This window comes from Daphnia pulicaria, chromosome 4 (genome assembly GCF_021234035.1).
Source record: "Daphnia pulicaria isolate SC F1-1A chromosome 4, SC_F0-13Bv2, whole genome shotgun sequence".
NCBI classification, from domain to species: domain Eukaryota; kingdom Metazoa; phylum Arthropoda; class Branchiopoda; order Diplostraca; family Daphniidae; genus Daphnia; species Daphnia pulicaria.
Genome location: NC_060916.1, coordinates 18,162,154 through 18,306,332, shown reverse-complemented (window position 1 = coordinate 18,306,332; position 144,179 = coordinate 18,162,154). Strand labels below are relative to the sequence as shown.

Here is a 144,179-nt window from a genome sequence, read left to right as displayed (position 1 = left end):
CAACTTGTAACTTCTATTGACTGATACAAAGCCAACACAAGACCAATTTCCAAACTAGGCGAGGTCTAGCAAGGCATTGTAATCAAAGGGAAGAAATTTCAGATAATTGTAAACACCGTATGCAGCTAGACTTGATCGCCATTGCTCAATGCTCATCCAAAAGAGTAAACAAAAAAAGTTCAAAAAAAAAAAAAAAAAAAAATTGTTTTTTTTTTTTTCTTCAAAGGGGAAATACAATAAATTTAAAAGAACACAAAGTGTACAACAGAATAGGAATAGTGGAACACAAAATTTCAACGGCAATCGAATGAGCCATCAAAAAGTTATTCAATAACTTTCGCCATAAAATCTAAGAAGCGACGGCCATATTGATCAGGTTCGACGGTAGAAATTCCGTCAACGTGGGATCCATATTTGACAGTTTTGGCTGCTTTTGCAGCTTGTTTCTTTACTCCATAATGCGTCAAAATGTCAATAAGCGCTAAGAAGTAAATTTCACGTTTCGGCGCATCTAGAAATAACGAGAATTAAATCCTATTAGTACGGATGGGAGTATCGATACACGTTAGATTTCGAAGTGACAAGAAGTTTCATTGCACCGTTTTTTACGGCTTTGGGGGGGGGGGGGGGGGTTGATGGGCGGAAAACTTGTATCAAGAAACGCAGGGATTTGCGTTCAACAATACTTCCATCTACCCGTAATTGCTACTTAATAATTTACGTTCATTGTTACGGTTTTTAAAAATGGAAATTACCTTCTTTGCATGGGATGGCGTAAATGTCAATATCTGGGATTATTTTACCAGTATACTGATACGGATACTGCTGTGAGATGGAACGAGCAGCTTGCGCTTTTTCACGACCCATCTGAGGTGAATCTGGTGGGGTGGGTCCAGTTGCTCCTCCGACTCCCACAGTAGAACCACATGAATCTTCGTCGTCTTCATTATAACTGTCTTCAGCTGCAGGCACACACTCCGTTTCTGTAAATGAACAAAATCTTTAATAACAAATTTCAACCGACATCATAATAATGAAATCATAATAATTTTGATGTGTATGATGCGTTATTTAGCAAGCAATGTGTGACCGCAGAAAAGTAAAGGCCAAGTATTCTTAAAAACTTACGTTCTGAGCGTTCTAATATTTCCTTGTTTTCCTGTTCAGCTTGTTCACAATCATGTACACCCAAAAGGAGTGAATAGTCCATCAATTGAAGTTTCATGAGAAACTAAAACATATGTTAATGGAATCCATGAAGAATGAAACTTACAAAACAGAAATATTGTCAGCAAAAAGAGTTATTAACCTCTACATCAGCAGTAAGGGTTTCCATCAAACGCTCCCTAGCATCGTCACCAATCACTACTTTAGTTCCGTCTTTGACAAAATCGTTATCTTTTAACGTAGGTAATTCTTTCTCCTTCTCTTTGTCAGATGCCTCGCGATCTACTGTGGATCCTTTAAGATCATACTTCCTAAAATAATTTGACAAATTTATGATGATTTGTTTGTTGAAAATAAATAAAATCCAAAGCAACCTGTGTAAAGGCAAATGATTGCTGAACACATTTCTTGTTACGACTAGATAATTCTCCACTCCATCCACTGTCAACCGGTACATTCCAAGATACTGTGGAAGCAATGTTTTACCATGTCGCTCAACAATGTACTAAAAAATGTAAAGTTTAAACAGAGTAACATAAATATTAATTTGGTGAATCAATATACTGGATGGTACTCCTTGAGCAGTAAATGCATTTGCTCTACTTCTTCTCTTGTCAATGTTTTTATGACAAAGAGGCCGTCACTGGAATTATAAAACTTTGCTCCACTTCGACCTGGTGAATCTGATACTACAGGTTGTGATCTGTTAAAACACTCATGTTTAACACAAGGTAAAATTTGTCAACATATTGTTGGTGTAAACTTACCTGGTCAATGACTGACGATAATCACTATCATCAATGGAAAATCTCTCACGAAGATTTCGAAATACCAATGGACAGTATTCTTTGATCTTAAAATGACTGGGCATGTTCTCTCTGTATACAAAATAAAATGATTAGAAATGTAAATTAGAATGTCTAGAGAGATCTTTATTACTTACTTATTGAACAAATGATTGTCAACTTTAACTTTTGAGTATGCTTTAAAATCATTTGGCATCAGCATGACAGGAATATTGATGTAAACCAATTCTTTAATCTAATAATTTTTAAATTATGTAATATTCTGAAATACTAGATGTTGATAGATTCTAACTTACAGTATGATTAATACCCCACATTAATACTGAAAGGATTGGTTCACTAGCTCTAAAGAGCTTGGCTTTTTGATGTTTCACACGAATATGCTTTTTCTTCAGTTTTATACTAGGCATGGAAACTGGCATGCTGGTAGAATTTTGACTGCTCATTTTTAATAGCTAATCTACAATATTGATTGTTTATAACCAGAAATAATGTTGTTGCAATAGTTGATTTAATTTGCTGGAGTATTTAAAATCTTTTTGCTTGCAGTTAACATGGATAACTGAAAAAACACGTCACTCTGAAGCTATACCGATAGCATACTATGCCACGCAAATTTTCACTACGACTTGGAATATTACTAGTTGCAAAAATGCAAGCTTTAGTAACCATTTATTTGTACTAAACACCATAAAAAATTGGTTGAAGTAGGATGAGTAGGAAACCACGACAATTTTTCCGTCAGAGTGAACAAAATTGAGACTGCGACGTTGCGTTTTTCAGTTTTTAGGATTTTAGCACAGACTAAACCTTAGAAGAGGCTCTGCTTCTGCTCAGCTTAAAGGCTAAACACTAATAAAAGAGGAGTACAAATTTAATAAATAATTTGTAAACATAAAATTGCTATAACAAAAATTTTACACGAACTGCTGTGATAGCTGAATTCTACTCGAAAGTACGACACGTACGATACGTAAAAATTTTATTTAAATTCGATCTTTGTAGAAAATAATCATCAACACTTAATTTGAACGATTTCAATGAAAAAATATACATTTTAACCATAAAGAATATCCCTTTACCTAAATTACAGGAAATTATATGTATTAGGGCTAACCGTTTTTTTTTTTTTTTTTTTTTTTTTAACCTTTTTGTAAACACATTATTCCCACTTGAAAGAGCATTTTTAGGTTATCCGACCCTCATCAACTTCATCGCCAAATACTTTTTCTGACGTAGATCTTCCAACAAGTGTTTCGACTTTCGAGGTAAAGGTACGTGAAAACATCATGCTATTAACCGAAAGAGGTTGGGGTTAGGATTGTTGAACATGGAATATTTTAAAAGCATGTGAAAACAAGAAAAAAAACAGTTTGAAGTACGTAGAAGGAGCTATATAAAAAAAGCGTTCCTCCCCACTGCTGGCTGCAACCGAAAAAGAGCTACTATATGGTCATCATCTTCACAAGTTTTTCAGTATATTAAATATTTGTTGAATGGGGCAGAATTGCTAGAGTTCTAAAAAGCAACAAAAATGTTACTATGTTAATTACAATTTAGAATGTTATTAATGACAGGGTAACAGCTCCGGTGCGCTCCAACTTCGTCGACGGTTTATTGGGATCTATACATATGTAAATTTTTTTTAGCTTCGTCTCAATCCACTCAACATTTCCTCCAATAATCCTCGCAGAATTTTCCAGCAGCGACTCCTGTAGTCAGTGTACTACGATAAATATTTCATTCACATAACCACAACATTGGAAAAAAAGGTTACTTCCATCCAAACTTTGAGAATGACTGACCAATAATGTTTTCTCATTACAACGTCACCTGAGGGTGCAATCTCAAATACATAAGTTTTATAAATCATGGGGAAAACGAAATACGACAGCAATCTACTCGTTGTGAAAGCAGTGTTCCCACTTGTTCCTCAGGTACATCTGATTCATGAAGTATTTGAAATTGACATGAAAATCATTCGAAGGATTGCGTATAATGGCGTAATTGGCGTCTGCAAAGCCTCTTTTGAATTGGCCATATAGTCGCATCGGATTCTTAACCAAGTGGAGTTTCGAATTCCGTTCCCTCGAATTCCACCTGAGTTGGAGCGCCACTAGCGGCGATAGTCTCAAATTAATACAAAACATGGCAAAAGCAAAGCCATTGTACCAAAATCTAACAAAATAAATATCAAGTGGTCTAGTAGTAGTAGGGTTAGAGCTGTGAGACACGGAATTAAAGTTCCCAGGTTTTCAAGTAGACTGCCTTAATTTATGTAGTTTGCAGGTAGTTAGTATGTAGTTTAGTATTTTAAGCGGAAACCAGTTAATATCAAGATTAAGATAGCAAACGAAACCTACAATAAGGATTAAGTAGTAAAGTAATAGTGCCGCAAAACCATGAAGGAGGAGGAATGGAGTATACTCGCTACCGCTACTCGGTAGCGCAAGGAACCAATTCATGGCCTTCGGCAATAACAGCATCTCGACACTTTTGTCTGGGAAAAGTCCCATCCAAGATGGCAACCTCGAACCACTAGGGCTGTGGCCCGGGCGATGAAAACCCGGGCCACCGCCTGGGCTGAACGGAAAAAAACCCAACCCGACTCGACCCACCGAGGCATTTTTTTTAACGGGGCAGGCGACGGGTTGAACCCCCGGGTCCGTGGGCCAACCCGAGCGGTGGCGCCATCTAGTAGTCACATAGAGAAGCTCGTTATTCTCTATGCCTGCGGCCTCAAAATATTGCCGCCAAATGCTCTACGATAATTTCGTAGCATGAAAAGTAGGATAAGTGGTAGAAAAGGGCGTTCAGGGGTGTTCAGAAGACAGAATTGACGTGTCACTGTTGGAAGAAGAAGATAATTAAGAAATTTAGGGAATTTTTTTAAGTTTGTAAAAAAAAAAGCGTGTTTGACCCGATTTTTTACCCGGGCCGTTACCCGGCCGGTAAAAATTTTTTGACCCATGGGTTGGCCCGGGCCGAACCCGTTCACTCAGTTGGCCCAACCCGCTCCGACCCGCGGAAGAAGGAAAACCCATCTAAAAAACCCATTAAAAAAAACCCCGCTAAAAACGTCCCGGGCCACAGCCCTACGAACCACTCTATAAGAGTCACTCCTCCTTCTTCATGCCAAAACGTATCAATGATGTTAGAAATTTCAAATGGGCAGTAAGGGTGGCGCGTGACACATATAGTGTTGTTACACACCCACCAAGTGGCAGGATTTGTTGGAGCGAATCAAGACGACGATAAAAGGCTATGGAAGACTTTGAGGAGGTGGTACCGTCACCATGTAGGAATTGGCCGTAAGGCCTCGTCACTGCTTTTTGAGGGTGTGTTTCAAAGTGAGATCCCCGGGGTGGGTCGAAGAGGGGAGAGGGGGAGGAGGGAAAGTGCGGACGTCCAGAGTACAGCATACAAATCGCCGCTACTGCCACCACGCGTAGCGTTTTGGCCACCGCAGCCACCGCGCGAAGTCCTGGCTTTTTCGTTGGGAGGTACTGTATGTTATTTTAACGTTATTGCACTTTTAATTTGAAGAAATTAACGACTTCTTCTGTAAATTTGTTATATAATCAAATAAATAAATACTGGACGTGTTAAATTATTAATTAGAGTCCACTTTGTTTTTATATATCCCTACGTATAGACTATATCAATTATATATAAGATATAAATTTTATATCCGATGTATTAGGTATAAGATATATAGAGTTCTAAATTCTATTTTCCAATATTAATAGCTTTGCTCGACTAAAAACAGTGGGACTTGGTAAATCTTACTCGGAAGTTATATAAATTATATAAAATGTAGTAGTGGTAATTAATTTATGTATATTTTATATTATAAAACAATAATAAAATCCCCCATAAATCGTAAATTATGGTGGACTAATCTCCATAAGAGACTGCGCTAAAAATTGTGATTGCCACAGCCAAATAAGTGCCTACAGGGCTGTTCGACATCTTTTTTTACATTTGTTGCCATAGCGGCAACGCACTATTTGAGTCTAGATGATGTCTGCTACAATTGTCCGCCCCGCCTTGTCGGGCTTTGTCTGACCAACTGACGAAGGTCAGATGACGTCAGACAAAATTTGACGTCATGTGACCTACAGTGCCCTCCATAAGTATGGGATCACTGCGCGCCGTTCCATAAGGCGGCGTGTATTTTCTAGATGGTTTTCCGGGTGGCAAACAGTGAAAAATGACAAAATGATAAATTCACAAATCTTGGAATTTATGTCATTTTACCTTTTTTTTTTTTTGTCTGATTTTTTTTTAGATGTTTTTGTTCATTGGTAAGGCCTCTAAAAGTGGTTCCAAAAGTATCGGATCACTCCGACACCGCCCTTGTTATCTTATGGCAAAACCTTTTTTTCACATTGCTTTTTATACATTTTATTTTCAAGAAGGAATTTTTATTTTCACACCGTATTTACATTACCCTTTCATAAATTAACTGTGTTTTTCAAGATGATCTGAATCATTTTCGAATTTTCCCAGATTTATTCATTTCCCGAGTTTCTGAAATCAGAGACTACAGAAGACTTCATATACGGTTTACAACATCTATCAGCTGGCGTGGGCCGGAAAATTAGTGTCGTTTCTATCCTGGTCTCCTGATCTTAACAGATTGTTTAGATTTTGAGACATGTAATCACAACAAACTAGAAACTACACATGAGGAGAATCAATTAAAAGGGGAAAAGCGACGCACACAGAACTAAATTTTAGAATGCCATTTTGTAACAATTAAACGGAGACGGACCATCAGGAATATTTCGACAATAAAGAAAAGAAATAAACAAACAAGTTGATACGAGTATTAATAGTAAATGAAGTTATGGTCGCTGGTTTTCGGTAGTACAGCTCTCCCGACCCGCGAGACAAAAGGAACAGGTAATTGTTTTGGTTCGAACTGTTGACTTTCCGACGACTCGAACAATTGATTTTCAGATGGCTTGAACTGTTCACTTCCGGATGGTTCGACCTGTTGACTATCAAATGACGCGAACTGTTGATTTTCGCACGACTTGAACTGCTCACTTCCGGATGGCTCGGCCTGCTGACTTTTAGTGTCATCTTCTTCGGGTAGCCAATCAACTTCTCGCCTTGGGAAGTATCGTCTCAGTTGGGAAATATGTACATTTGCGGGGAGGTCTTCCACTTTGTAACAGGTTTTCGAGACTTGTTAACACTTGGTACGGTCCTATGAATTTCATTAAGAATTTCTTTGTCCGTCCATCGGAACGTGGCTTTCGGGAAACCAGAAATAAATCACCCGGTTCCTAGATACGATTGGATTTGCGGTGACGGTCATAGCTTACCTTACTCTTTCGTTTTTTTTTCTACTATTAGACGAAGGGCAACTTTCTCAATTGGTCAACCTTTCTCTTGCGTTCTTCGTGATTTTCTCTTTCGGAAGGTTGCCACGGGAAACTGTTTTCGTGTAGAAGAACCACAGTGCTGCTGTACACTAATTTAAATAGTGTTATTTGAGTTGTCGATTGTTTCGATAAATTAATAGCAAAAGCAGCCTCCTGTATTCTTCCTTGGTCCCAGTTGTTATGCTCGAAATTCACAAATGCCGCGAGAGTGGCCACTAAAGTTCCGTTCACCTTCTCCACTAGCCCGTTAGTCTCGGGATGTTCTGCGGATGCAAAAATATGATGGATTCGCCACTCGTTCATAAATTCCGCAAACACCGATGAAGAAAACGCGGGCCCCGATCGCTGATGAATCGCCGAGGAGGTCCATATTGAAGAAAGACGTTATTTCTTTAACAAAGAAGACAAAAAAGACAATTGCTGAATCACTTCCTGTATCTTTGACTACCTTTACTTCAATCCATCGGGTTAAATAGTCTATACCAACAATCAAATGTTGGTTTCCGTTCGCTGTTTTCTTGAAAGGGCCCAAATGGTCGACTGCCACCATCTCGAAAACTTCTTTAGGACCCCCTCCTAATTGGAATAGCTTTCCAGCCGCATATCCGACACGAGATTTGAACGGCTGACAAAACTCACAAGTACTCACATAACACTTGACAATTTAATTCATGGTTTTACACCAATATCGCTGAGACAATTGGCGAGAGTTTTTTCAGTTCCATTAGGAGAGTTTTGGCAATCGTAGAGAAGATGGAGGGTACGACCAGGAGGTGTTGGCGACGCAATTTTTCTTATAAAGTACTCCTTCGTGCAGAATGAAGTTGGATGACCTCGAAACTGGAGTGATCCTTTCAGCCCAGAAACCTTGCAAGAGGAGGACGATCTGGAGAATATCTGGATCTGCATGTTGTAGGAGAGCCAGTTGTCTGGGGGAATAATCCCCTGCTTGGATACTACATAAGAGTTGATATGCTGGGTCGACGAATTCCGGAACTCCTAAAGGGGCTCTAGAAGCGCATTCGTTACCACATTGGCGGTCCCGCTCAAATGTTTGATATCGATGGAGTATTCTTGAAGAGTGATAATCCATCGTGCTAATCGTCCACTCAGTTCTTTCTTTTGAGATAGCCAGCGTAAAACCGAACTGTCTATTTTAACTGTCAGAGGACGGCGGTACACATGATGCCTCAACTTATTGAGAGACCAGACGAGGGCAAGACATTCCAGTTCATTGATGTGATATTTCTCCTCGGCTGGCGTGAGTCTTCGACTAATAAACGTAACTGGTTGAAGACCATTCACTCCTTTCAACCTTAAGACTGCACCGATTCCCTTAATGCTGACATCCGTATATAGAGCTTGACTCCTGAAATGCCGTCGTCACTTACAAGCGCAGGAGCAGTAGTCAGCTTTGCCTTTAGTTCAAGAATCACCACTTCATGATTTTGGGTCCAATCTCTCGTTACATCAGCGCCTTTTTTAATTAACGTGTGGAGAAGATGAGCGATCGATGCAAAATTTGGAATGAAACGTCGGTAAAACGAGGCCATACCCAGGAAGGCCATTAATTTTGTGAGCGAATATGGCCTAGGGAAAAGCCGGACCATTTCAACTTTCGTTTGATCGGGTGAAATTCCTCGACTGTCGATTCGATGACCTAGATAATACACAGTTGGAGCACTGAATACATACTTGCGCACGTTTAGAGTTAGACCAGCATTTTCGATTGCTTGTAGGACACGGCGAAGTCGATCATTTTGTTGTTCCAGTGAATTTCCGAAAACGAGGATGTCGTCCATATACACAAGACACTCTGTCCAATTTAGTCCGTCGAGAACTCGATCCAGTAAGCGCTGAAACGTTGGCGAGGCACCACAGAAACAAAACGGGAGACGCAAAATTTCAAACAAGCCATCTCGAGTTGCAACCGCTGTTTTTTCTCGATGCTTCTTCGCAATTGGCACCTGCCATTGGCATCCACTCTCTAAATCTAGACTGGTGAAGAACTTAGTCCCACTGAGATGATGTAATACTTCTTCAATCCTCGGAAGAGGATAGGCATCCTTCACTGTCAGAGCATTTAGACGTCGGTAATCGACGCAGAACCGTGGCTCCCAATTTTTCTTTCTTACCAGCACGACTGATGAGCTCCACGGACTACGTGATAAAGTGACAACGCCGCCTTCTTTCATTTCTTTAACTTGGTGTTTAGTCACTTTACTTTCACTAACTGAGTAAGGGTATGAATGGACTGGGCTCGCTGTTCCGGTCTCGATTCGATGTTCGACTAATTGCGTCAGCCCTTTGTTTGTTAAGAAACAGCGCCAATGCCGTCGTATCACTTCCACCAACTCTTTTCTTCTTTCTCCCGTCACGTTGGGATCAATGAGAATTTCCGCTTCGTTTAATAATGCCTGTTCACATCCGATTGATTCATTCTCGGGCTGAACTGTCCCTATTGTAGACTGTTCTTCTTCGGTCACCATGAAGGTCGGCCGTCACTGCAGAAACCTTTCACGGTCCACGAATCTTTATTGTCTTTTTGCTAAGGTTGACGACGGGAATGAACACTATTCCACTGTGACTTTCAACGAGACAACTCGGTCATAAGTCATAGCCCATCGGCTCTACCGGGATTAACGGCTTCGATGAACTTAACAACGGCCGCTTCAATCCTTTTGTTTCTTTTAATCGAATACACAGTTTTTTTTTCCTTTTTATCGCAATCACTTCTTCCTCTACTAGAGCTCCCATTACCAAAAGCTGATCAACCCTTTTCATATGGGCCATTGGTTCCTTAAGAAGCGATTTCAGGCATTTCGACACTACCAACGGGAACGTTTTGAAAGGTATTTTTCCTATGGATGGTCCTATGGTCCTATGTTATGGATAGAGGTCTTATGGGGGTCACAAAAAAACTTTATAGATTGTTTTTAAGTACCAAAAACGAATAAATTTTACTGGAAAATGATCGCATTGACTAGAGCTTTCGAAGTATGTAACTACGATAACAACTCAAAACAGCAATCAAAAATTGAAATAACCTTGTAATAAGTGATTATAATCATTCAACATTTAGAGAAGTACGCAATATTTTTCGCGGCGCGTCATCCAAAACCAAATCTTCTACGATTAGAATACGAGATGGAATTATCCACTTCCTTCTTCTCACCATGTATTAAAAAACGAGTCATGCCACAAATCCCACACGGGGGTTGTTATTCACTGTTACTAACGTTATGGTTAACGGGTAATGACGTGCTGAGATCCCCGGTTGGAATGTCCACTATTTGGGCGCGATCCTAGAAAACGTCAGATTAAGCGGACGGAAATTATCTGAGTTAGGCTCGCAAAAGTGAGCGATCGCAAATTTCGAAAGTCTCTTTGAAAGGTATACCTGAAATCACCCGCACCAAATTGCGACCGGTGCTGGTGTATGACCAGTAGAAGTAGGGGAGACTGGAGTAAAACGGGACGGTTTTCGCTTGCCCCCTATATCTCCCCAACTAATCATTTCATTTCGTTAAAATTTTTTTTTTTATGTATTCCCTATTGTAATGTACCCCCCATATTTTTTTCATAATTTTATAATAAACCATTTCCCCATGAAAGACCTTTAAAGTTTACTCAGATTTATGGGAGGAGCCTATTTTTTGGGGTAAGTGAGGACACTGGGGTGGGTGGTAAGGGACGTCCTCCGTTTTCGCCTTAAAAGTCATTAATAAAATTTAAAAAAATTTTAAAAGTGTTCCACTGCATAGACTCTTTGAGTTTATAAATGTTTCAATTAAATTATTGTGTTAATGAACCTTTTTTCTTATATATACAAAAACCCTCTGGAGCAGTAGGACATCCTGCGTTGCTAGGATGCCTCTTAAAAATGCTGTACGCTGATTGGTCCGTAACTGTCCCATTTTAGGCAAAAACAGCTGTCCCGATTTCCCCATTACGACTCTTTTTTTTAAAAGTTCATACTGTCTAAATGAATTGATCTAAAATTCTAATTTTTGTTTTAAACGATCAAGAAATGAATCAGCTTCATTTCCATATTAAATTTACATGCCATTAGCGTTTATTTCTTTCTATAAACATAAAATGGCGGAGACAAAAATTTCTAAAAAAAACCGTTTTTTTAGTTTTGTCAATAACTCATGCAGTTATTGACAAAAATCAACCAAATTTCATGCCAAAGTAGATTATACAGATTTACATAACATACTAAAAAATTTTAAAGTTTTATTAACATCTACTATTTTTCCCCCCACTGTCCCTTTTGACCCGGTGTCCCATTTTACTCCAGTCTCCCCTACGCGTCGATCCTCCAAGTCAACGATTCTCCGACAAAACACACCAGCGCCTAATAGTAACAACATCAGCTCCAATTTATATATTGATACTGTAGCTTCCTTACTGTCATTACATAGTACATTATCACCTGACTGCAAATATATAGCAGTTCCTAAGATAGCACACCCTAGCACCAGCTTCTTCAAAGGCGTCAGCAAACGTGTGTAATTTGGACCAAACGATCTCTCTCATCTGCCAAGTATGTGGAAGTACTGTGGCCACCATTCTTGGTTACTTTCGTTGACTCTCATTTCAGTCTAATCCGTGGACACTCAGCTTCCGTAGACGGATCTTTCCTTTTGTGGTCATCGGTTTGGCGGATTTCTACGGATCAGACTTCCCAGCAACCATGGAAGCTAGACCGATACGTCAGAACGTTACCTCCCCCTTACCCCCTTACCCCCTTAAAGTAGACAGGAATTACACTACCAATCAGCCTGTAGATCATATTTAGCTTCTTGAAAGGTAGCAGAAAAAATCATTCAGAATAGCAATAATCATTCTGTTCAACTGTTCGTCAAACGATTGAATTTGTCTTTCGTGGCATTTAATTTTTTTTTCATAAATGAGTCAATTTCATTACATACTGAATTGAGTAGCATTGAGAATTCTATTGCGTAGCATTTTTGGCCGGAAGGTGTAACTTTGTTTCATTATACACGATCTCTGATGTCATTCACACTTCTATGTACCGTGCTGATTCGTAAAATACTCGAAAGATATTTCTGTTCATCATCTGTTCTTTGTGGGGTTCTTTGTATTCAACTTCAGAAATTCTATCGATTTCTTCATTTTTCCATCTTTTCAACTTTTCCAATCTTCTCTCTTCTTTCTGAATGCACCTCTCACAGCTCCAATACCTACTGTGGGATTTGATACTTTTTAGATATGTACGCATTGGTGTGTCAGCCACAACGCAACGCAGTGAAGCAATAAATTCTCGACCCATTGTTTCATAGATGTTGTCGTTGGTGGGAGAAAGACGACGGAGCTCATAAAAAAACGGCTTCAAAAAAACGGTAAGGTCTGGTTTGATTTTCCCGTGAAAGAAGTCAATGGCAAACGGATAGGGAGTCTCCAGAACTATAGCCTCATCTTCTTCAGAAAGAGCTGAACGTTTGACAGAATAGACTAACCCAAGGATAGGAATAATTTCCGCTTGCTCCGAGTTGTTGAATGCCAAAATTCTTGCTTTATCAGTCTCGCCCGTAAAGATCCCCTGAGCTATGTAAAATGTTTTCCCTTTGTCGAGTAGTTGCTCAATCTGAGATAGAGATTAATGCATGAAATAAGTAACAGAACTTTAGTCAATGGCTTTGGTTTCTGTCTCTTTCTCTTATTCAATGACGGTGTTCCCCTTGCTTGGGATGCTGGTTCTGTAGTATTTGGCAACCTCGATGTAGTATTTGTGTTGCTTATTTCTGCCTCTGACTCCAGCTCCTGAGCAACGGTTACTGTTTCAGCTGGATATAATTGCGTCATCGAAAAATTCGTTTGAGTTTCTTGGGACAACATTGCTTGTCTAGTGAAAATATTACCATCATCAGTAGAATCCGTCGAGGGAATCGGAAATGTAGTTACATCCAGGACGTCAATGTACAACAGCTGTTTTTCGGTGTTAGGCAGACTGTCATAGGTCGGCTTGGGTTTATGTGGGATAATTAGTTTTAAGAGATAAGCCATACTGCTTTTCTTCTGTTTCGTGTATACGGCGAAGTGCTGCAGGAGACGCTTGAACGTTAGTGGTGTGTCTTCGTGGCAAGCTTCGTTCAAGTACAGAGCTGAACTGGGTTGTTCTTCCGTGTCTGTGGATTGTTCATTGTCACTGCACGCATCTTCTGAAATAACTGTAATTTAAAGACATTTTTAAATGGGATGCATGGTATAGCCCTATATTAGTGATTCTGCGAACAATTCAATTACTATACCTTCTTCAGTTTCGTTGGATGAAGATGGCTGCATTGGTTTGGTGTTCAGTAGGTTTGGCACGTGGGCCATCAAAGAGAATTTTGATATTGTGGAAGACTTCAGACGATTGAACACACTAACTGGGACGTGATTTTTTTCCAAAATGTTATCATTTTTGCTGCTCTCAATTTCTGTTTCCGCTGGTGCTCTTCACTGACATTTTTATTACGTTGCCTATTTTTGGTGACGTACTTGTTTCCTGCTGCCTTCAGAATTTCACAAGCTACACCATAATCAATGAAATTTCTTATATCTGTTGGATCCATGTGTATAATTAAGTATATATCTAGAGTTTATTAGAAGCACATCAACTATGACAACTGCTGCTGCTAATGTCTGATGCTGATTACAAAAACTGTTGTCTGCTACTCTTACATTTGTTATTGTTTTCATTTAGGTAAGTTTTTGGGCGCATCAAACAAATATTCACGTGTAGCTTTATCTTAATTTATCTTTATCTTTAATAACTCTAGTATTACCATACAGCTAATGCCAAGATAAGGACTTCAACCCAGGTAACATTTTTGAAATATGTTCGTCAGCTGCCTTCCACCACTCATCACTGTGAATCACTAATCGAATGGGCCAGGTTTTCACAGAAATATTCTATATGTTTTGTTAAAATAACATGTCCTACAATGGCGGTGACATATTTGCAATTTAACCATGATTTGAAACGCCAGAGAAAGTTAAAATTCGTGAGATGTACAACTACAAATAACAAAATCATAATATAAGATTAAGATTTACTAATATTGTACAAATAAATCAACACAGCTCACTATTAATTGAAGTTAATGTAATAAGTTTCTGGTTTTCCTTCCACTTGTCATTGACAGATTCTAGTGACATGAACATATCTGGTGGCTAATGAAGATGCAAAATTTGGATGTGACGTTTCTTGCATTGGTTTACACTTCAAAAATGTAAAAAGAGTAGGTATAATCGTTTGATCTTTTCTTTTTAAAGACATTGATTTTTTTATTATAAAGTCTTCTTTAACTTGCATCGGTTCCATATAGGCGGTGATTTGACTGATTTCCTTAAAAAACGATGGAACATCAGTTCCTATCAAATTCTAGAACCATCAACTCAAAGTTGACATATTTTCTGCAGATAGACTCTTACGAAATTTCAAGGGAGAGGTTATTTTTCAAGGAACATTTAATATGTCAATGGTTTTGGCTGAAATATGTTCAAGTGAGCCTGTTGTCAACGTTAAGACGTTTATCTCAACGGAAGTGCAGTTTCAAGTACTCCTTTTACCGTAAGCGATTCAAGAAATGCAGGTAACTATAGTGACAATAACGAGTTGTGTAGGGGGCCGAGGTTGCCTAGATATTCAGTATTTTTTTCGCCCGAGTTCTGGACACGTTTGAAATCGCATATAATCTTGGATTGTTTAGTTTATTTTATGTGTTACCCATAGTGCATTCTCATGCATTCATATGACATCAGTGGAATATATCGATATGCTGCAGAAACGATTAATTATTGTATTGTATTGTATTGTTTAATTTGTATAGCGCATTATCCATACTTAACGATCTAATGACGCTTACATTTGGGTCACAATTATTTGGTTGGGGTCATCAAGCATACGCAATAGCAAAAAGATGTGTCTTTAGTTTCAGTTTGAATTGTTGTTGGTCAGTCTTAGACCTTACAGAGAGAGGTAGTGCATTCCAAACAGACAGGGCAGCACAAGTAAAAGATCAGCCTCAGTATTTTCCAAGTTTAAAAGATGGGGCAACAATAGTACAAGAGTGAATGGATCTTAAATTACGTTTGGGTTCGTAGAGTTTGACATGGCTAGACAAATAAGGAGGGGCTGTGTTGTTTAGGCATTGAAAGGTCATGAGTGCGGTTTTAAATAAAACTCGCTTCCTCAACCGGTAGCCAGTGCAAGAGCTTTAGATGGTCAGATATACGCTCGTACTTGCCAACACCAACAATCAGCCTAGCGGCCGCATTCTGGACCCATTGAAGTTTCCCAAAAATAGACTTGGGTACACAAAATAGAAGTGAATTGGCATAGTCAATTCTGCTCAGAACAAGGGCGTGTACAAGCGACTTCGCAGACCTTACATCAAGATTTTTTCTAGTTCTACCAATGAGAGTAAGGTTGAAAAAAGCACATTTACACACACTGTTGACATGAGGAACCATGGAGAGTGCACTATCGAATTTAACGCCGAGGTTGCGTGCTTGAACTGAGGAAGGGAGAGTAGCATCGCCCACCACCAATGAAGGTGTCACAAGCTCAGAAGAATGACGTTGAGGGACAATTTAGAGTAAGAGGCTTTTTCCCAGGTTCAACTTCACGCGGTTGTCGTTAAACCAATCCTCGGTGTCAGCAGCACAGTCAGCAAGTGAGCCAAAAGCCATAGACTGACTGTGGGGATCCATGTTGAAATAAACGTACTCTTGGGTATCGTCAGAAAACTGCTCGTCTAATACTGACTCCATGTCTCGAAGCGATGGCTGGAACAGGGCTGGTGTAGATGGAAAAAAGAGTCGGGCCAAGAACAGATCCTTGCGGAACACCGAAAGAAAGCGGAGTGGGCGGCGATGACCCAGAGCTTTGACTGATTGTGCCCGCCTCGATAGATAGGACTGAAACCAACCCAGAGCAGAACCAGTGACACCAAAAGTAGAGGCTAGTCTCTTCAATAGTCGCTGATGATCAACAGTGTCAAACGTGGCACTAAGATCCAGAAGCAAGAGTGCGCTGCCCATGCCAGCATCAGCCGCCGACAGTAAATCATTTTGTATGGCCAGGAGAGCGGTCTTAGTTGAATAGTTGACTCGATAGGCCAACTGACTAGGAGGCAAAAGCTGGAAGTCCTCGATGTGGGAAGTTAATTGCCTCAGCACCCCCCCCCCCCCCTTTCAATTAATTTTGAAAGAAATGGAAGACCAGATACCGGACGGTAGTTTGAGAAGTCCTGCGGATCCAGTGATGATTTCTTAATGAGTGGAGTTATAACGGCATGTTTCAACGAATCAGGAACCAGACCAGACGCCAACGAGGCATTCACAATCCTAGTTATTGGAACTGCCAACACACTCAAAAACTTCTTCAACAAAGGAGTCGGGAGTGGGTCGAGACAGCATGACTTTGCCGAATAGGCCAGGATAATCTCCGTCACTGACTTCACAGACACCGTCACAAGACGATCCAAATGACATTGCTCACCATGTAGTGAGAGGAAAGATGCCTCTAGATCGGCATGATCCGACTTCCTGGATTCCGCCGCACCATAATTATCTACAAACACGTTTTTGATCTCGTCCATTTGCAAACGAATTTCATTCTGATTAGTTCCTACTGTAAGGCCGTGCTTGGTTCATTGTAATAATTACAACTTTTTGTTGAATATTGAGGTGAAGATTAAGTTACAACTTATTTTACGTAAAAGTGTGAGTTACTTGGTGAAGTTTTTGTTTGACTTTATAATTACGTCTCAGAGACCAAAGAAACACCGTAAGGAAGATGTTCCCAATGAATTGGATGTTTTTGCAGTTGGAAGAATCCGAGCACATTGGTGTCCCAGTTCCACGTATGAAAAACTGGATGAGGTCTTAACCGAAAAACTTAAACTTGGAGAGACAATTTTTTTTTGTTGTGAGAACATGTCAAACAACAGAAGATGGAGAAATTGAAGTTTTACTTTTTTTGTACCCAAACCATGGCTGTCATCTGATTTCAAATTTTATCTCTATTCTCCAAAAAATGGCTCACAAATAAAGAACCCTGCAGTATGGAATGAGAAAACGTTCTCTAAAAATATTTTTCCTAAGACATCATGGATGAAGTACGATGTTGCTCACATTTTCAACAAAGAAGAAGATACTTGGTGTAAGTTACCCTGTTGTGTATTTGTTTGATTCGCAGATTTTATAAAATTAATTTCCTTTATTATGATTCTCATTTCATAGTGAAATTGGTAAAACTTCCAAAAAAGCCACATCTTTGCAGCGAGGTGACATGGATGCTTCACAGTGGTTTGACTCAGATGCAAATCTTGGCTCAGCCAAAGAAGGAACTACGAGAAGCTTGCGGACACTTATTTAGCAACATAAACGAGCCTTGTCAGGCACCGTTTTCTTTCATCTCATCGCTTTCAATATAGAGTGGTTCGAGGTTGCCATTTTGGTTTGCTTTAGCCCCAGTTTGGTGCAACCACAAACGAAAAGCATTGACATTGTCCATAAGAAAGTGTACGAATGGAAAGACAAAGGGAGAGTGAAAAAAAGAGGGACCGACCCCTTTCTTCCCCACTCTATTCATCCCTTCCTTGACTGTCCTTCCTTTTGTACCCTTTTCTCGACGATGAATAATGCAAGGAGCTAAAATAGACAAGGTCAACACAGTTGAAGTCTCATTATTTCATTCTACAATCTAAATTGTTCTTCATTCGCGCTTCGCGCTCACTCGAACAATTTTGAATTCTTGAATCAACCAACCCTTGTTTGATATTCCGTCTAGTTTGCTCTGCTGAAATTCAACATAAGCAAATGATGTATTGAGTGAAAATAGCAGTAGTATTTCAATAACATTGGTCTTTTTCCAATAAAAAAAATTTAGGCACAACATTTCAAGGTCCAATGAAAATCAAAATGACGTAAAAAATCGCCTATTGAAATGAAGTCATTTTCGACAATTGTGAGATTCAAAAACTTCATTCTAAGCCAATTTAAAAAAGACCGCAAAATACAAAATTAACGGTCCTCAGGATCCACTTTGCTAAAGAAAAATAGGAGATAAGGCATTCTAGGTGAAAAGATAAAAGTTTCTAATTCCCAGCCGAATCAAGAAGCCAATCAATATTGAAAATAGATTTCTCCCTGAGGTTAATATTCATTCTTATTAAAATACCGAAAGATTTCTGTTGGGCCTTTGGCCACTTATGGTGTCTATAGCTTGGTTTTACCTATCTGGTGGGTAGGCATTAAAACCGTTTATTCGCGATTAGGATCTTCTGATTGGGTATTTTTCTCCAACTGGCTTGTTTATACGTTATTCGAGCTAACTCGTGAAATATTTATCAACTTAGATCTCTTTGTAAACAACATGGATTAGTTAATTTAAATCCGAGAAAATGATTGTTTAAAAATGGAGATGTGATATTGTATTCTGCATTCAATATACTTCAATGTTGGATTTGTAGTATTGTCTCGTTCATCTACAACCACAAAACCGTTTTCTGTGGCAGAGGGTAGTGGTGGTGAAGCCCTTGCTGCACCCAAGATGGTCGATCTTTTTCCTTGGTCTTCTAAACAATCACCAAGTTTTACATTTAATCATCAAGACCATAAACATTTTTTTATCTTCTTCTCTTGTCTGGTCGTCACTTCTTTATAGATAAACAAGCCCCATACAAACTGGGGCGGAAGGCCCATATATAACGCAAACGGTAATAAAATGCCCAGATATTGTTCCAAATGCCATCCAAAATAATTTTACAAATTCCTTTTGAATTCTGAAAGTCTGATGAAAAAGCTACATTTTCCATGAATTCATTTTTTATACAAGCTGAATATACCTCGAAAAGCTATATGGACGGAGGGGGAGACTTTGGGTTCGTGATATTTCACGATTATGTCATTCCCGCTGATTTTGGAAACAAAATAAGATAAAAATGTGGACTTTTTTGCCTTGTAATTGCCTAGTGACCTAGTGACACAATAGACTTATTCCTCGATTCCTTTCCGAAAACTGCATTCGGAAAAGATGGGTTTTTCGGAAGTATTCTGTCGGCAATCGCTTGTTAAATGTTGAATGGATTATAATAGAGTTTATTTAAAAGGGTTGGGCACTTGTGTTTTAAACATTTAATAGTACATTTACTTATTTTAGCGTAGATGAGTAGAGAAAAGACAGAGCATTCGATGCAATTTTTCATGGACAATTGTGCGTATAACTAGCAGTGGCCAAATTCATACAATACTTGTCTAGTTTTAACCCGTCATTTTAATGGCGGTACTAAAAATTTATATTTTAAAACCGTTTACAAATCATTTCTTACTCTCCTTTCTTACTTTTTAATGGAGTATAATTAAAAATGGTTCAGTAAAGAATGATAAAACACCATACGTACGGGTGTTCTTGCTGTGTTATAAATTCGGGAGAGCCTTAGGGGATTTCGGGTTTTTTATTATTTTCAAAATGCCGGTATTGAGGTTCGAACCAAAGAACAATAAGAACATCCTCTTTCACAAAAGTTTACTTTACAAATTACCCCATTATGATCATTATGAACATGTGCCCATAACGTTTTTTACGAAAATTTTAACGTCATTTACTTAAATATCAAATATTTGTTCTGTCTAATTTGCCACTGTTCTAGCCTTTTTTTGTTTAAGACTATTCTTTTTTTTTAAATTCAGTTTCATATCTTGCTATGCTACGATTAAAGAGGATGTCTCTTTCTTGCGTTCTTGGAATTCCAGCACCGCAAGATATTCTAATCACTGTCTTTATCCAAACTGAACTCTTTTTCATTAAAAATTACAACTAAATTAGAAAAATATAGAAACAACGTTGTTTTCCTCGAAAACTTCTGTATCTTTTTGGTCTTAAATTCTAATATCCTCTAATTCTGCCCCGTTTGAAAAATGTTTATGGGAAGCCGTTATTGTCTGTTAATGGGTTTGTGTCTTCTCAGTTCCATCAGCTAAAAGACTTCGTTCAAATATATTAAACTTAATTACATAATATATATTCAAGTAAACGGTTAAATGAATAATTGAATCAAGTTTTTCTGTGTTCAAATTGACGATTTGATTTGTTTCTTTTTTATTCGTTGATGAAGATAATTACCATAGCAACCTCTTCTTGGTTCAAGTAATTTAAAAATGTTTTCCGGTCCATTTCACCTTATCACATTGTTTGGAAATTTCCGGGAATTCATGAATTTTTGGTGGTGCTTTCAAATACCTTGTTGGTCTTATGCGAATGTTGGTCTCCTTGTAAAATTCCGAATAAGGATCCCCAAGAGTCAAATATATCACCAGAGTATGATCCTGAAAATTGATATGACGAATTTGCCTGTACATAAACAATCAACAAAGATTTAGAATGATTCACAAATAAAAGGGCATATTGTTGAAGAAGGGGATTTTTGGTTAGCTATACAATATTAACTAAATTTTAATTTAAAAAAACCCTATATTATTTATTGCGTTTTCTATTTTGGGTGCAATGAAAACAATCAAGCCACTTTTTCCATCTTCCTTTACTTCATTTATATCAAGTTCTTTGCGAAATTCATTAAAATAGTTACATGTCGATCCTATTTTCTATAGCAATAATAAATATAGCTTCGTCCAAGAAACTTCTTTTTGCATCCAATTTTTTATCGGAGTAATATTAATTCATAAATTGGTACGGAATTTGATGATTCGTTGTTAACCTGTATTGGTTTTGAATTTATTTTGTGCGTTTAGTTTACTACAGAAAAAAAAGAAAGAACAAAATAGGGAATTTTATTGTATTAAAACCAATTCTGTTATTTTCCAAATAGGTATTTTTTTTCCTCAAGCCTAACCCACTCACCTCCCGATATAAACATGGAACACTTTTCAAATCAAATGAAAGGAAAAGCTTGTCATATTTGGTTATTTTACCGTCTTGTTTATAAATAATAAAGTAAATATAATAAAAAGCCCATAATATAATCACGGGAAAAACACAGTGATATTATGGAAAATGATGATGGAAAATAAAAGGATGAAAGGAAAATCGGAGACAGATCTCTATATTTTCTTCGCGTTTAACCATTAAAATTAAAAATTTTGACCCCTTTTTTTACTACCTTTTTACTACCGAAAATAATCCCTTTTTAACCCTATTTTTAAAATATCCTGAAGATATTTTTTCATAAACAGTGTTTAGAATTGCTTTAATTACTTAATTATTTGTGCAAAAGTGACCAGGAACGTGAAAAAGGAATGGTTACAGAAATTTCAAGGTACTCTGGCATAAATCAGTCCAACTCCTATACAAATTGCCCTAAAGTTCTCGTTCACTCTCTCGCCATTCCTTTCAACAGCCAGTTCCGACAAAGTTCAGAAATATAAAAAAGGGAAAGAAGAAAATGGCTTCGTTGTAGTTAAAAACTAAAAAAAAAAAACAATTATGGGAGATGTCATGTGTCATCATGAAAATCATCTGTCATATCATGATAAAGGAGTAATCGTTTACCAATTATAAGTACTCCAGTGATTGATTCTGCTGATATCGTAGTTTTCTATCGAGAAACCATGAAAAGGTGGATTTCGCTTTCTTCCTTGCCCCCCAATTTTGGGTTAAAAGCCAAACACAGTTCCCCGCAATATTGATAGGTGGCTGTTTGGAAAAAAATCGCTGTTCGGATTTTTTTGCAGATTACTGTACATCGTGCTTGTAGGCTAAACGATGGTTTACATCGGCAAGAATCTTAAAAAAGCAAAGGAAACGGTAGCGCGAGACTTGGAAGAATATCGAGACGTTCAACTTAGTTGTTAGTTAAGTTCTTCGCTGACTTCGTTGGATTACAATGGTCGAACTTTTCCATTGCTTACCGATGGAATTTGTCGTTTTTCTCCGGCGATGACTAGTTGAAGTCATTTTCCCCTAGCTACTCGAACTTGACTAGAAAACACGTGATTAAGAAGAGGAATTTGAATTTTTGCGTTTACCTCGTATGGAGGAAAAACTAAGATTTCTTAAGAATTACTACCTTAACAATTGGTAGTAGGGGAACCCGGGGTCAATCAGCCCTGATTTATGAAAACCGTTATAACTTTTAAAAAATTCTCGATATTTGCGATTTTTTATGTCGCTGTGCAGCTTGTTTACCCTGTCTTCAACCTTACATTTTAATTTTTTGCGCAGCTACTTTCGATGCCAGTCTCAAAAACCAATCACGATTAATCTTGTCGGTTGGCTTTTTCTTGGGGTAATTTCGGACACCATCGGTTTTATTTCGGACACCCTTTAAAATCTAAAACAACTATAACTATAAATAACTATCACCCTTAAAATTCAAAATTTGATTAAAATTTATTTAATTAATAAAAATTATAATTACCACTTATAATTAAAAATTAAAAAGGGAAAAGGGGGAACATCAACGCCAGAGCTCCCCCATGGGAGTGATTCAAGAAACTTTCATTTAAATATGTTTAATTGAAACACAAACAAAGTAAAAATCTGAGTTGCACACAACTTTTAAAAAATGTTCTACAAAGAATGAAATACACACTCTTTGATAACGCGACCTGTTCTATTTTTTTCCGTTGGCTGACGAATATTAATATTTCTAGGCTTCGAGGCGTTTTCATAATCTGATTTCGGCAATGAAATATTTTCTTTATTCTTAATGGTAGTTGCATTTTTTCCTTTTCACTGGTTCGCCTTTTTGTACATTTCAAGCTTTCTCTTTGGCATTTTGAGATAATGATGCCACTTTTTTCTGGTGTTAAAGTGAAAATTTGCTTCCTCCCTTGCGTTCTTCGCTGTTAAGGATTTGTGTCTTGGGAAGACTTTTGGAAACGCTCGGATATCTTGAGGAAGAATCTTTAATTGATCCGTCGCAGTTGTAACGGTGATGAATGACGGAACTTGAGCAGTTGTTAAAGCGGACTCGGGAACCACTGGTGTTGATTGAGGGATCGACGGATCGACCGTATTATCTGTAAATTAATCAACAAAGTTAAATTAAATTCACAATGAAGTTATAAAAGTTGAAAACTAACCTAATGTATGGTAGACCGGGGCAATTTCGGTACAGGGGCATTTGTGAACAATTGTCTTATCTACTAGTTCTAGTTCGTAGATGTCATTCAATTTCAAGGCCAATGTGAATCATCAAAAGATCTTTGCCTACAAGAATTTTCATTAAAAGATAATAAAAATTGTGGGATCAAAAATTGCGATGTCCCATTTTGCCCCTGTATTGAATTTGCTCCGGTCTCCCTTACGATCCGTGACTGCAGATGGAAAAAAATCATTGTCGTCAAAAACAAGCCGATTAAATGGATGGATGCCAGATTTTACAAATCCGCTGATAATGTTGGCTGAATTAAATTTTTGTATGTAAGGTTGTCTGCTCAGCTCCGCAATTTCGTGGATGAAAATCAGGGATACGTTATGAAGCGTGTGCCAGTCATCAACAGCTGTTTTCAAGGCAGCTTTGAATGGGCCATACATGGAGACGACTAGTGGCTGCAACTTATGCGAACAATGTGGCGGTGAATGTTAGCATTATAATGCCATTCTCCTTTGCATATCTGATCACTTTAGGATCCAAGTGACTGTTGTGACTATCGAGAAAAAGCAAATGGGGGTTTGAGGTAGAACACATTGTAAATTCAACGAAATGTTGAAAAGATCTTAAGAAAGTGTCTTTGTTAACACACCCAGACGGATGGGCCAACCCAAGGAAACCAGGAGGCCCACGTTCTGTCATTCGTTTAAAAAATTTCATGCGCGGAAATATAAAAACAGGCGGGATGTGCGTTCCGCTTGCTAATATAAAATCTATCATCGTAGTGTCGACTCCTTATTTCTCTTGTGACACATTTTGCTGCACTTGTTTTAGTCCTCGAACAGCAACTACTTTTAGTGGCGCAAACACAGTAGGAATGCTTGTTTTGTGTTCCACATTCTGGATGGCGAAAAGTTTGATTTTACAATCAAGAACATCAGAAGGTCAAAAAAAGTTTGGACGACTACACGAGTGAAACCACTTGCACGACACTGACTTGTTGGTTCCGGTCTACGGATTGATCTTGTGATGCTCTTTTTTTCGAATCCAGGCTTTGGAATGTTCTTTTTGTTGTTGGAGACAGCAAACTTAAAAGAAAGTTCTAGAACCTGGGTGGTGGTGAGCCTGTGGCTTTTGCGGCAACAGGTGGTTAAATAGTCGCACAGTTCCATCTCCATAGCCTTTGTAAATACATGTTGTCTGGGATTTCGTTTGCGTCCTTGAACTTCTTCACTTACTTTCTTAAAAATGATAGTTAACCGCAAACAACTAGTCCCCTGAGCGATGTAATCGTGGGGTGATAGCGAAATCACCCAACCAAAGACAGTCCGGTCCTTCCCGTGTGGAGTATTTTCACTAAAACTGATCTACTAGACTACTATACATTTACGGTTATGTATAAATAAATAATTTAAACGTCATTTGATAAAAAAATTTAATTGATTTTAAGGATTTTTTCTCAAATTTTTGTGATCAGCAGTTGATATAGAATCCCGAAATAAAATTAAAATGTTTTTTTCAAAAAGTCCCATAATAATTTAAATTCTAATATCTCAGCAACAACAATATATTTTTATCCCAAATTTGGTGCCAATATAACATTGTGTAATTATTAGAGGATTTTATCTCACACTCATAGTCTTTTTTTTCTACAATGGACGGAATAACACCTGAACGAACTAACCCCGGGTTCCCCTACATCCTTGAGAATGGAAGTAGCTGTTCAGCTCGGTAAGCGATATTTGGTTGGATTTGTTCTGAAAAAGAAAGGAAAAACAATAAATAAAATATATTATAAATCAATAAATAACGCACTTCAAACTGTACTAGTATGAATTATCTGAACTCTTTTCCACCACGTTGGTGGTAATTTGGTAATTAAGGTATTCATTGGTAATTTGGAAGTATTAATTGATCTTAATGTGACTCTTTCCTCGTTTACTTTTTGGAAAGTGATTTATTTCCCTTATTTTCTTATTTCTTGACATTTTCTTTTGTTTCCTTGTTAACGTCTGGTTTACCGCTATTCAGTAGAACATATTATTCATTTATTCTTCCCCGAGGGCTTTTTGTTTACTTTTTGTCCCTAATGCATATCCTGATGCAATCCTTAAAAAAAACCACTTCATGCAATCTTTAGAGATTATGTTCACTGTGATAGCAGCTTGACAGCGACAGAAAAAAGCCATTACTGAAGCGATTTATTAATCAATCTCAAATGGAGTAGGTAATCTTCAGAAGTTCAGTGAAGCTTTAGCCGAGATTGAAAATACTTATAGATACCTCCAAATTTTGTCAATAGCCTACGTCGAATCTTGATCGAATATACAAAAGTAAACATAAACGATTAGAAAACGCTGCTCAAGTTTTCACAAACTCTAATCGGAGCTGTATCATCTTTGAAAAGTGAAGAATACGATCATGAACTAAAGGCACCAAGATTGCTCGATTCATAGTCATTTTGGCCAAGCTGCCAGTAGAGTAGCAAAGTAGGTGGGGTAGAAAGATTGAAAAGAGCCACTCAGTAGGGGAGACTATGGGGCTATGTGGGACACGGAGCTATAATGTACAAGGCAATTAAAACATGTAAAATTCGTTTAAAAATTGTGAAATAAATACAGAGTATGTTAAATTACGTTTTATTTATCATACAAACTTTGTTTCTTGAAATTGTGATTTATTTTTCTTGTTCTATGTGAAATTTAAAAAATGGGAATCTGAAAAAATATTTAAGACGTTTAGTTTTTTATTTTATTGATACTAAAATCAATATTTTTGTAAAACCCAAATAGCTATCTGATAGCAATTTTATTCTAGTTTAAGGTGGTATATTTTTTTTTTCTAATGGGTTCCTAAGTATTTAATAATTAAGTTTATTTAATGTTGTTTGGTTCGGGTTAAACGGGACATGGAAAACGGGGTAAAACAGGTATTGCCAGATCAACGTTATTTCTAGAAAAACGCCCCCTGGCAACAAAAACAAAGTAAAAATGATCGAAAAAACTTTTTTGATCTCCAATTCTACTTTATAAAATAAATAAAAATACAGCATTTCTGAAAGGATGAATTTCCTTTTCACCAGCGCATATTTTTATAAATATAATTAAGCCGTTGCAGAGATTGCGCATGCAGAGAAAAACGCAGTTCTATTGTACCATGGACTACTCTAATTAAGGACGGGACTCTTCGGCATTTCCTATGTCGGCCACGTAAATTTTTTTCCCGGAGAATCGAAATCAGAATAAAAAAATAAGTATTTAATTACCTAATGTTCTTATACCTAAAATTTATCTTCGTGGAGATATTTCAATATTTTTTACTGAAAATTTGAAATAGTGGGAAACACCGGTGCCATCTAGGAGCCAAACCTCATAAGCTCTTGTAAGTTTACAAGCAGATACCCATTGCGTGCAAGAGAGACCACTCTCTTATCTCTTTTACTCTGACATAGCTGCCTAACTCTCCTTTACCTTGTAGGTTATATTGGCAAGAGCTTAGGGTGCTTTGTTGCTAGAGGGCACCGGTGTTTCCCACTTTTACCCTTACTGCTGAAAGTAAAATTACAATATCTTATTGATTAGTTAATTTTACTTAGATTTATCTACATAGTTAGAATCAGCGAAAAAAACTGAATATTTTTGATATTTTTATTAATTTTTTCATGAAAATAGCCCACCCGACTAGCTTTAGATAAACCGATCTCCTTATCTCTGGGACTCTGGTAGCCTCTACTTCGACATTTCGGTGCACTTAAGGTTCTTGAAACGTCGGGCGAAAGAGGAATCAACATTGAGCCCATTTCAAATCAAAATCTCGTAGCTACTTGGCTTCCGAAGGACTCAGGGTTGAAGAAATCCAGTCTCTGACAACCCTCATGCGTCTTATGCGTACTGCAAATTTGTGCAATGGTAGGGTCTTACTAGTGGGTTCTTCAGCACCACCTTTACGGTACTCCTCTCGTGGACGATCCCCTCGCTTCCGTTGGTCTCCCTCTTGCTGCTCGCGCTTTTGTTGTTCTTTGACCTGTAGTTCGCGATCTTGCAGCTTCTGGTCACGCGCCCGTTCTAGGATATTCTGTTCTTCCTGGTTGAGATTTGTGCGAATCCGATCGCGATTGCTTCGATGAAACTGACACTGACAAGTTGCTGGAACTAGATCTTGAACTTAAGCTATCAACCAGCCATGACTGCGTTGCGACACAGCTGGAAAGTGTTGCGTCACAAGCGGTCATAAGCTGTAATACCACTGACATCGTACTAGAAATTTAATCTTCAGGGATGAATGAATAGGTACAAAACTGCAGTGTATTGTAAAAGGGAATAACTAATTAAAACCAGCTTTAGGCACATAATATGATCAGGAAATAAGCAATGATAGACAGCTATGCACCAAAAAATGAGGCTACGATTTAACAATTATACTTTTCGCCTGGTATTGTTTTAAGATTCACACATAACTTCAAAGGAATCAAAAAAGCAACTACGTTATGCGTTGCCGTTGGTGGACGGAAGAAGAAACCTGCACACGGTTAAATGTAAAAACTCCCAAGGAGCAAGGGACGGAACGAAAGTTGGTTAGGATAATTACTGAACATCAACATCCAACAGGTAAATGATCTTTTTTTTTTGCAATTAAGAGGTGTGCGAGTCAGCACACAATTTATAGATGGCAAACCGGTTCACTTTCAAAACATAGGGTGGTCTACATATAAGAACATAATACTAAAAATGAACTGACAGAAGATAATTATTACCACACAACTATTGGACCATTTTTTAATGCGGCACGCCGAATTTAGTTTAAGTGTTATTACTGTAATGTTGTAATAACAAGGCATCGCGAATTTAAAAAATATATCAGACAAAAGCATCATCAAAGAAGCGTCTCAAGAATAAAAGAAGAAATATTTACAATGGTCAAAAAAAAGCTAGTGAAACCATTAAATTAAAGTTCTGTAACCACGGTTCGTTTCATTACAATGGAAGTTGGCTTTGATTCTGGAACGTGCCATGGAGATAGTTGAGTTGGACTGCTGCTAACCACATCGGAAAGCACTCCAACCGCCTGCAAGTCATCCGCAACAGAAGAATCCAACATCTATTAAAAAAGAATTACTAATTTGCAACACATTTGCAAAGAATTTCACAACTAACAAAGGATAAACACTATTAAAAAACACAACTATTAGCGGAAACTAGCTTACCGGCTGGGAAGTAGTTAACTCAACAGGGCAAGGAGGTTCACAAGTAATCGGAGATGAAGTTGCACGACTGCTGAGGTCAGGACTTGCCAACCGCAACAAGAAAGGATTACTGTTAAGAGCGTCTACCGCAAACGGATTTTTAGAAGACATTGTTCTCAGCCTTGGTGAGCTTGCAGGAGAATTTCTGAATGGATTATTTGACTCTGGTACAGTTTTTTTCTCAAGATCCCCTTTAACGGACTGCTGAAAATGAGTCAAAGTGACGGGAATTGCTGGAGATTCAATGGGGCTAGGATCGCTGTTCGCTTGCGATAAACAAGTTGGTGATGGAGTTGCAACGTTCGAGCTAACTGCAACTGAATCATCTGACGTTTTATCACACTCGTGAAGAGTCAGAGTTAACTTGTCTCCTCCCTTCATTTCAGAACACGAAGCAGACAAACAAAAATTAATAAGAAATTGCAAATAACAACTGATAAAGCCAAATCGAAAGGTTGGTGTTTTACAAAATATTACCTAGATTAAAGCAAGCGAAGGTTTTATGACTTCATTTCAACAGAAAATCTTTACATTTAAATCAGTGATGCAAACAATTATGTTAAATAACAAATCAAAAGCATAGGTCTAATAACTAAGAGACTTTAGACTAGGAAATGTGTGAAATAATACACTTACCACGGAAACATAAGTAGTTACGTTATTACTGAAGTCATTTTTTACTCCTCCAACTGAACCGCTATTGGAAATTTTGAAATCCGAACCGATGGCCCCTCTACATCAAGAAATGAAGTACATTAACGGAAAAAAATACAATCATAATAAAAAATAATAGTTTTACCCATCTGTGTGCTTGCTATTATTGCCCACATCCAAGTTTACAGTGACCGGTGTTTTCTTCCGCTCTTCATCAGCACGCGCTATATCGTAAAATTTTTTAAATATAAATTAAATTTCATCTACACATACTAACTAGGAGTCAAAATAAAATATAAACCTTTCAAAATATTACACTTCAGCTGCTCGGGAGCAAGGGGTTTCGCAGATCCTTGATTGCTCGATTTGTGGGTTTGGTTATTTGGAATATTTATAAGTAGGCTGTTTAATTTGGAATGTGATGTCAATTCCATTTTCCCCTTTTCATTCGCTTCCTCCAATTGTACAGATGTAGATTCTTTCGCTAAAATCTTTATCAAAGTGTCTAGTCGATTTTCTTCGATATCTTCCATGGAAGCTGCTGCGCCATTGTCATCTTGTCTTTGATCTTTAAAGCGAGATTTATGATTTGATTCAGGAGATTTTAGTAAAGCACGCGCATGGAGTTGAGGGCTTTTACTCAATCCAACGATTAAGGCATTCGATGTATTGGTGCTCAAAGCGCTGTCTTCGTGACTGCTGTCAAGTATAATCAAATCTTGGTCCACATCTGCTAGAGGTTTGTAGACCGGTTCCACAGATTGTGAACCTGCTGCGGTAGAAGTATTCGAAGGTTCAATTGTGGACGAAGAGAGTCCTTTAGCAGGAACTTCTTCAATAGTACGATCGCGTTGCTGCCTTTCACGAACCACATGCGATTGACGGCGGGCGTAACGCTGACTTGGACGCCTTTCAAACTGCACACTTCTTCTGGCTCTATTGGTTTGAGTCGTTTGATATTCAGTTCGTCCGCTTTAAGAATAAAACAAATATTAAAACTTACGACAAAATAAATTATTTTTGTTATCATTTTTAAACCTGTATCGAAAACGAGAGCCCATACGGAAAAAATTTTGTCGTGTGTTATGAGCTTTAACAGGCCCTTTGAGACGGAAAAAGGCATGATGCTCAACAGCACATTTCCATAAATGTTTGGCAGCTTTTTCATTGTGAAGCCTTAATTTGATAGTAATATTCATAAATATCTAATCATCTGATTGTGCCAGTAAATCTCTAACGCACCTAAACACGAATGTGTGCTCCTGTTCTCGGCCTTCGTCATCATCTTCCACGACAATTACTGATAGCTTTTTCTTTTTGAAGTCGAGTTTAGTAATTTTCGGCCTGGAATAACAATACATTTTTATAGATTTAGAGAGACAGTAACAAATTTTTCAAGTCATACCAGAAAAAAAGCCCTATTTTCTGATGATTTTCAAACACTAGTATTCCAGTTGGTGTTAGTCCTAATGAATATTCGCAACTATCTTTTCCCTGTACATCAAACAAAAGCAAATTAGTTTGCTGTTACCAAGCTGAAAATATATAACTTAAGGCCTATTTAGGAAAATATAGAATAAAGATCTCACCAAGACTGTATGCATATCAACTCCATACATTTCCAACCATTTTCCTTTGTTCAAATAGTTCAATTCAGCCTGAGCTGGATTTTGTCCCCTAAACCATAGAATTTACAAAATGTAGTTTAAATAAATTAAAAATTTTACAAATTAAAAAAAGGAATATAAAAAATTACATTAAAAATTTATTATAAAAATGTAATTAGTTAATTAAATAAAAACTAACTTTGAAAATAAGACAAAAATTTAAATTAAAAACCTGATCTTTTTGTATTCTTCTATTATTTTAATTTCCATATCTTCTGTCTGCTCAGGAACAAAGCGAAATTCACTGACAAATGCTGGAGTATGAATGGCTGGATCATAGTCTCCAAGTTCAGCTATTTACAAAATGTGTAAAAATTTAACTACAATTTCACCATTTAAGAAAATAAATATCGAGTACATTGTAGTGAACAGGCAGCAAGCTGAACTGCTGTGTCAAATGGGCATTCCAAACGACCAGACTGGATATCATGTTTCAGCTGGAGAAAGAATTGATAGCTGCAAGAAAAAATAAATTCTTACAAGTCCATCAAATCATTAAATTATCACTTAATTAAATTACCGAGTCAATTCTTCTCTCAGACTATTTGGCTCTGAAGAATAAAATTTTACTCTCAAACGTAATGTGTAGGGAGGTCCAACTAGATCAGTTTGAAATATTAGCAAACTATAAATAACTCAAGTTTAAATATAACTTACTTCTGACTTGCTTCTTAATTGCTTTGGTTGGATCTAGCCAGTGTTGCACATGATTAACATCAGTGTACTGCAACCCAAAGTAATCTTTCTCAATCAGATCCAAAGAGTAGAAAACTTGCTCATATAGTTCTGATCCATATGCTTTTTTCTTTGGAAATCAAGATTATTAAAAAAAAACAATAAACAAAAAAACGTGTAAAAGAGAACAAATAATATGAAACTTACATGCAGTTCTATTGTCAAGTCAGATCCGTCAAGAACAATGATTTTGCAAACGATTAGATTTTTATTTGGTTTCACTTGTTGGGACGTCTGAGCTGTGTTTTTTGTCGAAGAACTCAATCCTTTTTCCGATTTGCTTTTTCGGCGACTCAAAAATCTCAGCATTTCTAGTACATTTGAGTCATTAATGGATAATCGTTACAATACAATCTGTCAAAGACAGACCCAGGGATTACACGCCTGTAATTTCCAGGTTCTCTCAAGTTGAACTCTCTCGAAACTAGGTGGCGTGACGCGCGAACCGCAAAGTTCGCGGAATACGCCCTTAATGAAATATAAAATATGGATGGGTTTAATGACTGAAAGTTATTCCGATGGTGTCGGAGTATTGCTTAAACATAACTCAAAACTTAAGGGGGGAAATCGAAGAAATTCTTTGTCTTTAATTTTAATGATTAAAGAAAAGGAACCAACCTTGCATTACCTCAAATAAACCTATCCCCTGTAATATCAGAAATATAGTTTTTAACATCAATAATTTCTATGAAATCGGAAGATGTTACAACTTGAACAAAAAGTTTGCCACTTGTAATTGTCATTTCAATATGCCGACTTTAAAACGGCCAATCGTTTGTGATGTTTGATGTTTGTTTTTTTCTTAATTATCTCCCACAGTTTTCGCGAGAAGAGAGATAAATTTCCTATACTTAAACGTGATTTTGATTCGTTTACTAATAACTAGGACTTTCGATTCCTAAACATAGTAAAGCCTTATTCGAATTTTATTCATTCATTTGTGTTTACGTGTTAAAATAACATGAGTTCATTCATAGAAACATTTTGGACCGATAGGAAATGGCTATATGGTACTGTCACCTAGTGAATAAATGTAGAAGTTTAACAGTTCGTTGAAAAGTAGAAAGGTTTGAGCCATGAGCCCATGAGCTAACTTGTTTTGAAGAGAAAATGGGATAAACAATGAAGAGAAAGATTCAACTATTCAAGGGTAGGACCGTAGGATGAGGGGTGTGGGATTTCCCAAGAAGCCCCTTCTATCACGCGTGAACGCGTGAACGTCTTGTAGAGCATGTGAGTGACGAAAATTTTATCATTGATTTTCTCCAACAAATAATTCAAAATGAAACGTCTCATATTTTCTCTTCTAGTTCTGAATCATCAACTCTGCTAGTCTGCTTAACTGCTTAACGCCATCTCTGGAACAGGACAGGCTTACCTTATTTAGTAAGCACTGGCATGGCACTGGGTTAACGAAATACCTTGGTGCCTAGTCCTGATTTGATTGTATTATGCATGGTTCATCGTTTTTAGACATCGTGACATCTAGCGGCTAATTGTTGAAACTCGCTTTTTATCCCATACGTATTTGCCCATGGTTTTTTTTTTTCACTTTTGTGTTCTTCTTTCAGTCTCTTCTAAATAACGTCACCTGCCTTTAATAACGTCACCTGCCATTGGTTAATTTTGTATCTAAAGAACAAACGAAGTCTTTAAAAAATAATTTGTTAATTGAATTTGACAACCACAACACCATATCCATTGATTTCAAATTTTTACCAATTTGTTTGGATAGATTTTGTTTCCTTTGATTACCTAAAAGCGCTAAAAGTCATTGAAGTCGACAGATTCTGTCTTCTATCACATACTTGAGGCCATGATTTCATCTGGTGATGGATACAGATTGGTTTCAGAACATCGGTCTGGGTTTCCATCTAATCCTTCTGTTTGGTCTTATGGAATGGCTATGCCTTGGCAACATCCAGGCCAACAACTTGCATTTCCTGTTCCACTGCATTTTGTGACTCCACAGCTTAATACTCAGTGGTTTCCTGTAGAAAATTTTGCTAGCCTTCCACACAAGCCTAAGATTAATAAGGAAAACACATCTACATTTGAAAACACAAAACCTTCACGCAGATTTAGTGATCCTGGACCAAGGGTACAAGTTAGTAATAGTAGTGATAAACCATCCCTTTCCCACAAGAATAAAACAGTGAACGAAGACAAATGGCACCATTCTGAAAATCAACATATTGCTGGTACACAAAAATTATAAGTTGTTCATTCCATTTTCTCATTCTTAGATCTCACTTGTTAGATGAAGCCAATAAAGACAGGATTTTTAGTAATTTACTTCAAGAACTAAGAACTGCACGTGATTTTAATCGCCAACTTTGTCTAGAACTCCATAAGGCAAATATGAAACTGCATTTAACCCAGCAGCATGCTAATGAGCATCAACCAGGCTCTATGGCAGGTGAGATAGATTGCTTTTATCACCCAGGATTGGTTACATATGTATTGTTTTTTTCAGCACTTGTACGAAAGTTATATGAAGCACATCACATACGAAGTGAAGTGCTTTCTAACTGGAGTAAGTCAGGGGAGTCATTTGGAAGAAAAAGTAGTTGCACATCAAACAAGGTAAGAAATAAGATTCAAAGTTTATTTTTTAATTTTAATTTTTGGTCATTTAAGATCAAATAAAAAATGTTCTCTACTGTAAACGCAAACAATAGCTAAAGCCCTGTTCTCCGTGACGCTATTCACAGTCTTTTTCTATAATGACATAAATTTGTTAGGCATAACTTATTTAAACTGCTATCACTTGACGAAAGCCTCGAAAATTCTTCATAAGAGAATGTGTCAAAAGCGAACATTGTCAGTGGTAATGAACTCTAACGAAATGAGTGAGGAATTCCTAAATGTTCTGCTATTTTCTAAATTTTCAATTGCAGTGATTAATGATTAATGTTGTTTTTTTTTTTTTTTTTATTTATTTTTTAATATTCTGTTTTAAGTTTACATGCAGAAACAGGCTTATTTGTCTAGAACAGAAATGTTTCTACTATAGAATTTTAATCGTTTATGATTATGATTATATTTAATATTGACATAAAGTATAGAGGAAGAAATCCTAATTAACAGCTTAAAACTTTTACATTTCAACACATACTTTAGTTCGATTCTGACGACCCTGAAGATTCCTTGTTGAAGGAACGGGAAGTGCTAATTACTAGATTGCAGTCAACTGAAAAGAAGATTCAGCGTCTTCGAAATGCCCAGGTAAATAAAAGCTCATTTTCCATTCAGTAAAGATTTAGGAGTAATTTCTGTATACTTTCAAGATCTTCAAGTCTGTAAATAATTGTTCTAAATAATTAGAACGAGGAAAAGGACATTTAAATCTAAATATTATGATAAGAGTCGATGTTTTTTATGTTTAGGTTGTATGACAATTAGATCTAATGGCAAAGAAGTATTTTTAATGGGATGCTTGATTCGACCGATGTTAGGAAGATGTGTGTGTACGCAAGTTCAAGTTTCAACCCTGTGGATGTGTTGTGAATGTGAGAGACTGTTTGTCCGTGCGTTTGTCCATTGGGAAGGGAGGTTGACCTTTCTTGTTGAGCATTGTCAATATTGGCTCTCTCTTTGCTCAATCTCCCCTCTTTTTAATATCCAGGGCGGAGTTGTGACGTATCGAATTTCCGCACTGGTCGTCATCGTCCTCGTTTATTTTCCCTCCCTTTCCATTTTTTTTTTTTTTTTTTTTTGGGGGGGGGGGGTGTCCTCTCAAGTCTCATCTAGGTTTTTTCCCCTTTTTTTACTGTCTTATTTTCTATGTAAACAAACCCATTTTCTACTTAAGATCACCTGTAATTGTGAACATTTTCTTTTCGGCAAATAATATTTGAATCTCGGTCCGAAGTCTTCGAATCAGCTTAAATGTTATTGTTTCTCAGTTGAAAATATGGGCCTATAACATTCATGGAAGACAACTTGTCCAATATTTGTCTGGCTTACTCAATTAATATTCCTTGGAACACGGAAGCGGTCCTAGAAAGTTAACGTAACACTTGTGTTTATCCTAATAGTCTGCATCACTGAGGCGATCGAGATAGGAAAGGAGAGATATGTTGAGCGTGTGAACGGTTGTGTAGGTTCGACTCTCCTCCATTTGCTGTGTTTCCTTTTCCTGGTTGTTTGATCAGCTTCTCAATGGGAAAAAATTTCTCCGTATGAAGAATAGTCTCTGTAATGTGGTGACCGGAATTAGTAGCTTATCCTCTTAGCCTACACATACTCCTCAGATTTGTTCATGGCTGCTGAGTTAAATAAATTTATTGCTTCAATTCACAGAAGAATTAAGATTAAAATATTAATAATCACATGAAAAGTTACCGCCGGTTTGTTTCATATATTGCTCGAATTGTTTGAGTAAAATTCTTATTATCCATACAAAATCAAAATCAACCCTTCCAAACAAATTAAATCACAACTTGAGCATTTTAGCAGTCGTTTTGTTTTTGTTGGTTATCATTAAATTAGCGTCATCGTAAAGATAGAATTTTTTATTTACTGTATAAAATTGTTAATTCGAAAATTCGTTTTATTTAGTGGAACGGCGCAGCAACGGAAAGTCCTTACTGTCAACACAATGTAGAACAGCGCTCGCCTATGAACACAAGGTCAGTCCTCAAAATTATTTTTTTGAAGTCCGCTTTTAATTTATTTTCTTTGTGCATTTTGCTTCTTGAGTTGGTTTTAAGGTACTTCAACTCTGTGGGTTTATTCGTTGTTAGACGGTGGAGCAATGCGTAAACTACGCAAAGAAATGCGTCAAAAATCATGCTTTACACCCCACTAATTCAATCGTAACTGACTGTAAATCTGGTGTACTTGGTAGAGATTAAGATCGGTTACTCAGACCATGTGCGTTTTCTAGGTAAAATTAAATTAATGCTTACATCGAGGCAGCAAAGTCTTTGAATGAGTAAAGGGACTAAATTAAAAAACGTAAATTCAAACTTTTCATTGCATTCTCGTATTATCGCATTGGTATATTGGGGGTGAAACGAAGACGTTAACTCGCGTTGTACGCTTCCTTATGTATGGGCTTTGTTTTGCAGTCGGTGTATGGGTGATGTACTTTCGTTCAACAAAGTGTCGCGGAACCACTCGTTTGCAATGACTTCACCTTCCACATCGGATCCTCCATCGCTTGAAGACCTTGACATTACCAGTTCCAAACATTATGGTACAACTCAAAGTTAATTGTCCTCTATGCTTCCTTGTGTGTAGTACTTGAATTACGGATTCTCGACGTCTTTGTCTGGGTTCTCATCTCGTTTTCACTATTAGTCTAAAAACGATTCTGTCATTAATATTAACGTTTTGTTTTATTACGTGGGATATGAACCAACCTACCTTGAAGGAGGTATAAGTACGACCAATTCAGGCCTCTCGCATCATCTTCTGCAGCCGAGCCGGCCTTTACTCGAAGGGCGGACATACGTGCCCAACAGCAACATCCTGATCCAAGGTGCGACTTCTATGGCCGGCCCGACACTGAAGAGGGACATCGAATTACAATTAGCGACGGTGGAGCGCGATCGTCGTCAGCTAGAACACCAACTTCAGGATTCAATCGGAACTCGGCGTCTCTCGGAAGACCGTGTCATCAAGTAAGTTTATTTATCTAATGTTCGAGGGAGTTGTATATAGTCACGATATAATCTAATCAATGAACACTGTATGCACAATTAACAGATTGTAACTCGAACGACGAACGGAAATTAAATTTGAGGAAAAGGAAGACAAATGAATGACACAACAATGTGTCCATGGCGCGACTTTTGTTATTCCAATATTTAAAAAAAAAAAAGCGTCTAGTAGTTTTATTACGTGTGAGCTCTTTGTTTTTTATCTGACATCCAAATGCTGATTTTAAAAGTCGATCGATTCTTGTTGGCTTCATCGAGTGTGGTGTTGAAGTGGACGGAAACCAACTGGAGTAGGGCGAGCGGGGGCTGGTCTGGGATATGTAGAGAGAGAAAGAGAAAGAGTGGTTTTCTACAGAGTAGTAGTGGGTGGTGTCCTTTGAGAAGGGGAAACTAGTTTGTCACGCTGTAATGAAAGTGAATTCTGACTGATATTGCGTCTTGTTCAAACAGCGCAGGAAGCTGATGGAGCTGCAGTAGAGGATAGGATGAAGAAGGAGCGATGCCGGTATATAATAGAAGACAGCAAGTAGTCTTTCTGTTTTGTCAATGCTTACGGGCGGTTTACTCGCTCTAGGGGGTTTGGGTAGAGGGCGCCCGAGTTCAATAAAGTTCTATTCCTATGGAACCAGTCTGTTTTTCCCCTTTTTTTATGTGTGTGTGTCTCGCTAGATTCTTCAATTCGTTCGATCGATCGATATGTCGTCGTGATGCTTTTTCTCCTTTTTTTTCTTTTGGTAGAAAGACTAGTTTCAAAGTTTCATTGCTTTTTCCCCAAGAGTCGAAGCACTTTGAAGTCCAGATGATTTCAATCAAGGCGACATTCGTTTAAGAAGTGCAGTGAACTTTCTATCGATATCATCGAGAATCGGGTCTTTTGAAGTAACTGGAAAACTTTTAAATCAAACCTTGCATTTTGCGTTTGACTTGATAGATGTTATATTATTTATTTTCGTGTGATTCTGGGATGAATGATGAATCAAAGGCCTAATCTCTAATCATCTAATTATGTAAATGCCGTCTTATTTGATTTGTACAGGCTGGAGCGACTGGTCTCGGTCCTGAGGAAAAAGTTGGATATGCAGACTACGATCCACAATACGAGCTCATCCAATTGCTCAGCTGCACTGCCTTCGCCGACTGAAAATAACAGGCCGACCAATACCAATTATTCGACAACCCCAAATGACTACGCCGCTTACCCGACCTCCGGTAGGGCCAGCCAGCTGTCAATGGAAGGGCCGACTTCTCTGCCTTCTTACCTTCAAGTCGTCGGACCCATTACCCAACTCTAACGACTGGCGTGTCTGTAGTCAAACAGCTCAATGCGCCATTTATTCACACCCACTCCCCCGTACGATATCAACTTCAAAAAAGGCGAATCGAATTTATTTAACCTTAAAATATGTATTTAGCCATCAAGAGCTGTCGATCGTCTCATGTTTGCACTTGGCTATACTTTCTTCGTTTTTTTTAGGGGGGGGGGGGGGGTAGGGTATAAAACCTTGGAGTAGATTAAAAAAGCGAGGTAATGAGACCGAATTGTATTTGTTTGCGCGAAATCTGTTTCGATGATTTAAAAAACGTTCGTATGTAATCAGCAAAATGTCTAGAATGTCGGAATACTTTTCGCAAATTTAATTACTAGTCCCCCGATTGCGTGCACTTCTTACGTCGAGAATGTTTTGGACTTTTTTTTTTAATTATTATTTTTCGGGTTTATACGGCATGATCCTAGTGCCATTCTTAGAATGCCGTTAGTCTGTTGTTCTTCAAGGGCCATTCTAAACCGTCCGTCATCTGCCAGTGAATTCTACGTGCCTGGCTGTCTGTGTGTTTCGTTTTGTCTTTGATTTTCTTCTCTGATTGAATTGATGTCTAAGTAGAATTACGCTTAAGAGGTGCCTTTTCTTCCTTTTTTATATCCTTCAACCGACTGTTGTAGTTTTTCCACGTTTGTTTTGACAAAATGCATAACCGTTTGACAATTTTGTAATGATGTATGAGCTGAAATACTAGAATAATCTTCACCAGGCGTCGCTGCAGTTTTAATGATCGACGTTCGGCGGTCCATAGAGTTGCGGCGAATAAGAGGCGCGGTGCTGGGCTCCCAACTCTTTTTCGACCCTAGTTTGAAAGGTCTTTGTTCCATGAATAAAAGAGCGGATAGTCCACAGCCTGGTGGAACGATACGATACACATAAGTTCCTTTTTGTTAAGCTTTGAGGGTGACATGAACATGTGTGGGTCACGTGACTCAACAGACAACCAAATGACAGACGTATGACAACTAGTAACATAAAAAAAACGTCCAAGTGCCACGCTGCCACATGCAAGGCATATAGTATGTATATTTTTAAAGGGGGAAATATATACTACTAGAATAAGAGCGTCAACTTATGATGGGGATGCTTATTTTTTTTTATTTTTTTTTTTTTCTTTTTAGAAAGAGTATGACGCTGGTGTCAAAATCTTGTAATTTTTTGCATAAACTTTCAGTTGAAGGATCGGTCAGCGTAATATACGGGGACGACCGACGGCCTATAGGTGGCGATATGAAAGTATAAATAGCTGCTCGCAACTGATAAGCAGTGCGCAGCCTTGAATCTCTTATATACTCACAACACTTTGGGAACAAAATCGAATTTTGGCTATCCACATGAAGACCGTTTTTATTCCCGAGCACTACAAACTTTTATAAGCAAGTTGATTATTTAGCAGTACTTCGAAAAAGTTTCCGACGTGGCACATCGCCTAGCGTGAATATTTATGATCTATTAACTCTTTTGAAGCAACAAACACACTGAATAACAAATGAAAATATATGATGTAGCATCAACCAGAGTTTTTGACTTCTTGCGCATTATGGAATTAACAAGTGCTCTTATAGTTCAAAATGATCGAAGTTCATTAGGTACAAAGCGATTTATTATTTGGTTTCAAATTTCAATTATGCAGGATATTCACAAATTTCTTTATCTAACCGTATCGTGAAATATTCCTTGTCCTATTATGGTTCTAACGACTTCTAATTAGTCAAGATCCCGTTTGTGCGTTGATTTTCGCCTGCCCCGCCTCTTGCTGTGACATTATTCCATTATTGACTTCCGCTGTGAAAAAACAAGATAACAAATGAACTGAAGGGAAATAGTGTTCCGAATTCTGCGTGTGAGAATTTCATTCTCTTTGTCGTTTTCATAAACAGTTGTGATCTTTAGTTTGTTTCGACTGTATAGAACTGTGACTGGATGTCGTCATTTTTTGACCACTCACACGTCCTCCTCCACCTACGCTCCTCGGGTTTGGTATACCTGTACATGGTACCTGCCTTATATTTTGCTTGAACAACAAGACCGCATGCAGGTTCGAGTGTCAACACCGAGAGTCGAAGACCACCCGCACTGCCGAAACTGCTGATCTTGCACAAAAAAGAAAATGTCTCTGTGTGTTCCTTCTATACCATTTACCAACGTGGTTTTTTCCACACTCCCTCCTCCCTTCCACCACCTATCACACCATCTGAAAAGAACACTCGAGATGGTGCAGGAAACTTTAGTTGAGGAATCAACAATCCTCACTATCTGAGCACTTAAAGTGGGACCTTTCTTTTTTTGTTTATTGACTGTGTGTATTTAGTCTGGCCAGGGGAAAAGAAAAAAAAAAGAAAGAAATGCATTTGATGCCAGTTAAATTTTGACCGCAACTATATATTTACACCTATGCAAACTGAGAAAAAAATCTCTATGTGTACCGTTAGAAAATGTGTAGTAACAACACTTACTCGGCGATGGATGATATACAACTCTATACGAAATATACTCATATGCAGCCCAACAATTTACCCGAAAAACAGCACAAACTGCTATAAGAAAAATCTATTACTTTGATTCCTTCGACGTCAATGAGATTTATTTTTTTAAATACTTGAATTTCAAATCGGTACGTGAGTAAATGGCTAAATGCTGTAGTGAATCACGTAGAAATGAATTCCTTATTCATGAAATCTCTAAAACTAAATTAGGAAAGATTGCGTAGAGTAATAGCCGCGTCATATATGGTATAGTCATACAGGAGGAGGCCGTAGTGAAATCAAATCTAATGGCATATAGTAAAACGCTGAAGATGAAACAATAAGAAATAAAGTCAGTGGAAGCAAGTGGGGAGGGGGGGGGGGGAAGAGACGGGTGGGGTAGCAGCACAAGGGGCTGGATGGTATATGAGAAACGAGGGAGTGAAGAGGTTTTTTCGGTTTTCCTTTGACACCGAGTGTCAATATTTGAGCAGCCTTTGTCTCCTGCATTAGATGCTTCTCGCCATCTTGGTTCTACCTTATTGGGTGGAAGACACGGCTGCGCCGGAACTCACTGGGTCCTTGGCCCAACTTGGGGCCCAACTGCGTGCGCACCGGCACTCCGCCTCCGCCTTGCGTCGATGCCGCCACTCACGTGCGACTTGGGGGCCCTGCCTATTCGTTTTGACGATTCGTCTTTTGCTTTGGCTGGCTCGTTTCCTTCTTTCCCCTTCTTTCCAACTTCCTTTGCCCGAAAACGCGGCGTATTGACATGGTCAACATCAGTTCCAACTCTCTGCGTCCCTTCCTTTTCGCCCTTCCTTTGCTGCAAGAGCACGTATAGACCTTAGACCCCTTGGCTGGGCTGGAGAAACGTGATTCAATGCCCAACTGCAATGAACGTCAACATTCAAAAACATCGCATCACACCGTTGGTTTTTTAGCCCAATCCTTTTTCGCCCTTTTTCGCCCTTTTCCGATCGCTTCTCCCATTTCCCATCAAATAAAGAAAGACATCAGAGTTTGACGATAGGAAATCTGAACGACAATGCGTGGTGCGGCAAATGTGATGAATTTGACATTCGTCTAATACTGTGTAGATCGGAAATAATCCACTATACTTGGTAATATAACGATAATAAAACTAGGAACTAAGAGAGATGTAAGTAAGAAAACTGATTATCCCTATACATATACTGTAGTATTTTCGAAAACCGCAATGAAGATATGTAGGTTTATTTTGTACTTCTGTTTACCAGAGTCTTAGACAAGATTGCGAAAGATAATTCAGCCTTTTTGGTATAGCTATAAACCCACCTGGAAGGAACGTATACCGTATACATCATTTGTGTAGGCACATATGATATGTTGTTGTGAAATGACGAGGGCGTTAAATATCAACAGGAGCAGCCATATAGGAGGCCATAGGAGGCCTATACTCCCGAGTTTGTTCAAGTAAACCGAGATTGAGTCAATCAGTTGACGAGAGAAAAAGCAACAACCAAAGCGAAACTTTGTGTACTGTGTGATCGTTTGATAAGTTGTGTGTATTTGTATAACATGCGTGTTTGTCTGTTTGCTTACTTTGTTGGTTGAATTAATTCGTACTTTGTCAACACAAAAGGGAAAAGTGCCTTGATTACAGGAAAAACACTGCTGACCCGCCATCAATGTAATAATCAAAAACACATTTCACTCTACCAAACGATACGAAACACGAAGATAATCTTGCTCAAAGCTGAACGAAATAACCAGTCGTCTCCTGGTATCACCTACAAGCCAAACATACAACATTTGCTTAGAAATCCTTTTGCCACAGTGGAGTTTTCGATTGTCGTGTGCCAGAACAGAATTAGATGGCAAAATAATTAAAAGTCAGGTGCCTCTAATAGTTAATAGTAATCGATAGTAATATAGTAATACAAAGGTGTGAAACGCCATATAGACACAAAACGAGGGTATATAATTAAGTATATCAGTATGTTGTTATTATATATCACGGATAAACGGACTCATAAGTAGTAGATAAAACTTGATTTATTTAAATTTCTCTGTGAAAATTTCAGAGCGTAGATTTTTAATACGGTTGCCAAACTATTTCACAGCCCGCGAAATTTAAAACCGATTACTATATTGTCTCAAAGTTTTTTTGTTCGTTGTTATGTCTTGTATACTAGTTAATAAAACCCTCTCAAAAACAATCATTTCTAAAAAGTGAACTCGTCAAATTATTCTTAGAAAATTCCTTAGAAATAGGGTATAAAGTAGCAAGTCAGGAATTGACTCGTGTTGAGCTGAATGGACGTCTTTTATTTATTTTGTTTTTTCACACGGCAGCCTATAGTTGAAAACGTGCGATGATGAAGTTTATATGCGTGATGAGTGTTAGTTGTGGTTGTTTGGCGGCGGCATATATAGGAAGGCTCCTTGAAGGTGCAACGTTGCAAGGGCGGTAGTATAGGGCAGCTTTTGTACCGGTAGTGGCAATAGGTAGTACATCAATGAACAATAAAGTGTACATAAAAGGGTGACGGTAGATCTAGCTGCAGCGCACCGGTCGTTAATAGCAAGGGAGAGGGTGACAAAGCACACAGCCGCACGCCATTCTTCCATATTCACTATGATAAACATAAACAACTGCCGGCCAGTAGAAAAGTGAACATAGGGGGTTCACTCTATAGAGCCTATGCGTGTTCCTCTATTACTATAGACAGTTGTGTGTCACACAACCCTTTTTCAGTTCTATATGACGTTGCTAATGACCAATACAAATTATAACTGACGGCGGCCCTTCCGAGCCCACACGTTCCATATTTCTCGGCTCAGGACCTCACGCCGTCCTCCTCTCCTGTACCGCACACGCAGTCCATCGACGGATTATTATTTTTCTTTTCTTTTTTTTGGCGACGAAAGTTCGGACCGTGAGGGAGCTGGGGACGGGGAAAATAGAAGCCGCGAGAAAAGAGTGCGTGGGGGTGTGGAGGACGTGACAAATTTGATGTGTTACATCAAGGCTGAAGGGTGTGACGTGTGATCGCTGACGGGTGGTTGCCTGGTTGATTCTCTTTTTTCACTTTCCCTCCATGCACCTGACAACATTCGCCCCGATGCCACACTAGCAGCACCTGTAACTGTAATGTGTGGACACAGATTTTCCCATAGCAAATAATAATGCAATCTATATAGCATGTGGTCCGACAGCAGCACCATAAAAACCCAAAGGGGAATGTAATAAGTAAAAAACAAGAGAGTGGCCGTCGTGTACATTTATGAGGGTTTACACGTAAACTTATTTGTAGACTATTATTTTATTAGATCCATCATCAGTTCGTGATTTCTAAGTTTCAATGAAAGAATATTGATTCGTTCGATTGATCACGCTACGGAAAACATTACGGTGATGTTCAGTAGTCTCATTCTCTGTTTAGTAGGCCTGCGATTGGCCTGCTGTTTTTTTTTCTAGAATTAAGTTGGTATAAAGACTTCCGTTAAAATAGGTACTAGTTAGTCAAATTTGCATGTCAATCCTTTTCCTTCTGTGATCTTTATTCTCAGACAAGGGTTCCGTTGCTGCTATGCAAACATTGTGCTGAGGGCGCGTTGCAACTCATAATCAGTCAATTGCTTTTCCTATAAGGCAGTCTTTTCGTGCATAGGCTACTGGAATCCCCTATTCCTCCCACTATGAAAAGGGTTTTACGAAATGAATGTTATATCGATTGCTAGTAATCGATAAAACCTTTGTGTGCTGAGCTGCTGACTGTATTTGTTAAGTCCGATGTCTGAGGTGTATCCATAGCAAGCTGTCGAGTTCCTCTCTTCATTTTCGATCTCACAAAAGGATATACATATAGAATTGTAGATCTCTAGAAAAATATGTCGGTATTATTACCCCCGATAATCAACTTCCAGACTTAAACTTTGGGTTTTTTTTTCATGATTTTACTTATCAGCTCATTGCCGATACTGGCAAATTTCTATTTCTTTTTTTTCCCTTTTTATACTCGCTCCTCTAAACGTTTTTATTTCCCAAGATGTGTCTGTCTTGAATTTCTTGAAATTACACTCATGGCCAAGGCAAGAGGAAAAGAATCTGACACCCATCGATCTTGAATTTTACCGCTTTTATGCTTTTAGATTTCCTAAATTACATCGGACTCATTTTTCCACTCTAGGATTTTGTTAACTGAGCTTTGATTTCCTGCTCGCTATGCTATGATTGACTCAGCCAATTGTGAAAAAAAAAAAAGGAATTCCACTTGAAAGGGCTTTTGTTTTAATTTTTTTACGACCCCCCTTTTTACCCTGTGACCCTGTGATGTAGACTACATTATCTCTACATCATCCTCCCCTCATTCCTTGCTGTTGATTTGCTTGATAAGCCGACACCCAAAAGAGGATAGGCGTTGAGCTTCGTCTAATTTTTTCTATGTTCTTTTTTATCTTTCCAACAAATACCCAAATTAATTTTCGGTATTCTTAAAGCGTGCTGTATTTTGGGTGGAAATCGCTACGAATCTACCGAGAAGTAATCTAAACATTTTTGCCGAATATCGGTCAAGAAACGTCTGAACCATATTTATAGTAGTATACGACCTTAATCTGAATTTTCATTTCGTCTCTGACCGTTCAATCAGTCTACAAGGGTCACTACTCAATGTTTAGCTATTTCGTGATTTCCCCTACAATTTTCATAGTGTCCGCTTGCATTGAAACTCTTGGTGAAAGCCACCCATCAGTTAGTAGCGTATTATTTCCCAATAAATCTGAGGACCGTAAACAATTTGTCAAAACGAGTCAAAACGGCTCGGCCCAGTTGTTTGTCCCTTTTTTGGCATCTCCATTGAAAGTGAAGAGACGGCCTTGTTCAGTTGGTCGACAGGGTTAATTGGTTCCCGCCCAACGTACCCAAAGAAGAAATTGTGTGCGTAGCGAGTGCGCCCGAACAAAACGGACAAAGGCGTTCAACAGCAAATACACATCTAGTACTACACGGTAGCAGGTAAAGTGCTGGCCATTGTATCCAGCAGCAGCAGCAGCAGCAGCAAAGGTATCTTGTCGAAGAGCACGAACTCTTCCGCGCCTTTCAACCTTTTCATTTGGAATCGAACAGAAGAGGGAGGAGTCTGCCACAAGAATGAGCTGCGCACGTGCAGTGCCATGATGTTTCTCGCTTTTTTTTCTTTCGACCTTATCAAAAGAGCCGTTCTTCTTGTCCTTCCTGGATTTCATTCTTCAATATGGGTACGTGTAGCTCCCCATTTTCCTATACGGCTCTGCCACCAGACCTTTTTTTTGAAAATCAATCGAGCTGCTACATTTCACCCAGTCAATAGTGGGCTACAAGGTTATAACAAAGGCAGCGCAGAAAAGAAAATATCCTTTGACAAATCGAACAAGGCGGTTAGTATTGGGTGTCTTGACTTTTTTGACCAAGGCTGGGCGTTGGAAACATTTGACCAAATAAGGGTAGCGACTGGCAAGCTCAAAAACTTGGATTCTACGAAAATATTGGTGAAAATACAGTCCCAAACAGCAAAAACTCGTAGAAAAATTCGTCAACAACAGAAATGATTGATTAACTTGTTTGTTTTTTTTGTGTTTTTTTTTTTATCCTAGTGGAAGGTCACAGGTCAGGAAACAATTTTTGGTTACGTAATTTTTGCGGAAGAGCCCTTTTCTAATTTTTGGGCCAAACAACAAAATGTTTGTTAGTTGATAAATAGCTTTAGAATAAAAATAAAGTTAAAAATCGAAAGTAAGAAGAATTTACCCGTTGCACGTTCGTCGTTATGGTCTGCTTTATTATTTGAGCTGAACGATTTGAAAGTTAATCAAATTGAAAGTAAATCAAAACGATTAAAGAAGATCAATTAAGGACCAAGGAAATGATGGAATGACGCCGGTTAATCGCCAGAGCCTCTTTATGCTGCTTTCGCTCAGTCGCTCATCAGACTTCGTTTAGCATGTAAATATAGATTGTTACAGACGAGCTACCAAAGTTTTCCAGTGCGGCCAAAGTTCACAAACTTGGAACTTTGCATGCTTGAACGTTGCAAAGACTAGATCAACGATGGAGTATTAAGTTCGGGATTTATTAAAAAAACCAGAAGCTTGGAGTTGAGTAGAGTACGTTTTTGGTAACTAAATAAGCGAATGCAACAACCTTTTCTATTATTATTCAGGTATCCTCGTAGTATATTCATGTATTCTAATATTTTAGCGAATATTACATCCGCATATAAATAACAGCCATTCAGCTCAGCAATACAAAGATAACAGGAAACCCTATGTCAACTATACTAAGGTGTCTTATTCATAGATGGAGACAATCAAACCGCGAAGCTCTTTGATCGCGTTAACTGCATTCCTGGAGTATTGCTGTAGCAAGTCGCTATCAGTTTCCCATTGTGATTTGTAAAGCCATTATAGTGGTCCAGTCTCCAGTGTAAAATCGTCCAGTCCAGTTGAGTAGGCTTTCATGGGTGCCCCTTTTCATGCAGGGGCTGAACATAGGAAAGGCGTGAGGTGCTCAATTCCGCTGAATGATCGATAGAAGCAAACGGTTAGGCTACGGCATGCGCCGAACGTTGAAGACATTGACATTATAGAGCCGGATTTGGCCGACGAGTCTATTCGTGTGAGAAAATCAGAATTGTGTAGATTTCCGGAATTTTGTGTCATTTGTCGAATCTTTTTTATTCCCCCCCCCCCTGCTGATAATACCTGATGGTGTTGCAGACATTATAGACAAGACCATTTGCCATCAGCATAGGACGACGATGGTATAATAATAATGTGAGGAGCGTCAGACTTGAGACGGCAAATGAATGGATGGCTTTTTAGAAACATACGCACACAACCAACAACCCAGCGACACATTTCACGGCCTATTGATATCGCTGAATAAGCAAGTCTTTTATGTTTACATAATAGAATTGGTTTAGACCACACAAACCATTTTTCCGATTTTTTTTTATTTCTTTTTTTTCTTTTTGCTGGGACTTCCTCTTCTTTTCCCTCCGTTCTTTTCACTTAGTTCGCTTACTTTTTCTATGGGTTACGCTGTGGGCTCTCGCTACGTAGGTATGTATCTGCTATATCCACACTATAGGTCTAATAAAGGTAACCTTTTTCAGTTTAGCGTTTGCCCCAGCCCCTGGCCCCAGCCCCTGGCCTCCCAGGCTTTCTGGCTTTTCTTCCTCCTGTCAGCCCGTCTATTATCCATCGTGTCACCTAAAAAGCACACTGTTTAGCACGTAACACGACCAAAAACTCAGCCCCCTCCATTTACGCTCTTTCAGATAGTCAAAATTGTGGCCTAATACCACGCCGGCCACCCTCTGTCAGGACAACAACAGCTGCCGCTTAGACCGACACCACCCCTCGCTCCTCGGTATCTATCGATAAAAACTGAAAAGGTGAACGGAATACAGTTAAAATGATTATACTCTGCTGTGTATTAGTTACCTTATTCACGTTGATGGAATGGAGCCCCACATTTTGGACGTTTTCTCGTCCTTTTTTCTACACTAGAAATAAAAGCAACCGTTTTCTTTCGTCAAGAAAGCCAAGCTGCTCAACTGCGTTTCATCCAAGAAATTTACAACGATGACATGGCAATGAGAGTTGTACAAGACTTGTCGTCCTTTGTTAGCCCAAAATATACAAAGGAACCAACCCAAACGCTTAGTACTGGTGTGATATATCTTTTTGGTTTTCTATACTCGATTGTTTTTGCTCTTCCGGTCCACAACCTTTGTTACGTCATCAACCATGTAGGGAAATATTAGCCGGGAGACTCACATCATTGTTGTTCTGATCATATACTATTATTTCTATTTCAAACATTTTTTTAAGCTAACTCATTATTTTGTTGGAGGTATACCGTCTTCTTTATTAAAAAAAAAAACACACAATTTCTTTTTGATAATGAAATAAATAGGAAATTCTATTGGAGTCACTGAAAAATAACCAAGATTTAAAAAAATGCCAACAGCAACACTTATACGCCAATTAGTATACGGTATTAACAAATCATCTAAATTTGTTGAATCATACTATATAAACGTTTTGTTGTATTTAAAACAAAAATACTAGGACGACATGCGGAGAGCTTTGTTCTTAGCTAGAAAAAAAAAATGTCCATCAATCTTCCTGCCGGGAGACGTCGCTCCAACGTTCCGCAGCTTAGCATCAATAAAAATCAATCATGGACGTCCTATATGCTCTTTTTTTTTTCCTTTTGGGTGCGTGCGCTACGATGATAGCGGTGGAAATCCATACAAAATACATCTTATCTATAAAAACCATAGCCCCCCCCCCCTCTCCCGTGTGTTTACATAGATGTAATTATGCTGCAAGGCGCACTGTTACTCTTCTTTTAGGAGGAGGAGCAGCAGCCACGCTGAAAATCCTGTTGATCCAAGATCGTTCTATAAATATAACTCACGGGGTCAATAATCGACTAGAATAACTCGCTACTAGTTATAAGCAAGAGTGAATAGAGAATGAGAAGGTGTGTGAAAACGATGATATATAGAATCAACGACACGGCTAGGCCCTAGTATAGTAGCCTGGAGAGTTTTCTTTACTGGAAAGAGGCATGTGAAAAGTGCATCTGTCCGACACGGCACACTCTTCACTGGTCACACCGCCAATAGTCCAAACATCAACAATTCGGATAAACATTCAGATCCCATATACTAATAGACTGAACAATCGTTTCTCTTCGAATAGACATTACAGTAATATTATGTCTACATTCTACATTGGCCCTATCCAATAGAAAGCTAACGTTGATTGAATATTTCCCTATTCTTTCTTTATTTTAGGCAGAGTAGAGAGTATACATACAGAACAAAGGCATCTATTTCTTTGCGGTGGTAAATATAGTTTGGGACTTGGGCTTTCAATGTTCATGTCTAGGCCTAATTGAAATCTGACTGAAATTTGTGATCAAATAAACGCAAGAAGTTTTTATGGAGATGGGAATCATTTTTTTTTTAGGTTCTACTCGAAAATGTATTCTATTAATGTCTAGTTAGATTTCCGTTTATTGCTAGTAGAAATGAAAAATTTTACGAACTTAACAATTTGATTAGGCCTAGCCAATTTTGCACATATAAGGCTAGTACCGTTATTTATGCTTACCAAAGTATTGGCTACCAATTGCATGCACATACTTATACTATATAATTTAGTGATTCATCAATTTCCGACGTTTTGAAGACGCGTCATTCTGATTTGAAATGATTTCCCAGAATACAAATGTGTTTACTTAAAAATTTGGAATAGTTTCGAATGAAATTTGCTGTACATAAAAAAAAAATAAATAAATAAATAAAAATGTAAGCGCAGACATACAATAATCATTGCACATAAAGGCGCAAAAGGGGTCTAGTACAGTTGTAGGGACGGGTTAACCCCTCATTTTGAAACCAAAGTACCCAGGGGAAAGTGGCAAGAGAGAGAAAGAATACGGCCACCAATCGTCTAATCTGGCAAAAGAATACGCAGAGCGCCATTCCTAAGAAACATATCTAATCGATCAGTAAAAGCTTTCAGAACCGAACTCTCCTCCAAGACGACACAGTACATTCACCCAGACGAATGGGGCATTCAAAAACAACCCACATCAAATGTGCCGTAGCTTTGCAATTTTAATTGAATTCTAAAATATAACCACCAGTTCTGTCTGGTCGACATTGCGCCCGTCCAACTTTGTCGATGATTCGAAATGGTTAGGGGGGAAATGAGCGTTTCAGGACCAATGAGAATGAGATTAAGGACAAATCCGTACAGTATTGCATATTGCACATATTACGACTGTTAAGCCTCCGTGGAGCAGCGCGCAACAATAACGCACAACTGACAATAAACATCAGTTCCCCTAGTTCAGAGCTCCTGCACCATCTATCATATCCCCGTCCCTCGTTCTCCTTTACATGAACCTACGCAACGCAAAGCTCGCAACGCTGATGATCGAGTAAATCTCTAGTTATTATTTTTTTTTTAGGAGGGGTTACAACTTGCAGCCTATTGATTTGTAAATTTTTAATAAAATAAAAAATTATAGATGCATGTAGAACGATCGAAGAGCCCCATGAAAAGTATAATGACCAAATATTACATTAAACTCTGCATTAAACAAATATGTCAAACGGAAATGGGAGAATTGTTGTGATATTTCAATAAATGCCAATCATCTATTATTGGCCTTTTATTGAGTATACCGGTAATATAAGCAGCCTATCCACTATTTTCAGCTTCTTTGCACTTAAAATTCTTATGATTTATAGGCACTATATTTGCATTGCCTTTACCTAGTGTTTTTGTGGTCAACACTCCACAGGCTTACCGAAAGATCAGAAAAAGACAATACTTCTTCTCCAAATTCTAACTGTGAACATAAACAGAAGATATTAGGCCTAGCCAAAAATTGATTTCTCGTCTATTATTTCTTTTCCATGCCCTATCGACGCTTTGGGAGACAACTCGATTGTAGCAATAATTGTACAGAACTAATAATTAGCCTAAACACTAGAAATAATAATAGAATCGCCCTAGCTATCCGGCCATCCCACAAGTAGTTCACATATACTACTGGAAATTTTCCCGTGACATTGAATGTATTTGCAGACTTCTGTGCTGTTATTCGGCAGAAGGTTTCTATACGGAGTCACCAAATTAGAAAATTCTGGAGCATGCAAATCGTCAAATTAGTTCACAGTTCAAGCTCACTTAACGATAAGTAATTGAACAAATTGAGGTAGACATATTTTTAAGAAGAGCGTGGTAAAATTCATTTGACGTAAAAATGCTATTTATTTTTGAACATCGTCATAAATGCCAAGGACATATATCGCACGGAAATATTATCAACAAACCGTGTTCCGCCTTTTCTTGACGATCCTACTGCTGGAATAGCTTTTTTTTTTTTTTTTAAATAAGAACTGTTTGCATTTATTTTTTCTAGAATGATGTACTGATGTACATAGCGATGAGTCAAATCAACGTGGCCTGAGCGGCCACGGGACTTGGGTTTTAAAAAAAATGGAATGATGTCTAACAAGCGATTGAAATCTGCTCGTCGAAAGAGATGCGTAGTAAAAACATGTAATCTTATCAGACTGATTGTTGTCACGCAGCTCCCGTTTTAACAGCGAGCGATTACGAAACCCGAGCAAACCAGAGTTGACGAGATAATGGAAGCGAGCGTGCCAGCAGCAGCGGCTGCAGCAGCCGCACATCGAGCGTTTCAAAAAATAATAAAGCGCGCCGTGTGATGGTGCTCTATCTACGCAGCATGCATGCCCCATGCGCACGGCCGGCTAATGGAAGTGAGAAAGAGGGCTGCATGGCTGGCGCTGGCCTGGCGCTGCTGCTGTGGTGGCCGGGGCTCTCTCCGTTTCTCGCATAGCTGGATTGAGTCTGCTTTTAGCGCAGGATCAACAAGGTAAGAGCGCACTACTGGGACCGTAAGCGAAGCCAGGACGATCCATAAAGAGTGGATTACACACGGCTGAAATGGTTGTTTGTAATGCGTGAAGAACGCGCCATTCCCACCGGTGTCCCACACACCACACCACACCAGCAGTGACGGGCGACGCTCCTCCTGGCAACTGGACGAGCCGTCAACCATCAGTCATCATAGTCGACGAGATTCAAGTTGAGCTAGAGACACGCGCCGACCTCACGACGATGGATGCAGAATTTATCCATGCGTTCATACACCCTCTCCTCTCTCTCGCTCTCTCATCGTCGAATTATTCATCCAACTCGTCTTTTATTTTGTATTTTTTTTTACTCTCAGATTTATTACATGAAACACTACTCTAGTACTCGTAGGCCTAAGTTGAGATTCAGTTTGCACTGAAATTTATTGATGAAATAGTGTGCCGGTCGCAAACTTGATTATGATGATTGCCGGGACTATATCATATAGTCTGACTGCTTCTAGTACATGACTGCCATGCACTAGTGTCAAGTTAGTGATGACGAGAGAGTGTTTAATACCTAGATAATTGTGCAAAACTAAAATTTTCATTGAATTTTGGACCAGCCAAAATGAAGTAATAAACGACGTCATTCTCGCTACCTAGGAGAGAGGAATAAGAGGACAAAAAATGTGCCTATAAAATTTGAATTTGGTATTGTGGTGGAAAAGAACATTTTAGTCCATACTGACTTGTGGCGAGAAAGAGAGAGAGAGAAAAAAAGGGAGTCGACGCCTATATAGGCTATAGTATATAGAAGAGTCTGACGATGAATGATATTATGGAGATGATGAAATTCTGACGAGTGGGACAGCTGGACTCAAGTGGCGAATGGGTGGGCCCGGTTTGTGCTGCTGTGTGAAATTCGGAGACCACCAGATGGACCACACAATAGAGCTGAGCTATACGGGGAAAAGACCAAGCCGCGATGACCATTTTTTCTCGTTTTTTTTTTTCGTTTTTTTCTTTTTTAATCATTCTGTCTGGCAGGACAGGCTTACAAGCATCACTCCCTTTTTCTTCCTTTTCTGCTTTTCTCTATTTTTCTCTCTGTGTCTCTTTCACTCGATCACTTGTGGCCTCGCGCGCTGCGCAGCACTTAGTAACTGCACGTGCGGTCTGTCCTCAGCGTCCTAGATCCATTCGAGGATGCCGTCCTTTCATCTCAACTCCTTAGTCCTCACGTAGGCAGAGACTCTAGCAGTCTCAGCTCTGCACTTCACACACAATCACACATGATGGTATAGACTAGGCCAGCACTAAAGCCCAGGACAACTGACGTGGACCCAGCGAGCACAGAAAGATACATTCAATATCTTCATTCCAAGATTTAAAACACATTTAACCGAGTTTCTCCCGTTTTATTCAACTACCAATAATATAGGCTACATAGATACAGGTATACTGCCGTCGAATAATGAGTAATGACATATCGAAGGAGAATTTGAAACATCAAAGACGCCAATATATTTAGAAACAATCAATGGAATAATCGACATTTGTTTCTTTGAACTTTGACGGCAGGTGGTATATATAGCCTAGCTGGTAGCTATATATGGCAGCCAATAGGTTATATTTTTGCTGTTTTGGCAAACCACGGTACGGGGTACGACTAATACAGTCACATTCAACAAAGATGGAGGTTCCCTTTTTTCTTTGTCGCTCAGACTAAAGGGAGCGCGCCTCAAAGGTTTTTAAAATGAAAATATCAAAGTCTCTCCCTTCCCCCCTTGTGTGTACAGCATGTTGTAGGATGGCGTGCTGCACAATAGCTGCTGGGCTGGCGTATCGTAATTCGGATGCACAAGCACACGCATTCATGGCTGCACCCTTTGCATCGCTGGGCGACGTTATAGTATAGAGACCAGCAGCTTTAATAACCCTTCGATGAGAAGAAAAAGGAGCGCTCGCCCTCCGTTTGAGCAGCTACTTGGCGGTTCATCAAGCGGACAACTCGTATCAAGTGGCGCAGGGAAAAGGATTCATGAAGTGAACCTCACACTATCAAGCGCAGGGTTGATTTTCCTGTAGATTTCCCAACGAAATAAGTGCTTGTATGGCATTTCGATCCATCGACGGCAGCAGCATGAATTGCTTCTTCAAAAGAGTGGCTGGCTGCTCGCTGCTGCTGCAGTGTATCGCATTTTGATTATTAATATTCATATCTACTCGGAGACAAAAGGTAACACAGCAGAATCGCTGATCCCCTCCATTTGCCTCCTTTGCTACATGTTTCGTCATATTCCTCTTGACTTTGGCATTAATAAACGTTAATAAGAGATACTAATGTTATACTTGAATTGTTATTATTTCATCGCGCCATACCTTTGTAGGATCCGCATAGTATGTCTGTATATAAGTAACAGCTACCATTCAATGGCATTACCGTCCTCACACCCAGCAATAGCTCCATCATTTATAGATATGCAGGTGTTATTTTTTGGACCATAAAAGTCCTCATCCACGATGTTCTGTATGTTCCTCTTGACTGCCTTTTTCTCTTTTATCTTTGGCTTGTATCTCCGGCCCGCCTTCATTTCAGTGCAGGGACGTTCGGTCTACTTGATATCAATTACAAACAGTTGACTTTTCAAATATTTACTCCAGAAAATGACTAGACTTTTAAAAATAATACAAAATTTGGATATTGTCACAAACCTGACACTATTTACTCATACCCTGTTTTTTACGAGTTGATTTACGGTTGGATATGCCAGGAACGAATTCCACTTATTAAAGCATATTCGTCATTACCTGGAAATCTTGACAGTTTGCATTGCACATTATTATATATGTAGGAACACGAAGGAAGATGACGCCGATTGAGTTGGGGATGATATAGTTAAGTCTATTATTATTAGGCCTAGCGTAAAAAGATGAGGACAGATGTACCATAAAAGCCAATGCGATAAATGAATGACGGCTGACTAAATACAAATTGTTTTGGGCGGATCAATGTTGAGGTTATTTGATGTATAGTCATTTATTAATTCTTCTGCAGCAGCATCAAGTTTGGTTTATCTTGTATTTCCTATAGAGCCATTGAATGGTGCACCGTATCTCTTCTTCGGTTGAATTTGGTTGAATTTGGGTGTAGTCGACGAGGATCTGTTATTATTATTTGAAAGGCGGTGATAAAAGGGCCGATGGGTGACGGCTGCTGGTGATCCTATTAAATGGACGCTGTGGAGATGTGCGCCAAATATTCGACACGCATTCAACTCGCATTCTTATTTCTTCTTCTGTGAGATAGAGAGGAGAGTTGAAAAGAGAGGGAAAAAAGGAAAAGAGAAAAGAGTGGGGATATATAGAGGGGAAACAAGTTGGAGCTCGCAACGTCGTAATTCGATTTCTCAGTTGGTAAACGCGCCGACGCTAACAAGGATTACGAAACAAACACACAGCGCAAGGATAAGATTGAGATGGAAATAAATTGAATCAATTCCCCCAATTTATCGTCACCCTATAACGGGATGGGGAGGTGGAGGTGGAGGGGGGTTGAGTTGATATATTCCCTATATTCCCATACGGCTGGAATGAAGCTCGCGGGTTCGCGGGAAATGTGCGTCGGCCATTTTCGATGCGATTCCGCGTGTCTGCGTGCAGCGACTCGCAATTGTCACATCGTCGTCTGCGTCGATATGACGACGGGACCTGCTGAGCTCTCATCTAGGCTTCAACTCATCTCCCGCCCGCCAGCACCGCTTCGGTGCTCAACACACGCCATTCGTCGATGCGAGTGTGTGCTGCCTGCACTCTCGGCTACTCCCTCGCCACCACCACCACCAGCAGCAGCAGCAGCAGCAAGAGTCTTACCTTTCAATGGAATAAAGGGGAAAACATAAGAAAAAGGGTCATGCCAAAAGTGAAATCCATTTCATAAGTGTTGCTAGCACGCGCTTTACATGCGAGTCGCTTTCCTTCTTCTTCTTTTTTTTCACGGGTTTTTTCAAGTCGTTTCTTATATTCTGATTCTTTTTGGCTGCATTTGCAATGGATGGAAAGGAGGAGGTCGTGATGGCGGCCCTTGAGTTACCCTCATGTAGCGACGGATATACATGGGGAGGGGCGGAGAGGCCGAGAGGATCCAAGTACAACACGAACATGGGCAGTTCTTCACTCATCGAAAAGAGAGGGGCGAAAAATAAAACTCTCTCGTGAGCTCTTGGGCACAAGTCGTCTCACGGGCTTTTATATGAAATACAGTCGACCCCCACAGACCCACTCTACACCTCTAATTCCCATTTTCTAACCCCCCCACCCCACCCCACCCAATCCCACCCACTCTCGAGTATCAGCAGCGACGACGAGCATCTCCAAATGAAAAACTTGCTCCGTTCGGTTGGGCGCTGCCAGGGCGCTGCCTATTATCGATCCTCTCTCGTCGGCCAGGGCCAGCAGCGCCCGACGATGTCGAGAGAGAGAGTGAGAGAGAGAGAGATCTAGTCTAGTGCGTTCTAACTAAAAAAAGGAGAACTAGAGTGGATGTATAGAACTATACACGAAGCGAGCAAACACTTGAGCTATAGCGGACGTTTTATCCGTTTTATCGGGGAAATGCAATAGCTGACGGGTCGTGACACGCTTTTTTTTTCGAAATCAAAACAAAAAATGGAATAAATAGAAAAATAAAATCTCAATTTGTTTCAGACGCTAACTATCTAGACATTTTCAAAATTTGTGTGAACAGTAGTTTGTTGAGTATTTTTGGGGAGACAAAGTGTGCGTGCTGGGATATGTTTACGCCTATCAAAATGAACGCATTAAATTGATTTTCATTTTATTTTTTGTGTGTATGCGTTTGAAGTGAACCCGTCAACGTGTCAGCGCTAACTCTGACCTCCAGAATATCTTGGCCGGGCGCGATACGTTATCTCAAAGAAAACAAAAACGGAGGTTCGCTTGTTTTGTTTTGTATTTGTGGTTGTGTGGTTGTGTGTGTGTCCATATTATTTGAGGAGGGGCGAGAAGGGAGGCCGGAGGGTATGAGAGATTTGTTATTGTTTTTACCTTTTTTAGATTTTCTTTTATCTTATTTTTAGACGGCGCTATCGGCTCTCTGTTCACTATTTTATCTTCTCCGAGTCGGACTAGAGTTCAATGCACAACTTTTTTTTTCACTACCGAAAATTTAATTTCGAAATGGAATCTTTTCTCGAGAATTGCATCTTTCCAAGTTAATGCCAAATATGTCACATGTAGTTTTTTTTAAATTGCTTTTCCGATTTCATACGATTAGAAAAAATAAAAAATGGCCAAAAAGTTATAACGTAAGGCCTTTATAAATTGGGTGATTCGCCATCATTTCCACAAATCTATTTGTATTCATTTCTATCTTTTTTCGCGCAAAGGTAGCGCGAAACTTGATGTGAAGTGGCTAATCGACTTAAATAAGGTAAAAAAAAAGTCAAGTCGGAGAATGGAAGAACAGAGAGAAGGGATGGATAGACGTTCAAACATATAATCGATACAACAAACAGGTGAGTATACGATACACATGTGATGGAAACCGAATTGCAGGATAAATTGAGGCGAATGGATAACTCAAAGTGAAATCAATGAAAACGAGTGTAAAACGGAAAGATGACGTACCGACGTACCTGTCGGCTAAAAGCAGCTCGAGATAAGATAGCAGCAGCACAACAGCCCTCCGCCCTTTCGTCCACTCGTGGCGATAAGCCACACAACGACGTCAAGTCGCACTGATAAGATAATACAACTGATATGATAGTGGATCTTGTTTTGAAAACGTATTTCACTTTCACTTACCGTGGGGCTGCGTGGAGTCAAGTCTCCCCCACCTTAACATCCCCCCAATGCTCAAATCTGACCTCAAAGTTCACTTTTTGTCTTTTATCACTCGGTCCGTCTGAAACATATTTGTCGGCCGTATAGCGCGCCTCGTGTCTCCATTTGCTTGGCTCTAAATGATACGGGACATTCATAATCATGGCCAAGGTAATATAGTAGCGCGTGGCGATGCTGGTGTGGACGCCACATCGATCGACCGCTGCCCGGTCTATACTTGGGTAGTCAGTGACCCGGCCGAGTTGTTATTTGCGACTGATGCTGATGTTTATCATCTCCTCTCGACCATTTTGACACATTGGGATTAGACAACCGCACCGAAAACGACCGTTTGGTAGATTACACGTATAGCAGTCGCATATACCTCCTGCGGACCGCCATAGGGCTCGGCGAACATTTTGGCTGTCCAGCAAATGGGGGAGGGAAAGAGGAGCAAGAGAGGTGGAATGAGCTAGTTAGATCCTGAGTCGTGAGAGTCAATCAGCCAGACATGATTGTGATATCTATTCTATATCATTCGAATTGAAACTGGACTTTTTTTTTTGGGTGCATGCTGTTGAATTATTATTTTCAAGTTTTCCTGTTCCCATTTGTTTTTTTGTATTTATGGTGAAAACGGCGCAGTGATATTACTAAAGATGGCCCACCATTCATACTCATACGGGAAAATAGATTGAACTAGGCCTACTTTGACTATGTCAACACACATCACACATCCCGAGATGATTCCCTTTTGCGCTAATTCTATTCCATCAAATAGGGTCGAAACAGGAATTAAGAAAGATGTTTCGTCACCAATCGAAGAAGTTCGCGTCGAGTGTAAAATTTGGTTGAGGTTGAAATTGCACGAAATAGATATTTTTAAACAACTACCGACAACTACCGTAATGAAATGGAAGAAAAACACACGGCACGGTTGATAAAACAAATCAATAACATTCTAAATTCAGCATAGCCTCAAATGTATTTTTCTGATAATTCAGCCATCTCAAAGCAGGTCTATATTGATTGTTGTGATGCTGTAAACAATATTTATTCTTCGGTAATACGACCAAGGTTAATTCTTTATCAAGGTGTCAGTATTATTATAGCACGATGACCAACATCACAATTTGATAAATCACAATCACTCAAACGTGGAACTTAATTATATACGCCCACATGGGTGATGTAATGCAACATTTTTTAATTCTTTTATCCGTTATGTGAAATAATATTTTTAAAAATCCATTGGCGATAATTGCACAACGTTTATTTAGCCAATTTAAATTATTCTAAGCTACCGATATATATTATTACAATCATTTGAAATTACTTTGATCTGTTTTTACTCAAGCTCTGAATCTCTACATAATGCTTACGCTCATCAGTAAGCCATATAGAGTAAGATGTCACTTCGGTAAACCATGTCTAAAGTTTTTTTAAGTATTTCTTTTTCTCTCTCAGCATTTTCCCATCACGGATTGTTATTTTAAGTCTCAACAGGAGGGGCATTGGCGCGTGCGGCCCGGCATTTTTTTGTTTTGTTTTGTTTATTTATTTTTTACTTTCTTATTGGTATGTATACGAACTGTATAGAACATAATAATAAGTGTAGCTACAAGCAGTTGGTGGGTGAGTAGGATTTTAGAGGCTCCACGTCTGTGTATAGGAGGGGAGAGAGGGGACCAGTTTTAAATGTTGGATTGTTTGGTTGACATTCAGAGTAGATAGTGTGTTAAACTGACATATGTGCATCCCCCGTGGAAATAATCCGCCCCCACTGGATTTCAATCGATGTAAATCCACCAACAATATACTGCTACTAAACACTAAACAGGAGAGAATAAGAAAGTAGGGGGTGACGTCGCTTCTCCTTTTGTGCGTGCCATACATCCAAAGAGGCAAACGTTCGATTAATTGTGATGCAAAGCCGTCACTGCTGGATGGCCATTCGAATATATACTACTATAGACTTTTGCCAAGGCATTCAAAAACGGACTTGGGCAATTATACAGCTTACCGCCGCTCAGCCTTTGTTGTTGTTGCTGCTGCTGCTGCTGCTGCACACCGCGGCTCTCATCACTGCTACAACCTTATATTATATATACTGTTGCGATACATCTCCTCAATATATACTCTTGGAATAAGATGGGTATTAGACATTTGGCCGGAATGGAGGGTCATCATTGACTGTATAGTGTATACTATTCCGAGTGAAAAGCAGCGCAGTCCTTTCTGTGCTTTCTCCCTTCTCTGCTGTGTCGTCGCGTGAACACCAGAAGTCTCTGTACATGAACTTTGCGCGCCCCACGCAATAATAAACCTAGAGACTTCTATCAAACTGCTCCCCCTCCCTTCCCTCTCTAATCCACCCTGTGTTGACACTATAGTCTTCGTAATTGGTCTTATTTCCCATACAACCCTGGCTGCCGCCCAGCGGCAATGCAAGATGGAAAATGTAATATCCATTTCATTAACTCATCTTATGACAGATTTGTTTGAGAATCATGTCTGCAGATCGTATACGCAATAAAGCCACTTCACTTGCAGGCCAGTCATTGGCTATTCTTTTCCTTCCTACACAATTCACATTTTAGTCATTATTTTGGCCTACTATATTCTTCCGTGATTTCTTCTGAGAATCACGTCTGAAAATGAGCGTCATAATAACGACCTTAGAATGGTGTATAATACATCACGGGTTGAAGAACTTTATAGCTATATGGCAATAATAAGGGACTATGTATAAGATCGCTTGCCAAATCATTAAACCCATTAATAGGCCTACTATCTCTTTTAATTACTCGCAGGCTAAAAAGAAATTATTTGAGTAATTCAACGTTCATTTGTACAACTGGTGACCGTATATATGTTAAGAACCCGCCGGAATCTTCATTTGAACGGCTTACTGTAGAATAAAAAGCTTTTGTTGTTGATCTACGGTCAAGTTCACGAGTTCATGTCTGTCGTCAAAAGTCGCCATGGTCCTCAATCCAATTTTCCACTGGTTTATTATACACGTAACAGATTTTCGATCCTGAAGTACAGGCCAAACGAGCACGTACACATGTACGTAATACACAGTTACAATTGTAAAGTAATAATCATTTTGTATGATATATAGTTGTACAGTCCAATATATGTAGATATTAGTAAACGATGGGGGATTATTAGTAGCGAACACGGCGAAGAGCACACGGCCGAGGAGGACCAACACGCAAATAGACATCGCAGCACGGAAAGACAATTCCAACAGAATAACAACGAAAGGAGAATAAGAAAAAAACAAAAAAACATGTCTCTTCACACAAAAATAGTTGGTGATGCATTTACCATTGATCAAAATGTCAACCCATTTGAGATTGGCTTCTATAATAATAATAATAAATCCCTTTCTGATTTTGCGACAGTCCAAAGGAAATGAACAACGAATTCCGCGTGGTGAATTGAGCTCAGGTGTAGCCCAGAGACCTTTATAGCTACATACTTATATATAAGCTTGACAAAATCTCGATCTAATGGCCGATGGACGTCGCATTTCATTTTGTGTGTGGGGAGTGCACCTTAACCAGCCAGAACCAAACAACTGAATACAGTATATATATGGGTTCAGTTTAAGATAAAAACAAACGTCAAACATGCCAACGTACAAGACTATGCTATATTTACTTGTATTCTATATGATGTATTTACAAACTGAATTGTATCGGCATATAGACTACGAGGTCTATTATCCTGCGTAGCCGCGTCTCTAAACGTTCACACCGTTTCACGTCAGCAATTCAAATAGACGACGAGCCTCAAAAGCTCCTGCCGGATATCAAATCATGACGCCCATTGCTCAAATCGTGACACTTCAAACATAAACAACAGCCTATCACATAAGTCGTTTACGACGCACAAATGAATCATATAATCAAGGTTTTTAGTATATAGGGGGAATGTCAAAAGTATAAGAAATATTTTTTTTTTGTATGTGTGTGTCTGAAGATCAGTCGAAAATAACGAACGGCAAAGGAGAAAAGGTAAGAAGAAGAGAATCAAAGTTGTGATGTGCATTTTAGTTAGCGCATTTCGTCTACTTGTCGATCAGAGAAAGGAAAAATACAAAAGTGTTTTGAATGAACAAGTCCGTCAACGAAATAGGCTATTAGACTCTATTGGCTAAATTATCTTTTGTCTGCTGCACAGCAGACGTATATAATCCAGTTGGCCTCATCTAGCGATTCGTCTTGTATATGATACACCAACAGTTCCGCGAATTTAGCCAAATGATATTCTGTCAACATGCACGACCGTGAGACAATGGAATGTGGAATGTAGTGAGATGCGTATTGCACTTGCAATATTATATGTTTTTTTTTTTTTCCCCCGTCCGTCTTATTCGCCCAGCTTGGAGACGCTGCTCGACAATCAATCGAATATGCCAATATACCCTGTACTCTGTGTATATAGATTGATATATATACATACTATAAAATGGTGGTAAAAGAATGGATTGCTTAGTCTTCTCTCCGCTTATCTTATATCTCTCTATAGGGAAATAGGCGAAAAATGAAAAACGTATTTGCGGCTCTAAATGACTCGATGGAGCGTTCGCTGCAGTTGCAGGGCATGTCTGGTGGGACGCAACGAGCGATTTTCGTAACGAACGCCTCATAATTGTCATAAAGTGGAAGGCGATGCTGTCGATCCGTGATGGTGACCCCCGTGGTGGTGATGGTGGTGATTGCCATGGTGAGCTTGGCTATTGTGGTGGTGCATATTCTGGTGGTAGAACGACGCCTGGTAGTAGTTGCTGTTGTCGTGATGTAAGGAACCCTGACCTAAAGTCGTACACAAAAACATTCACGGCTCATTATATGTAAACTAAATGGCTCTATTTGGCAATTTGCATTCTAATCCTACATTTGAATAACGTTCAGTATATAGAATTATAGATACAGACATGCACTCCACATCGACCAACGACATGCCATCAAAACGAGCCAATCGCTTACAGCTTCCACTGCTATTGAGTTAATACAGACGATGTGGGCCTAATACAGTCCAAATGATTTTCTTGGCTACTACACCAATCAATGTACTAGTCTGCATTACTTTCGTCCAAACGTTAGAAATTTGAAAGTGAAGAGCTAGGACTCACCATGTCCGGAGCCGAGCGTCGCGTAGCCTCCGTATGGGCCCATGTCGAACATTTTGACGTCGGATTTGGGGTCGGTAGCTCCGGGGAGGAGTCGTTGAATGGAGAACGGGTGGGAGGCCAACGTGTAAGCCGTTGCGTCTTTGAGTCCGTGGAGACCGATGGACGGGCCTAGAAGTTGACCCTGACCTCCGATGCCCATATCGCCGGCCAGATAGCGTTGCGACAGCGCGTTGAACTCCATGGCGCCAGGGTCGTACTTCTCGTAGGTTTTGTACTTTTCGTAACGGTCGTCGCACACCATGCCGTGCTGGGCCACCGTCGTCGGGATCACCGTCTCCGGGTCGTTGGCCATCGCCTCCAGCCCGTCTTCGTGGTGCTGCAGCATGGCCGGCAGAACGGCCGAATCCTGGTGGAGCGAGCCGTGATGATTTGTAGACAATGTGCCGCCAGCTCTTTTGTCGCCGTTGACTTTCAGTCCGTGCTGCTGGTGCAGATCTTCCGACATCAATTGGCCTCCGATTAGGTTGCCACTCTGTCAGAAAAAATGAAATGCCGCGATTATAGCCAACATCATAACATATGTAAAATCCGTCAAATTAACCGGCGAATACTCGCAGTTGTTATTAGGCCTGCAATACTTTGACAACTATTAGACTAAGTGCAATCAGCCAAATTGTATAACATGCCAATAAACCTGATCTTGAAATTTATTAACTGGAAAAGTATATGAGCCCTTAAGGCTAAATATTATCAACAGTTCATATAGAACGACCCCTGGATGCTTAAATCAAAATCATTCCCCCTTCCACGTCAAATTCCCGCCATTGATTAGAAAAATATGAAATCAAGTCAAATTCGAACCTGATGATGAATCATGGACCGGTGATTGGAAGCTCTGTCTTTCATTTGACAATCGTTGATCATGTCTTCGTCACTGCTGCTGTCGTGTCCGCTCTGGAGTTGGTGTCGCCCGTCGGCCTTCTTGTGCGATCCTTCGCTCTTGTGATTGGAGCGGCCGGAACCGATGCCCGACACGCCACCGGGACTCGTTTCCTTTTTGGCGTCGCACTTGAAGCGCTTCTGCCGGCGGAGGTAGCATCCGTTCTCGAACATGTTGCCGGACTCCGGGTGGAGGGCCCAGAAGGAGCCCTTGCCGGGCTTGTCGGGCGTGCGCGGCACTTTGACAAAGCAGTCGTTGAAGGAGAGCGAATGCCGGATCGAGTTCTGCCAGCGCTGCTGGTTCTGCCGGTAGAACGGGAACAGGTCCATGATGAACTGGTAGATCTCGCTCAGCGTCAGCATCTTGGTCGGTGAATTCTGAATGGCCATCGTGATGAGCGAAATGTACGAGTAAGGCGGCTTGGCGTGCGTGTAGCTGCGCCGATAGGCTTTGTTGTCGTTGCGTCCGCCGCTCGACGCGTTACCACTGGCGATGCCGCCGCCGCCGCCGCCGCTGTTGGCAACTGCACTGCCAACGGCTCCGCCGCCTCCGCCGCCTCCACCACCGCCTCCGCGTAAGCTTTGGTCACTGGACGACGCCAAATCGCCACTCGAGCGCCCAGCGGCCGACGTGTTGCCCATGGAAGGTCCCATGGACGACGGCACTCCGCCGCCGAACGTCGACGACATGCACTGGCCCATTCCGGAGTCGATGCCACTCCGCATTGCGTAAGAACCGCTGACACTCATGCCGGGAGACATGCAAGTCGTGTTGTTCATCGTCGCGTGCCCTTGGCCAGCACCGCCGCCATTGCCGCCGCCCAAATTGGACATGCCGAACACGGACGATCCGGCGGCAGCGGCGGCGGCCGCCGACGTCTGAGGTGAGCACGAAGACATGGAACTGATGTTCATACACGTCATGCCCATTCCGTTCATTCCGGCGGCGGCTGCGGCGGCGGCCGAGCTGATGGAATAAGCCGAGGCCATGGACGACATCGAAGGGACCATAGTCGTCTGGCACATGGTCATCGATGAGCCTATTGACGTCGGACTGGGGCCCGAACCGCCCGTTTCTGAATACTGCAGCTTTTGTGGCAACATGTTTTCGGATAACATTTACGAAACGAGTCAAGGGCGAACCCGCGTTATACAATTCGTTGTGAATTCAAAGCTGACCACGATTCTGTTGTATTAGACGTTATTCCCGGTCAGCGTCTAATCGAGGAAGATTCGCTAGCAATATTCAACGCACTCGAAAAGAGGATGAACGAATCAGTGGCGACAATCTCGAATGTTTGTGAGCGACCAACACATCACTGTCGTCCGCACTTGTCTGACGTTGATCACTTTTCTGTGACGGAAGCCAACCGGACAGTCGACTGAAAAAGAAAAAAACTGAAACGCAAAAAACAAAACCGGCCGACACAAGACGACGAGGAACGGAATCGAAACACTCGATGCGGCAATTGCGGGCGAATTCGTCGCTAATGGCACGAGCACTTGAACGGGGAAAAAAACAAAAATGCCCAAGGAACGGGACAATCTTGGCAAATGAAACTCGGCTGGCCGTGAGTTTGGCGGAGATGCGCGACTCGTTTGTGAGCGCAACAGGTCAAAGTTAGGGTTAGCTGCGACACGACTGATGATGGTGATGAAGATGATTATGTTGAAGGAGGTTGGGGGCTGGCCTGTTTGGTGCGTCCACACATCTCAAGCCGCTTGGACTAACAAACTGAATCGAGTGGCCGTGTGTACAGTCTTTCAAATTAGTTTAACCAAGAGGGAGGAATAGAGAGGGGGGTGGTGGCAGGGAGAGAGGAACAGGAGGAAGAAGGGGGAGGAGAGAGAGGGCCAAGAATTGGGAGGCGGGTGATTGTTGGCTCGGCGGAGGTGGGGCCAAAAATACACGGTCTAGTAAGTGGGCGTCGATTTTCTCTTGCCTCTGCTATTGCTGCTGCTGCCTGTGTTTGTGTTTCCATTTTCTCCCGCCATTCTTTCCTTCTGACATTCAAACTATATATCTTCTATATATCTTCCTTATATTTGTAAGCAACTCATTCGGCATATCGACAACTTATTTTCTAAGCAATAGCCAATCGTACCGATTTCTTATATTTTATTCCTTTAGGGGTTGAGTGGCTTATAGTTATATTAACTCTGCGAAACATCTAATCGCGTTTTTAAAATTTCAGACTATCAAAGGTGATATCCTTATGAAAGAGCCAAACACTTGTTCGGCGAGCAGAACTTGTGTCCATCGAGTGAATCTCTTTATTTGAGTTCGTTGATATCGATGCGTGTGTACAGCATGTGCAAATTTGGCACAAGTCGACACACTTGTGTTCCTCTGGTATTACGATATGCGTATATAGCGAGCGGCCGCGCTTTCCAATGTTCTATTCTATCCCACCTTGTTTGGGTGAATCGAATTGACGCAACATAAACGGCGCGAAGTCGGGGAACTCGTCGCTTTAGCGACCAATCGCTCGTCCATCTGACGTCCATCTATCCGTTTTCCGAAACGCCGATTGGTTTACCTAGAACGAAGCACGCCCACGCCTGGCAGGAATCTTTCGCTTCCATTGGCTGAGCCACACATCATGTTACCTGCTCCGCCCTCGGTAGGCGACAAGCCCCTCTTTCGGCCCCATATATACAAGAGGGCTATAGTTTCCCGGTTCCCACCTACAGATGGTCGTACTCTCAAGCTCGCAGCCATACTTACAGTTATTGATTAACTCAGAGTCGTATACTTAAACAGATATATAACTCATGTATTTTACATGCTAACATATAGAATATACTAACTTTCACGACGCAAAGGAAAATATATATACTTAAAGTACCATGGTTGGTCAAGCCTTTAAATTTTTTTAGCTGCTTTTTAAAATTTCCTCCTTTCGTCAAATGATCTCGAATTTTATTTAGTTAACGTTTTCTTTTATGGCCACATGGCCTTCAATTCTTGATACTATTGATTGAACGGTCGTCCATTGCTCTCGAATTCAGAAAAAAAGCAGGCCTATTTTTTTTTTTTTTTTAATATTCGTACACCTTTGGGGGTCACACGGTATCATTCCCCGACGGTTTGCAACCCCTCATTCTTACAGTATAGTAGGCCTATATGTTCTGTAAAAATTTTCAGTTTATTTCCTCCATAATTGATTATGTTGCAATGCGTGGAAATACGTTTGAGATTTGCAATTTCCTGAATTCCCAGTTATGCTGTTTTTAACGCAAAAATGAGATTTTTGTTCAGTACACTCCTTGTCAATACTTTTGAAATTTCGCATTACAACTGTATTACTTTTAACAAGTAAAATATTTATTCATAAGTACGCATAAGTAAATGCGGGCAAGTCATATTTATTAAATAAATGAAATAATTATGCAACATATCGTTCTTAAAATTAAAAGAAAATTAAATAAGGGATTGTTGCAGTTTTTCAGAGTGACGTATTCCCACTATAGTACCACACCAAGTACAAGCCAAATCATGTATGATAGTATTAGGTTCACAGATAAAATGTACTGTACCATAAATAAAAATAGTCAGAAGAAGGCCTATAGATATTTACAGGTAAATCTTAGAGTCATTCCACGCCAAAACAGCCAGAGGTCGTTGCGACCATCTCACGGATTTTGATAATTTTTGGTGGGTGGGTTCTTAATAGTTAGAAAATAAGATATGCCAAAGGATTTTTCTTAAATCCAAGCCGTTTGGCTGATATTGCTGTCCAAAGTTGAGACTTTTTCAAAAAAGTTGAAAAAAGGGTATTTTGCGCTTTTATTTTTAAAACCAACATGATCTTATGAATGAATAATTTGTATTACAGGAATGTTGAAAGGGTATACAAACTTAATATTAAGATCAATGGGATCTTCATCGGAAGTACCGTCCCCCCAGAGAATCTTTTTTTTTTTAAATGAAGTATTTTTGAAATTCATTATTACTTCCGGGGTACTTTTAATGCACCTAGATTAACGATTTTTCGAGATGCAATAGGTAGATATATGAGCTATTAAGTGTAAAAATTTGAATGACGTCAACTGCATAGAAAAAAAGATATTGAACGATAAAGTTCCCAAAAACACTTATTTTGACGAAAATTGGTGTTGAAAAAAAATCAACAATCAACTCCAAACTTCAGTTTTTGATTGCAGTGAAAATTACAATTAGTATTGTTCATTATGTCGTCTAAAACATATCCAAAAATTGGAGTGGTGTTATTTTTCGTTCGTGAGATAATATGATTTTACTGGAAGACATAAGAAAAAAAACGAAAATAGCTACAGAAAGGTAGGGAACAGGCGAGGTTGGGTAAATAAAGCTTAGATTTTATGTAGAAATGTTGTTTACGGTTTAGGGATATCCCAGTTAAGACTTTATTCAAGCAATTAAATGGGAAAATTATAAAAATCAATTTTAATTTTCGTAAAATTTTCTAAGTGCGAAAAAGGGTGGAAAAGATAGAAACATTTTAATTTTCCGTCGTGAGCTTTATGTTTGTTATTGAAACCTAAAATAACATTGATTTTCATTCAATTCTTTTGCAGAATTATCACATTTTGAGGAAGGGATCGTCCATAAACGCCGTGTTAAACACGGGAACAGGGTTACTGAACCTGTTATTTTAATATTATTTCATAATTTCGCATGTTATAATTAATAATACCATAAGAACATTAATTAAATATAACCATAATTTTAAAGAGTAAAATATTTTAAAAAATGATTAAATCTGGTTTAACTTTTCCCCATTCGGCCGCATACTGCTAATATTATACTTCAGAGAATTATAGAATTATTTATTTCAGAAGTAACTCAAAATAAATTAAATCCAAATTGTTTTTTCACGTGTAATTTTATTTTTAAAATATGATTTCCATTTGAATATTGTCCATTGAAACAACTATTTGAAATAACTTTATAAAATAATACAATAATTTTTTCACAAACAAGTCATTCCATTAGTAATACTTGCGATCATAAATCGATACACTCCACACGCGGCGGTAGTTTTGAAAAAGTAGCAGTATAAGCAGATGAGTTATTACAGCAATCCGATCGCCTTTAACTCATGTTTGAGTTATCGCAAAGAAAAGCCAAAAAATTCTCTTGTAAAGGGAATCACAAGCTTTCACCATTTATTTTTTGAAATCATGGTGAGTAGCAGTTTGCCCGCAAATTAATAGATTTAAAGTTTTGAAACATCGGCGCTACCGCCATATGTTTCCATTTTAAAGTATGTGTAAGTTAAAAAATTGCCACACATTCAAATATGAAAATTTTGACTTGAAACTTGCACAAACGGTAGGTGACATAGTCATCTACAATTAGACAAAGTTTAAATTTTATAAAATAACATGCTAATTTTTGGCGATTTTTTAAATGAAAATCATCTATTCTTCCCTCGGGGCAGGATAGGCTCCATGCGACGCAGAAAGAAACACAAATATGATTTTTAAAATATCGCCAAAAATGAGCATTTTGCATAAATGATTTGAAACTTTGCCCAAATGGAGATGACTATGTCATCTACCGTTTGTGCAAGTTTCAAGACAAAATTCAAGTCAGATCTCTGTTGTTTGCATTCACTGCATTGCATTAAATTTTAATTTCAAATGTTTCAGAATATTACAATTGCAAAAAATTTAACGGCTACCACCCCGTTTAACCGCTTTGTTACCAGTAAACCGCTTGTTTTCCGATAGGACATTTTAAAGTCTAAAGGTATGCGCAGAACAAAAAGTCGTGCGACTCGTCAACTAGTGCGCACCGTAGCGGGGGATGGTGGGACTGTTGCTACAAGTTTGTCATGTTTCGGAATTTTTTTGAATTTGGTTTGTTATTGTGGAATGACCTTTTTGATTGGTCTGCCATAACACGTGACTAGTAGACCCCTAAAACGGTTAGTGTACGACAACATACCAACCAGAGTATGAATAAAGAAAAACTTGCAGCAGCATTCTCACCAACCTACTTTACGCACTGGTCGACAAGTTTGAGTCACGCAATAATGATTCCTCTGCACGGCTCTCGGCTCGGGTCATCATTCCCAGGTGCCCAAGAGACGGCGTCGGGCATGGCGTGGTTTTTCCCTTTACTCCACATAGCTGTGAAAAAGAAGGGGACTAAGCGATCTTTAAAGTTCTGGAGCTTCGGGTTCTCGGCTACATTTAACACGCAGTGGTTTGTAATAGGAACCAAGGCCTGATGGTCAACCACCAGAGTGTAGGAAGGTAGCCCCAGTAAGTAGAATTTGCACTTTCGTTTTGAACTCCAGCTCAACGATCGTTTAACGCGGCTCGGTATCAGTGCACCAGTGGGTTGCGCCAAAAAATTAAATCAAATGTATTTTTCATTACTTATTTTTGTTTATTCCATTTCAATGAATTTTAAAATTCATTTTTAAAATTTTAAAATTCATATTTAATATTTTAAAATAGAATAAAGAATAAAATAAAACAAATAAGTAATAAAAAATACATTTGATTTGATTATTTTGGCGCAAATTTCAAAAAATGTGAATTTCAATCACAAATTAAACATATAAAAATTGCCTAATCTACATGAATTAGGTATTAAAGGATAGGGAATGAAATAAAGCTTAAATGAAATAAATTTCTGGACACATTGATTAATAATTTTATATGATTAAGAACGAAAAACCTCTATTTTTGCTATACCCCCGAGAGGCAAAGGGCCTACTAACCTAGCGATCCTGGCGGGGAATCTTGGGACCCTTTACTGAACACCCGCCGTTTCTTCCAAGAGACTGGGATAGCGCGAGAGTGTACCTTTAATTTTATATCGTGGTTTCACCATGCTTCTGTAAAATGGCGTGGCCTATCACATTCTTTCTTTACGCATCGACCAGGAGGGGTGTTTTGCGAGGCGGGTCCAAATAAGATAAGATTGGCGGTTGCACCAACACTTGCTTGACCGCATCAAATGATAGTTCGTGTGTACGGATTTCGTGAGCTTAGCAGGGGGCATAACGGTCCTCTTAGCCGTGGCGACATCTGAAGAAAACTCCGCAAGCTACTCCATTAGGCTCATAAATGAGCGCAGCTCAGTAATGTTAAATTTTTCGGTTTTCAACACTGAGTAAGAATTTATTGTTCTACGCATTTCCAAATGGGTTTTTAAAAATCTGACACGATTTCTTTAACTCTAGTATTTAAATATATATATTTTGAATTTCTTCATATAAGTGTGATGTTATGTTACCACTTCTTCTAGACATTGAAACAAACACAACAGGATTTTCATAATATTTTCATCTTTCCTAAGAAAAGCGTAAATTGAAAAGAGCAGTTGAAATATCGTGTTTAACAACATGGAATGTTCCGTCAACGTACTAAATTTTTGCGTAAAACCATTTTTAATTTTTTCTTCGGACATGAACAGTAAATGCCTAGCTCTGTTATTGCGATTGGTATGGAAACTTTCTTCTCTAATAAGGTTAGCTGAAAAAAATTCAGTTCTTAATTAAACATTGATATTGTTTGGGTTTGGGGAAAGCCATATGGTCTTTTATTGCCCATGTTATAGTATTAGTTAAGTCTGGCAAAAAAAAAGCCTTAGCAGGTTGTTTATGGTATTGAACAAAAATGTATTCAACTATGTCTCTTAAGGAAAGAACTTTTTCGTCAGCTTTTTCTTTTACCTTTAGTCTAACTTAACTAAAATTTATCATATATAATATCGATCCCTTGGTGTAAATATTGCTTAGTCATAAAAAAATGCGAATACTGTTGTCTTGTGGTTGTTGTTCTGCAGGAAACTTGATCCAGAGCGGCGAGTACACATCTAAGTCGTTGTTTGTGGAAACTTACATTATACTGTGGAAGAAAAACCTAACCATCTAAAAGAAAATTAGCCGTGTTTTTCTTAGAACCATCGATTTTCATAAATCGAAAACAAGTCAAAATCCAAACAGCAACGGGAAAATGATTAAAAGGAGAAGAATGACTTGGAGAAGGGTCGGTGTCTCATTTAATGATGTAAGTTGTCTAAATTATTAAAAAAAGTAAGACACAACTAAATGATACAGAAATGAGAGAAAACTTACAATACTTAACTTCACAACTTACATTTTATACTATCTGTTTTCGGTGGATCAATTCATCACAAGCATCGAGGAAGCATTAACGCCAATTGATCTTGAAAAGAACAGAGATTCTACGGAAGGACTTTAAATTCTGCTCCCAACCATTGACACTGGCCATTGATGAAGTGTTTTATCTCTTTAAAATACAGATACGAAGGCGTTAGGAATCTTATAGTCCCCGACGAAACTTAAAGACTGGGTGATGGACTAAAACACAGTTGTTCACCCTAGTCCTGACTCTCTAGGACACGTCAAGGTTCTTCGATACGACCATCTTTCCAGTGCAATGGGCGATGTAAACCACATGTCTCGTATCTAGACCGACTCACAGATCGCGACATGTTGGATTAAAGCCGCCAACAGAATCCCAGAGATTTCGGTGCAAAATACGACGCACAGAAATCGGCTTTTTCCTAAGGGTCTAAGAACCCGGTCTATGATCTTTTTCTACACAGAAAAGTCGACCATAAGCCCCATATGTCCGACTCTAAGTCTGATGTCTATTTCTACTTCAGACTCTCTTACGGGGTTAGGATACTCTTTACAATAAAATGTTATAGTTAATATCCGTTGCAAAGGACAGCAATTACGAACGGAGATGGGCGTAGCTTATTTTTATGGACAATTTTCTATTATAACAATGTTCTTACTTTCCATGGTTAGTATAGTCTAGCTTACATTGATATTTTTAGTTATTTATTCAAGAGAAGTAACAATAAAGACATGAAGTTTAAGGCCCTCTGAGCTGTTAATTATGTTAATAACAATCTTGCGTTCGAAGATATCGACACAGAACTTGTGTCTACTATCAATTGAAATTTTTCTAAATCGTTGGTCACCATTACGAGCTTCGTTAAAGCGGTCTAGAGGAATCCAAAAAAGCAGGTTAGTTCTGATACCTTATCAACATAGAAAGAAAATATATTAGAAGGAGGCTTTTTCTTCCTGGGTTGCCAGCATTTTCTTATGTCTTCAAATATATTTTTAATGGCGACAAAACAAAATTATTAATTGCATCACGTGAACATATGACTAGCAGACACCTTTTCTGAAGTCTAACCACATACACCATTTGATAGATTCTGTAACCAAAGTGTTTTTGTGTAGACACCATATTGGTCTCCAAGACCAAAATATTTAAGAAACCCCAAAAAGATAAATGGTTGATCGTAAAAGACCGATTTTTTCCAGCTACACCGAATATTCTTTCGGCCGAGGCAGAAGTTGTTACGCTATAATGTTGTAAAACAACTTAATTGCGATTTCAGCGAGATTTGAGAATGTATATTTGTAATCTTCCCAACATTTCAGCGGTTGAAACATTTCAGTTTTGGTGTATCTTTGGTTACCTAATGCGAGGAAACTGGTAACGATGAAGTGGTAACGATATGAAGTTTGAAATAAAGAGTTGCGTTACCCCTAAAACTTAGCTAATTTCATAATTTTTGGACGAATAGAACCGTTAATTTTCATTGTAAATTTAAAACTAACTTTTACATTTAAACCTTCTCCTCTCTCCCCTCTCTCCCCTGGTTAGTGTTGAAATATCAAGTTTTCCACTCTGGAATTTTTTCTCACACAAAATTTTCTCGTTATTTGTCAAAAATCGTGGGGATTTTTTATGATGAGAAAACTCTGTTTTAGGGGTAGTATTTAGGGTTTAGGGTAGAGACTATTACCTTAAACCCATTTAATTTTGATTAATTAAATTACCTTAATGGACCTCTTGTGCTACCGCACTGTTAAAATGTGACGAAAGAAAGAAGCGGGTGGTAAAATACTGCACACCAGTTTTGTATGAAGTGTTGCTATCAGTAAATTATTTATTATAAGGAATGAAAATAATCTTTCAACAACAAAATAAGAGACTGGATTGAAAGAACAATGAAGGGGCTTGGAAAAATTAGCAGGGAATTACAATATAAAGAAGTTACAATATGTTATGAACAACATTGAGGCAATGTCCTATCACATCTTAACATTAATGAAAGTAGCTAATCACCAGAAATTTCCCGAAAAGGCAAAGGAAAGGGTAAATAAAACAATATTTAAAATCCAGCACAATCTTTTTTAAACCTTCCTCTCATTTCTAAAAGCAAAAAATATTTGGCGACGTAAACTTTAAGAACTTCTCCCTTTTCATTTTGTAATTACAATACACCCAATACACCCTTATACAATTGGGAACATCGTTGGCAAAATAAGCGGTACACCAAAATCCATGAAATATTTTAATATGTGTTTTTTTTTAAATATTTGACGTATGAGCAATAAAAAATCTTAATCTATATAATTAAAATTGAATTGTCTAGCTTTATTATATTGTTACGCTCAAATCAGCATATCGCCCAATCTACACTTGAAGTGAGGTCACTATAAGCGAAATCAATCACTCTGCCGACTCCCTTTTACACAAGAGCCGGTACAGAATGATAAACGGTCACTGTTGGTGCCTACGTAACTTTATTACATCAACAGCGTCCACTTACTACACCAGAAAAGAGTACAACACAACTTAGAAACAATACAAGATGCAAGGTTCACACAACGGACCCGACTGACCGTCACCGAGAGGGAGAGCAAGGTTAAAAAGAAGAAGACCATGAAGCAATAAGGTTAAACAAGGTGACAAACTACATTAGGCCACCTTAGGGTGTTTCATTTCCGATGAAAGTCGGAATTTTTGCACCGAATTTTTTTTTACCGACTAAAATATCGTTCAAATAATACTGATTTTTTTTCAATGAAATCTACTATTGCCGCAAATGAACCCCCCCCCCCCGAAAACCCTGTTTTTTTATTTTTTGAGGGTGAAGTTCTTACATGAGTAGCTTCTAATTTTAACTGTAAATAGTACACTTAGAAAGTAATTTTTGCTGAAAATTTGAACTTTGTCCTATTTTATTTGGTATTGCCGCAAATGATTACAACATCGAAAATTGTGCCTTTTTGACTTATTTACGGAAATAGTTGATTATTCAAATTTTCTTTGGTGAGGGATGGAAATAATCGTCGGTGGTGTTCTATAACTTAAAAGTGCATATTGAAGTTGTTCCTCATCTTTAGTTACATCTTTGAAATCATTAATTATTTTGACTTCACGCTCAGCGCAATCATTCGTCACCTCTAGAGATTTGACGAAATTTTGATGAAAGACCGTTGCAGATAAACGGCTTGACGGTCGATTGGCAATTCTGTGGTAAAGCGTCTTACTGCGTCCGTTAATAGAAACTGTCTCAATGGCAAAAAATTAATTAATTGAATGATAAATTGCACGAAGTTAAAACAAATACTTTTTTGCTCCTTACTTTGAGAGTTTAGAGAGTTAACTCTAGTGTTGGATCGTTAACTTCAACGATTAACGAAAAACTCCGTTAATTGAGCATTTTTTGGTCCCGTTAACTAACGAATAACATAACGATGCAAAATGAAAATCACCGTTAATTTGTTTCGTTATTTACAAAATTAATAGTGTGCCAAAAACAAACAAAAACGAAATTGGCAAATAATCGTCATTGATTAGACGATTTCATAAAACTTGTGACTGCCGCATAAAAAAACGTCATTTAAGTCTTCTTTCGTAGTTTTCTGATGTTCTCTGTCTCGCGTTCTGCTTGACTGCTTCTTCAGCAAGTTTTTGAAAGAGAAAAGCATAATAAGCATAATAATAAGTAAAGGAAAAGCATCAACAGTGGTTTCTATAAAATTATATATCTGAGTAAGATGAAGATATATATTGAGTCGGATGATGATCGTTTTTATTCTGCCTTTTAACAATCGAAAAAGTAACCATGTTATACACAGCTTCCTTGTGTTCAGTACAACGACAAAAAAGAAAATACAAGAAAGAAAACTGCAAGACATTTATTATTGGGAAAAACAGAACAAACCTAATAAATGATTTGAAAAAGCCCTCCCTTAAAATAGATTTTTCTAAATATGTTAAAGAAGTTCTTAACTGAGGATGAACATTCTTATGCAGCTCACCCACCTTCTCTTTAAGTTCGTTTCCCTCTTAGCTTCACTCACCATGTTGCCCATGACGATAACCTTCTCTTGGAGCCCCTTTTTCTCGTTTTGCAGCAAAACTTTGTAATCGTTGTTTGTAAAAAACGCATTTCAAAATACACTGTCAAATTACCATATCGTAATTCAGTAACGCTTCCGCCATATCTCGTCGTACATTGAGTATCAATGTACGACCATCAAGTTTTAGAAGACGATGAGACAAGTTTTAAGAAGTATTGACGTGTTACTGCTAGAAAAAGAAAAAGAAGAGTACTCTTGTTAAGAAATTTAGGTAACTTTTTTATTTGTTCAATGAGGAAAATATACCATCAGTATAAAGAGATACACAAGTGAATGTGCGGAAAAACTGACACAAAATCAGAAATCCATTCATCCATTGTAAAAAAAATATTAAGCTACAGATAGTATTATAACATTCCAGCAAGCAGCCATTCTAACACACACAGAATATAAGTCTTCGTTACGTTGACGATAAGCGTTTTTGAGAAGGTTCTCGTAGTCAATGCACACACTATTGGTTAAAGACTCTAAGGGCCAAACTTATGATCGAAGTAGTATAAAAAGATAGTTATGACAACTGCAAAAAAAAATCAATAAAAGTAGAGTAAGCGTAACTATTTCAAATGGTTGCATTATAAAAAACTAAGGGATCAGAAAAAGAAACTTGACGCCTGCTTTCATATACCAGCAGAAAGTGTAAAACAAATATTAAGCTACAGATAGTATTATGTACATTCCAGCTGGGGGCCATTTTATCCATTCGGGTAAGAAAAAATCGTTACAAATCCAGAACTTTTTTATCGTTGTGCATTACAGAGAAATATATTTTATTTTTAGGTACTTGTTGAGTTTTGGGGCCCCTTCATAATAGGCTATCATGTATACAGCGGTCTTCTCGTAACAGAAACTAATGATGGTGGTCTGGTGTCTTGCGAATCGAGAAGCATATCGTATCTAAAAAGACGTTTTTCCATTAATCAAGGAACTGTACACCACGTCGTGATGAAGACGATGAAAGTTATCTTTAATATGGCGAACTGCTTCATAAGATGGCCAAGGGTAGAAGACTACCAAGAATTCGTTAAGACTACCAAAATTCGTTAGTTTCATGTCTCATCAAAATTTTCCGATAGATTGTAAATACTTTTTTCTCGTGTAGGATACTTGATGCGTCGGAATTGGAAATCAGCCAACCGTTAAATTAGCTGCCTTAATATACCAACAGAAAGTGTAAAACAACTTTCAAGCTATAGATATAGTATCAACACATGATTTAGAAATCATTGATGTTGCTGTGGGATTCCCAGGAAGTTCTGGAGAGCTCTACTTAAAAGTCCTCTTTCCCAAGCCTTATTGGGTGTCAGGCTTGGCCAAACAAACTACCATATCCTCACTGATACAGCATACCCTTTATGTGAACATATTCTTGTAACGTTTAGAAATACAAGAGATCTAGAGGACCACGATTTAGTGGAGGATCGCGTTGTAAAAAGTGACCGTCAGGTTGTAGAGAGGGCACTTTCATTTTAAAAATGAAGAAGTACGCTAATTGAATGGGTTCGGTTTATTGTTGTTTTCATAATTTTGATTTACGCCATGATGGGTGGATGGAAGATGCCCCACAAGTTGATGCTGATGATGAAGTCGAAGTCGATTCAGACTATGAGCTCGATAAAGAACGGGAGACGAAAGATAGGGTGGAAAAATGGCGACGAATCACTGAAGAATTCATTTTTTATTTCGACGAGATTGAAACGTTTCACTGAAAATAAAAACTTGATTGAAAGTCAAATTCAATTAAATGAAAACAAATAGAAAATTGACGAGATCCAAACGTTTCATATTGAAACAAAAAACTTGAACTGAGTTTTTTAAATTGTTTAATCTGGGTAATATCTTTGGAAGAGTTTACTAACCGTCATTCTGGTGATGTATGTTTGTGAAAGTGTAAGTATATCTTTCATAAAATTTATTTGTCATTTCAAATATGAAACCAAAGTATCAAACAAAAAACCATCAAAACGTCCCCAAAAGCCCAAAACGCCAAAACAAAGCTTATAAAGCGGCGAATATAAAACCGGCTTTGGTTCAAATAAACCCCGGAAAAAGGACATATAATCTTGGGCCTGATTTAAGCCCTAGAAAGACGTCTAAAAGACGGAAGGTTGTTTTCTGGGTAGTAACCACTAGTCTCTTTAAGAACTAGGAAAAACTAGAAGAATGGAGGGGAAGTTTGCATAGAGACAACAAATAAACAACGAATTCATTTTGGAAAATGTGTGTGTCGAAAAGTCCATCGAGAGGTAAAGAAGAAAAAGTCTTGAAGAAATCGAGGAAGAAGACAGAATAGGTGTGGCAGCGGATAAAGTATATGAATCAACTGATGGAAGAAGAGATTCAACAAAAAATAATAAAAAAAAACAACAAAGGAAGCTGAACAAAGAAAAGCCACTATAGAAGAAGAACTGAAGCTTGTAAGACAAGACAGATTACCAAAAAGATTAGATTAGAGAAAGAGGAAGAAGACAGGTTAAACGATTGAAAAAAGCAAAAGACAAAGAAGAAATAAAACTCAGTTAGTGAGTTGAAGCCCGAAAAAAAGACGAATTTATTTTTAAATGTTCCTAAAGGTTTGCCAATTAGCTAAGAGAAATTGCAGATCAAGCTTTGTCTACTTTTCTGGCTATTACCACAGCTGCTGTTTCTGTCACTTTCACTCCAAAGGATGTCAATGGTCCCGGTATATTGTCAATCAGCGTGACGATCGGTGTGTCTTTAAACATAGTCATCACTCCCTCGGTTCATTAAACAACACTCGCTGATTGGAGTTCCAGTTTAGACATTATGATACCCTTTAAGGGTAGATACCATGGAACTTCGTTAACGTTATGTTTCCTCAGTTGTCCCTGCTGGTCCGTTAGTTACCTACGATTCATTAAATGTTGAAGACGTGGAAACACATGTACTGGATGAGTTGTTGAACCAATTATCAGCCAACACGACGTCAAAAAAGATCCCTAACGTGATATGCTGTGGGATGCACTGGGATAAAAAAATGAATAGTAAAAACTTTTTATTCAAATTTTATTATTATAGTTCATTTTTCACGCAGAAGGGTGAAAATAATTACGACACTGAAAACATAGATGGTGGTATCAGCTTGTGACTACAAAATTATTGCAAAATATTCTAAAAGTTAACATGATCAGAACTTCTAACATGAAAAATTTCTGGCCAAAACTGGAATGAAACATTAAAATGTAATAATTGCCTTGAATGCAACTCTAGAAAAACCGATTCAACGAGTTTAAAGAACTAGGTATTCTCCCATCACCGAATGATTCTATTGAAAAATTGCTGAATTTCATGGATCACCATCCTGAATATACCGCAAAAAAATTTAAAAAAATACTACAATACATTCAAAACTTACAAATTACTTACTGATTGTTGAAAACTAAAAAAAAAACATTTCCCCATTTTTTTACTAGATCCATTCCGACAAAGATTAACCGGAAGAACGAAGATTATAATGTTTCACTTGTCCAACTGGTTTTCATGTATCTTATGCTCCGTCACCTTCTTAGGGAAGTAATTACCATTACACTTGATGACATCCTACACGGTCCCAAGACTTTTATCAACCCATCAATAGTTATCCTAATCCAGTAGACCATACATAGTCAATGAAAAATACAACAGAAAAAAAGGGAATTGCTTTATTTTGTCATTTGGCATGCAAATAATTTAAAGACTTCTAGACACATAACCTATTTCGAAGATAAAAAAATTTGGGCAGGCCTTTTAAAATGTCATTTGAATTTGTTATGTGTTCTGAGATCATAATGGATTGACTTATTCTGTCAATTATTATTATTATTATTTTCTTATGGGATGAGTATTCAAATGTCTAATTCGCAAGTAAGGCGTCGATCCACTTCCACTTACGTGGATGCATAACTGCCGAGGGCCTACCTTTAGCCCGTTAAAACCAGGGGCGCCTTGACACCAGAGGTTAAATTGCTCAGTGTAAAGTAAGGGTTTGATTCCTAGAGGAAACTCAATTGCATTTTTTGGCTGCAGCTGAGGACCTACCATCAATGAAAATGTTTGGTGTAATTTAGTTAACGAACTAAATATGCATATTATTTCAAATATTTTCATTATTGTTTTGCGAATCTTTTAACCATTTGTAGTTCCTTAAATTTAGTGGCTTGGATTGAACATAGGATTTATGTTGGATGGATAGATGTTTGCATACAGGTGCGCATTTATCTCTAACGTCAATGTTGATTAAACTGAGTGAAGATAACTTATCTTGTTGCTTCTTATTGGGAACAATGTTCAAAGTCATCTCTATATGATAAAAAATAAACTTTGTTCTTATTTCATCAGCCATATTAATTAACTGTGACCCATGAAATTCAGTCTTAGAGTATCAGTTTTGCGCGACCTTTAATTATGTAGTTCCCAATCAATACAAATATTTTTCTAAAACTAGAAGTGAAAATTGTATTTGCGGATACTTGCTGGGGAAATTGCCATTGAGATCCACTTTCCTTCCAAATTTGAAAGGGAGTAGTGGTGAAATACCAATCTGCGTATGATTTAATGTATATTTTTCTGTATTAAAGAAATACATCATTTTCTAAAATTTTTGTGTATTTTACTAATATATTAAACTATTTTGGTCAGTTCGGCCTTTGAGGGTGCTATACATACTTGTCACCTTGGCCCACTGACAATAGGTCATCCAGATAGTTATACGTGTGGTAAATAGATGTGGATTTTCTTTCAATAAGGTCACCGCCGAGTCAGCATTGGCATATCCGAGTAGAGAAGTTAAGATTTCAGCATTGAAGAGTAATCCATGGGTTGGTTTACCTTTTAGTTAAGTCAGTAAATGTCTGACACTTGTCAAGTGTTCTATTTGGGGGTGGGGGTTCCAAGAATCTGGCTAAGACATTAAGTGTTTGCGCAATGTCAGGCCACGTTGATACAGTAATATACATAATCCCAACTAGGATCTCCCTGAAGCGTTATTAACGCATAATTTGTACCTGACTTTTCTTTGGTTTCATCCTGTTAGGTAGGCGAACATTTGGGTTGGTCGAAGTAAGTTCAAGGTTGCAATTCTCCATGTTAAACTTGGAGAGTATGTTCATAGTGTAGCTCTGTTGGTAAAGAAACACCAAAAAGTTCTCTTTGTCTTCCTCCATGTAGATCCTGAAAAATCGGCTTGCAGGTAGCCCCAAGCAGAACGTGATATCTTTTGGATATCTAAAAGATATCAACTTGTCTTTCTGCTGGATCTGGTAACTCTGGTTAGCTAAGATCTCTGATAGGATGTCTTTTATGAGATATTTTAAATACTTATATATACACTGTTGTCTTATAGAGATCAATAAGGTTAGTTCTAAAAAGACATAAATTGGTTTGCGTGTTAGTGTTTGTCCTTTCGTTCCACAAAGTAACGAATATTCAATTCAGTAACTAGTATAGTTTTGAAATTTTGTATTAATATTTTGAATGAAAGCTTGGAATTACAATGATTGAAATATAAATACCGTCTAATAATGTTTATGTTTAATGACTTACGCAACGGTTCTGCAATTACATAAAAACGACGTAAATAAATTAGAAAAGTTAGGCTACCCGAGAACTAATACATGTTTTTGCAACATAAGTGAGTACAAATAATAACGTCGATGGAACTCATAAAATTTTTTTAAAAGCTGTTGCTGAGGTTCGTTAAGTGAACAGAATTTTTCATTTTTCTAGTCGTTTTTAGCATTGCCAGATAGTTGGAAATTGATTCGGTAATTTAAAAATCCGTTAACCCTAAAAAATTAGCTGCTGGTTTTACACACGCACAAGGAGGGAAGCCCTACGTTTATTAAATTGTGAAAGGTTTAGCACTGTTTTAAATATTTGGCTTACTTTATTATAGGTATTTAACTATGCCCTTGTTGCTGATATTAATGAAGAGATATACAAAAAGTTCGTTGAGAAACAGAAAAGAAATGGAAGTCGGAGTCGAAAATATTGCCATAGAATGTATCGCTTAAAGTTAAGCATTTAAATAAAAACACGATTTATAACCAAGATGTCTGTATTTATTCCATTATCAAATGCCAAATGACATTAGGGGGTCACCCAAACCAAAAATATAACTGTTACCATAATATCTCAAAAATAATAAATCACACAAATATTACTTAAACACGAAGTTCAAGTATTTTTATAATTCCATGACATTTGCCATTTTCTGTCTGCTAATCGAGTATGAGTAAAATTGAGTGATCGTTTGAATAATAAAATATATAAAAAACAACAACATTGCAATCCAAATAATCCAAATTTGGCGATCCCAATTACTGTGTTCTGTCTTCATCAAATTCTGATTCCTTTTTTAAGTTTAAACATTTGGAATAGGTATAGTAAATTAACTTTTTATTTTCAACATATAATAATTTATAATATGCATAGGAATCAAACTTTCACATAGCAGCTCAACTTGCTGACCGATACTCCATCTTAAATCTAATAAATACAGGACCATTTAAAAATTGGGCCTGTATATCGGGGCCCAAATGGCGGTATTTTTATGTCAGAAATCCACATTAAATAATAAAGCTTGGTCACACTTTCCTTTGAAACGCTGCTGGACTCTATTGTTCAATGAGAAATTCGTTTTCTAAATAATTGCTGCCGTTCTAGAACACTTAAACCGTCATCAAAAGTCCACATCTCAATAATTTTAATCTTCGCGATCAGCATCGTTATCCGAAACCAGAAACTTCATTTTAATCTAGTCCCAAACATTTACGTTATCTGCATTATCATCTTCCTCTTCAGTAGGCCTATAAAGACTTCCTTTACTGAAATTTCAAATACGTTCATCGTGACCCAACAAATTATCGCCAATAACAATACAAAAATTCCCTGCTTCTATAAAATTAGCTGTTTTTTCTACCGGTAATTATCCGCTTTCTCATTGTCACTATTGACGCCGAAATCATTCCCATTCAATTGTTTGCAATAATCCTACGAATTCTACGAGCTGTTTGTCTCGGATCCACGAAATATTTCACCTTTCACTTATTCATGGGAACTACCGATGGGAGTATGGACACTGCGTCAAAAGTATAAAAACAAACCTAACGTTTCTTATGAATAAGAACCCATAAAAACAAAAAAACTGACAGAAAAATTATGAGACAGTGCCGGGATGCTCAAAAACGTTAACTTGGAATTTGATGGAAGAATAAAATAAAGTAGTCGGTCACAGTGCGTAATGCAAATGTGAAAATAAAAACCTCGGAAGAAAGAAAACAAAAACTAAGATTATTTTTTTTGTATTGACAAAAAAAAATTATGGATGATTTACAATCTGGAATGGGACCAAAAACAAGAAATTCAGCATACCGTTAAATGATGCAACCAGCAGAATAAAATAAATATGGTTTTGGGTAGTTTTCATCAAATTAAAAATGGAACACTCACGAAAAATAATCAATGGAAAGTCTAAAGCTCTTTTTCTAAAGTTATCCAAATTATTTGAAGACTTAGTTGTTTTGGTAAAGGTAGACTACTGCAATGATGTCTCATTTGATTGCTGAAATACCAAAAAATTTACCTAAAAATTATCCAAAATTGGATTCAGGAGAAAATCCTATATTTACCAAATGATTCGTATTCTGTTGCCTAAAAAACTATATTCTTGAAGAGTTGAATTCCTCTTAATGTTGAAAAATGGACCCTAAGTTTTAAAACTAGCAAGATAGTTTTTCAATCGTTGTAAATTTTGGTGTATTGCATTTTTGCTCTTTATTTCATTCTTTTTAATATGATTATTTAATCGCGATTTTTCTTGTTCAATTGCCGCTAGGTACAAATAAGGAAAGAACAATTTATCTTTCCCGGGTTTAAGATGATGCTGCCAATCTTGAATTTTCACAATGCAGGAAAAGGAATGTGTGAAAAGAAGAGGCTAACCATGCCAGAAGAATCGACAACAGAAAATGACGGCGAGGATCAATTTTTTCAAATCGCTTCAAAAAGTCCAAGCTATCCAAGAAACTCTTCTAAAAGACGTATAAAGAACAAAAAGCTTTTGTCATCCTTCGTTGAGCTCTTCGTAACCGGCGGGAAAATTGGCAGGACAAAAAATGAAAGAATAAAGAACATCTATTCTGAACCTCTTTTGCTCAATATTGCGACTTGGGTTTGGATAAAAAGCTTCAAAATCTGGTTTCAACTTAGAGCCAACTAATGTCACGAGTTTTCAAATTAAAATTCAATTTTGTCACTGTCTGAATGGGTAAGACAGTTAGCTTTAACGAAATTTTGCGCAAACTTTCGTTCCTCTTTCGTGCAATCTCGGGTTGTGATAGAAGGTCAAAACAAGATATTGCCCTAACGATTGAATATCGAAGAGGGGATCGTTCGATGATTTTCGAACACATTTTGACGAGCAATTTTCCTACCTAAAAAAAATAAAACGGAAGAAAGGATAGATTCATTGAATTTCCCCATCAAGACAAAAGCTTCGTGACATACCACATTCATTTCTGGAGATTTTAATGTCCAAATCAGTTACTGAAGTCTTTTTTTTCTGCAAATCAACAATTTTTGAAATTTCACTTGCCACTGCCAATTTTCATTTTTTCACAAGCAAGAAAATATCCCTCGTTTTCCAAGTCGGCAGTGACGACTTTGTAGAGCCGTTCTACAAATTGTTCAAAATATTGAGGTTTCAAAAAACATAGGAAAATTTGCGTTAAAATTTGCAACAGTTCTTCAGATAACAATGGAGCTATTAGGTTCGGGGATTGGAATTTGCGCAGAAATGGCTCAATCTCCTGCACAACAGAAATAAAGAACTGAAGTTTTGCCTTGTAGAAAGAATCATTCAAAAATTCCACCAGCGTTTTCCAGCTGTGCAGACTCTCCTTCCTGCTTTGCTTGGCTTCCTTCAATTTTATTTCCAAATGTGGAGAAATAGCAAGTAGAGTTTTGGCAGGCTCAACATTTTCTACCCAACGGGTGAAGCAAAATTTCTGCGGCAAACAAGTTGACTTGGTTATTTCTTTAAACTCAGCTTTTCTCAAGGTACTTTCTTCGAAAAGCCAGTAGCTGCACGTGAGAGACTGTTGAACTTTCCAATTTACAATGTCATGACCACTTCGGAATGCTCCGTGGCCAACGTGCAGCCCGCACGATCCTAATTCAACGTGATCGGGAGGGTCCACATTTTCTTCACTAAGTTCGATCACAAGATCATGTTCGAGCTTATTTAAGAAACTCCAATTGACATTTTGCCCATCCATTGACACTTGAATCAGTTTGTCAAAAGGAAGACCAGCAAATCCCAGTTTGAAATGTTCTAGCAAATCTTGTGCTTTGCTTCGCTAAAAGAAAACGGAAATAAAGTATCTGGTGGTTATAAGCCTGGTAATGGGGTAAAAAAAAACGCACATGCAGATCCATTTTACCTTGCTTGATGACTCTGTTGGTCGATTCGTCAAAGTATCCCGTGAAACAAATACTGCTTTTTACTGCACGTAGATGTTCATTAAAAAGGGAACCAAGGCCGTAATTTAAAACATAGGCCATTCTTGTGCTACCTTGAGAGTAGCCCTGTGCAATTTTACTATCAGGGAACATTAATCAAAAACTTTCTTAATCATCTTTTATTTATTTTTTAAATCAACTTTCTGAGTTCAATGAACGATGCTCATGGACATTTTTCATGCACTGGCGTATTTCGGCTGCAGTAGTGAAGTCAGAAATCACAAAGAGAGAGTCTACATTAGAAAAAGACCTGGCTGAGGAAGTAGGGGCAACATTGACCTCAACGGGACCGGGACCTGCTCCCGATTGATTACTATTCTCTGTTGGGGCTGTTCCATCTATCATTGAAATAAAAATAACGAACTAATTTACTGTCCACAATTTCAATCCATAATTTAACACAAGAAAACACATTTACAATAGAAAAATCGTACGTGGTGCTACAGTGCTGACTGAACTAGATTTGGAGATGTTTGAAACCGAAGCTTGATTTCTTTTCTGAGCCAAAGTCTTTAAGTGTTTTTTTGATTTTGCATGACTACTCAGTGCACTTTTTTCCATGCTACTCAAGAAAAATTTGTGGTTACACCAAAGACACTTACAACGTCCACTCACTAAAATCTGGTTAGAGCTCGGCATTTTGCCAATCTACACTAAAATAAGTAGATTTGCCACTACTTTTTCTGTTATTGTTTTTTTACGAGACATGTTTTGTTTCACTGCTTGCTTGTCCGAGTTGAAGTATCACATGAATTTAGCTAAACCACAGCAATCTTTAGAAGAACAGAACTTTACTAAACTCTACAAACACGTGCTTCTCCAACACATGCACAATAAATTTCAACCTGTATCGTACTTGTAGTCTGCTACAGCTTATGAGTTCTCTCCTCCTAAAAAATTGCCATGCTTATTTCCCTCCAAAAAAAGTACGGAGGTTGCCATGTTGCGACAAATCGCAAAAAATTGAAAACTGCTAGTAAAATTTCGATTTTCCAAGAGTTTTCCAACAAAATTGCTCAAATTCAAAGATTTCAAAGACTTTTCCAAGAATTTAAAGAATTCCAGAATGATGGGAAGCCTGTTTTGAGAAAAATTGTGTCATTGAAAAAACCGCGATAGACTGAGCTTAGTTTGGGAATGCGTAAGACAGATTGACGACGCGTAATACTCGGCTCTGGGGAATCAATGTTGACAAAACAGAAAATGTAAGTAAGGTCCGAGAGTGATGGAGCTGATAGGAAAAAACAAGAGTCGATGTCTACCTGATCACTATATAGTGTCACGTCCACAAAGGATGTACTGGTTGGGACAAAATCAAGTGACTTGGTGGGCGCCTTTGCCACGGAAAGTTTAATGCTATGCAAAAGAAACTCCAGGTCCAATCCTCTGCTGTCCGCTTTTGCGCTGTTCCATAAACGATTGTGTGCATTGGCGCCAAGGACAAAATACTGTGTTGCTGTTGCGACAAGAATCGAAGATTTTTGTGATTGAGGAACACAAATCGGGCAGAAAGGGTCTCAGGTAACGGAGCAGAAGAGAAGAAGACCGCAAATGGTTTTCAATTTGATGCACACAACGTGATTATCAATATACCTGGCAAACAACTTATATTTCACAGCAATTTTGGTCACGAATAGCAATGAGTGAGCCAAAAGCATGCTCTATGTTTTGTTTGTGATGGGATGAATAGCCACCAGGAATTTTGGGAACGACTGGGCACACAGAATGAACGGTATAAGGTTCTAGTAATAAGATAAGTTCAATGTTGAGGTCGATAATAATTTGAGCAAGTGAAGCAGAGACCAGCTTAGAATGACGCAAATTGATTTGGGGGCATCTGAGATGGCTTTGCGATACGGAAGGTTTGCAACGTGATCTGTAATTTGCAGCAGGCGTGTTTAACAATTAAGTTTTTGGCGAAGTCTCGCCACCTTCTTAATCTGAATAGAGCAGAACCTGTTACCCACGTATGGTCACCTCCGCAGTTGGCGCATTTCAGAATCGGGCTGCTGCACTCCTTCGTACGATAGAAGCCCGCACATTTGTCACATTTCGGCTTCACAGCGCGACATAATGCCTGTACATGACAATAACCTTGACAGGTAAAGCAGCTACAGACCTCCCTGTCTTAGAGTACCTCGACGATTCACCAGGTTGAGTTAAAACAATCAAGTTCACTTCTCATGATAGCTTGATCATGTGTGATCTTGCAGTTGAAAAAAAATGTTAACATGACCTCGGCTAGAGTTTGGCTTCGAGTAGATCTGCGAGACACACTCGATTTTCCCACTAAGGTCAAGATTTCTCAGTTCAAGTCCAGACTTAAGATTAGGTATTTTTCTCAAGTTAACAATAAAGCTACAGCAGGGTACAATCTGGTTGACTAGGAGACAGAGTTAAATAGGGCTCCTTGCATTTTTCGGTATCCAAAATGGCTTTAGCCCGGTCGAGCTCGGAGTGGTTGTCAGCTTTACGTACACCTTATCCTCCTTCTGGCGTACAGAGACCGGAACTGGACCACCGGCTTCAGTGTTCAGTAGCTGCTCTATACATTCCAAGGTGATGCGGTCAGTCGGGGCAGACTCTTTTCGAAACTGGAAACCAAGACGGGCAACCACGCCTGTTGGTCTCTGCTGACTTGGGCGAACAAGAGATCTGACTGCTGGGTGTTCCCACGGAACTCATGGTATATAGCCTGGTGTGCCTGGTTTCCTGCGTTTGGATCTGCCACCAACATGGTCGTAGTTGCTGCCCGTTCCTTTGTAAACTGAAAAATCACGAAGTCAGCGAAAGCGAGCTTGACATCGTTGAGTTCTCCAGAGATGTCCTGGATGTGTCGCTGATGCTCTCGAATGACTGTAACTGCAGTTTGAAGCTTGGATAGGATGCGTCTTGTCTGAGAGAGTTAATATCCTAAGATTCGATATCTTCGATCACTTTATCAGCGTCAGCAAATTAGTCTCTTAGGTAGTACCGCAACAAAATTGTTTGTTCGCTTACTCTCATCTAGAAATGTCTTTTTTCAACGCAAAATAAGTGGAAAGGATGGGTGAAAAACATATTGTTTACATGACAGTAAGCGCACAACCAATTTGGTTGCGGTACTATTATTTTTCGCGCCTTTTTTTGGGGAGGGGGGGGGGGTAGATATTCATGGACTCGGGTGTACACCCGTCTCCATAAATATGTGACCCACTCGAATGGCGGGAAATTTGTTAATACTGCTGCAACTAGTCTTAACGCTGAATATCATTGCAGCGGCATCTCAAAATTCTTTTTTTTGTATTCTTTGTCTTGTATGGGCTGTAATGGGGTGGGAGAGAAAACAGGCAAGAAAGAATACCAAAAAAAGAATTTTGACATGCCGCTGCAATGATATTATGAAATTTCCCGCCATAGGTCACATATTTATGGAGACGGGTGTACATGGTCTTCTTCGTCTGGGGTGCTGCTATTAGATATCTGAAGTCTGTCTCACTTTCCTCCTATATGGTTTCTTGTGGTTTTGAAAACTTCCACCTCTGGGTTTGGTGTTGCTGAGGTTACCTCTTTAATAGATTGATTTAGCGACGCTAATTCGGAGACTTAATTTATTTTTCGTTGTAGCACGCCTTGTTGCAGTATTTAGATCCTTTTTTTTCCTTTGATAAACTACTTGCAGAAGCCACAAAGCAGCTCAATTTGGGTTGCGGATGTTTGGGTCATGATGGCAGTTCACCATCGCTCCCACTTATGTTGGTGGCCTGATGCACGGGGAAATGCTTGTCCACAGAATCCCAGACACTTTGGCTTGGTTTAACGTTATATATTGAATAAGATTCAGAACGCACAAAACTTTTGACAAACTTTTGTCGTCCGTAGAAGACGACTGAATAATGTAATGTATATATTTGTATGTGAAGCAAATACATCAAAGAAAATGGAGTATATTGTTAATATGAAAAGAACTTAAACTGGCAAATAAATCCAATTAGAGAATTTTATGTTACAATAACTTTTTTTTCCACCAAAGACTTACTGGCATTCACAAAACCATTCAGAAAATAACAACTTGGAATGAACACATACTGGAAGTCTAGCAAAAACAATAAAATTACAAACCATGCAAAAATGTTTACACTTCAATTAAATTAAAATTCGGTATTATGCTATCTAGCAAAAACAATAAAATTACCAACCATGCAAAAATGTTTACACTTCAATTAAATTAAAATTCGGTATCAGGCAACTTAAATATAATTTGCACATGTTTGAGTGACGCTTAGAATACAGTACCCACGCCAAGTATTGATTCACCCCGATCCAAAATAGGCGTTTTAACCCACGAGAGATAGGCCTTACGGTGTCTCGCGCGGGATGTTTAAAAAAATACTTAGGTTGGTCGTACGAGGTTTATTTTTTTAAATCAGAAAGATAAAGAAGTAGTCTTCATCTTTGTGATTTTTAATTTCCAAAAAGTGTTAGGGTTCTATAGATAAATTCATCGTTTTGAAATATTGGTTCACCCAAAAATTCATCACATGGCCTGTCCCAACCCGCAGAATGGCCTTAGGGTGTGGCAGACAAAGGATCCCTCCCCACCGCAGGATGGAAGCAACCTTGAAATTGGCTACCAATAGAATTGGAGAGCTGCAGAAAGAGCTGAAATTGGCGACACTCTTTAGCTGCGGCTGCACCAGGAAAGTGCACAAGGTATTGGCTCCACCTTCATGGCTTTTCCTTACCCTAGGAATGGGGTGGAGCTTCAACTAAGTAGCGCTTTTCTCCGTAGCATTGCGTTACTGGCAGTGTGAAAGCAACTTTCGTTCTTAGTAAACCGTTTTTTTTTCTTTCAAAAAGGTGTCGATACCGTCAAAATCCGATCGTTTGCAACAAAAAATGTACCTGCAATTCTGACGAGTGTAAGAACAGGGGATATGCGATGGTACATGCGGAGGCAGATGCGGAGGCAGATGCGGAGTCAGATACGGAATCAGATGCGGAGTCAGGTAGGTTTGTTGGTGAATAAACCTTCTAATGAGTGGACCCTTGAGAGAGACGTAGAGTTCGAGCAAATGAAGGTTAAATCTTCATAACTAGAATAATGTATATATGTAGGCTAAATGTAGTAAGTTGGAATTTCAAATTAGAACCCTTCGAAATAAAGAAATAGATGACTGGTCGATAACATACATTTGAGAGAGTACGCTCACATGAAACAGAAAATTTGTCTGCAGAAGAGATGGGACTTCTAAAAGTTTTGTCTATTACAACTCTTGAAGTGGCCAAGTAGAATCATGGAAGTAAGGTCATAGACTAATATTGCCGGCATGGGTTAGAACTAAGAGATCAAGCAATTGCTCCATTGCTCACCTTGAAAAAACCCGACACTTTAGTAAGTTTATTTTAAATTAACCTTTGTAAACATTTAATAATTGATTATATTATGAGGCTACACTTTTGCGCAGTTACTAAGACGTTTTTCAGCTTATGTAAAATCATTAAAAGGGCAGTCCACTAACTGTCACATCAATCTGACAGCATCTCCCCGCCCTGTCCCGCCTTATCCACAACAACGACTTAAAAAGAGATTGATCGCAAGAAAATATTTTGCTTAAAGAAGAGCTTAGATAAGTGAAGATCAGAAAAATATTATAAGAATATCTGATAACAGGAAGAATGTAGTGAGGGAAAAAGTAAGTGAACTAGAAATAAAACTATGTTGTGTTTTAAAAGATATTACAAATAATTAAAGTAGGATATCAACTTATAAAGACCACCTTCATGACAGGCTTTAAATATTTAAACTTCTAATTTTTTTATTTTGGACGGGATAATTAGTCAGTTTTTAAACTGCTCTATCATAGTAATAGCCCTCTCGACTAGGCATAAGCAAATGAAAAGGTAGAACACAACTGATTATAATGGTCAACTCCTTGCTCCTCGTAAGCCCTTCGTTAGCCCTTCAGCAAGCGAAAAAAAACTAGGAGAAATAAACGCTGAACCTTGACATCCAGCGTCAAGTATGAATACACTATGGGAATTATGGAACTTGTGGGGAATACAATTTTCATGTTTATTAGGGTGATCAAACCGATTATTCGCCCGTACACCGAGTTACCGACGTTTTTGGAACGATTCGTTTTGGTATAGTTTCTGAGACTGCTTATTGGGTTTATCTCGATCTTGTTTCAATTTTTTGAAAATTTGCTGACTTTTTTTTAGCTAAGTTTTGATGACGACAATTAATACTGTATTTTTTAGACTTTCTTTTTGGATAGCTCATCGTTGCATTTGGACGAATGTTCCAGCCATATATGCAGACAGTTCAACATTTATTAAATTATCCGTCACCCGAAGACAAGAAGGGAGGAGATTTCTTCATAAGAGTTTGGAAACGAACTTGTAAACTTATAGAAACTTAAGAGAGAAAATGGGGAGCAAGAGCCAAAGTAGAAGATCACGCCATATATGGTCAAACTGAAGATTAAACTATAAGAAGATTTTTTTAAGAAAAAAATATAATATGGCAAGTGCGTTTTGAAGACCCGAAAAGAAGCGCGATCTGGCGTTAGCCACTCAACGTTTAACGCGACAAAGGAAAAAGCTGACATTGAGCTAATTTTAGTTAATGAAACTACCCGGAGTCCGAATGTACAGAGCTGAAAGTAGAGCTCAGAGAGTGAGTGGAAGCGACGATCCTGGCGTACGACGGAACGATGACTGTCCCGCTCGACTGGGCTATGACCATGCCGTTCGACGGAACGATGATTGCGCCGCTTGACCCCCCACCCCGATGACCATGCGACCTGATGGGAAATGATCTTCGGGAGTTGGACAAGAGTCACTAGAGACTGCAGCTACAGCACGTTAAACGAAAAACGATTTCGGAAACTGCAGTGTATCGAACACGAAACGTGCGTCGTAGCGTCGGATAAAAGATTTAACCACGGAGCGTCGTTGCGCACCCATCTGGGGTGATATGTATGCGAGTTGCGCCTTAGTAGACGTCGTCGTACGAGTCGAACGAAAAAACGAATCCATACTTGTGCCATGACCGCGTGCGAGAAGCTTCTTATACGTGCGTGAAAAATAGCGATAATTCGAATCCACCGCATATATCCATAGACGCATTTACGATGAAATTATTTGACCACCCGGTTGAGTTATGATCGAGGTCAATCATTCCATTAAGGAGGGGGGAATTGTCATGTGAGGTTTAGCACTAACGTTGAATGATCGAAGCATTCCTGGAACTGAGGATGAGGGGACGACTGTGGGACTTAGACAAAGATGACATAAGTTCAAAATGGTTTCCCCTACATATAAGATGACCCCCTATTAGACAAGAGAGAGTTCTGGGTGACCCTGTCTTGTGTATGGGTATGTCTGTTTTGCTAGTGTTGGGCACTATCGTCCGTTTCGTGTGTTGTAGTGACGGCAGTGCATGTGCTTTTGGGGAATCTGGGCTAGTGCAACCACAGAGCCAGCTTAGGGTGTCCCGTTTTTAACGAATTTTTGAATTTCGTCTTGGGGAACGAGATTCAGGGTGTGTTATGACCCTAAAAAAGAGCTTATTTTAAAAAAAAAATAATTTAGGGGGGCCCCGGAGCAAAAAAACCGTCAAAAAAGTCAGAAAACGTCAAAATTCACCATTAATTTTTAAATAACGGCTCTGCATTTTAATGTAAAAATTTGGGGTTTGTATGAATCGTACCTATTACACTACCGAATATTTTGGTCAAACAAAATTTTTAAATAACAAAATTTAAGGGTGCCCCCGGGGAAAAATAAGATTTTATTATACTCTTATACGCTTTTTCACAGATAGAGATTTATATTTTGCCCAAGTCTTGTTTTCTTCCATTCTTGTTTTTCTTCAAGTTGATTTCTTGACGATGTTTTTCGTTAACTTGAAGAAGCTATTGTTGTTGCTCTTCATTATCTACTATGTCTTTAAAATCACTTTATCATTATCTTTCGGCACTATCATTGACAACTTCTAAGCCGCAGACAAATGCTTTAAGATCTCTTTAATCTTAAAATAATTCCCAGTCTATTGAAGGAAACTGCATTCATTCAATTTGTTTGTTAGAGAAGCGAAGAAGGTCAAAGATAAGCCAGGACCGTGGCCCAATCAAATCAGTTAAGTTTTGAATACTTGTCAAATCAAACTGAAGCATTTTTGGTTTCGTTGGAGAAAATGATGTAGGGCGGAGAGTATTCTTGAGCTTTTTTACCATTAACGTTTTCCAGAAATGAGACAGGCCTTCATCGAAAAGGGCCAACCCAACAAGTTCTTCAGATAAGTACCACAGATGGTTGTGACAAGATGCAATTGCGGCTTCGGCGACGTCTTTCTGAGCATCGCGATAGCGATACATTTAAGAGATGAATTGTAAATCAACTGCAGGTGCGCACAGGTAGCTAAAATAAATATACATTGTTGGAAAACAATTATTAGAAATTTGTTTCTGTAGTAATTTTTTCGTATACCGAGCCGTGAACGTAGGAAAGCAATACTATGGAACAGTATATAATCCGATAGTTTCTTCAATTTATTAAGATCATCCGGACTCATCTAAAATCTTTCCGACATTAATTTCATTTTCAGGGCATAAATCGCAATGTGCATGAAACGTGCTCTATGATGAGCTCCAGGTTTTCGTAAATAAAAAATTCTTGACGGGGGCACTTTCCCTCCTAAATAAACGACGGTGAGTTCAATCAGTTCCCTGTAATGTTTTCTTGGTAAACTGCATGTCAATAGATGGTTTTCGCCCCATTTTAAAACTTCTTGCTTGTTGGAAATTATCACTTTCTTCTTCACCGTTCCATTGAAACAGGCAAAGACCTTCCGTGCCACGATCTAAATCATTCCAATCTTGCTGGAACCTAAAGCGTAAAGCATACTATAGCATTACAAATTGAAACCAAATTACAATTTAAAATTACCGTTTCATAAGTGGCTCAATCGGAGAATTTGCCTCGCCAATAACTGCGGCCTAAACATGTTTTATGTGCAACTCGTATATGTGGTGGCGACATGCCAACCACATAATGGCCCTTCCCAGTTCTTTTTCAAGAAGAGTTGCGCATCCTCGATGAATTGTTTGAAATTGTGTGTTAAAAGTTGTGTACGAAGCAGTGGTATTAAATACCAGACCAATTACGCTCTCAGTTATTTTCCAAGTAGACAGCAAATCAGAAACGGCATTATTCTGAGACAAACCCGTCCAATCCAAAATGATAGGGGCATCGAGTAACTTTGGAGTGTCTAAATATGGTTTTTCACTAACAATAATTGATACTCTTTCTGAAAGAGTCTTTCATTCGATTGTCCTTTCTGTTTCACAATCAGTTTTGAGTCCCAATGGACCACTAAAAACGGCGGCTTGTTTTTCATCCAGTCATTAAATATTTCCTTTACTGCTTCTTCTCTTTTTCTCTTTCTTTGCCGATGGGCAGTTGATTTAGATATTGAAATATCCGACAGGTTTCCTCCTCCGAGAGTGATAATTTTGCTTGCGATGGCCAATTTACTTCTGATGCTGATTTGACATACATCTGTATAACCATTTATGTATCTTTGAGCAAGGTTCTAACTGGTATTTCAATCAATACAGAGGGCTGAAGAGGAGTAGAAGTTCTAGTTGGTAAAAAAACTCGTCTATTGACTCATCTTCAGAAAAACTGCTGTCGGAACTCTTCTCAAGCGCTTTTTCAATTTCTGTCGTTCGGATTTCTCCAGGTTCTACCATGTTTTGCAGAGCACTCTAATCAAATAAGACTTCTGGAGGTTTTTATATATAATATTCCAGTGTAATCTGGTTTTTGTTTTCTTCATAATTTGAAATGTATTCAGCGTCAGCCATTCTTCATATGTTATCCTACGCGATTGTCTGTTAAAAAATTATTTCATAAATCAATATTGTTGTTGCAAATGCTGCAGAATATGCCACATAATATTTGGAAAATGTAGAAAATAAATCTGGTTATAAATTTCATAAGCCATCTCCAAACGAAACGGGAATGAAACAGCAAGAATAAGACATTCCTGCCTGTCCTGAAAAAAATGTGCTAATGATAAAAATATATGTGCTAATGAATGCTTGCATTAGTTCAGTCAATTCGTTACATTTGGATTCATGCTTTTTCTTGTTAACATTAACATAATATCAACAAGAGGCTCGTGCCAAGGCATCATTGTTATACAGCAGCTCATGTCAAGGGAAATTTCTTCTCTTCATCAAGACGAAACCATTGTGAAATCTGTTATCTGCTATATGGAGCGCAAAGCAAAGAATGGCAATAAAAAAAATATTATATTATTTGTATTGCAATTTTCTTCAATAACGAGTCAAGTTCATTTGAACACCCCACCATAGACGATAAGGCAAAATTTTTGGCATTGATGTAAATCATTTAAAGAAAACAATAAGAAATAATATATTCACAATCAAAGATCTTCAAGAGTTTATTCGTGTGTTACACGGATTTTCACACTTTATAATCACTTTAAATATTTTATTATGTTTCAGTAGGTAGTCATATTTTCCGATGTTGAGTTGCTTATTTACATCCCCAGTAAAATAAAAAATAAACCGCTTTCCGGTCTCAGAAAGCTAACTGAATTGCATCTATTCCCATCTTCATTTAAAAAATTTGAGGTTATCAAGTAAGCTGTAAAAATTCTTTCGAATTCTGGTACCAACGGATATCGTTATTTCAGGAATATGAAAAAAAATAAAATATTCCCTTAAAGATTTGATATGAGGTATGTCGATATTGACGTACAATTGGAATGAACTAGATTGTAACTATAACGCCCCAAGCGCCTAACTACGTGTTGGCCATATTGGTATACCACCCTTTTGTTTGTATCGGGTTTGATTTGAAGGAAGGGATCATTTTTTTATGTAGAAACATGTAAGGGGAAAAGTAAAGAAATTTTTTTTTTAGTTTCTACAATTTTTGTTTGGTCCAAATTCTTAAGAAAGAATAGAGAGGAGATTTGGAGTAAACCGAGAAACTGGAAAGGGTTGGATCCACCCCTATATCGTGAAGAATTAAACGTCACACCTCATGTTAATTAATTTAGAAGGCCTTATAAAACCGACGAAGAGGAAGATTATTTGTTGTGTTGTTCCGTTCCTGTCACATTTTGAATCCTTTTTCTTTCTCCTTCTAAAAGCGGTTGCAAGCGTCTTTTATAGAATCACGATATTGCCTTTGAAGCCTGGATAGGTAATGTGCTCCCATTAATCTGCCATTTATTGTCATCGAATTGAATTTGTTCCGATATCTGACTGTTGTTGCTGTCGAGGATATATTTAAGGACGAACACCGAGTAGGAAAACTAGCATTTGTACGAAGGTATGTCAATCATCACCCACGTTGAATTTTAGAGGCAAGTTTTTTTTACTGACGAAAATAATTGGTCGTCGTTATCTCGCGGTCGTGTTCGAGTCCATCGGCTTAAGAAAGATTCTATAAAATAATAAATATATTGAATATCAAGAGAAGTGACCTAACATCCGTATCCGTTTGGGGAGGCATGTTGCCTGGTGGCTACACAAGGCTAAGTCGATTAGAAGAAAACTTAACGACAGTGTAGTATGCGAATATACTTGAAACAAATTTACTCGCCTTCATTCGAACTAATTTTCAACGTGATGACAGGAGAAAGTTCGTTCAAGACAAGTAAATTTATGTCTTTCTTTATTCGCATCAATTTTAACACATTTTTCCTTTGGAAATATGGATTGAATTAACTCCAAATTTAGTTGCGCTGGAATAAAAGCCTACCAAGGGATGCAACAGGGATTCCACTGAAAGTGTTTAGGGTTAGCAAGATTAGGAATTATGCAAAGGGAGGACACAAGATGGGTTGCATTTCAACGGAAGGGACGCTGATAACGCTAAAGAGCTATTTGAGATGGTTTACTGAAGAAATGGTATTGAAAGTAAACAGTGTATTCAATGGCATAAACGCTCGCTTAAAGTTCAACGCTCAAACTTCTGAAATGGGAAAAAGGCAGAGTGGTATAATTTACACATAATATCAGTAGTAGTCTATATCACATTTTTAAATCATCTCGTAGCCCTATACATAATCTCCATGTATTCTCAGAATTGTTTTCTTTTTCCGCAAAAGTTCTAGTAACTTCTCGGAAAACTTATGGAAAACGGCGATGACAAATTATTCAACGGATATTCCTGCGTTTAAACAAAAAAAAACTGGAAGCTTTGATTGTCTCAATGCAAAATTTAATGGACGAATCATTTTCTGTCAGATCAAATGAACTACAAATTCGTAACTACAAACCGCAACCGTATCTAACCAAAAAAATGTTGCTGAATTATTTTTTTGATTTGAGGCAAAAACAAAGAAATCAATTTAAAGGATCGTTTGGTGAAGGAATTGTCAATTATGGATAGTGACGTTTACAAAATTAGGCGTACAGAAGCTATATTAATCATGTTGTGTATTATCTTTCTTGGAAAGGTTTCAGAGATAAGGAGATGGCTTCCTCTGTGTAAAATCCAGCAGTCGACATTTAGCCCCCTCCTTCTCCTCAGAAGACGAATTCGACTGCGCTGCTCCTTTCGGCGAGCTCCGGAAGCTTTGCCTTACTTTGAGGTATGGGCGGTATGGTTCAAATCCTGAAGTATTGGGTAATAAGTAGAATAAAGATTCCAAGGATAAAGGTGGCATAAAGAAGGTAACCTCAAATTATTTCTTTGGGATTCAAGGGAGTCGACAATTTCTTATTGATGCATTTCAGGAAGCTAACAACTATCGTAGGGATTCCTTATTTGATACTGTTATGGAAAAGGTTTTAAAAATTACCTTTTACATTTTACAGGCACATTCACATCAGCTACCCATTTTTTTATCTTATAATGTCACTGCAAAAATTTGAATTTAAAGGCTATTGAAGTAACTAATTTTACAAGACTTTTTTTAAAACTGCTCGTTATTGTAAAAGAAAAATCAACAAAAATTTAATAAATATTATCATACAATTTTTATTTCTAGAAACATATTAGAGACTTTTTTATCTGAAAACTGTGCAGAAAGTTGACAAAAAAAGCTTCCTGGCATATGGACTAGGATTTACTATTATAGCCGTGTAGTATTTGCCATTATTCTATTATTGCAAACTATTTTAGTAATAGAACCACAGTGTGGCTTAAATTCTAGAAAAAAAAATTCTTTTTATCTGTAGCAAGGCGGGAACCGACAGTTCTTATAGCAAGTCAGACCCTGCTAGCCTTGATGGTGCGATTGCGTTGGATGGTGCAATTGTAACTGCGCCACCCAACTAACACTTTCTCTTCTTGCACAATCACATCCTGGTGATGGTGCTACTGTATTTGTATTTGCGCCTCAAGTATACAGTGATGTTGCAATCACATCTGTGTATTAAAGCCCACGCTCTGTCTCTTCCAACCAGAGTTGCCCGGCAGTGTATTCCCCAGCATCGGTAAATATACGTATCCTTCTCAAGATATATGTTCAGTGTTTGTGTTGTTCTTTGGTAATCTAAGTGTTAATGTTAGTTAAGTGTTAGAGCAAATTAAGTGTTAGTGCTTGAATCTTGTGATAAGTTCATCATCACATACCAAAGACTTATACTGTGGCTTTTTGGATTCAATTTGCCAAAGAAGCAAAACGGTGTTTTCCAAGAAGCCAGAGACTGGGGACCAAGAAGCCACACCTCATACGTCATGATGCTTCTTGGCCAGTATGGTAGTGTGGCTTCTTGGTGCTGGCTTCTAGTGAAAGTGGCTTCTTGACTTGACGACGAAAACGTGGGAGATTTTCACTGATGATGGAGAATCTTTTGACGAAAAGGCAGCTGTCTGGCATATAAATGACAAAGCAATGTGAAAGTATGCTTAACAATACTGTTAATAAACGCTAGTCTAAATCTAAATTATTCAATATTTAAATTTAGAAAAGTAAATTTTGGTGGACAGTGATTTCAAGGACCGCCCACCAAACATGGTGGGGACCCGATTTAATCTAAGAGGAGCCTATCTCAACTTTGAAGAGATATTACGTGTTGAAATTCAAATTTTAAGAGTAGAAAAATACTTTTGAGAATCAGCGTGAAAAACTGATTAGAATTATATTTATTTTTACCTGATCCCTTATTCATGCACAAACCCTAATGAATAATTTCGTCTATAATAGGATGTCAAGATATACTCTGTAATCTCGATTCAAGTTTCTATTTCATTTAACTAAAGCATAAAACTCTCACTGAACCCTTTGTTCCAGCCCTTTGTTCTTATAGGAACACTGAGTTATGCCGAGACTTGATTCTATTTTATTTTATTTGCTACAAACCAAAATAAAATGCACTATGTATTTTTTACGGGGATACATCAATCAAGGTAGCCCATTTTCCTGTAATTATGTTTCAGTGGTATTTTTGTAAAATACTTCGTTATTTGACGTGTACAGTAGTTTGATGTTTTCTTTTACTTTATTACTTCTGCAAGCGCCCCATTTCCGAATAGAGAGTAAGTAACAAATGCAAAGAGTGAACTCGATATCCGGGATAAATAGGGATGTCCAAAAAGCCTAAATAATTTACATTTTTACATATCATTTACAGTATCCACAGAATCAACACTTGTTGGGCATCTTTCTAACCATAAAACTCTTAGCTTTTTATTTTTTGGGCCAAAGACCTTTTAGTTCAAATTATCTTCAAAAATGTAGTTTTCTTTCATCAGGAGTTTTAGCCCTGTAACCCCATGGGGTGGTTTAAATGAATTTTATGCCACATGAAATTCAGTTTGATTTTGATTCTAAAATGGCAACTTTTTTATTTGTAAGACTTTGTTGTAAGAACCTTTGTATTTTCTCTCCTGTAGTACGCGTTTTACCGTAAGCTGCTCTCGACTGCCCCGATACTATATAATCCCTATTTTGTTCATAACATCGAAACATAATTCAGTCATGAAAAATTGATAGTAGGTAGCCATAGCTTGAACTTTCACTGCCTTCAATCTAAAATTTCTTTTTTTTTTGTACAACGTACTGATCGTGTCTCGCATCCTTGTTGGAGGGTTCAGCCTTTTTAATATGAATCTGGTATTCTATTCGAACGTCTTAAAAGGGTTGAAATAAAACACGAAGTGTTGATTCTTTTGGTGGGTACAATAAATGAAATAAAACGAAATTAACCTAATAGAAATTTCTTACCACACGCAATGTCAATGTAACAAAGTAAATCACAGTGTATGTCTGATTGAAGAAACTTGTCGTCGCATAGAATTTCTTCGATGTCTGAATTCCATTCTTGAAGCAATGCATCTATATCAGGCAAAGGCCTGTTGGAATAAGAACAATTCTAATGATATGCTGTCGTAAATTAAGAAAAACATCGAAAAAAAAACTATATTTGTCAAATTATACCAACTTGAAATAAGTTACTGTTGGCAAAGGTTTCAAACGATGCAACTCATTTATATCTTTGATCCATTTGTCAATAGCCTTGGTTTTGTTTCCTTCTTCTACTGTTCTTGCAATCTGCGTAATCGTGACATCAGTTAAATACATCAACACTCCAAAATTTATTGAATTAAGTATCCGGACTTTGTAAATTTTCCTCCTACCCTACTCTGTCAAACAGAAAACTAAAATGTGACATGAAAATTACATGTAAAAAATTACTCCCAATACTAACTATTCAATAATTTACCGTAAAGTTATGGATTTTTTGTTTACTTTTATGCTGACTTTTCGTTCAAACTGTAACGAAATAAAAGCTTTTTAAAAAAGGATTCAATAGTTTAATAGCTTGTCGAAAATTTTTCACGAAAGGTTATTTTCTTGTTTTGCGGAGCTATTTTTACGCCACGTTACTGCGCCAGTCTGAATGCCCAGTCATTATCATTAAGTTTTTATTAGGGATAGCATCTAAACGAAAATGTACTATAATATTGTCATAAAAACTCACCGCTGTTTTTGCTGAACTCTGTTTATAAATTGATCGTAGACGTAAGTCTAAAACAGACGGATCACTTTGGCTCAACTAATTTGGAAGAACATGTATGAAGAAGATGAAATTGATTATTGATAGTACAACCTTTACAAAATTTTCTAACGTTTAAGAAAGTATGGAAATGAGTAAAAAACAAACCGATGGCTCGTCAATAACTGTCAGTCCAAGGAATTCTACTTTTTCATCCGGACGATCAATTTTCATAAATGCGTCTGGATCTCCAACAGCTGGGATGAAATCCGGAAGAAAAGGTTTCAACTTTGTTTCCATTTCTAGGATCTGGGGACGGTACCTTGATTTAAAAAAAACTTTACTTATGGAAGTTGAAAAGTGAATTGATTTCAAACCAATCAATTTTTGTGAGCGTCGTGAAAATTTGTACATATTTTTTTCTTGTGCGTTACGAAACTTCTGGTAGGTATACTGAAAGTAACTCATAAATATTTTAATTAAAACCCTGCTCATAAAAAGCTGTAGCACCAATCTAGAGACTGTTCTAACTGTTTTACTTTTATTTTGCTAGCAATACTAGATCTAAGTAATTTGAATGTCAAAAAGCTTATATTTGGCACATTTGCTGGTAGTCATTCTTGAATCCCACTGGCCTTCAAAAAATTTGCCATTTTTTGTCGCATTGTTTAGTTACATTTTCGTTTTGTGTTTTCATTAATAATCACTGCAATCATTGCAAATTGTGTTACGGTTCACCCAGTGTTTTCCATCCAACACCACTCTCCTCTCCAAGTAAAAAAAAACAGCTTTTTATTGGGTATTTTAACGGGTACAACACGTGTTGAAAGATTCGACTCTGTTCTACGAATCCACAAAAATAGTATTAAAGGGAAACATTTCGTTTGATTTTTTGCCTTCAGTGGCTATTATTACGGGAAATCTGAATTTTCTTTTGAAGTATTATTTATAATTACTTACTTTGTTATAAAATGAAACAGTTCCCTTATTTGGAATGGAACGTTCACGCTGGTTAGCTCGACGGGGTCGTACAAGCTAAATTTTATAAACATAAATAATTAATTAAACATGCTAAAATTTAGAGGAAAAAGTTTCTTGTTGTACAGTTGAGTAAAAAAGATGTTAAGTCTCCAGTGAAAAAAAAGTAAACGAAAATGTAGAGTTTCCAGGTTATGGAAAGAAAGTGTACTGCGGGAAAAGTAGAAATTGTAATAAAAATTATCCCCATTGTTTTTTTGCTTTTTTTCCTTTCTCTTTCTTTATGGCTATTTGAAATCAAGTCGCGTGTCAGTTCAGGTGAAATGATGGATCAGAAAAATCGGGACGTAAATGTTCCCATAAATGGATTTACTGGGCCACTTTTGCCTAATTTTGTAAATTCTTATCACTCAATACGCTAATCGAATTTAAATATTCAATCTTCATCGGGCTGGATTCTCTCAAATGGTCATTATGCTAAAATACTTAATATCCAGGGGGCTGGAGCTGTAAAGTTTAGAAAATCTCCTGGGAGACCTAGGTCAACATCAGAAGAGGAAGATTTTCTGCTAACTTGTTGCAGACGTTTCTCAAGTTATTTTAATTATATTATAATATTGTCAAAAATTGTTTTAGCCGCAGTGAACAATTTTGATACCACTCGTGACATTGGAGCAAAGGCCGGCTCGGCAAACTTAACAAGAAACTCAATCACAAACAGATTTAATGAAGTCGGTTTTCATTCACGAATTCGGCAATTAAAGACGTGCTGACTGATGAGAATCGCGAAGGCCGCCTTCGCTCTGCCCTTCGACATGTTAATATGCCAATTGATATTTGGAACTTCAAGTCATTTTCACTGATGAAAAGTGTCGGTCTTCATCAGCAAACGGGAAAATCCACGTCCGTCGGCTGAAAACACAGCGATACATCCGTGGAAATATTTTAGAAGTAAAGAAAAGCGGTCGGTCTACCGTTTTCGTTTTGGCCGGAATGTGCCCAGGAGGAGTAACGCCACTAAGGAAAATTCTAGGCAAAGTAAGAGCTCCTAAGTATGTCAATATTTTAGAACAAATTTCAATCCCATATTTAGTGGACAAGCACCAGATGAGGAAGTGACATTTGTTTAGGACGAGTTTGCGATCAAATAGATTACACATGAAATTTGAATATTTTTTTTAACTATTTTTATAGTTCCTGCATTTATAGAGCGCATGAAACGCAGGACTGGTAAAACAATCAACGCCGGTTGATAGCCCTTGACTGTCACACCAAAGGTGCTGACATGAACCCGATAGAAAATTTATGGAGCTATCTTTTTGCCGTCTGAATTAATAAGTTTACAGCACGGATGGCGTTCGCTAACACGCACTTCATTCAAGAAACAGTGACGAATTATTCCAATTCATCTCGGAGCGGTGGGATGAATTAAATAGAAACGAAGAGTACTTGGAAAGCATAGTTGAAAGTATGCCCCGTCGCCTTCGCGCAGTCAAAAAAAAAAGGATGTTGGACCGGATTCTAAAAACAATTCTCTTATTCTGATTGATTCGTCACTTCTTATTTTTTAGAATTTCAAGTCATGGGATCACTTAATTTCTCGTTAATCACTAGTTTCTTTCACTTGTGGAAGAGAAAAATAAAAAAAAATGATTACGTTTAAGTCGATTTCCCTTTTTTTAAAGTAGCAGAGAAACCTAACAAAAAGTGGTATTGGGATGATTTTTATTACGAACCTTGACCTTTTCGCAATCCCTTTCTGTCTATACCCGGGAAACGCTACATTTTCGCTTACATTTTTTCACTGGGACTGGACATCTTTTTTTACTCGACTGTACCATTCTTACTTTGCATCATTTTCTTCTTCCTGCTGCAGGTGGTCCATTTCTGTCTCGTCTTTAGCATGAAATATATTTTCATCGAATATTTCTGTGACGTCATCAGTGTCATACGTGGCTCTTAATTTGTGGGCGCTAAAGTCACTTTCGATCTTCTGTTTAATGATTAATGAATATATTGATATCTTTACAATATGTTTGTTACTTTATGCATAATTTTTGCACTAATTTCCTCTTTTGTTAAATTATTACCGAAAGTAATTTTACCCTTTACGAGATACCCTTACAAGGGGTCCGCAACTCAAATTTGCCACAATAAAATGACCAAAAAGAGGAAGGATGAGCAAGAAAAATGAAAAAACGGAGGTAAAGGATTAAAAATGAGCCGGAGTAAAAAAAATAGAAAAAAAAGGGATCGGTAAGAAAAAAACAAGGAAAGGAGAAAAATGAAGGAAAAGGAAGGCATAAAAGCAAAAAAAGGAAATTTCCTTTTTTTTTCCTGAAAAATCCTAACAGACAAGGGAGCAATTCAGTAGTAAACATTCGAGATTCTCGGTAACAATTTTCGTGTAATTTCTCTGTTGACTTGCAACTATGGCACACCAAAACAAAGCGTCCAGTGTTTTTGACTTGTTACGTGAATATGATGTGGAATTAAGTCCTCAGGTAGAGCTAATATTACAAAAATTAAAATTCAATAGCGTCCGAACTATTTCCATGATCAACATAGAAAAACTTGAACATCTTGAGCTAGACGTGCGTTCATTGTTTGCTTCAGACGAAGAACTTTTGAAAATGACTCAAGAAGATAGAGTTGCATTATTCGGGGAATCTTTGCTGATAAACTCCAACAATTTAAATTACTTGCCGGTGAGAAATGCTCAATTCATGCAGCAGTGACTATGTGCAAAAGGTTAGTTCAATCTTATGAAAAGTCTTATCTATATGACAAGTTTAAAAACGTGACAGACCTCCAGCGCAAAAAAAAACAAGTACAGAGGCATAACGCCAACATGGATAACATAATTTTAGATTAGAGATTTCAGTAGAAAAAGCAAAGAAAACGAAAAAATAAATAAAAAAAGGGGCGGAAAGCAAAAAAATGATAGGAAAGCAAAAAAAATGAGCTTATTTTTAAAATCAAATTTGAGTTGCGGACCCCTTGTACCCTTATGAAAATGTTTTTTTTTTAATATTTGGATACCCCTTAATTTAAAATCCAATTTAAATTCGTTGATTATTTACGGGAATCGTGAGGGTTCAATATTTTGACATTTTTTTCGTAATTTCACAGTTTTCGTGCGTTCCCAAAATTTGTGAGAAATGAGCAGACGAAACTCAGGAAAAGAACATATAATAAGTATACATATAAAGTAATAACATATAACATACATAAATGTAAACTAATTTTCTCAAGGGGTTGTCAACTCTAATTTTTCCAAATATTTCTAAAAAATTGTTACTTACAATGCGCGGAATTAACCAAAAGGGGAGGCGCACGAGGCAGTCTTTTGTAAAATTTGGTTTTTCCTCCCATTCCAAGAAAAATTGGAGAATTTTGCTACCAAACCCTTCTTTTTTTTAGAAATGTACCCCTTTCCCTGTGTTTCCCACATTTTTTTTAAAGAAAACAATGAAACATCATTGTCAAGTTCAGCTTTACAGCAACGTCATTTGGCCGGGAAGAGATTTAAATACGATTACTCGATTAGGGATATGTGGCATTGCTGCGGTGGCGTCCGCGAAAACATCCTTGTGATACGCTTGACTTTTCGTACCCTTTCTCCCAATGCTGTAAGTTTTTCCATAACCTTTTCTACCTTTCTTTTACCCTTTTTACCCTTTCTACCCTTTTTACCCTTTTTCCAGGTTTTCCTTTGTTTGCAATGTTTCCATTTACCTCAAGAACTGGTCTAAAATTTTTGGTTATTAGAGTTATCAACCCCTTGACTTTTCTTTTTCATTAATTGATAGAGATTCATGTTTACAAAAATAATTTGTTAAGAAATAAATGATGCAAAAAATGTGGATAAGGTATGGTATTGGTCCAATTAGTCACCAATAAAAATAGCCAATTAATAAGTTCTTTCTATGAAAAGAGTTTTCTTTGTGCAGCAACTCTATTATGCTAAAGCACGAAGAAATTTTCGTCTGCTTTGCAGCGTCCTGGTAAGGAGTATTGTCCCCCTTCCCCCTATACCCTAACCGCGGGCCTGCTGAGACCAAAGCTCGCAACTTCATCATGCCTACTCCCCAACCCCCCAAATAAAAACCCGTCGCCACAGTATCACACGGGCCTTATGGGACTACGTGTTTCTTTATTTTATTATTGTATGAAAGACATTTGTGTTTATTTTAAAATAAATAAATGTTAATCTTTAAAACCCTGCTCTATTTTTTAATATTTTTTGTCGTCGATCGCTTTATTGTAAAATTAGGAAGAAAAAGAGGGAAAGCGCACCTCTATTTCTAGTAGTAGTGCAGCCATTGCAAGTGAAATAGTGGACCCACTCGCGGCTCGCGAGTTTCTTACAATGGCTGCACTAGTACTAGAAATCGTAGCCTTCCATTAGGCTAGATCCTCGGTTTTTCAGGGTTTTTTTCAAAGTCCTTTGCCGCGATGAATGGTGCTGCCACCAAGCGTAGCGTTACTGAATCGTGTGAATGGTGTTGCTTCCAAAAGGGCTTATGATTAGCAATTTTTTTAAATTCTGTAGGCAATTTAAAAATTCTAATGTAAAAAATGCGAGTTTTCTCACATTTTTTTACAAAATCCGAATTTGTTTTCTTTCGCAAGGACTTAGAAAAAATGTATTCAGACATAGTTCTGGAGAAAATCCGCTTGGACTACCATTTATCGTAGCAACTTGGGATCCAGCCTTATGGAAAATTTCTAGTAAGTGAACAAACCATCCCCTCTTTAACTATGACATCGCTAGGGTGTCAACCCTGACGCACGGCATTAAATTGGTGACGAACCCACCCACCCAGCCAGAGTTATAGATGTATGGTTGAACCATTTATATGGAAAGGCCTTCCATTGCCTTTTCCTCCTGGAAGTGTTCTGGCTGGAGACCTTAGTTACAGAGCCACAGCGGGTGTGTTGGGAAACACTTTTTTTTTCAAGTACCAAAATTAACAAAGTTTCAGTAGATGGCCGCTGTTGGCGCTGACAATTAGGTCTAAATCGATACTTAAGCCCATTTTTCACTTTTGATTCGTGATATTGGCTGCAACTTTAGGAAAAATTTTCGAGAGGAAAATTTTACAGGCAGTGGTTATACCATCATCTATAGCTCTGCACCCAGCCCTCGTCAAATACCACCCACCCACCCAACTTCGAAGTTGAGTAGGTGGGTGGTTGGGTGACGAGAGAAGAGAGAGAGAGATAAGACTTGGGGATTTTGCATACGACGCGTCATGGACGTTGCCGTGCGGTGTTGTACCAAAGCGCAACAGACGCTTCGGTCCCAACCCTACTCACCAGATAAAGGACTGAAAACGTCTATGAGATGGTTGCCAATGACAATGTTAAATTTCCCATAAGGGGGGGGAGGGGCTCCGGCCATTTTACTAAACGGCCCATTTGAATCCATATGCCGCAACAGCCTAGATGGCGTTGATTCAAAGGAGCCTCCCTATCATGTCCATGCAAATGTCGCTAGTAAAAAAGTAGCTTCCCGTCGAATGGGAAATTTAACATGGTCATTGGCAACAATCTCTCCATACCCGTGCGGTGGCGTATGGAGATTTCTCGAGTCCCTAAGTTAATTAATTATTTCACTGTAGTTCACCTCAAATTCTATACTTTCTTCATAAAAATTAAAATCTAAACTATCGGGTGATTTAATAACTTTTTTTGCAACTCGAAATTCATTATATTTTATGTGTTATTAATTTCTAAGAGAAAGGCATTTTGTTTCAAATGTATACGTAGACTAGAACCTGTCTAGGGTGTTTCATTTTCCCCTTATTTTAGAATTTGCTATCGGCCTTACGAAATGGGGTGCGTTATCATGTTTTATAGCAACCTATATTTTTTATCTTGACTGAAATTTTATATTTAAGGGTTGCACAAAGAAAAAAACCAAGAAAATAGCATTTTTCCCTACTTTAAATTTTTATCTATCAGAGATTAAAATTTAAAATTTTGGCCTTTAGACATTGTGTAGATGATACCGGATGATACGCTAACACAATATAGCATTTAAATTTTCAAATTTATTGTATGAATTTTATGGGTCGCGCAATTTAATTTAATTAATAACCAATCGCCTATCAGCTATCCCGTTACAGGAGAAATTGATGTTACATGATTTAATTGCATTTAATTTTGTTTCAGTAAAAAAAAAAATGTATAATTTTTTTAACTTAAAAAATGTTGGAGGGGGGAAGACGAGGGCATTGAAACAGTTTTATTAGTCTTCTTTCCATGCAAATTGATAAAAAAAATGTGTTCTTAATTTGATTGCCGGCTTAGTTATGACCAATTTGATGGAAGGTTCATTTAGCCGGTTTCCCACGCGTAATTCAGTTTTGTATGCGTCAGTCTCTATACACTTCTAAAATTATGTTGTGAATAAAGACCTTGAAAAAAATTATCGATTAAAAAATGTTCTACTTAAAGTGAAAACGCTATTTGACTATACCAAATTCACTAAACAGCCACGAATAAAACATTTACAAATTCAGCGTTTAAATTAAAAGATAAAATAAAATATTTCTGTATGAGCTTAGCCGCCTAGCGTTGCAAGCGAAGTTAAAAGCAAAACAAAAAAGAAGCGCATAATAGCAGTTAAACATAAACTTATTTAAACATAAGCTTAAACGTATTTGAAATTGTTTATCCAGAAACGAAAACGCAAACATCAAGTTTAAATAAATATCAAACACACGGCCGCGGTTATAGTTAAATAGGTAGATTAACGTTTGAAGAAAGATAGCGAATATTTTACCGTTTGTGATTGATGTTCATCATCACTCCATTCTTCCATTTCTAGGGCTTGTTCTTCTTCGGCATTTGTCCCGTCTTTAAGCAATTCCACTTCAGACATCGTGTTATGGGTGAACTTGAACAATAAATGAAATCAAAATAATATTAGCTTTTTAGGGGCCCGGCTTGTTATGCTTAGATCACCATGACAACGTTTGGAAAGTTACATAAAACAATAAAACTGGGTTTTCAGTTGGTAACACACCCGCTTGGCGACATGGAGATCGTTTTGGTTTTGTTGGACGCTCAGTTTAACGTGATGCGTTAAAGATTGCACCTTCATATTTTATTTCAAATCTAAAATGCATCGATATTTCCTCCTAGAGGATTCGTAATTGTTCCAAAAGATGTTTTTAGAAGTTATGCAGTTTTCGGGATCAACAGATCCTTGAAACTTCACTACTGACATTTTTGTTTTATTTGGAAATTATAGCGATGTTGATGTTTTTATTTTTATATTTTTAGTAAATGATAATTCGTTGCCTCCTATTATTATTCCTACTACAGTTAACCTAGAAGGTAAAGATTGCAACACTAATTATCCTTTATTTTTATTTGATTTAAAATCTTCACTTAATAAAATTTACGCAACGTAATTATTATTATTGGGACTTGACAACTTGATTACTTTTAGTACAGACTCTAGCCAATTGTAAGAATCAAACCCGAGAGACTCACGAAAATAATATTGAAGTTATAAAGGAATGTAATAAACCGAAGAAAAGCAACATTACATGGAGTAAACAATAATCATACGGTCGATTGTTAGTTGTTTAGTGCAGGTTTTGTTGCAGAAATTTCCTTCTCAACTCGAATTTCCGTAATAACGGGTAGGATGACAGGTTTGGCCTCCACTCTGTGTATTCACTAGACGATTATTTTGCGCCTGAAAATATAAATGGAATGAGTACTCTCCATGAATAAACGAGTAAAAATTACTTAGATATTAAATGTTGTTGGAGAGGTAATTCGAAACAGTTCTAAATTGACAACCCAGCTGCCTGTAATACCAATCGAAATCAAATGTTTGATCTCAGCTTTCGTACATCAAATAAATTAAAATTTAGAATACAATCCCCGACACACTAATCATTATATATAATGCAAATCAATTTTATTGACTGGCTCATTGTAAATGACATAAATCAAGATCAATCGATTCGATTTGGTCATTATTAAGCTGGAAACAGACTCGATCATTTAAACACATGGCGAACAGACGGGGAATTTATTTTCACTTACATTGGAAGCAGGTATAGCAGAGTGATAGCCAGCTGAGGTCGGAGGTCGTAACGGGTTTCCTGTTATGATGCTACCGCTCTTCGATGCATGGTTTTGCTGCTGAATAGGAATTCCAGAAGGATGTGAGGCACCAGGTAACGAAATTGGAGTTAACAACCCAGTATGAGGCCGCAACCCTCCTGCCGAAACAGAATTGACATTCGTGGATACATTTGGACTAGAACCAAGAGAAGGAGAAATGAAAATCTTCTCTTGTTCGGTAGTTCCGTAAGCATTAGAATTTTTGTTTATCATATGTTCAATTGGCTGGTGATATCCTTGAATTGCATTTAAAAAAATAACAAACAGAAATTTAAATATTTGAAAAGAACAAAAAAAAAAAATAATTATTTTAAACCTTGATTCAAAGATGGGCCAGAATTTCTTGTTGGGATGCCTACAAATAAGTACAATAAAAATTTTCAGTAATCTCTTAAGTTATAATTCCAGAAATTATCAACATTAATTTTTCTTCTTCTTCTTGTTATCGCATGAATTACTTGAATAGCGTAATTTGCATTAAAATAAAAAAATTAGAATTGATCCATAAAAACTTACTTCTTTGAGCATTCTGAGATAGCACATTTCCTTGTCCTACATAAACAGTTGCATGGTGCTTACCATCATCTTTCGATGATGCGGGAGTCTGAACAGAATATGTTGGGCGAGAAGAACCCGAGTGGTTGGGATAGCTGTACATGGATCCTGGAGGAAGTTGGTAACCAGCACTGGCTGCGCTATGGGCAGCACTTACAGAAACTGAGTGAGTGTAAAAGATGCTGCCTGGAACTGCAGGGCTCCCTCCATAGGGACTACCTATACTCTCTAGAAAAGAAAGTAAACAATAAATAAATCAGTATAGTGCTCACCAAGAATGATTTTATACTTGAATTGTATGGGGAAAGGGCTGGTGGCTTGTAAGAATGATACAGCTGTGGTGGTGGTGGGGATGGACTACGAGGTCTCTTCTGATTTGTTTGACTTTGATGTCCAAGAGAAGGAACCATATTGATTGCTTGTCCATAAAGTGATGAAGGGGGCACTCCTTGCAAATTCAAAATGCTTTCTTCCTTCCCTCCATTAAATACTGGCCTTGAAGCCCCAAGATTAGGATGCATGTACACAGAACCATGGGTGCTTGGATGCACTAATGGAGCTCCAGATGGATAGGGATGAAACAGCATCATATCACTGCTAATGAAAAATATTTGAGTTTCTAATCTAATTCATATGGACAAAAATTTCATAGGATATTGATCACTCTTGATATGAACACTGGTAGGGAAAATTTTACCAAATTAAACTTTTTGTGTCCATTTACTATTTACACACTTCTAGGATATTTCAGCATGAATATTGTCTTCTTATTCTATGCTAAGAATGAATTTTAAAAGAAAAAATAGATAGCATACTTGAAACTGGATTCTTTGATTTTTCTTCTCGTATCATCCTCATTTAGAACTTTTTTGAGTTGCAGAAATAATTGATGCTTATCCTCTTTCAGTTGAGAAAGCCTGGATTCTGACTGAGCAACTTGTTCCTTAGTTTCTTCTAAAGTCATCTCTTGTTCTTTTTGCTGATCTTCTCTTTCTCTTCGCTGTCGCTCGACCTCAGCATCAGCTTCTTGTTCTGTTTAAGAGTAAATGAGTTACAGAGCACAATTGAAACATTAACACAATTATTGTGGAGCTTCATCATAACAACCTTGCTTTTTCCTTTGTCTCTCTCTGATTATGTGTGATTTTAATGAATTCCACATAGGTCTGCTGAGTTTCGGCTTTTCTAAAACAATGGCGGGCATTTTGTTTACTTTCTACACTAACGCTCCGACTTCAGATGAATGCACTGAGTTAATTATTTGAAAATATTTGAATTGTTTGGTTTCAAGTCCTTTCTTGACTCGCGTAAAACTGTTCTTTTTAACACAGTTTGAGCTTGATACACTTCTTGTCTTCGTGCTAAGTCCATGAAGTACCGACTACCGAAGTACCGAAGTACCACCGAGACCGAACTACGGAAGTACACCTTCGACCTTCCTGCTAAGTGCTGCTAAGACAGTTGATGCTTTCATGGATTCTCAGTTTCTCCCCAAAGATGTCGTGGCACGACCGGCAGCCTATAGAAGTCAGGTAGCCTTTGATCTCTAGAAGACAAGAAGAGCATGAGTAAACGTAAAAAAACCATAGTTCTGTTCCGTCGGTTCCAGGTCGGTCTAGCGGCGATTCTAGTGTCGCATTCTAGTGTTTGCATTTTAAAGTTCTAGCTCTATTCCGTTTTAAGTATCCACTTTCCACCTCCACATTCCACTTCCACATTCCACATTCCACTTTCCACATCCTAACTGCAACTCTGCAAGAGTGGCCCGCAAGGCAGACCAACAAAGGGCTGCGCGCTTAACAGCGTTGCCATGTAGAAATTTTCAACTATTCTCACGTTTGAGCTCGTTCTCTCTTGCAGCAGACTTCTTCTTGGTTCCACGTCAGGTTCTCGTCCCTGCATTTGATCATCATGGCTTCTGGAGTAAGTACGATCTGTGTTTGAATCTAAGAAATTCCGTGACATCTTCTTGTGTTTTAAAGCGTGATTCTGTTGTCCAATATCTAATTAATCGGGTTTTTTTAATTTTAGACTTTGTACACTTACCCAAGCAACTTCAGGGCCAATAAGGCTTTGATTGCTGCTCAATACTCTGGTTTCAAAATAAATGTCGCTTCCAACTTCGTCTTCGGCGAGACCAACAAGAGTGAAACTTTTTTGAAGAAATTTCCGTTGGGAAAGGTGATTTTCTTTTTGCGGTTCATTTTCATGGTGGAAAGTTTTAAGTCTATGTGATTGTATTGATAGGTTCCAGCTTTTGAATCCCAAGATGGGCAGTGCATTGCTGAGAGCAATGCAATTGCATATTTCGGTAAATATTACTACTAAAATAGTATTCCTCTGGAATTGAGATGTAATGAGTGTTATTGAACAGTTGCCAACCAGCAGCTTCGAGGAAACAGTGACGTGGAAAAGGCCCAAGTCCTTCAGTGGATGTCATTTGCCGACAGTGAAATTCTTCCACTGTCCTGTACTATTGTTTTCCCTGTCCTTGGAATCATTCAGTACAACAAACAAGTATGTTTCTTATTTTAGTTTATTTGTGCAAAGCTAATTTTATATGTACAATGTTAATTGGTGTATTGTTTGTATAGGCTGTTGAACATGCTAAAGAAGAATTGAAGGCTATTTTGTCTGTCGTCAACAACCACCTTCTTACACGCACCTTTTTGGTTGGAGAGAAAATAACTCTTGCAGATATTGTTCTTTCTAGCAATCTTCTCCACCTTTATGAGAGCATTTGTGATGAAACTAACAGGAAGCCTTATCAAAATTTGAATAGATGGTTTATTACTTGTGTTAACCAACCACAATTCAAAGCCATCATTGGAGACTTTAAGATATGCCAGAAAGAGTGTCCAGTTGATCCCAAGAAGTTTGCTGAATTTCAGAGTAAGAAAATTCTAAACATTTAATTCATTGCCATTTTTATCCAATGTGTCAACAGGTAAAATAACTGGATCTCTGAAAAAGGAAGAAAAGAAATCTGTCAAGGATGAAAAGAAGAAAGAGAAAAAAGAAGAGAAACCAAAGCCAAAGAAGGAAGAGCCAGAAGAGGCTGAGGAAATGGATGCAGCTGATGCAGCCCTATTAGAGGAACCCAAGTCCAAGGATCCATTTGATGAAATGCCCAAAGGAACATTCAACATGGATGATTTCAAAAGATTTTATTCTAACAATGAAGAGTCAAAATCCATCCCTTATTTCTGGGACAAATTCGACAAGGAAAATTATTCTATCTGGTTTGGAGAGTACAAATACTCTGATGAACTTACCAAAGTCTTCATGTCTTGCAATTTAATCTCTGGTATATTCCACAATTTTTCTTGTTTTGTTTGTTTTCAAAGAAGAAATCCCATAATATTCACATTTTTTAATAGGCATGTATCAACGTTTGGATAAAATGAGGAAACAATGCTTTGCATCCATGTGCTTATTTGGAACAGACAATGATTGTACCATTTCAGGAATTTGGGTGTGGCGTGGGCAAGATTTAGCTTTCCAGGTAAGATGGTTTACAATGATGTTACCTCTTTCAAAGACACAAATATTTTTTGTTTTCGATATTTTGTGTAACAAGTAGAGGGAAAGTAATAAGACTTACCTGTTTTTAAGCTTAGCTTTGCTTGAAGTAATGGATCTAAGTTTTAACAATATTTTTTTGTTTAGTTGTGTCCTGATTGGCAGATTGACTACGAGACATACGACTGGAAGAAATTGAACCCTGATTCAGATGAAACCAAGAAGATGGTGGCGGAGTATTTTGCCTGGTCCGGCACTGATAAAAATGGTCGTCCTTTCAACCAGGGAAAGATTTTCAAGTAGTTTGGTATCTATACTCGTGGAGTGTTGTATCACAACCATTATCAATACAACTGATGAGCTACTTGATATGTTGGAGTTCATTCAGACTTATATTAAATTGTTTTAGCTTGCTGATTTAAGAATATATTGTTTAATCCCCTCTTTGATTCTCCATTGGGGTCACAGACCATTTTATTACACTCCCCTTTGATGAGTTGCAAGTCACGCTCATGTTAATAACTTCAAAGCAGTATTTATACATCTCAAAGCGTTTTGAACAATAATTTGCGTGGTTTGGTATACCAATTATCAAACAAAATTTATAATTTGTTATGAACGAGAAAATGGTGCACAAAAGCTTTTTACAAAAAAAGGCGGATTAACATACAACAGCACCAGGTTCTCCGACTTTCCAAGCTGATGGATCGATTTCACAGGCGAAATAGGAATCATCAACAGTAGTGCCTCTAGTGCTCGATTACACCAACAATTTTGCTAACTATTTTATACTCAAGTGATCCAAGCTCTAAGCCCAGCTACAAAGTGTTTATTGGTTCGCTTGGTCATTAAGACGAGCTGTGATCATGTTGACAAATCCTAACGTTTTTACCATAATATTTTTTAATTTCCTTTTTATCTATAAAATTATTCATACGATTCAGCATTTTTAACTGCATGATATAACAAAATTCCCACCGTGAAGGGTAATTTGTGACACTTAAAAGAAAAACCTATCATACAGATCAGCCTGAAAACGCCTGTAATATACGGAACGCCAAATAGAATTGGCTAACGTCCGAAGTTGCCAATTCGACTTGGACGAATGATCGATTGGACGGTTGACGTCCAATTTTTGGATTTTGGACGTCAACCGTCCAATCGTCAACGTCCAACGAACTGGCAACTTCGGACGTTAACCAACTCTATGATCCCCTATAATTATACTAGTGCCAGAGCTGCTAGTGCTATTTATTTTAGAAATCACTTGAACATGGTGTATTATTATTATTTTTCCCCTCTTTTCACCCTTTTCGTCTTTGGGCCCTAAGGGCAAAAGAGGGGATATAGGCAGCACGAAAAAGGGGGAAAAAGAGCAAAATAGGGTCTTTGGCTCTTTGCATGAAATTTAAATTTGTTTTAAACATACTTGGTTAGAATCAGTTTTTTACGCTGATTCTCATGGTATTTTTTAAATATTTTTAAAATGAACCTATCTATGTGTATTTCTAATTCAAAGTTCAAATAAGCGCCTCCCATTTCAAAACGGGCCCTCAGCCATTTTTTAGGGGCGGAGCTTAATTTCTGATAAATTTGTAGACGACGCTCACCAACATCATGATCTATAAATAAGAGGTCTACGAACTGTCGTCTGCTAGCAGTTTCGTCTGCTAAATCTTGACAATAAAATTGGGGCATCCGCTTGGTGCGCTGACTGTCCGGGTCAGTCATAACTTTCCACGGGGAGATATGGGGAAAGCAAGGTTTTTCGCTTATATTTAACATTATAAATAAAACTACTTGATATTTATCGGAATGTATCAATGTTATTTATTTTATCATTCATTCTTTATAAATTACGAAACCATTTTGGACATTTTTCGGTGTTTTTGTTGGTTACTTTTTAATTGTTGGAGGGCATCATTTTTGAAGCGCTTGGCTCCTATGTGATAGCGCAATACAACATATTCGTAAATGAGAAATGACAGTTGTTCATGTCGATGCGCTTCACAGCATATGGGAGGAAGATTGAGGCCATCACCAACAACTTCGCTAATGACTAGCTGGAAGGAATCCCTAGGGTCATTCCATGACAAGTCGAATTTTTCCGTCGCAAAAAAAAATAGATTTGCACCATTTTTTTACTGTGGGTTCTTATTGTTATTAAGATTACTTTTGCCAAAGGAAAAATTTTTCCGGTCAGCAGGAGCTGAGAAATAAATCCCCGAAATTTTCCCTTTTTTAATTTTTTAGATGCGTGTTTTTACGATTTATTTAACATTTGGCCTATTCATTTTTTTTTAAGAAAAAAGAAAAAATAGCGAAAAGAAAGAGAAAATTTTTCTCTTTCTTTTGGTTTGTGTCCGGTAAAAAAAAATTTTTCCCGTCTATCCCAAAAATTGATCCCAAGATTAAAATTTTGATTGAATTTTGACAAAAATCTGGCCGCTCGGACGGCCTTCATTTTTTCAAGAGTAATAGAAAAGTTTGTAATGAACGACGATAAAAAAAAATCACGCTCAACCCGCTATCAGTTTAAAAGTTAGAATTTTTTGAAAACCGAATTTTTTTTGCGTGTTTTCACCGCGCGCGCGGAGTTGAAGGGGTGCGCGCGCCGCGCGCGGACCCCTTCAACCGGCGGAAAAGGCGCAACCCCACGGGAGCTGTTATGTCGGCCGATGAAACAGAGTTAACAAGGATGTTTTAGTGTAGACTTCGATTAGAGCCGACTGTCGCGCCAGATGTTTCCCCTTACCAAAAAATCGGTTAAAAAACGAGAAATACTCGTTCGATAAAATTTCTTCTGTGACAATCGACAGAAGAAGGGACAATAATATTTCGTGAAAAGGCCATTCAATTCTGTATTGAATGGTTGAGAAATCAGCTTCCATCGGAAGGATTTTCGCTGAATTCTAATCTCCCGTGTCTGTGGGACTGCTCCCACCAGACCCAATGAAAAGCCTTCGGAAAAATTGTCCTGATAGTCGACATCGTCCTGATCGGCCTCGGTGGTCGTATATAGCTCGAGTTTGACTTCTTTCGGCTATTTGACTGGAGGAGTAGGCAATGCAGTGGCCTAAACGGTGCTTGGCTGTTGGTTCTACATGGGATCCTACAGAAGCTCTTCTTTTTCGTCCGTGATGGTCCCAAAAAGGTCGGCTTCCATCACGATTTCTGGGACAGGCACCGTGGAGCGGCTGTGGACCTTCTCGGCCCTACTTCTCAGAGTCTTGATCCTTGGAGCTGCCGCGCACATTTTTTTCCATTTGTGACCAAATGAGGTTGAGTCGTAACTCCTCTAGACTGGCTTTGATGTCAGCTTCTAGACCATCTTCATCGGATGCAGTTGGGTCAACCACCGGTAAGCTGGTTTTGGACTTGTCCAAAGTTTTTGCTCGCAGGGCTTTCCCTTTTCTTGAGCTCTTAGGTGAGCTGGGTGGTGTGGACAACTGTATGAGAACCGGTCGAAGCCTCTTGTCGTTTTCACTGGCCCGTGGTCGGGTTTTGGCAGAGGGTTGATCCCGTGTCCCTCACGCGAAAGCGTTTGGATTTACCTCTTTGGTGGTGTTTCAATCCTCCAGTTTTCTGACTTGGCGTGTTGTAGGATGGTGTGTTGTAGGATGGTGTGTAGGATTGCCGTGGACCATAATTTTAGCTTTGGAGCGGCAGATCGTTCGATTGATCCGGCTGTGGTTGAAATGGAACCTGTTAGTAATATCAATCTGGCAAGGTGTTCGAATTTTTACCGGAGTTAAATTGTTGGAAAAGCAATAAAGCAGAGGAATCCTCCCAACCATATTCCACCCGAAAAGCCTAATGTTGTTTTTCCACTTCTTTTATTGGAATACATATATTTTCGGTTGAATCTTTGTTTGGGTGGTCCTTGAATTCTGGTTTACTCATGTGCTGAGGATGACGACGATTAGCTTTCGTCCGTGAAGACCAACCATCGTCAAAACTCTACCGGATAATTCACGTATCGTCTCGAAAAATTTAGGTGAGTATATCTTTTATTGACGCAATACGAAAATAAATTCTCGATTTGGTTGAAATCCTTGAAATGGAATTTTCTGAAGTAAGATTCCGATTCAATTCCAACATTTGCTACAATATTCACCGATATTCATATTGGTTGAATGAAATCTTAAAAATTGTTAAACGTCCATTGTTTACCATAGAAAGGTGAACAAAAACCTAAGTAAAGTAATGAAAATCTTAGTTTTCCGTTGATACTCTATGTAAGAATTTATGAAAGTGTGCTTACCGTTGCTATTTACAAGTTTTTGGCCTTTTCCCTCTATATTCTTGCCCTCATTTACGTAACACACTTTTTACAAGCCGCCACGCTCAACCTTATTTAAAAAAAGAAAAAATAGCCAAAGAACTCAAGAAAAAAGAAATTCGTGGATGATTGCAGCAATGACCCGTTTAAAATAATTGCAGAAGTATTAGAAAATTTCTTTCCACTCGGGGGTAGATAGGGTTTTTTTTTGGTAGCGTATCTCGTCTTGGTTTTCATATTCTGTTGTTAATATTAGAGAAAAATCAGAAGAAAACAAAAACATTTTGAAGAAATCTGATGCATTTGATGCCATCTAACAAAACTGAAATAGGGGGGGGGGGGTTATCCTGGAAAAATTTCGTATTTCATCGATTGTTATGAAATTTATTACGATTTGACAAAAAAATTATGAAACTATAGTTTTTGGTTACCCTTACATTCCCTATTTTTCTCGAAGTTTTATGTTGAGAAGTCTCCGAGTTATAGAGTTTAGAAAAATCGTAAATAGTTACAAATAATATAAAAAACGTGGTTAAAACAGGACGGTTGGGGTGATTAATTGGATAGACACAAAAAAGAACTGATCCCCGAGTTTCATTGGTTTTGTTGTAGATATTAAAGCAGAGAATTGTCTGTTCTCTTATTTTGTGAAAAATTTTGAATTCTGGTTAATAAATACAAAATTTCATAAATTAAAACAAGAAGGTAAAAACTGGGGAAAAATGTTCCAAAAAAATGGTTTTCTTACTTTTATTCATATCTTGAGAAATGAAATAGATTTAAACGTCAAATAGCATTCTCGGATAAAAAATACCTAACATTCTTCACATAAAAATAATTTTTCGTTATTTTTTCTTAATAGTTTTGTCACAGGATCATTTGTCCAAAGCATCCCCCATAAACCTGCCCTCCCCTACTATGATATTAAGGTCATTGTAATAAAAAATACAATATACAGCAAGATATAAATCTAAAATCACGAAAATTTCACGTTCGGTATCATAACTTTCGTAGATGGACAATCCAATTTCTTTGACAGAAGATGAAACAGTCTATCACCCTCTAAACCCCCCCCCCCCCCCAAAAAAAAACATGAAACGGGACCTTCGTTATTGTTTACCAAACAACCGATTAAAATGAAATCCTGTGTTTCTTTCGCCATGTTCCTTCCAGTGAGATTGCTTTCAAACAGTCGACGCACCACACATGAATGGTTAATTGCTATTCATTCTCGTTTGCTAAGATATCCCCCTGCATATCCCCATGATAAGAAAGAAAAGAAAACGATGCGGTGTCATACTCTCCTTAGACTGTAACACTTTGTGTCCCTCAATATCGTATCACGATGAAATTATGAATCATCGTCGCCCTATAATAATTTAATCATAAGGATAAGTCTGCATCAGTATTCACATTTACGAATTTTTATTGTGGTTTGGTTTTATATTTAAATTAAAAAATGCAGTACCTAGGCCAGCAGCAAATCATAGATAAAATATTGTTCTATAGCTACTAGTGAACTGCACAGAAAAATCTGCAAAGAAGATTTAACTGTCGAACATTGTCATATCAAAGTTTTTCGAATGCTGGCTTTCAAAAATGAATTTAATTCAGTATTTCCAGATTTTAGTGAAACGATTAGTAACTCAATATCCGACAACAATATTGCAAGGGCAATATTTCCACTGTTCCATTTTTAAATCCAAAATGCAAAGTTATTATTTGAATCTTGACCCATTGGAGATCTCAAAATTCCCCGAAAGATTGCCTGTGTTCGTTTTGAAACCCCGAACCAAATAAATGGATAAATTTAAATCCTGAAAAGACTTTAAAAATTCCTCAATTGCAGTCCTGATGTAATTCAAGCAATAGCGACAGATAAGATATAGATTGTAAAATTAAAGCTGTGCCCAGTAGAAGGGCCTTTGATTACCACAAAAAGCGTCATACTGAGTCATACTGAATCGATTGGTTCTATCACCTAGGACGCTTATTTAGAAGATTATAAGAAGCAAGGAACGTGATGAAGATTTGATTTTTAAAACATCAAAAGCTAATCAGAATCATGCACTGTAATAACATGCGTACCGATGTTACTGCGTTAAATGAAACGGTCGCATAATGTTTACCAGTAGGGGTGTTATTCCTTAGGGCCCAAGTTCAAATCTAAAAAAAAGGTATTAGGTTAAATACATTGAGATTATGAAACCTTATTACATAATGGATTACGATGAATTATACTTGGACTTACAGAGAGTTTAAGTCGAAATGTAATCATTCTGTTTTTCTCCGAGAAAATCAGAAACTGCTAATACGGATTAAGATGGATTACTGCATCTACCTCGCTAAAGCCAACTAAATCCTTCTTCTGTTTTTTTGCCGAGCAAATCATAAACTGAGGAGATCATCTTCTATTGTTGCCGAGTGAATCAGACCTTTCTTTTTAAGACAACAGGTTCCGTATACAAACCAAAACTTAAGTTTGAATATTAATGTTTTACAATAGCTCAACCCCACACGATCTCTCGTTCTAAGCTAGTTACAATCCCATTTATTTTAGGCGTCCCATGCAGGATGATAAATGGGACGAAGGAAAGATTTGGCTACTACTCATCCCCACCGAGAACCCATCACCGACGGACCCTACTCTATTAGGTAAGTGGTTTTGTGTTCATAGGTATCGACGCAATCAGGAGGCTTGTTTCCGACCTCATCGCATCTGTTTTCTCTGCAAGCGACAAATGACGTTACATCAGAACACGGCGGCCTACGTTGATAGTTGCTACTGGAAGTGCATCTATCGCAACCCGATGAACAAACGCCACTGCAAGGATCCAACTTCGTCCGTGCGTACCGGCACGTTGTACGAACACTCCAGGCTCTCCATTCCGGAACTGGTAATTAAATTAATTCCAAATTTATTTAAATGTAACTTGATGTCTAACTAATTTTTTTTTGTTGATTTCTAGACGTTGTTCTTTTTCTGCTTCTTCATTAATTCCCAAAGCTACTCCCAGATGAAAGAGAACAAGAGGATTGCCAACAACTAGACCACCAGACGTTGGGCAAAATATCTGCGGGAGGGAGTTTTTCCTCTCGTCTTTGGTCTTTCCGCCTAATCCAGCCAGATTGGTGGGGTTGGAAAGGTCTTCTTAATTAAAAGAAAACATGTTTACACACATCTCACCGTTAACCATTCCAAGCACTTCAAAGACCCCATCACCGGCGCTAACACCAACACCGTCGAGGGAATGTGGGCGCAAACGAAGCGCACCCTCATCAAGGGAGGTGCGACGTGAAATCATCTCTTCGCGTGCTTGGCCCTCTTTATGATGAAAAGAATGTTGTAGGCCCAACAGGACGCCGATATGTTCGTTGCCTTCATGAAGATGGCCAACGCGTGCTTCGCCGACAGGAACGTCCTTCCCGGAAACTACGGCAACTGGATTCCTCAACCCGAAGAGTACTCGCCCATTTCTACCAACTACGAAGAAGACCCAGAAGACAGCGACGGGAATGACGAACCCGTCGGGGATGAGACCGGCGCCTACATCACCGACCTTGATTCCGACAACGATGATGACCAGCCGTCATTAGGTTCTCCCTTTTTACCAGATGTCACTGAGGTACAATAGGAAGAAGCTAAACGGATCGTTCCGAAAGAGGCGTTGTCCCAAGACTATTTCTCATTGTATCCAGAACATACGGCGTAGATACGACGAAGATGCTGCGTTCCTACGAAAGAGGCTTAAAATAAATAGAAATGGTGGCATCGTTTCCTCTATCTTTTCATTGAAACCTGTCTAGTTAGCAACTAGATATGCTTCAACGACATGGGGAGTTTTCATTCAGCGAAACTGTTTTATTTTACACACACAGTAATTTTGTCTTGACGTCCTGTCAACGGTCTCATCAACTGAAGTTGGGACTTGGTTGAATTGAATCGCGAGAGAGAAGAGGAAAATAGTCGTGAAAAATGCGAAAATTTCATTTTATACCGCCAGGTCGTTTTTGATTTCCGACATATGCGAGGGTTGGTCCCACTCAATTGAGCATTGCTCTCAGCCACCCTCTCAGAAATGAGGAAAAATGTACAGATACTACCAGAAATATTGATATTTTTCCTATATAGGAAGGCAGTACCTCAAAATAAAATAAAAAAATAGTATCCAAAGAGGCTTCTAGATATCATGTGAGGGATGGTCGGGACAATGTTACCGACCAAACGGTCAAAATAAGCAGCTGAAATCAAATAATGGAATATCGTTGGCTTTTTTATGCATGGGGCAGTCTCTCGCCACCCTAAACTTTGCTGAAACTTATTCCAAGTCCCATGGCCAGTTTTCGACAGGACTGAATGGCGGGACTAGATGGATGCGAGAAAGTGGGACGTTAAAAATAAGACGAAAGGTGTCTCGTCCTATTAGTCCGTATCTCTTGGGCGTCACAAACAAGCATCACCTACATACGGGATTTGAATTGTCAGGAACAAATACAATGCGGAAATATGGATTTGAATCGAAGCAAATATTCGTAAAGATCGATTTAAGAGAGAAAAATTGGGGAAAAACGGCGAAAACAAGTGCCCGGTATTATTAGTCCGTGTTTTGCGGATGTCCGTCGCATACGGCGGTTGGCTAATGAACTCCCCCGTTACTTCAATCCAAAACCAATGTCCAAAGTCAGTCCACCGTCCAACTCACGTGAAATTGCACACGAAATCTATCAATTAATCCGTCCTCCAATTTAATATCCACTAGCCATATTTTCATAAGACTTCCTGCACTACTATCTTCCAACCACATCTTACACATAAAAATCTTACATATGCAACCATCCAATCTTAGTATGAAACGCTCCGTTACGTTTTAAATCTATCTGAGTCTGCAACTGTATGGTAGAGCAGAGGCCACTTTCAAGTCTCAGTACGCCATTTAAATTATTAAAAAAATACGGCGGTTAAATCAGGTTTCGAGAATTGTTGGGTTAGACCTACTACAAGAAACCCACAGAAAACATTAAAAAGAAGCAACCTTAAGAATCCAGTTCCCAACATGACAATAGCTTCAATTTAAATTATCACATCGAACCCCAACCAATGCGAAAATGTGGAAGAAATTTTTATTTCTTTTAACAAATCTTCAGACGTAAAATGCTGTTGCAAGCATATTGCAATGATACATTTTGCTTCTTTATTCTAAATGTATTAGCAATATGAAAAAAGATAAAAATACGCGCGTGGATGAAAAATCTGGAAAATCCGATGGATCGTCGTTTGAAAACATTTGTCAGAAACATTGCCATCTTTTGCAGCCTATGACAAAGTTTGTTTTCGAATCTATAGTACACATGGAGCATTATCAGTATAGGATCTTTTGCAGATGGTAGCATTGTGATTATACCTAGAATTGGTAGTAGATGATGGCGCAAACTTAAAAAATATATGCAATGGTGATGTTGCCATCATATTTTCAAGAATGATTTATGGCCAATGTTGCACCAATTACACAAATATAGTCCAAGGGCGTGGCTAAACTCTAAACTAAAAAAAGGTAAAAGGGTAAAGTTGCTATCACGTGATGATTTCTATATTTCTCATTGGTTCAAGTATTTTTCTTTGTCTTTTCTACATTTTGGCGACGTTGCAACTTATGAAATAAAACATTGTGACTTTAATCTAATCAAAACCCCAATAATGGCAAGATGGGTCAGTTTTACTTTGAGTGACGATGCAAGAAAAGAAGTAAGAGATAAATTTGAGTGAGACGGGCAAAAACTCGTTCGAGCAAGCTCAGAATTTCGTCGTGGTGATTTCTGCCACCCAAAAGTGAATGGGAATAGCTGTTTTAAAAAGAAGAAGTGCCTCGGTCGACACCACTTTGAATTCACCTATTGCGACCTTGAGAAAGATGCTTTGGAGGGATCTGGGTTTCTTAATCCCTGCCTTTGACTTGAGAAAAGGGAGCAGCCATAGAGCAGGATTGATTCGATGACCGTGAGGTGGATGAACTGAATACGTTTCCTGTGCAAACCTCAAGAGGCGCGAAGGCAACTTCACACACCAAAAAAATCTTTCTTAGCAGCCACAGCTGTAGCATTGACATTAGAGGACCATTTGAGTTGGGAATTGAGAGTAAAGCCTAGGAAGACGGTTTCATAGACAATTGAATAAACACGTCGTTAATTGAAATTCTGAGGTGGGAGACATTTGGGCACTGTTTTTGAAAGAACATAACGACGGTTTTAAGAGCATTAGGGTCAGCTTTGACTCTGACAACCCCAAAGAAATTGCGTAGCTCATGACTTGGAGATTTTGCGTGAAGATCTCAGGGATCTTGTGAGAGCAGGCGACGGTCAAGTCATCAGTATAGCCAGAGATTAGATGTAAGAACGGACACGAGAGCCTGAGGACGTAATCAAAGAGGATAACCCAGAGAAACGGGTAAAGGACCCCGCCTTGCAGACACCCTAAGTTAACAGTATAAGCCTTGGTGAAACCATTGTGAGGCCAGATATTGGTACGACATGACAAAAAGCAAGAGACAAGTCGAACAAAATAGAATGGGCAACCTCTTTGGATCAGGGAAGTTAGAATGGCTGGATGCCACATTGCGTCAAACTCGCTAACGATATGGAGGAATGTTGAGAATATACAAGGTTATTCGAGTCACATGAGGCATCCGTATTAACTAATACAGGGTACAAAGTTCCAATGTGTGGAACATACATAAGTGACACATTATAACAATGAGAAAACTCACCAGAATCGAATAAGCACAATACGGGTGTGTGCAGTTTCCAAATAGTTTATTTGGAACAGAAAAAGAAAATGAGAGTTTTAGATTGACACGAGACTGTAGCGTCGTTACCAGTTGACAGACAGAGAGAGAGAGAGAGAGGGTGCTAAACAGCAACCACAAGTAAGGAACCTTCACTAGAATATAGGCCGGTGGGTAATGGCAGATCCATCTAGCGGTGTGAGTTTGCACCCAAAAACAACACTCCCTCTCAAACACACAATCGGTAATAGGATGGATAGATAAACAAACAAAAATAATAATAATGACAAAGGACAGTGAACTAAAAATTTGTTTGAAGTTTTCTTTTCTTCCCCCTTCTCCTTTTTTTGATTTGTCTTGTAAAGGTGTTGGCACCAAAAGATGTTTCGGACTTCTTCTCGAAATCCTAAAAGAAAAAAAGGTAAATTATTCTGGGACGCATACAATGCCCATCAAATCTCGCAAGACAGAGAAACGGGGATTCGGAAGTGGCTTGGTTAAAGGATCAGCCAGCTGATCATCCGTCGAAATGTGCAAGACATCGATATCGCCTGCCTTCTGCCGCTCGCGAACAAAGTAATTCCGGACTTCAATATGCTTAGTCCTCTGATGCAGTATCGGATTTTTGATTAAGTCGATAGTTGATCTGTTGTCGCACATCAAAGGGATTGGGCCGATCCATTTCGGCGAGATTTCTGACATAAGCCGTCCAAGCCAGACGCACTCTTTGCTGGCCTCGCATGTAGCCACAAGCTCCGCTTCCGTCGTAGATAACACCACGCAGGATTGACGGCGACTTTTCCAAGCTACGGGTCCTCCATGTAGAAGAACAACAAATCCGGATGTCGAACGGCGAGAGACTGGATCACCAGCGTAGTCGGAGTCGGAGAAGCCTTGGAGTCCATCAGTCTTTGGGCCATATCGAATTCCGTGTTGAAGGGTCCCTTTCAAATAGGCAAAAATTCTGAGGGCCGCCAACCAATGCTCTCTTCCCGGGTCTTCACAAAATTGAGAAATCTGCCCGACGGCAAAAGCAATATCTGGTCGTGATGCGATGGAGAGGTACAGGAGACTTCCCACAGCTTCCCTGAACGGTACTTCTTCTGTATGGACTTCATCGCCCTTTTTACTCAGACGATTTCCAGGTTCAGCAGGCAGCTTTCTGGGATTGCAATCAGACATGTGGAAGCGGTGAAGAATCCGTTTGATGTAGTCAGGTTGCGATACGTACAATGTCCTTGCTTGACGATCTCTTGTGATGGAGAGACCAACAAAATGATTAGCTGGGGTACAATGCATGTCAAAATACTTATTCAGATCTTCGATGACGGATTTGACTACATTGGCGTTGTTGCTGCAGACAAGACCATCGTCTACCCAGATGACGACTGCCAGGAATTCCCCTTGAAGATGGCGCAGATAGAGACAAGGATCGGAAATGCTTGGGAGAAGGCCAAATTTCTTAAGGAAAGTGTCGAACGTCTGGTTCCAAACTCGAGAAGCCTGTTTCAGGCCGTAAAGGCATTTGTGCAGGTGACATACAGAATCCTCCTGTCCAGATAAGATGAAGCCTTCCGGCTGTACCAGGTAGATTTCTTCATCCAGTTGGCCGTAGAGGAAGGCAGTCTTCACGTCTAGTTGTGACATCTCCAGATCGTTGGCGGCGACAAAAGACAGGATCACTCGAAGGGTGTCGTACTTGACGACGGGTGAGAACGTCTCTTCATAGTCAATTCCATGACGTTGGGAAAAACCTTTTGCCACTAGCCGGGCCTTGTAGCGTGGTGGTGATCCTTTAACACCAGGTTTAATCGTGAATACCCAACGGGATCCAATGGGCGTACGACCAGGAGGTAGCTGTGAGATGGACCAAGTTTTGTTAACCATAAGTGAATTATACTCGTCCTCTATCGCGGCTTTCCATAAATGAGCATTGGGGCAAGCCATGGCGTCAGAGTAGCTGGTGGGCACGTACAGATCTTGAATCTCAGTTGTTGATTGCATAGATTGCCAGTGACGTCTGGGCTCACGAATGCGCAAAGGGTAGGGGGATACCCGCGTTATCCCTGAAGATATTGATGCGCTGTCGTCAATGATGGCTGGATCTGGATCGTATGACGGAACTAGAGTTGGGGCAACCACCCGTGTTGGCACATCTGATGAGGGGGGAGTGTGTGATGTTTCAGGTTGGGTATTTACATCGGATTCCCCTTCAGCCTGAGGCATTACACCTCCTTCTTCGTTGTTGTTAAAGGACTGGATTTCTCTTGATGGTCTAAATAATACTTCAAAAGGATTAGCTTCTTCATGATTGGTTGGAATATCTGGGACGTCATGGAGTTGTTCATCAAAGATGACGTCTCGGCTTATCTTGATTCTTCTGCTGACTGGATCCCAGAATCTGTAGGCCTTTTGGGTGGGAGAATACCCAACAAAATAACATTTGAGGCTTTTGGAATCCAACTTCCTTCTCTCAGCTTTCGGAATATGGATGTAGGATATGGTCCCAAAGATCCGCAGGTGCGACACGTCCGGTTTCTCATGATGCCACATTTGGAATGGAGTTATAGGTGAAATGCTGTTGCTGACACGGTTCAACGTGTATACTGCATTGGCCACTGCTTCTCCCCAAAGCTCAAGGGGCAGATGTTTTGCATGTAGGAGGCACCGACAGGCTTCGACGACAGTCCGATTGGCCCTTTCAGACACACCATTTTGTTCCGGCGTGTGTGGGGCGGAGGTTTCAAGACGGATTCCTTTGCTGGAGAGCCAACTCTTGAATATGTGGCTGGTGAACTCTCCTCCATTGTCGGACCTAAGAGTGTGGATCAGCCGGCCAGTTTCGCTGCGTAGCATGCCCAAGTACTCCTTGAAGGTATCAGCTACTTCAGATTTCTTCTTCAGAAAGTAGACACAGCGCCATCCGCTGTAGTCGTCGGTGAAGAGTACGAAGAATCGTGATCCACCTGGTGTTACTACATGCATCGGGCCACATACGTCGGAGTGGATCAGCTGGCCGACTTCATTGGCCCTTGACCGACCGACTGGAAAAGGAGATCGCTGCATCTTTCCGCTCACACATCCGAGACATGGTTGTGTTGTTGTAGTGTCGTCAGTGCGGAGATTGAGGCCATTTACCACACCATTCCGGAACATCTTGGAGATTGTCTTGTGGCTGGTGTGTGCCAGACGCTGATGCCAGACTGCTATTGATGGGGGTGATGGTATCGCCAGGCAAGCTGAATCCTTAATTGAGTTGGCAGCAGAAAGTCTTGGGTGAATTGCCAGATGATATAGGCTCTCTCCTATGCGCTCGCCAACCATGATGACAGCTTGACCCTTTTCAAAGGTAACTCGTGTTTCTATAAAATGAACTGATAGGCCAACATTAGTTACTGCTGCGATCGATATCAAGTTTGTGCCTAAACCAGGTACGTATAGGACTTTTTCAATCGTGGCCGTCTGCTGCGCTCCATTGACCGTAACAAAGAAATCGATGTCTCCATAGCCGCATACGTGAAGATTGGATGAGCCAATCCCCTTTACACTCCAGCTGCCGGGTGATATTGCAGTGAATGTGGTAAAGAAAGCTTGCTGGTCGGTCATGTGCTGCGTCGCACCAGAGTCGGCGAACCAATCATCTAAGCAGCGACTGATGAAACACGTAGATGACAGATAGGCATTATCTGTGTTAGGTGCTTTCGTCTTCTCTTTCGTTTCGGGGGAGATATTCGCCATTGCTGCAGTAGAGTCTTCTTTTTCTTTGTTTCTTGCATCCGCTTCGTCTCGTTGTTTCTTACGACACACCTCGATGGTGTGTCCCGGGGTGTTGTTGCATCGATGGTAGGTGCAGACCTTTGCAGTGTACGGTTGATGTCTATTGTTGTTGTTGAATCGGCCGCCTCTTCTGAAACCTCGACCACGAAACGTGGGTGTAGAGTTTGGGTTGTTTGAGCGACTGTGAGATGGGAAGTTATGAGCAAAGAAAGCTGTGTCGTTCGCGTCTGGTTGACCTTTACTCCAACGCTTCGCCATCGTTTCCTCTTTAAGAAGGCGAGATGTCAGGAGTGCAATCGTCTTCTCTGTTGCAGGAACACTATCCCAGGCCGTGGTGAAGCTTCGATAACTTGGTGGCAGCGTGCAGATTATTTTCGTCATGATTTGGATTTCAGAAACGGGGGCTTCAACGTCTTGTAGCTGGGAAGCCATGGTCTCGATCTCAGTGATGTGTGTCATGATATCATGATCGGGTTGGAATTGATATTCAAAAAACTTCTGCTGCAACACATGTTGATTCTCAACTGCATTTCTGAGGTGTTGTGCCGAAATGCGCATCCACATCTCGTGGGCAGTATTGCAGTTGACCAATGCTCGTTGTTGTTGAGTCTCAATTGTAGCAACTAGATAGTTTCTGGCCAAGATGTCTCTTTCTTGCCAACGAGCTCTTACTTCAGCATTTGTGACTACACGATCTGCATTGAGAGTCTGTGGAACAATATAAATAATTATCATCTGTGAGAGTGTACAAAGATAAACATTTTGTACAACGTACCTCAGCAGGAAGTCTTTCTTGTCCATTTACAATCTTAACCAACTGGTGTTGTTCGAGTAACAACCAGCAGCCAAACTTCCATAGAGGAAAGTTTTGTCCGTTAAATTTTGCTATGTGGCTTACTTCTCTCAGTGTCGACATCTTGTGAAATTTCAGAGGTTAGAACGTTCTGGGCCCATAACCTGTTGAGAATATACAAGGTTATTCGAGTCACATGAGGCATCCGTATTAACTAATACAGGGTACAAAGTTCCAATGTGTGGAACATACATAAGTGACACATTATAACAATGAGAAAACTCACCAGAATCGAATAAGCACAATACGGGTGTGTGCAGTTTCCAAATAGTTTATTTGGAACAGAAAAAGAAAATGAGAGTTTTAGATTGACACGAGACTGTAGCGTCGTTACCAGTTGACAGACAGAGAGAGAGAGAGAGAGGGTGCTAAACAGCAACCACAAGTAAGGAACCTTCACTAGAATATAGGCCGGTGGGTAATGGCAGATCCATCTAGCGGTGTGAGTTTGCACCCAAAAACAACAAGGAAAGTGACAGCAGTGGTTTGCTTAGTAAGCCGTGCTTTTTAAACAAAAGATAACAACGCATGACAAGCAGCCTCAGTGGATTTACCCGGAGAAAAACCATGCTGATTAGCACTAATCATATTGAAATGACCGGAGTACCACTGTAGTCTCGATATAAGAACTTCTCGAGAATATTGGCCAGGGTATTGACAAGACTGATTGGACGAAAGCTGTTTAGGCTGTCGTTATCAGTTTTGTTGGGCTTTCCAATGATGACAACCTTTGAAGTTTTCCAGCATTCAGTAAAATACTCGATATTAAAACATGCACTTCCATTACCTTCATATTTAATTTAATTACTGTATTTAACATACGGTCACGCACCACAATTTCATGAACAGGATAAAAAGTATAACCTTTTTCCATGTACATTGGGGGAAAGTATACCAGTTTGCTCACCCTGTCCCCTTTCCTTTCTTTCACTTTCAGGAAGAAAAGAAGAGAAAGCAAAAAGGACCGAGTTTTGAAGTGTTGTGGAACAAGTTGTTCTATTTATCCTTCCGCTTTTGTTTTTAAAGGTCGTCTCATAAGAATTGTATGACTTGCTCGATCACTTCGCAATCCCATATAGAGCAAAATGGAGATGTTAACAAGTCATTCTGGCTAGAGAATGTTATACGAAACATTGGTTTTTGTTACATAGCTATCTAAATTTTTAAAGAAGTAACCTAGTGCGGATTTTCCATTGTTACGTCACTCGTCAGCAAAAACTAAGAAGCCAAAAATATCAATGTATCAATCTAGTTTTCAAAACGGTCACCTTCAAAACTACAATCTTTTTCGATTTTTCAGACATACATTATTGGACATTGCAACCCCTCATTAATAATTGTAACTGGGAAGGAATTTTAGAAATGAAACCACAAACACTCTCTCGATAATAAAATTAGTACCATACTGTTGAACCATGTTAATTACAATTTCATACTGTTAATTACCATACTGATCTCTGTCCAAAGATGAACCTTGCTTTGGACACAACTTTTTTTAAATTCAATTGCGATATCTCCCCAAACTTGTTCTAATGGCATAATATTTCCCAAGGACCTTTGGCCAACCCAATTTTTCCAGTTCCTACTGGATTTCTTATTTTAAACAATAAGTCTGTTGCCTAAATTGCCTTTCGTCCGTTTTGGAAAAATTTGACTCGCGCCGTACTGAACAGCCGCACACAGGCAGCGGAAGACCGCAGTGGGATGTTGAATTACACATTTTTAAACATGAAAAAAGCTAAAATTACGAACACATATCAGTGAAATCAGTTAGCTAGCACGATAACGTCTTACTGAAAGATTTGCTTTATATGAGGGAAACGATGAAGATCTTCTAGGAAACCGGAAACGCCGTTATCGTTCCGCAAAGTATCATTCCACCTCACTAATACTGGTCGGAGCCCTCTTATTTAAACATTCCAACCTTCTTTTTAATCAATGTATATGTATATTCTTAATTAGTACTTATTCAAGTGTAGAAATGCCACGCCATTTAATTCCACGCTTAAGAAGGTTGCTATCGTATGCTTTCATATCATCTTTCTTTAATCTGGACTTTAAGCTACAAGGGTGGGTCGCTGACAGTCGTAAGAAGCATATAATTGTCGTCAAATAAGTTGCCAAATTTTCTTTTTGCACCACCAATAAAGCACGTGATAGTGGCAAATGATGTGTAATAATTGTCTTATTGGAAACCAGAAATTTTCTCTTTAAAAAGAATTAAAGCCCGTAATTAACGTCAACAATATCATTTTCTTTTTCACTTTGACATTTTACTCGGGCTCCTCAATTTCCATAGACAGCTGACGTTCTCTATGATTCATAATTTCACCAATTTCTACACAAAGAACTTTATTCTCGTCATCTTAGCCGTAATTTAACTCGTCTTCTGCATACGATTCATTGTCATGAAAAATTTCGATTAACGATCTTTTTATTATTGTGGTGCTGCCAATGGAAACATATTAAAATCATTTATAAATTTGAGAAGTTAACAGTGATCACGTAGTTCACTTTGTATGGTATCTTCATGTAGGCATAAGAATCAGAAATCTGATCACATCGTGAGTGTGGCTTCCATAAATTTTGCGAACTCCAAGGCAAGCAATTAGACGACGACTTATTTCAAATCTTTCTCTTCTGCATGAAAATAGTCCGTCGTTCCAAAAAAGCGTCGTTTATAAGGTGACCAGAAGTCAGTCATAGTACACATATACCAAACTTTCTGTAATTCAGCAATCAGTTTGCTTTTGTGGTTCCATATTTCTTGTTTAAAAGTTAAAAAATGGAACACCAACATTTTTGACGAGTTGACGATGCCATGGGTGGGATTATGTGATTCTGTAAAAGAAAGAAAACTATCGTCAATGTTTGATCTTTTTCCAATTCAAAATATTGAACATGCCAATATCACTTTCACAAGTTCTTTCGTTGTTTTGATTTCCCCAAATTATTAACCACTGGACCTCATTTGCTGATATGACTGATGATGACTATGATCTAATATCTGCTGTTTCTACGTAAATAAAGATCTTATCAGACATTATCTATAAATGCAATTACGTGGAAGGCAATACATTTCACCCTTGACTCGGGTTCTTTTTGCTTTACAGTTTTCTGCAAATGTAACATTCCAAATCCTTCCGGAAACATATTGAAAATTATTTAATCAAGCTGCATTTGTGTTGGATATTAAGTTCACTATAATTTCTAGGCAGGTTATCAACTTTACTGGAAACGTAGCAAATATTAAAAGAGGCGAAGTCACTGGTACACGTGGGGTAATCAGTGCAATTGAAGGTTCTTACGTCCGTTTCAAAGGCCCTCAACAACATTAATCAGCAGTTAAACCATGCTATTACTCAGTTAATGTACAAGCAATAAGTACAGTATATTTTAAAATTTAGCTTTGACACAACAAATTCTGGGAGCTGTCACGATTCTAGAACGCTATATCCAGAATGCTATCCTGATAGCAACATTATCCGAGATTTGAAGAATGGATGTTTTGGTGAAACGGTTTTTACTTGTAAGTAGAAGCTACGGTTATACTACTTATTTAAAATCTCATGTACGGCGCTTTACACTAACTAACGTTTTAACAATGCTTAAAATTTCGGAACCCAGTGAAAGAGCGTTTGGAGCAACAAAAAGAAGGTTTCACTGCTACACGGGAAACTTTATCATCAACAAGGGAAATATTCTAAAATTTTTATTTCATGTTTGTTTTGACGCACATCTCTGCTTGTAGCCATAATCTTCCAGAATTTGACGACGATTTATCTGATGGCCAACCCATAAACACACCACACGAGGAAGTTCCTTAATAATAATGGAAACGAAAAAGGGAAATTCTACCAACTGCATTGACGCATTGATTGATTTCAGTTGTCAGTTCACCCCAAGCTTAACAAGAAGCCTTTTTCAACATCAATTAATAACAAGTACATTATTTTCCTTTGCTTTCCCTCGCGATTAGTGGCGTCTTTAATACATTTCGCGACATCCTATACTTGAACAAGAACGAGGAAAGAACATAGGTGAAACTTTCAATAATAAGGTTATCTTCAAATCAAACTAGATAGTAATTACAGCAGTTACATGGGTTGCTAACTTTTCAACGATTTAATTGGCGTTGGAAGTCAAAGATTTGACTGGTGTGAAAGTCGTGAACTTCAGCTAGACTTGTAAGATTCTCCGTGGCTGTATGGTGTTTTCGTTCTCACTTTAATGTTAGCTTAGAAAATAATGCTCGAATAATTGTCTTTTGCTGTTTTTCTGAGACTTACACTAACTTCCTTCAGCGTGAAAATCTTTTTCCAATAGGAATCCCTTAGTATATTTTTTTTCTCTCCATCTTGATCGGATATGATTGCAAGTAGAGTGTTTAACTTTTAATCAGGAGCTTTTTTCACCAGATAAGTGTGAACTACTTCTGGAGAAGTGAGTGAACTACTTCTTCCACTTCCACGAGAAGAGATCTATCAAATCGTTAGTTCGATTTCTGCTAAACAGTAAAATTTGAAAACGTTCACATCGATTCCGTCATTCTATATAGTTACGGATATATGTTAACATAGTGTTGTTTACATTAGTCGCTTTTGATTGCTTTGTTCAGAAAGCTTAGTGACTATCTTTTTATTTGGTGTGTTGGCGTATTTTTTTCAAGAAAAACCAATGTAAATGTTTTCTAATAATTTTTCGTGTTAAAAAACGTTAAAAAACCATAAAATAACTTATTTTACCCTAAATATTATGTTTATGTGAACAGAAACTTAAATGTTTTCAAAAACTCTTCCTATATGTCGAGATTGGTGGTGGTCATTGATCACATTTGAGAAAACTATAGTCTGTTACCTTCAACGGTAAATCGTGTTGGAGATTTTCTTAGATTATTTAGATTAAAGAGACGTACAAATTATTATATAATTGCATTCAGTACTGAACTGAGTCGCGCCGTACTGGCAGCACCTTTTTCGAGCTCCCACTACACTGTTTGTTCTTGTGTATTTCATGTATTTCTAGCAAATCTGTCTGAAATTTTGACCATTTGTGAAACTAGTGACTGTGAACCTGAATGACAAGTTTTTTTGGCTGGTCTGAGTTCATTTTTCTCTCATTTTGAGTGTGCAAATCTCTTGTTTTTTTTCCTGCACGCCAGGATATGTGTGACGCCATTGAGCCGATGGCAATTACGCGCTCCTTCACTTCACTCCACGAATTAGCCCGAAGCTAGAGAAAAATGTTTTTATTGTATGGAGAAAACCAGGCATCATCTCCGCTCCGCCAACCAGACGTAGCTATCGTGCAGGGGCACAAGTGAGACGGGAATACGCATTTAAGCAGTTCCTGCCTCTTGGTTACGTGAATGCACGGTCAATTCGTTACAAAATTCCTCGACTCCAACAACACATTGAGTCTCTTGATTTGGACATGCTTGCCATCACCGAGACATGGGCGAAGACTGCAGAGGATGGTGACGACCTGCTGAAGCGAGCCTGTCCACATGGCTATTTATTTGTCCACTCGGCGAGATGCACTGGAAGGGGAGGAGGTGTAGCCATTGTTTATAGAGACACGTTTCGCTCCTTTGATTCGGAAGCAGTTAAAGCTGCAGGTGACTGCACTCATTTGAACTGACTGGTATGATGCTCTGCGTAAATTCGGTCTCCATTGATCTTCTTGTTATCTATCGACCACCACTAAACTGCATCAACCGATTCTTTACTGAATTTAATTCACTTCTAGAACGTCTGCCCCCCTCTACTAAAAAGACTCTGCTTATGGGTGATTTTAACATTCACGTTGACAATGTGGACGAAAACGTTCCAGCTCTGTTCTCATCGCTCCTCAAATCATTCGGCTGGTGTCAGCATGCGAAAGGCCCCACTCATACTGAGGGACACACACTAGATCTTTTCTTTCGCGTGTGGCCGACAACCTGCTCTCTAGTTGCAATGTCGGCGGTATTTTCAGTGATCAACTGGCCATTGAGGTACTGGTACGAGCTAATCGCCCTGTTCGGTCGAGAAAAATCATCACTTTCAGATCAATTAAAAAAAATTATACTGCGGCCTTCAGGAGTGACCTGTTGGAGTTGCCGCTAGTATAGGATTCTGCTGATGATGTTAACGAGTTGATGGAGCAATACGACCGAGTGCTGGCGTTTTTACTGGACAATTATGCACCTTTAAAGAAAAGTGTTATCACGATTCGTCCAGAGAATTTTTGGAGCACTGAATTGGTTGAAGAAGCGAGAAGACGAGCACGTGCGGTTTGAGAGAAGATGGATCAGTCGGAGATTAGAGATTGACAAGTAACTACTGTGGAAGGCCCGCGACCTTCTCACATTATTGTGTGACGAGGCCAAGACCGAGCAGCTGAGTAGGATGATACTTTACTGTGGCGCTGATCAGAGGAAGCTGTTTCGTGCAGTTGATGATCGGCTTCTGGTGAAACCGACGGGGAAACTTCCAGAGCATGACTCATTGCTGCAACTGTCGGATGATTTCATCGTCTTCTTTGCTGAAAAACCGACCAAACTTTGAGCTGAACTGGATTCGCGACTGTCTGGGGCCAATGACGAAGAGGATGTTGCTGAGATGGCTGTTCCTGATAAAGATTCTCTCCTTGAGTTTCCTCAAGTTTCACATAGTGATGTAATTGAAATGGTTAAATTATGCCCAACTAAATCGTGTTCTCTTGACCCAATCCCGACTTCTCTCCTGAAAACAGTCATCGATGTCCTTGCTGTACCGATTTCCTCCTTGTATAACTTATCTGTTTCCACTGGTGTGTTTCCCTCAAAGCTCAAAATTGGTCATATATCTCCAGACATAAAAAAGCCTAATCTCTGTCCCAGACTTTTCAACAATTTCCGCCCCATAACGAATGTGGCTTTCTCTTCAAAATGTCTGGAGCGCCTTGTTTCTTTAACGCTTTTACACCATCTGTCTAGCAATAACCTCTTTGTCCCTGTCCAGTCAGCATATCGGGTCAACCATTCGACCAAAAAGGCTCTTCTTCGTGTCTACAACGATCTGCTCCTGGCTGTCGATGCTGGAGACGCTGCAGTGCTGGTGCTTCTGGACTTTAGTGCAGCATTTGACACATTGACCATAGCATTTTTCTTCGGCGGCTAGAGTCAACATTTGGAATTCGGGGCCTGGCACTGGAATGGATGTGGTCCTATATCACTGGCAGGCATCAAGCAGTTCTTATCAATGGCTTTACCTCTGCGCTCGTCCCCTTACTGTTTGGTGTGGCGCAAGGATCAGTGTTGGGACCAATCGTGTTGATTCTTTACAGTACGCCTCTTTACCAACTGGTTCGTGCTTTTGGCGTTGATTCCCACTTCTTTTCTGATGACTCGCAGCTCTACAAGATTTTTTGCACTTTTCGTCGACTACTTCTTGTAGGTGTTTCTCAACAAGTAGTCTGCTCTACTTTGGCTAACTGCTTTGCTGCTATTCAACAATGGACGATTGTCAACAAGATGATGCTGAACGTGGGAAAGAAGGATTTGCTGACGGTATTGGATGTGAAAGCTGCTGTTCCTGATTCAGTGATTGAACTGTGTGGTGAGTCCATCACATCGTCTCAATTTTTCCGTAACCTTGGAGCCACGTTTGACGCCAATCTCAACATGGAGAAGCATGTCAGCGATATTTGTAGACGTGCATTCTATCACATCCATCGAATTGGTCTTATAAGAAAGTATCTGGACCAAAGTGAAACAGCTCGTATTATCTCTGCTTTTGTCCTGTCTCTCCTTGACAATGGCAACTCGCTTTTACTTGGTTTACCTGGAAAGCAACTTGACCAGCTTCAGTCAGTCCAAAACTCTGCGGTCCGACTGATCAACAGGACGTCAAGAATGGAGCACATTACACCCCAGTTGGCTGCACTACATTGGCTGCCGATCCGGTACAGAATCGACTTTAAGATCGCCACACTTGCCTTCCGCTGTGTTCATGGCACGGCACCAGCTTATCTGATGGAATTGGTATCACTTCACACGGCAACGCGGATTGGGCTTCGTTCGGAAGAGGACACACTCAAACTCGTCGTTCCACCTGCAAAGAAAGTTCGATGGGTAGAGTGCTCTTTTTCTAGCAGTGCACCCAGGATTTAGAATGATCTCCCTCTTGAACTCCGCTCTTTTTCCACCCTGACTAGTTTTCGATCCAGAATAAAAACTTACTACTACAGACTTGCCTTCCCCTCCCCTCCCCCCCCTTATAACAATGTAGTCAACCTATTGTGAGCTTAAGGGCGCCTTTTACCATGTAATGAATAAAGGCACCTTATAAATATATATTATTATTGTGGTAATGGTACTGATTGACGCTTCAAGGGAAAATAGGTTTAGTGTGTCATGAAAGTTTCGTTTGGTAGCTATTTGTGAAATGTGAACCTTTGCAGGGAGTCAGTGAGCAGTGAGATTAGAACGGTTTCTTTTACGTATTGATTTTGAGGTTTCCTTTGAGCAATTGTTTTAGAACAGAGATTCTTTGTGGCGGATGTTTTTTCTCTCATTTCTTTTGACGTTAGTAAGGCAAATTGATTTATTTCTTCAATTGTTTTACACAGCATTGTGGAACTTGGTATCCATAGCACAAAGTTCCTATTGTATCATGATATGTTCTCCATGGGGTCTGATATGAATGTAAAAGTGTCCTGTAACCCTTATTTTATTTTGGGAGAATTTTTAAAATGAAATATATGATTCTAGTTTTTAAAATTTGTATTAATTGATGCTTCAATGAAAAAGAGCAAAAGTAGTTTGGTTTGCTAGCCATTTGTGAAATGCAAACCTTTGAAGGGAGTGGAATTAGATAAGGGCATTTATTTTCCATTTTTTTATTTATTAACTTTTAGATTAGAGGAGCTTTCTGCCGCAATTTCTGAAACGTTTGTGAAAGAAACTGATCCGAGGATTTCTTTTAGATTAGAAAGAAACTGATTTAGAGCTAACATTATTTCTTGAAACTAGGGAATGCAACTCAACAGAAATCGGCCGAAAACTAACGAAGCAGAAGATGCTGTTTAGCAGCATTTTTTTCCAATCTTCTTGCTCACACGCCATTCTGACATTTCCTTCTTTTCTTCCAACTTTAGACAAGTCACGGAGAAAGAGATGATCTCTTTCAAAAGAGAGACATGCCGTGTTGATAAAACGAATACCACCGCCTCCCCCTTCAAAAAAGTTGTCAGTTTGGAAAAAAAACTCTACTAGATCACCAGGGTTGCCACTAGAAGTCCGATGTAATGACAGTTTGTTTTGACAGTTGTCTTCTGCCTTTTCATTTTATCATTGCGGCGTGTCAAAATTCATTGTCATACTCCGTATACTTTTTCTTTGCTGTGTGTTTTTTTAGACAGTATGGGTATTACGGATTCTTCAGGAATTTATGTTTCTGTATTTTAAGAAAAGAAAGATCAATAAAAAAGTTCTCAGAGATTTGTTTTCTCATGCTAATTTGAGCCCTGACAAACTCATATCACAATTCTCGGGCTTTCTCCAACATGTGCTCCCTGATTATGAGAGGATAAGACGAGGGTTGTTCCCTGGAAGTACAGCTGGTTCCTCCCAATGAGTCACTATGACTGGACTTTTCACTAAACTCGGACTTGGATCTTTTTCACTAAATTTCCATATCCAATATATCTTGTAATCGTTCTGCGTCTGGTTCTGGCACAGAATGTTGATGTACATTGGTAGTTTTTCAAAGAAGACAGTTTCACCTAACTTAGTGAACGTTATTTCATCGATCACGCGTTTCATCATAACTCTTTAGCATTTTGGTTCTTTAAGCGTTGTCCACTGCTTACTTGACAGCCCTACTCCATAATCTCTTCTTCCTTAAATTAGATAGCCGTTATCATTAATAATGGTCTTCGGACGTGACAAAATCCTCAGAATTTTCTTGGTGCACTTTTGACATTCATACAAGGGGAATTAGTTTTGATGTTTCCTCGTGGACCGTGGACCAGGTGAGCCATAACAGTGGAGAGTCTCAGATAAAGTGACATTAATTTCATAGCAGATTGTAGTATCAATTTTGTCTCGTGATGATGGAGCATCGCGGATATAGATCCAGATCAGCATTTAACAATGAGGCAGTCCGTTATTTTGAAATTCGATGACTTTGATTCGGGCCGTGGCGAAAACCGTAGTACTTACTTTTTCTCGACATGTTCAACCAACTCATGAGTTATAAACTTTTGTGACCACGTTGAGAGGATCCGAAGGTGTCAAGTAGTTTGGAATTCCGGCAGAAATTTCCCTCCACTTGCCATTACGAGTTAACCTTAAATAGAGTTGGTTTTCCAATTTAGCGATAATGGCCATCGCTTCTTGGTAGTTTTGCTTCAGGTCTGGAGGACTGCCAATGAAGAAGGGAAGGAGAACGTAGATCGAGCTAATTTCCTCTCTCCGTTCGATTGTTGACATTATCCATCAGTCCATTGTACTGCTGCACGCGCATTTCTGCCTGGTTTTCCCAGATGAATTTCACGTGATTCAAACTCGACCTTGACGTAAGAGCCAACAATTCATTGTTAAGTGAAAAAAATTCTCACTCACGCGGGCTGGGGTGCGCCTAGCACTTTTCGCAGCCTACCAGTTCCAATAGTCTCCACTCTCTGTCTACTTCCTTCTGTAGACATCTTAATGCTTTAAACCTTGTATTTAATTTCTATAGCACAATGCATACATGAGTACAAAAAAAATGAGTTTAAAGGTTTGTCTTACTTCTGAAGCTGGAGCTTGAAGGAGAGCTGAGAGAACTCTGACTTCAAGTACCAAATCCACGAGTATTTATACTCAAATGGGAGATGGAACATGCACGAACATCCCATTAAATCGGGGTGTGGATGGTTCCGGTTTCTCGGTATAAGGAAGACAAGTTAAAGATTTAGAAACTTGTTCTTGTCTTTCTAGTTTCCTTCGATTGCCGTATGAGCCGTTGTGCTCAGTATACTTCTTAATCCAACTTTCTTAACCGATGAATTTTTCTGTCCCATTTTTTTTAACTTCTTCCTGTTGAATTAAGAACATGTAATTATTAGTAATGTTAATAATCTATTTTTATTTACACTTACCTCTTTCTTGCTGCTGGACGAGGAATCTATTACGCTGCTGTACGAGGACTGAGATTATCTTTTTCTTTAAAGTCGCACCAAGGGTTCGTCCTAACAGGATTTCTCCAAAATCAAGAAAGGTGAGTTAATTTGAATAAAAAATTGTTTTAGAGTAACTTGTAAAGTAAACGTGTCTGTAAAGCAGGAGATCCTCTCCAGATTTTAGGAGCATATCATGCAGCTTCTTTTGAGTCATGTTTCTCAGTGTAATGTTAATTCACAGCATATGGTAAAGCCATTGACAAGTTCTCACACTTGTTGATGCGTTTACCATACGCATCTCCTTAATTACTTTAGCAGGCATGGCTACCATCAGACAAGCCATCGCCCGTCATCCCGTATATAAATCGGACATTCGATCTATTTGACCCCTCGTTGTATACGGTCACTCGCTTGTGCTTGTAATCGTGTTACAGTTGTCTTGGTTGGTTCTCAATACACCTTTAACCGCACCTCTCGTGTTTGACTCCTGTGACACATCATCACATCAGCATCTAAAATAATACAAATAATTAGTACAAATTTTAAGTTATGTTTTTATTCTTTTCTACTTACATTGAGGATTTTCTCTTTTGTGCTGGCCCATTTCTAGGCCGGTTTGGATGTTTGAAGGAGAAATGAATTAATTGAAATTATTTCTGCCTATAAATACTAATTGAAACGCAATTGCAAAAGGCCTTCGTAATATTTGCAATCACTTCTTTTTTTCTTCAGGAATTTCCGTTTCGTTAAACGTTTTTGGAAGACAGAAATTTCACCGCCAGTCGGAAGCTGTTTGAATTTCTGCCGTTTAACAACACGTTTCATCGCAACAGACGCTACTCGGCATAAAACAAATGGTAAACATTTTCATCAGTCAATAAAAAATAGTTCTATATTTTATGAAATTTAAATTTACTAATTTGTATTGTTAGCGTTGCGTATGCTCAATTATAAATATTACAAAAATAAGTGTTACAGAAGAAATCTTCTCATGAACCAGTAATGGAACATCTCAAAATTAATGTCGTTCTAAGACCTTGCCAGGAAAATATGCAGCTCCTGGTAACTGAACTTAAATCTCCAAGGTACGAAATCTTCCATATATAAAATTATATCATATTCCGCTTTATCTTGACGGTAGAGTGGACCTTAAAGTATCGACTCAAATTCTCCACTATAACAGTGTTATATATATATCAATGTGTCATGCTAATAACAGAACAATTCATGCAAAAACATAAGTCATGTATAACTGAGTCGGTTTATTCGCATATACACCCAACAGGTTGTGGGCCCAGGTCAACGCATGTGAAAATCATCTACAATATCATGGACGAAGGGAGCTCTACCGACCGGCGTGACTACGCCAAGTTTAATGGAGTCAACTTCCCGCAGTGGAAGTTTGGGGTCAAGCCTTATCTACGAAGGAAAAAGCTAGACCTAATTGTGCTAGGAACTGAAGAAAAACCAACCGAAGTAAGTTCAATCTATAGAATTATCTTAGATCCTAATGCTACACTGTGATACATGGAGTAAGTTAAATATCAGAGGAAACTTGGTGACTCTGCGAGTTAAATATCAGAGGAAACGTGGTGACTCTGAATGTTAAAAATAAGAGGAAACTTGCTGACTCTGAATACCACATCACAGGAAACTTAGTGACTGCAAAAATGTTTACATTAAGACCTGCTACAATTGACTTGTCACCAATCAAACTCTGCCACCAAGCTTCGATACTTTCCTAACAGTTTTGGACAATGTCAATCTGTTTGAACAAACTCTCTTAAATCTGACTTCCAAACTTGTAGCTGAGGAGATGAAACTGAAAACCCGCAACAACGATGTGATGAATCCAACCGATGTTTTTTGCCACACACCCATCAA

The 144,179-nt window shown here is 38.5% G+C and overlaps 7 protein-coding genes and 2 long non-coding RNA genes across 12 annotated transcripts in view; 2 read left to right on the top strand and 7 right to left on the bottom strand.

Moving 5' to 3' along the window:
* The window catches only part of LOC124335872 (phosphatidylinositol 5-phosphate 4-kinase type-2 alpha-like), a 3,206-nt gene extending 458 nt beyond the window's left edge, over nt 1-2,748 (bottom strand). The window contains exons 1-9 of the mRNA XM_046789362.1: nt 2,270-2,748; nt 2,111-2,208; nt 1,935-2,045; nt 1,732-1,870; nt 1,542-1,672; nt 1,310-1,478; nt 1,129-1,231; nt 756-983; nt 1-511 (exon numbers count right to left, since the gene is read on the bottom strand). The exon at nt 1-511 is cut by the window's left edge and continues 458 nt beyond it. Coding sequence (XP_046645318.1) covers nt 324-511; nt 756-983; nt 1,129-1,231; nt 1,310-1,478; nt 1,542-1,672; nt 1,732-1,870; nt 1,935-2,045; nt 2,111-2,208; nt 2,270-2,419 — 1,317 coding nt within the window. The 5' untranslated portion in view covers nt 2,420-2,748 and the 3' untranslated portion in view covers nt 1-323. The remainder of the gene's footprint in view (nt 512-755; nt 984-1,128; nt 1,232-1,309; nt 1,479-1,541; nt 1,673-1,731; nt 1,871-1,934; nt 2,046-2,110; nt 2,209-2,269) is intronic.
* A 24,980-nt stretch (nt 2,749-27,728) lies between these two features.
* LOC124337942 (band 4.1-like protein 5) lies at nt 27,729-32,176 on the bottom strand. Its single transcript, XM_046791949.1, has 14 exons — nt 31,888-32,176; nt 31,663-31,810; nt 31,526-31,604; nt 31,364-31,461; nt 31,178-31,298; nt 30,928-31,015; nt 30,744-30,832; nt 30,581-30,682; nt 30,377-30,514; nt 29,640-30,310; nt 29,484-29,562; nt 29,321-29,417; nt 28,646-29,059; nt 27,729-28,539 (listed from the first exon to the last, which is right to left on the bottom strand). Exons 1-14 carry the CDS (start codon nt 32,047-32,049, stop codon nt 28,387-28,389), a joined length of 2,439 nt encoding a protein of 812 aa, XP_046647905.1. The 5' UTR covers nt 32,050-32,176; the 3' UTR covers nt 27,729-28,386.
* A 683-nt stretch (nt 32,177-32,859) lies between these two features.
* LOC124337943 lies at nt 32,860-39,441 on the top strand. 2 transcript variants are annotated; one of them, XM_046791950.1, is made up of 9 exons: nt 32,865-32,973; nt 33,051-33,941; nt 34,001-34,159; nt 34,217-34,326; nt 34,864-34,968; nt 36,304-36,374; nt 36,816-36,943; nt 37,121-37,370; nt 38,446-39,441. In XM_046791950.1, the coding sequence occupies exons 2-9, from the start codon at nt 33,557-33,559 to the stop codon at nt 38,699-38,701; spliced, it is 1,464 nt and encodes a 487-aa protein (XP_046647906.1). In that variant the 5' UTR covers nt 32,865-32,973; nt 33,051-33,556; the 3' UTR covers nt 38,702-39,441. The 2 variants fall into 2 exon arrangements, with proteins under 2 accessions (XP_046647907.1, XP_046647906.1); XM_046791951.1 differs by lacking the exon at nt 36,816-36,943 and having other exon boundaries at nt 32,860-32,973; nt 38,446-38,696.
* A 22,035-nt stretch (nt 39,442-61,476) lies between these two features.
* On the bottom strand, nt 61,477-66,299 carry LOC124335851 (protein fork head-like). Its single transcript, XM_046789342.1, has 3 exons — nt 64,492-66,299; nt 63,631-64,162; nt 61,477-63,310 (listed from the first exon to the last, which is right to left on the bottom strand). The coding sequence occupies exons 1-3, from the start codon at nt 65,686-65,688 to the stop codon at nt 63,150-63,152; spliced, it is 1,890 nt and encodes a 629-aa protein (XP_046645298.1). The 5' UTR covers nt 65,689-66,299; the 3' UTR covers nt 61,477-63,149.
* Nucleotides 66,300-98,607: 32,308 nt separating this feature from the next.
* On the bottom strand, nt 98,608-110,663 carry LOC124338032 (intraflagellar transport protein 46 homolog). Of its 2 annotated transcripts, none has more exons than XM_046792061.1 (8): nt 110,040-110,663; nt 105,094-105,239; nt 103,229-103,303; nt 102,437-102,590; nt 102,254-102,328; nt 101,714-101,823; nt 101,497-101,624; nt 98,608-98,939 (listed from the first exon to the last, which is right to left on the bottom strand). In XM_046792061.1, the coding sequence occupies exons 1-8, from the start codon at nt 110,136-110,138 to the stop codon at nt 98,785-98,787; spliced, it is 942 nt and encodes a 313-aa protein (XP_046648017.1). In that variant the 5' UTR covers nt 110,139-110,663; the 3' UTR covers nt 98,608-98,784. The 2 variants fall into 2 exon arrangements, with proteins under 2 accessions (XP_046648017.1, XP_046648018.1); XM_046792062.1 differs by lacking the exon at nt 98,608-98,939 and adding an exon at nt 100,650-100,869.
* Nucleotides 110,664-110,765: 102 nt separating this feature from the next.
* LOC124338030 lies at nt 110,766-113,406 on the bottom strand. Of its 2 annotated transcripts, none has more exons than XM_046792058.1 (7): nt 113,063-113,406; nt 112,771-112,987; nt 112,245-112,552; nt 111,917-112,183; nt 111,717-111,755; nt 111,320-111,636; nt 110,766-110,963 (listed from the first exon to the last, which is right to left on the bottom strand). In XM_046792058.1, the coding sequence occupies exons 1-7, from the start codon at nt 113,157-113,159 to the stop codon at nt 110,883-110,885; spliced, it is 1,326 nt and encodes a 441-aa protein (XP_046648014.1). In that variant the 5' UTR covers nt 113,160-113,406; the 3' UTR covers nt 110,766-110,882. The 2 variants fall into 2 exon arrangements, with proteins under 2 accessions (XP_046648014.1, XP_046648015.1); XM_046792059.1 differs by having other exon boundaries at nt 112,245-112,549; nt 113,063-113,405.
* A 357-nt stretch (nt 113,407-113,763) lies between these two features.
* On the top strand, nt 113,764-115,846 carry LOC124338031 (elongation factor 1-gamma-like). Its single transcript, XM_046792060.1, has 8 exons — nt 113,764-113,878; nt 113,987-114,136; nt 114,203-114,266; nt 114,330-114,472; nt 114,550-114,847; nt 114,903-115,262; nt 115,336-115,460; nt 115,625-115,846. Exons 1-8 carry the CDS (start codon nt 113,867-113,869, stop codon nt 115,778-115,780), a joined length of 1,308 nt encoding a protein of 435 aa, XP_046648016.1. The 5' UTR covers nt 113,764-113,866; the 3' UTR covers nt 115,781-115,846.
* Nucleotides 115,847-130,898: 15,052 nt separating this feature from the next.
* On the bottom strand, nt 130,899-131,586 carry LOC124336764. Its single transcript, XR_006917171.1, has 3 exons — nt 131,395-131,586; nt 131,091-131,272; nt 130,899-131,023 (listed from the first exon to the last, which is right to left on the bottom strand). It is a non-coding gene; the product is annotated as an uncharacterized LOC124336764 (long non-coding RNA).
* A 10,254-nt stretch (nt 131,587-141,840) lies between these two features.
* LOC124338604 lies at nt 141,841-143,112 on the bottom strand. The gene is made up of 4 exons (XR_006917899.1): nt 142,869-143,112; nt 142,800-142,807; nt 142,275-142,513; nt 141,841-142,212 (listed from the first exon to the last, which is right to left on the bottom strand). It is a non-coding gene; the product is annotated as an uncharacterized LOC124338604 (long non-coding RNA).
* Nucleotides 143,113-144,179: the final 1,067 nt, after the last annotated feature.

Coding starts and splice junctions, on each gene's coding strand:
- LOC124337942 (XM_046791949.1), bottom strand. CDS start 32,049: ATGCTGAGATTTTTGAGTCGCCGAAAAAGCAAATCGGAAAAAGGATTG. Junction 30,311..30,376: donor GGCTCTCGTTTTCGATACAG/GTTTAAAAATGA, acceptor TTATTCTTAAAG/CGGACGAACTGAATATCAAA. Junction 29,060..29,320: donor TAACTACTTATGTTTCCGTG/GTAAGTGTATTA, acceptor TCTGAAATGAAG/GGAGGAGACAAGTTAACTCT.
- LOC124337943 (XM_046791950.1), top strand. CDS start 33,557: ATGATTTCATCTGGTGATGGATACAGATTGGTTTCAGAACATCGGTCT. Junction 34,969..36,303: donor AGCGTCTTCGAAATGCCCAG/GTAAATAAAAGC, acceptor CGTTTTATTTAG/TGGAACGGCGCAGCAACGGA. Junction 37,371..38,445: donor TCGGAAGACCGTGTCATCAA/GTAAGTTTATTT, acceptor TGATTTGTACAG/GCTGGAGCGACTGGTCTCGG.
- LOC124335851 (XM_046789342.1), bottom strand. CDS start 65,688: ATGTTATCCGAAAACATGTTGCCACAAAAGCTGCAGTATTCAGAAACG. Junction 64,163..64,491: donor GGTCCATGATTCATCATCAG/GTTCGAATTTGA, acceptor TTTTTCTGACAG/AGTGGCAACCTAATCGGAGG. Junction 63,311..63,630: donor GACGCTCGGCTCCGGACATG/GTGAGTCCTAGC, acceptor GTACGACTTTAG/GTCAGGGTTCCTTACATCAC.
- LOC124338032 (XM_046792061.1), bottom strand. CDS start 110,138: ATGTCTGAAGTGGAATTGCTTAAAGACGGGACAAATGCCGAAGAAGAA. Junction 102,591..103,228: donor CTGTTTCATTTTATAACAAA/GTAAGTAATTAT, acceptor TTTTAAATCAAG/GTACCGTCCCCAGATCCTAG. Junction 102,329..102,436: donor CAGTTATTGACGAGCCATCG/GTTTGTTTTTTA, acceptor CTTCCAAATTAG/TTGAGCCAAAGTGATCCGTC.
- LOC124338030 (XM_046792058.1), bottom strand. CDS start 113,159: ATGCCCGCCATTGTTTTAGAAAAGCCGAAACTCAGCAGACCTATGTGG. Junction 112,184..112,244: donor CCTTTCCCCATACAATTCAA/GTATAAAATCAT, acceptor TTTCTTTTCTAG/AGAGTATAGGTAGTCCCTAT. Junction 111,756..111,916: donor ATCTCAGAATGCTCAAAGAA/GTAAGTTTTTAT, acceptor ACTTATTTGTAG/GCATCCCAACAAGAAATTCT.
- LOC124338031 (XM_046792060.1), top strand. Junction 114,137..114,202: donor AGAAATTTCCGTTGGGAAAG/GTGATTTTCTTT, acceptor TTGTATTGATAG/GTTCCAGCTTTTGAATCCCA. Junction 115,263..115,335: donor GTCTTGCAATTTAATCTCTG/GTATATTCCACA, acceptor ATTTTTTAATAG/GCATGTATCAACGTTTGGAT.